The sequence below is a fragment of the Alosa pseudoharengus genome, unplaced genomic scaffold (assembly GCF_046254945.1).
Source record: "Alosa pseudoharengus isolate Yale_2024_CS ecotype anadromous, Long Island Sound unplaced genomic scaffold, YU_APseudo_1.1 YU_APseudo_1.1_scf_1, whole genome shotgun sequence".
Lineage (NCBI taxonomy): Eukaryota > Metazoa > Chordata > Actinopteri > Clupeiformes > Clupeidae > Alosa > Alosa pseudoharengus.
Genome location: NW_027468564.1, coordinates 2,926,779 through 3,048,674, shown reverse-complemented (window position 1 = coordinate 3,048,674; position 121,896 = coordinate 2,926,779). Strand labels below are relative to the sequence as shown.

Genomic DNA, 121,896 nt, shown 5'->3' with positions numbered 1-121,896 from the left:
TAGATGAAAGACTTACATGGAAGTATCATATAGAACATGTTGAAACAAAATGTAAAAAGGTTCTAAATCTAATGAGGATGATCACTGGACAGTGTTGGGGTGCAGATAAACAGTCTTTGCTGTACATTTATAAAGCTTTAATAAGATCTAATATAGACTATGGATGTGTTGTTTATAGTTCAGCATGCAAGACTTCTCTAAGGAAACTTGAGAGAATTCAATTCAAAGCGATAAGAATTGCATTAGGAGCTATTAAAACAACCCCCACAAGTGCATTATTAATAGAATCAGTGGAGTCTCCATTCAGTTTAAGGTATATTAAGCTGTCCCTAACATACTGGGTTAGGCTGATGGGAAGTGTTAATAATCCAGCAATATCAGTTCTTAGAGATTGCTGGGAGTACCAAAAACAATCAAAAGGGTTTGTTTGGAACATCAACAGTATAGCAGAACAATATGGAATTAAAGAACTAAAATTTAGTCCTTCATTGGTTTTAAGTGCTGTTCCCCCATGGATTCTCCCATCACCAGAGGTTAACAGTGAATTACTGAAAGGTAAAAAAGAGTATCCAAATGCCCAAAGTTTTGCAACATACTGCCAGGGATATTTAAAAACATCATTCTATGGATATGTTCATATATATACTGATGGATCAAAAGATCCACAAAATGGGCATTGTGGTATTGGAATGTATATCCCAGAATTTAATAAAAGAGAGGGATATAGATTAAATAACTGTTTATCTGTATATTCTATTGAAATGACTGGGTTAATAACAGCCCTTAGGTGAATTGAAGAGGTTAAGCCATTGAGAAGTGTAATCTGTACAGATTCCATGGCAGCTTTACATAGCCTAGACACAGGTCATTCATCAAGGGATGACTTAATTATTGAAATAAAATATTTCTTATTACAGCTCAAGAGCCTTGGAATCAGTGTTCAATTGTGTTGGAATCTAATTGTGTTGTGTTGGAATTTAATTGTGTTGGGTTCCAGCTCATATAGGCATCAGAGGAAATGAAGAGGCGGATACGATTGCAAAAAAGATGTTGGAAAACAAATATATAGGAATTAACGTTCCAATGGGAAAGGGTGAAGCCAAATCCATAATTAAATCTGAAATTATACAAAAATGGCAAAGAGAATGGGAGACAGAATTTAAGGCTGGACGCTACCCTAAAATTCAGAAGAATGTGCAGGGAAAAGGGTTACATCACTGAGTTTAAACAGAAGGGAAGAAGTGGTCTATACCAGACTTAGATTAGGACATACAGGTTTGAATTCTACTTTACAGATAATAGGAAAGGGAAATGGTTTATGTATGGAGTGCCAAGACAATGAAGATGTGGAGCATGTACTGTTTACTTGTGAGAAGTATAATGATAATAGAGTGGTCTGGCAGGACATGGAAGGGGAGAACTCAATTCATGACATAGCCTACTTGAGGAAAAGGCCATGACAAGGGAGAGACTTAAAGCTTTATTTATTTATCTTAATAATACTGGTATAATGAGAAGAGTTTGTTTTGTTTTGTTTTATTTTGTTTTTGTTTTGTTTATTTTGAATTAACATAAGCCTAGACTTTATGACGTTCATGGTATTACACACTCCTGTACAGTTGGTGGCGGTATACTTCAAAAAAGTCATCTGCCAAGAAACAGAAGAAGAAGAAGATAAAACCCTAAAAAGAAGAAGAAGAAGAAGAAGAAGAAGAAACTGAAGAAACCTCTGGCAGCCGTCTCCCTGCTTTGAAAATGGCGCATCAGTGGTGTTGTGTTCCTCTGTGTGCCAACAATAAGCAAACACAGCCCTATTTGAGCTTTTACACATTCCCACGCGACGTGGGACTTCGGAGAAAGTGGATGCAAGCCACCAAGATATTTGAAGGGCCACTGTCTAAAATCTCGGATGATACAGTTGTTTGTAGCCTACATTTTCGTAGCAGCGACCTGTTTAAAACAACTGGCGGTTTCAACAGACTTAAAAAAGACGCGGTGCCTTGTATTTTTCGATCGGAGTCAACTGAAACACGAGGGCTTGCTTGTGGGCACGAAGATGTTGGTTTTGCTGTTGCGGCTAGTGTTGCTTTGGACCATACCTATGACATACGACCATCGCCTGGTAAGGTGGACTCGGTTGCAATGCAGAGTTGTGAAGTTTTCGAAACCCCCTCTCGAGTAAAAGTATAGCCTAGGTATTTGAGCAGAAAATGACTTAGGCCTAAAGTATAACTCCGGAGGAAAAACAACCCATTGTCTACTGGAGGCTTTTAACTTCAAACTTCTGATTGAGAGCACAATTATGTTAATTGGTGGCGTTTTGAGCAAGACCGTTTATTTGCATGATCACTGAATGGGCTCTTACGTTACAGTGATGCTAACTGGACTAGACAGGGTGAGGTTTGAAGTTGTTATCTACCGTAAATGGACCCTAGGTAATTTACGCTAGTTACGCTTCAACTAACAGTGAAAGTAACCAATCAGCATGTCACTTAAGTAAATGTTTTTAAAGTATCTATTATTTAAGGTAAGGATAAGCCCAGTATGGAACATACTCTAGCCTACTAGAAGGACAGTAGGCCTACTAGTAAAAGCCTTCGAGGCCAGGTAGGATCCCTTAAAGAGTAATATGTGTAAGTAGTCTATTGACCCATTTACAGAATATTATAGAATATTAGTGCCTGTTTAATTTTCTGTCCATTTACATTTTGTTAACCACTTGGTTTTCAATACCAATTTCAAGTTTTTTTCCTGAAATTGCACAGCGCCTGCTTCAAAGGCCTGTTCCCACCTAGTTTGACCTATAATCAAATTCTTAACCTCTTTGGAAAGCTGAGACGCAGTAGTTTCATCATAATAACTGTGTGATGTACTGATAGTCACAGAGGCTAGAATATATATTTTTCTTTCTGCCAGATTACAAGCATCTTTGCAGCTATCCTGCAAAATATAAATTTACACTATAAGTAGTAAGTGGGCTAGTATATTTAAGTGCTGCTCTACACGTATAATTTGTTTGTGCAGCATTTATTATTTATTTATTAGGAAAACGAGAACCTTGGATCTTTGGATCTTCCTCTTTTTCATGTAGCAGTAATGCTGCTTTATGACATCATTGCCTACAACATTCTATTTGTTTGTGCAGCATTGATAGAGTCCCGAAGTGTGACGTAGCGTTTCCATGACGGCAGAATCACTGGATCTAAACAAACTTTCGAAGTGGCATAAATAGCATTGAATGTAGACATGTGGCATCATTTCTAGCTAATAAAAATAAATATATCCATTTAAACGTGTTTTACCTGCTCGGCAGCAGCTTAGCCACATAACACGGGTTCCCTGGCAGGTGAAATAGAAAGAAGCAAAATTCCAGTGGATATTTCACGTCTTCTCAAAGGCTGGTGGCTGTTAAGAGCGACGTTTTTTGCCAAAAAAATAAAGCCAAAACACGTCCGTGAATTTAAGGATTTTAACCGCATGCTGTGAAGTTACATGCAGGTCTCTTTTACGGCGGAAACCCATGCTAAAATAAAACTCTGTAGTCACGAATTTGATTGTGTTGGTATGAATATATGTTGTAGTATGTGATTCCTACAGTGTACAAAAAATATACTAATGTCTTAGAAACGTTGTAAAATGATTGAAATATATTAAGAAAGCCACCGCTATGGTGATTTCTAATTGTAGATTGATTTGTTTAGATCCAGTGAAATTGATGCCTTGGCAACGTTACGTCATGGCTTCAGGACTCTATTATTGACCATTTCAAGAGAATTCCATTATCAACATCATAGTTGTTCCGTTTTAACATTCCATATGTTATCTTAATGAAGCGGAAGTAGATTGGGAACAAAATAGAACGTTTACACATTGTTTTTGTTTTTCTTGTTGAAAGGGTCTGGAAAGAGAGTACCTGGGATCTTTGGATCCTCCAGTGGGACCATGGGTAAAATGGAGGAAAGGCCGCTGAGCTCTGGCTGTAACGAGACTGAAACGCACCAGGTTGACCTGAGATTGATTGTGAACGAAGAAGACATAAAAGAGGAGGAATATGGTCATATGATCTCATGTCCGGTCAAAGATGAAGAAGAAGAAAAGCCCTTTGCAGAACTTCACTGTAAAATTGAATCAGACGATACAGACAATACAGAATCTAGAGCTGAAACACTACAGACACCAGCAGAGATTGTGGTCAAGATTGAGGAGGATGAGCAGGATGATAATCTGCTGGAAAGTAAGTCCTTTCAGATATATCTTTCAGACACGATTCCCTTTCAGACACGACAGTGTTTCCTCTATGTTTATGTTAGCATGGCGGCCCGCCACGGTTTAAATTAATACCGCCACGATATGAGAATCAGGGCAGACGCACAATGTAGTTGCAGTTGCTTTTTAAATAATTCTGCCGACAAATCCTCCCCTGCTGGCTGCCGCTCACTGCAATTTAACAATAAGTAGCCTAAAACTAGTCAGAGGTTGAAAATTGCTGTTTAACAATAAACAGCAATGTTAATCTGAGGTACCTGTCTAGTTTTATTCGGGGCGCCACGAAATCAAAATCAGCCACCACGGATTATTATTCAATGTTTAATTTAATTTAATTTAATTTAATTTAAATTAAACATAAGATCAAATCCTTGCAATGCAATTGAGCTGCGCTTTTTACGCACACAGCCTTTCCTTACCCCACCCCGCTCTCTCTCATAGCCCGCTGCCCCTCCTCTGCATGTGCATTTAACAAAATATTCACGATTGTTGAAGGATTGTTGTTGCCACATAGAAGCATTGCATAGAAGACGTCTGGGTAAATTGCTATTAAATCCACTTAGCATTGTGACCATGCTGCGCAAATTTGTTCAAAACTGCTACATTGAAGTTAACTCTGCTAAGGTCTTATCACAACATAGTAGGCTACATTGAAGAGACTAAACTAAGTTAAGTTATGCAATCAAGCAGTATCTCAAAGCTAACATAGAAAACTGTTTGGATGTCGAATTTAGCATGCTTAGCCTACTTACAGCTGCTTGTCAATTTCGTTGAAGGGCTCATTTTATTGCCTCTGACACTGAATGTTTGCAAAATCCCGATGTAAATGGAAAGGTGTTTTCCAAAGTTCAAAGGTGCTTGTCCCAAGGAGAAGTACGAACCTTTATTTTAACTATGTAGAAAACGTTATGAATTGCATCCACACATCAGCAGCCTTTTAACTGTGTTACTCATGAACGTCTTAAAGTGACAGGCGTCTTAAAGTGACAGGAATATGGAGCTAAATTTGTCTCAATAATATTTGTACATGCGCAGAGGGGGATCCACAAATATTTCTTGATTTGCATGTGTTTTGATATCTACAAATAAAAAAATCATATTTGTGGCTCTTGATTTATCTATTGATTTTTACAAATATAGATGTGCATTTGTAAATAAAAAGCCATTTGTAAAACCGAAAATTTTATTTGTGAAATGTGATTCTGCATTTGTGGATCACCAGCACACGCATTCTTCGCTTTCCAAAGTTACGTGTTTTTGAGATGTTCTTCACATGAAAGTCACACAAATCCACACGCAAATAGGCCTCCTTTAATTCACCGGCATACAGAAATCGCAATCCAGTAGATGGCGACATCCACAAATATTTCTTGACTTGCATTCGTGTTTTGACATCCACAAATAACAAAATCATATTTGTAACTTGTAAATTGGTTTTCACAATTGTAGATGTGTATTTGTAAATGAAATGGCATTTGTAAAACTGAAAATTGCCTTTGTGAAATCTAATTTTGCATTTGTGGATCACCAGCACACACAGTTTTCGTTTTCGCATTTGTGGATCAGCATTTGTGGATTACATATTTTTGAGACAAACTTTGCCCAGAGAAGACACCCAGATCCACAAGTAGCCTGCTGACACTTTCTAATCCAGTAGATGGCAGTGTTGTTCTATGGGACTCATAACCAAAGATTCTTTGCTCATAACACACAGAGCTAGCGAACCTAGTTCTTAAATCTAACAAGTTATGCCTTTTACAACAAGCTTTTTGATGGAAAAGTGGTGTTTAATTTCCATAATCTTTGTTTAGTAAACGCATAAAACAGTCAGTTTGCAAGCGAAATCAAGAAGTATGATCTTTGAGTTTGTTTGCTCACTCTCACTGTCATCACTATGATGCTCCACGAGCCCCTCCCACAGAATGTCATCTTTGCTCCCATCAAGGGCATTTGATATGCAGCATTTCTTAAATCCATGAAATCTCCTGGCTTATGGCATCCCATGCTTGGAGGATCCAAGTACAGAGCAGATTCACAGCTGGCTTCTGAAGTTTTCCAGTAGGCGTCAGTGAGTGATCGCCTGACAGGAGCCACTCAGTGTACCTCTTGTGCAGATTATCCTTGAATGGCTTATTGACGACTACATCCAATACCTGTAGCTGGCTTGTCATCCCCCCGGTATGATCACTAGATCGCCGTTCATTTTCCGCAACTGAGTTTTGACGGGCTGTCAAGTGTCCGCGGAATGCATCCAAAACGAGCATATTTCTCTTCTTATGAAGCGCACCGCGGCGCCTGCCCCACACTACCTTGAGCCAGTCCACTACCAGGTCAGTGTCCATCCAGCCCTTTTCCTGGACCCATACGATAATGCCAGCTGGCATTGTCTCCTTTGGCATAGTCTTGCGTTTCAAAATCACATAAGGCGGGAGTTTGGTCCCATCAGCGAGACACGCCAACATTACAGTGATTCGGTTTTTTTTTACATTTCCAGTAGATCGCACAATAACTGATTTGTCCCCTTTCTTGGCAACAGTGACAGATGTTGGCATGTCAAAAAACACCAGTGTTTGGTCAGCATATCGCTGAAAAGACAACTTCTCCTCAAAGTCTGAGGGCAGGCGCTGGGCCAAGCTTGTTCTATGATGCAGTGTCAGCCCTTTGCGCCGCATCATTTGTGTACACCACCCAGTGCTGGCGTTGAATTCATTTGTCGGTATGTTCAGCTCCTTGGCTATCTCCAGAGCCCTCAGCCGAATGATTTCTCTTGTGATTGGCATCTCATCCCGACGTTTCTCTATCACATATTCATAGACTCTATCATCAAGTTCTGCAAACTTGCCACTTTGAGGTCCACGGAAAGCTTTCCTTTGGCTGTTGGCATTTTTTAGTTGTTCTTTTTGACCTCACAACCTCCGAACGTTACATTCTGTGACTCCAAATGTTTTGGCAGCTTTACAATTATTAGATGATTCCGCCTCATTCACGACCATAATTTTAAAGTTGGCGTCATAACTGTTTCGAACGTGTTGGTTTATTTGACCAACTTTTGAAGCGCTTTTCTCAAGATGATTTCTTGACCTCTCCATGGCGGCACTTTACTGCTTATTTAATTCATAACACTGTCACTAAGTTGCCTATCGTGTTGGCGCCCTCTACTGTTTCCCCCTGCTTTCTCCCTTTTTTGATTTTGTCTATATCGCGAAAATAAGACGACCCCCCATTTTTAGGACAAAAACTTTAATGCGTCAATCGAGACAGCATCTAGGCAAAGAAGTTTTTTGGGTTGTTCCAACTGACAGGCATGTATTTATGGTCGAGTCTAGAGAAAACTAAGCTTTTGACGATAATAAAGATACATTTTACCCGTCTAGCCCCATAGACTCCCATTCAGGCTTGGAATTTCACCATTCCGGGGGCAAGGCCACTTGGCCTTCAGTTGGGCATATTTGGTGGGGGGCACAAAGGCCACATGTCAGGCCACCAAGGCCAAAGTTAACTATAGCCTACAGTAGTAGGCTATAAAAATGATCAAAGTTGTATTTAGCCTATTCACTGCAGTAGACCTGCATCACTGTATGAAACATTACAAAAACATGAACCATGACCTATTACATAGAACTGTAAATCATCTGATCATCTAATATTTACAGATATATAGGCTATATGGGTCAATGACGAGACGTCTAGATTTTCTGTCCAACAGCATTTTTTAAGTTTATAAAAGGTTTGAATGCCTGAAGACACACCATATATATGTGGGAGCACTCCCATATTTGTAACCACTTTACCTTTTGAAAAATCTTTAGGTATTTTTAATTTTTCTCTTATGTGAAGTATCAAAATATCATGTGGTGCGACTGTCCGACCATGACTGCTGTTCGGGAAACTTCTTTAAAATTACACTGAATCTATTCAAATGTGCTTTCTGCTCTATCTGGCATTTTTTCAAAAGTGTTTTGTAGCTCTGCAGAAAATGACACAGCATTTTTTATTTTTATGTCCATCCTATTATACAAACAAACTTTGTCCGAAGATGTCAACTTAATCAAATATCATCTGGTGCAACCATCAAGAAACTGCCATTTTGAGACTTTTATTTTAAAATTAATTCAAAGATCTTAAGTTGCATTCATAAACTAGTTTGCCAGGCACCCATTGGGGCAGCAAACAAGTTTATAATTATCTATTATATTTGGAAAAACATAGCTTAAATAACAGCTGGCAAGAAGTTGCCAAATTTGGACGTCATGTGGTATGACCTCAACAATACAATGAATATTAATTTATTTGTTCAAATTTATTTTTTGATTAGAAATGAATTAGTGACCTTTTAGAGGAATCAAGTTTGTTATGAGTAGGTGGTCAATTTTGTGCCTGTAAATTTGATCTCAAGTTGAAAATGTCATGTGGTGCGACCAAACATCATGTGGTGCGACTATTACAAAATGCTTTTTTGTGTGGTTTTACATTTAATTTAGGATTTATATGCCTATGCAATTTATTTTAGTGTTATATGGAATCAATTTGTATACATTCAGAGTACATTTTCAAAGATTTCAGAAAAAAACGTTTACATTTACTCTTGATACATTATAATGACAAAAATGTAAATAAAAATAATTTTACATGTAAGTTTACTTTGGTAAATGTACATTTATTAATCATTTATCCCTCCCACTGTGTTCTGTTCAGCAAGAAAGATATATTTCACTTATTATCAACATCATAAAAATAGGCTATCACTATGTATGTGGCGGTGAGGGGCGTTAACACTGTAATATAGGATTTTATTACCATTATTTTTGTTTTGTTTCACATTATTTTATTTTTTTTATTTGTTATATTATTAGTGATGATTGGGCAACATCATCACATTTGTTTAATCATCTTTTTTTGTTTAAGTTTGTTTGCTCTGAAAACTTCCCCATTTCATTTCTGTATCACTCACTCGCTCTCTCTCTCTCTCTCTCTCTCTCTCCTCTCTCTCTCTCTCACACACACACACACTCACACACACACATACACACAATCTCTCTCTCTCTCTCACATACACACAGACACACACTCACTCTCTCTCTCTATCTCTATCTGTTAAACACTAGGCCTATTACTCTCTTCATCGCTGTATCTATCACAATATATTTATCACGCTAACTATCCCACTAACACACTATCAATCACAGATCACTATCTATCACACAATCATGCTATCTATCACACTATTAATCTATCACACTACCTATCTATCATACTATCTATCTATCTTTATCCATCATCTGTCTGTCTTCTAGCCTCCCCATCTAGTTAGCCTAACTTCTATGTCTCACTCTTTTACTCAAAAAAGCTTTCATTCTGCCATTGTTAGTCTGTCTGTCTGTCTATCTTTTAATTTCTTTATCTTTTATTATCTCTTCCTTTCCATCCAACCCTGCACTTTTGTCTATCTTAATATCTTCTCCTGCCCCATCTCTTAAAATCATCTGCTAAATCCCATTCACTTTACGTCCTGAATTTCTTCTGTTTATCCCCTCGATCACTCACACGCTTTTACCTCCTTTTCTCCCTTAAGCTGTCTACACTTATTTGTTTCTTTATATGTGTGTTTGTTTTCATCACCTTCTATATTTCAAATGCCCTCACAAAGCTTATCTTTTTATACCTTTACCAATATATGGACATGTTCAACATCATTAGCAACTTAAAAATCTTTTACTTTGTGTAAAACTTTTATTTTTTATTTAATTGTTTTTTTTTGCTTTGCAAGCACTATATTACCCTCATGAAATGAAAATATAACAGTTTATTGATCTCTCTACTTATATTTTTAACAATATGAGATCCTTGAGTCATTTGGTGCGACCACTCATCATGTGGTGCAACCAATAATAGCAATAACTGTGTTAAATTCAAAATGAAAAATAAAATTTCTGTGGTTAAATTATTAATCAGTCATATAGTATGTTTAAGTCAATGCTATTTTTCAGACTTTTCCATCAGTTTTATAAAACTTACAGGAAAAATAAGGGTTCTAAATGTATTTTATAAGGTGACAATAATAGTATAGAACAAAAATATCAGTCCAATATTCACAAAAAGTAAAGAAATGTAAATACTTTGTTTCTAAACAGTTCATATTATTAAGAACTTGTAAACAAACTTTTAAGCATGTTAAGGAAATACATTTAATTTAAAGATAATCTATGGTCGCACCACATGACATTTTTTAAGGCCGCAACCAATTAATTCTCATGAAAAAACACTAAAATCACATTACTTGAAATTTTAATATGGATTTTCATATACCCAACATTCTTAATGTTTGAACAATTGAAACAGAAATTCTTATTTTTAGAATTTTAAATTTGGCCTGTTGAAAAACCTTATCCGTCATTGACCCATATATAACATTTATTTTATATTTGGCCTGTTATGTAAGAAATCATGTATTGAACAATTTAAGCACAGCTCAGCTTTAAGAAACTCAAATAGCCTAGATGCATGCTTAGCATTTTGTGATCATTAAGGCTACTTTCACAAACTCTTAGTCAGCTGTCCTCTGATTTACCAATATCTAGGCGATATTTGTAACATTTATTTTGTATTTGGCCCGTTATGAAATCATGTGGAACAATGTAAAAGCCCAAATTTGGAGACATCCATGTATGTCGAACTTTACTGCAAATTCAAAACTGGATTACTCTGGAACGGCTAACTGTACAGGGGACTGCTTTACGCCTTTGTGTTCGGTAAGGTCTCCTGTTTATTCTGATATATGGTTTGTCATGTGTTAAAAGAAGGGTTCGTAAAGTATTCCACCGAGATGAATGGGTAGGGAGATCATGGGACGCAAAACCTTCAGTAGAATGTATGATTAAATTGAATTATATTATTTACTTTTCTCGCGAACCGTTCAACACAGCAATTATCGGCTAACATAGTTTAAAAGCTGAGAAAAAGCTCTTTCATGTGATACTTGTGATGTCTGTGTGATGAATAGGCTACTTCACGAGTAGTTCAACTGAAAAAGGGTGAATTTGGACGCACTTTCTTTCTTGCGCTGTCACTTTCTCCACTGCGTAAAAGACTAAATTAATTTGCGCCGTGAATGCTAAGATTATTTTGACAGGCCACAGGCTAAATAAAAATCGCTATTAGTAGGACGCAAAGCAGAATATTGAAAGAAGGGGGCACCAAGGCCACCGTGGCCTGTAAACCTCTGATTTTCAAAGGGGCCTCACGGCCAATGCAAGGGGCTACGACGGCCATGGCCGTCGTGGCCGCCGTGAAATTCCTACCCTGCTCCCATTCATTCTGCACTAGCTAGCGGCGGCCCCTAGAGGAACAATGAGTGAACTGCAACCAGATTCGATACAATGAAAGTATACAGGCTCTCCGTAGACAGGCTCTGGTTGAGGCCACATACCTCTCGTCTCGTTGACTCATGTAAGTTGTAATCTCACCAGAAGTTGCTGTAGATCTGTAGAACATTTACTTCCGTGCTTTAACGTGGTCTGCTACTACATACGCCAGTTGTTACTTTTATAATCATGGGTCAATGCTTTGGGCGAACGAGATGTAGCTTAATTCACAAATGAAAAAGCCATGAGAAAGGTGATTTTCTGACGTTTCAACAACGAAACCGAGTTTGCCATCATTGTGAGAAGTTTCCAAATTTGTTGCTAATCGCTAAAAAGGTTTTCTATCGCTGGGGAGGCCAAACGTCGCTAAATAGGTAACACTGACAATACGGAAGAACTAGTTTAGAGCTTCAGATCCCCGCTCCAAGATGGCGGCGGTGTTGACGCATGCTGAGAAGCAGAAGGCGACATCTAGTCAGTATATATATCTATGGTGTTTCACGCAGCTCACATAAACTTCAATACCCACAAATCCATTGTCCAAAATAAAATAACCAAAAAAATAATCTGACTTGAACAAAGGCTGACTTCAAGGCCTACTCAAAATGTTATGCTGAAATTCAGTGGAGTTGCATCTAGCTAACCTGCACTGAAAATTAAGCTATAATGTTCTATAGATATCAAAGCCTACTATAGACCAGGGGTTTTCAACCGGTGGTCCGCGGCGTCATTGCAGGTGGTCCGTGACATGCATTCCAGCCTGCGTAATTTCACAATTAATAACTTTTTTCCATCATTAATTTTTCCAAACCATTTCCAGAATTGTTGCGCATTGGTGTGAATACTGAACTTATTGAAAATATCTAAAATACTATAGAGGAGATGAGATTCAAACTGACACAGGATTTGTTAGCTTTGTAGGCCTACATAACAGGTCTATCCTGTGCTTTGCTAATGCTGTGTTTTGCGTCCCCAACGTCACACACGCACATTCATAAGGTAGGCTACAGTCTGCGCGAAATAGACCAGCTCGGACGGAGTTCACGTTATGTTTTCTTGAAAAGAAGCTTAATAGTTTCGTGAAATTTGGAGAGGCGTGGAGCTGTTAACTAACGTTTCTAACTAAGTTGAAGTTAGCTAGTCAGTACCAGCATGGATCGCTAGTAGCTTATAAAGAAAGTAACAGATGTCAGGACAGATGGACAGGATTCTGCTGCATGCTCTTCAGACAAAGCCACAACTTCGGAGGAAACCTAGTGGAAACGAGAAAGAAAATACAGTGACGATTAAATGTTAAATATGGATTTAAATTAACGAGTGACAAAACTGGAGAAGAGGTATCACTGTTTTGTATGTTCAACGTTGAGGCCATGAAACCGCCGAAACTCGCGTCATATGGAGACACATTAGCCTACAGTTTCTTGAGTAGCCTATACAGATTTTGCGTGATGTCAAAGACAGCTGCTCATGAGAAAGAGTGCTGTGAGGTGTGTTTTACCCTTTCCAACTCTACCTCTGTGAGAGTGGGTTTTCCACACTGGCATATCTAAATGTAAGGGCAAGGCTGGAACATAGACTGTATAAAATATTATTTTCCCAAATCACGGAAGTAACGTTGACACAGCGGTATAGTAGAAGAATCTACACAAGAGCAGATGAAAAAAGTATTGTATTAGATACATAATCAGTATGATGAAGGTGAAGCTTTTTACATCCCCTTTAGGACATCCTACAACCATATGTGATGACAGATCGAAGCAGACGTGTAACATTAGGGTTTTAATGTGAAGACAGATGACCGTTAACATTAGAGGTCCTGCCCTCTGTAACCACCTGCTACTGTTAGCTACTGGCTCACTTAACATGCAACACTAAACCATTCAGTGCTATCCAGTCAACAACACTTAATTTGATAGACTAAATATGAACCAAAACACACTGCAAAGATAGCCATAGCAGCTGCCAATTTTAACAAAACATCGGGAACCGACAATATAGATCTAGGTTTTAGGACAGACTACCAAAGTCACCCTACAGTTTTTACATTGGCTAAACGTTAACATTAGCTTCCAAGTCATGTGATGCAAGTCTGTTCACTCTGTTGGCAGAAAGTTGACAGTATCATATTATATCGATAGCTGCTATTTTACCAAACATTGACAGTATCATATTATATCGATAGCTGCTATTTTACCAAACATTGACGAAAAGACCTACTATGAACAGGGTTGTGTCTGTTTTGTTACGGTAGATTTACCTTTTTGTCCAGTTCTCTCTCTCGAGTGGGAAACGGCATCCGTTGTAGACAGTGGCTGTAGGAACGACCTGAGTCTGACTTGTGTGGGGTCGCAGGTGACGTAGACTACCGTAATTTTTAAAAAACTGTTAATTTACCACACTTTTAAAAAACCTGGTGACTAACCACACTTTTAACGCAAAATCCCCATATTTACAGTAACTTACTGAAATAATATTTAAAAGTATTTTACTGTGTGATATAAAGTAAAGTAGTGTAGAAATTGCTGAAATGTCTAACAGTGTACTACAGTGTACCACTAGGAGTACTCCTAAATCGCACTAAAATATTTTAGCTGGGAGTTTTCTCTTAAAAGTTATTCACAAAGCCTTTCAGACCTACTCTTAGTGAGGAAAAATGACTACTCCTAAACTAAGAATGAGGCTTCCTTGCTATGGATGACGTCATTACTCATGCACAAGCTTGACTGAAGTGACCACCTTGATTGGCTGATGATTGTAACGCGGGAATGATTCCAAACACCTCCCTTACGATGATGAGTGACAGGTGAGAGGTCTGAGAATGCGTGCACTACACAATGATGTATAGATCACAGATGATGAATAACTGAATAAAAAGGGTTAGCCGAAATGAATCAAGAGTAAGGCAAAACAAATAGCCTAGTAGCCTATTGAAACATACGGATTGATGCAGTATCTTTGTAACATTATTAAATTAATCTGTCACCATAGCCTATGCCTAGGCCTATGTTTGCAAAGAGACCATTTTAATTTGATTCACAATGAAACATTACATTTAATTTACATGTTGACAATGAGTAGCCTAGTTTTGGTTGTTGTTGGTGCCGTTATTGCATCAGTTAGCCTACAATGCAAAATTGTTTCCTCGCGATTGGAAGCTCCTGTAGCCGCATAGGATTTTAAAACATTGCGACATGAAATGCCACAAAAAGCAGTTTGTGAATAGGTCTTAGTGAGTTAGGAGTCCTCTCAACTTCTTTTAAAGGACAATTCCGGCGCAAAATGATCCTAGGGGTTAATAACACATGTGTACCGAGTTCGACCATTCGCTGGGATTTGTTTTCATGCTAGTCGAATATGACCAGTTTTATTGCAAACCGCTAATTAGCGTTTAATGCTAGCCTTTAGGGCAGACGTACAGTAAAAAGTAATCGTTCTTTCTATACCACTAACAAGGCTCAAAATAATACCACACACGGTAACATAATGAGGGTCTCTACATATAAACCGAAGCATTAAGAACTTTGCAAGTGTACAGGCAGTTTATTAAAAAGAAACACATTACCGTTCACGTCTGGTTCACATACAGGCAGGCGCCTTGGGAAAACAGAACTCTGGGATGTGAAGTGAATCTCGCGTGAAACGTTGTTGCCGAAAGAAAGCACTGAGCGCATAAGAGAAGCACTGAATGCAACAGGAGACATAAGAGATGGCAGGTTATTTGAACGAATTTGAAGACATCGAGGATGAACCCTTTCGGTTTGATGGACGTCCTTATCTTTACGAGCGGGAATATACCGACGAAGAGCTTCGGGAGCTCCGTGAAAGGGCTACAAGAGAGAGAGCTACCTGTAGCCAATGCCACACACGGCTTCACACTTATGAAAACTGGTGGTGTACCTGCGGACATTGTGAAGCTATGGCCACCGAAGAAGAGTGCCTGAGTTGCATGGAGTGGGACCTGTTGCATCGCGACACCCAAGAGACGCAGTGTTTTGTAGAGTCTGAAGATTTCCCCTCATTGATAAACAGGGCTGTAGTTGAAACTTTCTTCCATGTCCCGAAAAGAAATTGGAGGCGGCGATCCATACCAGAGGGACCAGATGGACATCCACTAAGTAAGTACACTAGACAAGTTGTGTTACATCGGAGTTATTATTTCTGATCGGCCTATATTGAGCAAATTACGTTTGATTTTAGTTCACATCGCCTACCCGTAACCAGACGTGAACGCTAATGTCTTAAACTGCCTGTACACTTACAAAGTTCTCAATGCTTCGGTTTACATGTAGAGACCCTCATTATGCTACTGTGTAAGTGTGTTGCTATTTTGAGCCTTGTTAGTCGTATAGAAATAGTGATTTCTTTTTACTGTACGTGTGCCCCGAAGGCTAGCGTTAAACGCTAATTAGCGTTTTGCAATAAAACTGGTCACATTCGACTAGCATGAAATAAATCCCAGCGAACGTTCAAACTCGGTACACATGTGTTATTAACCCCTAGGTTCATTTTGCGCCGGAATTGTCCTATAATCTGTCCCAGACTTAGGTGCTACTTTTAGGTCTAAAATGCTTAGTGAATTACTTTTAGTGAAAAGAATTAGGAGTCCTAAAGTTAGGAGTGACACGCCCATTATTTTTAGGAGTTGCTCATAAATTCGCCAGTTAAGAGCTACTTTTAGCCTTAAAATTCTTTGTGAATACAGCCCCTGGTGCTCTACACAATGATGCTACTCTAATATAGGCTTGTATTGGGTTTGTACATCTCATGTCTGAATGATGTCCATTTATATCCACAAGTCACCAGAATCGATCAGGACTATTTATCAAAATCTTCTCCCAGGGGAGCACACCCCTGGATCCCGCTTGACAATTATGTTGATCAGGGCTTATATCTTAACTTTCAGTAGCAGCAACTGGAATCCATGCATTTCCACTGAATTATTTTTGGAATCTGACCCCTTATCATACCTATTCGTTCGTACTCGTTGCTCGACTTATCGTGACTAAATTCAAGATGGCGTCGAACGGTAAAATTCCTTAAGGTACTGTCTGTATAAATCGTCTTGTAAATAATCTACCAGTACTTTTTCAAAGTTCTCCATGTCTCGTTTTAAATGTCAAGGCCCTGGGAAGTATACCAATGAAGTATGGAGCTACTTTGAACTGTAAATCACTGTAAAACAGTGATTTATTTGCATGGCTAGGCTCATGCCCGAGGCACCACAACGAAACACTGTTGGTAGCATTGGCTAACTAGCGGCAGATTTCTGAGTGCAGGGGACAAGCCGAGGTGAGCTATGAGACATACGTTCACACTCAGTATCATGTTTCAACACACTTTAGGTCAATATCACACCGGAATTCTCCTTTAATGTTAGCTAACATCAGCTGGCATGAATGACAATTGTTAGCTAACCTGCTTGAGGCTGAACGAAATTGGCATTCATATCACGAAGGGTATGTCTCTGGGTGGACTTTTAAAATCCGTCCTGATTTCCATTGCATGTTGACCAACATGAGTAAAAACAACCCCACACAATGACCCCGGGTCGCCCGGGTGAGGGTGTTTGATGTAATACCCGAAACACCCTATGACCCCGGGAGCATCACTGACGATGTGTCCAGGTTGCACCACAAGGTGTGCTCTAGTACTAGACCCAGCGTTTGGGTTGAGAAAATGATAATTTTTTAGAGTGTAGGTTAAATTGCTGAGTGTGGAACACGTGTTTGTCATCCTAAGGCCATACTCTTCCAGGTGATTCTAACTCACATGGCAACTATGTTAACTCTTCCAGGTGTATCAGAACACCCACACTTAAGGCAACAGAAGATCCATGGACAGAATGATGAACTCAACCTGCAGCTGCAAGGAGGGCTGTACCACTGCACAGTCTGCAAGAAGAGTTTCTCAGCCTTCACTGAACTTCAGAAACACCAGCAAATACACACTAGTGTTGCACAAAAGCAGAGCACTAACAAAAACTGTGACCTGTATGGGAAGTCTTTTCCACTAATTTCTAATGGAGATAAGCTACATCAATGTGCCCATTGTGGGAAAGTATATGCAACAGATGAAAGTCTCAAACTCCACATAACGCTTGCACATACTCCAAAGAAGCGTCATAAATGTGCCCATTGTGGGAAAGTATATGCAACAGATGGAACTCTCAAACACCACATAACGCTTACACATACTACAAAGAAGCGTCATAAATGTGTCCTTTGTGGAAAGCGCTTTAAACTCATTTCAACTCTTAATATCCATATGGACGTATACTGCAAAAAGAAAGTGCGTAAATGTCTAGAGTGTGGAAAAGTTTTTTCAAAAAATATGCAACTGAAGAGCCACATGCGTATACATACTGGAGAGAAGCCTCATAAGTGTGTCCAGTGTGGAAAAGCTTTTGCAAAATTCCAAGATCTCAAACGCCACATGCTTACACATACTGGAGAGAAGCCTCATAAATGTGTCCACTGTGAAAAAGCTTTTAAAACATCCCAAGGTCTTAAAAATCACATGCTTACACATACTAAAGCGAAGCTTCATGAATGTTCCCAGTGTGGAAAAGCTTTTAGAAAATCCCAAGATCTCAAACGCCACATGCTTACACATAGTAAAGAGGAGCTTCATGAATGTTCCCAGTGTGGACAAGCTTTTGGAACATCCCAAGATCTCAAACGCCACACGCTTACACATACTAAAGAGGAGCTTCGTGAATGTTCCCAGTGTGGAAAAGCTTTTGGAACATCCCAAGATCTCAAACGCCACATGCTTACACATACTGGAGAGATTCTTCATATATGTGTCCAGTGTGCAAAAGCTTTTAGAACATATCAAGACATGAAATGCCACATGCTTACACATATTGGAGGGAAGCCTCATAAATGTGTCTAGTGCGGAAAAGCTTCTTCACAAATGTCATAAATGTGTCCAGTGTGGAAAAGCGTTTGCAATAGCCAAATACCTCAAACACCACAAATACATATTATATAGCCTTATATGCCACAGCCGTACGCATACTGACAACAGTCCTTATAAATGTGTCCAGTGTGGGAAAACCTTTATTCACAGTTCAGTTCTTAAAACCCCTGGGCTAGTACACAAAGAAGAGAAGAGTTATAAATGTCCCCAGTGTGGAAAAGTTTTGTGTATGATTTAATTAGTAAAAAATGTTTAATCTATGTATTTGTTTTCTACCAATCATTTATTTCAAAATAAAGACATTTTATACAAAAATACATATTTTGATGTTTTTTGCTTATGTTTGTGTATATAGTTGGTTAAAATGAAATGGCAATACTTTAATTATCAGGGGCTGTATTCACAAACCCTTTTATCTTAACACTAGGAGTACTCCATTGATAATGGGCTAAGCCCAAAACGTTTGTTTCCCAGTTCTTGGTCTGTAGACTTATTGTAATAACCTTGGCTCTCAATACATATTTGTATGAGTATCAAGCCCTTGAGTGCGCCTCTGTTCCTTCTACATTTACAGTGCACTCATGTATTTACACTTGGCATGACAATAGACCCTTTCAACAATAAAAACAAAAACAATGCTTGAACGTTCTATTTGGTTCCCAATTTACTTCCTCTGCATTAAGATAACATATGGAATGTTAAAAAGGAAGCCTTGTGGGGCCAACTATGATGCTGATAATGGAACTCTCTTGAAAGGGTCTATAGAAACACAATTACACATCTAAGAAACCAAGTTCCATGTGCGGAATTTTGGCCAAAGTCATCCTTCTTAGTTTAGCCCTGAAATCACATTCAACAATGAAGTAGTATGGGTAAAGCATACATTTCCTGAATCCTTGGAGTCCTGAGAGTATTTCAGTGTCTGTCTTTTGTGTCTTTAATGTTCTCTGATGCCCCAGGGCGTAAAGATAGTGTATAGTTTAGGCGGAAATTGTGGAAAATGTTGAGTTTTTGTTGGTTCAAAGAGCTCTAGTGTAATGTTTGAATAAAAGGTACTCTTATGTTGTGCTTGAATAAAAGGTACTCTTATGTACTCTTTCAGATGATACCAAACTCAATATTATACACTGACAAGTGTATTAAAGGTTGTATCAGTGATTGCAGGCCCAAAAAAGACCCAAACATAAATGATTACCTTCATGTAATGGTTCCTAACGATCCGCTAGCTGCCCGCCCCATAAGGGCATCTGTAGGCAGCCTAGGCTCTGAGATCTGCACACAAAAACTGAACACAAAAGAACCGCACAGAAAAGAAAAAAAATCCCGGGGAGATACCCCCGGGTTATTATTAGGGTATTATGACTATGCCTGCCCCCACTGCTAAAATAAACCTAGAGGAAACACTGGAACACGGTCATCTCATTTAAATGGTGGGAACGTCAAATGTAACAAATATAATTCATTACACATTTAATTCACCTGAACAGTGTTTGAATCCTGTTTGTAGTCACTGGAAATCTTGGACCTAGCTGTGCAAAGCCGCGGATTCCATTACTATTAATCTGTTATCACAGATTTCATTAGCCATATTAACCAACAACCGGCTAATGATGGTGTTATGTACAAAATACAACATTTGAACACCCATATTGCTGCTGTTGTACTTCATTGTATCTACAGCTGTTAATGTGATTACTCATATTTAGGGATGCACGATATATCGGCGGCAGTGGCGTAACGTGCCAACACCGGGCCCGTATGCAGGATTATCAAGGCGGGCCCCCCTACTACAGCATGTAATGTCCACGAGTAGTCTAACATGAATAGGACAGGATAAGATCATTGAGACACAGCATATAAGCGATGACATGTCTGACAATATCAGGAGTACGTGCACCACAAAAACAACAAAAAAATACTGGTGAGGGCGCACGTAACACATGAAAAAAGACTGCGTGACAATATGAAATTGCGTTAATGATAAATCATTCGTGTTCATTTAGCCAGGAACATAGCAAAAGCCTATACCTACTGTATACTTGTCAGTCATGCCCGTCAAAATAGAGGGCTTTCCTTCGTTAACATTCACCATCTAAGAGCTCAAGAATCAGTCAAATCGCGAACAGTCGGCAGCTCTGTTTAACATGTTTCTGCGTAATTGTCAGCTGTCATGAAATACGTTAATATTCCCCTCTTTATGTCATAAAGGTAGCATGCAGCTATGATGAAATTCGTTCAATAAGTTCCACTTTTCATGTCATAAATTTAACATGCCTAAGGCTTTGCAGTTGTCCAATATGGCCAATCTATTGTCTCAATTGTGTATCATGCAACGCGCTGAAGCTACGTTCATGCATTGTTTTGCTCCAGTTGAAAATGTTTCTGCGTAATTTGTCAGCTGATCAAATGCGTTCAATAAATTCCACTTTTATGTCATAAATATAACATGCCTATCATTGTATCATTGTTTGTATGGTGTATCTAATCTAGGCCCCTCTTATGTTCAATCAAATTGGCTTTGCCCACCCGTTTTTTTTATGTGCCCACCCATTTCAACATTTCTGGCTACACTACTGTCTGCCCTCTTCGACTGAGCTGCCCCCCTTCCAAAATAACGTAATTTTGACGTTCTTAGAAAGCAAAAGTAGCCTCTCCTGTGCGTGAGCGCAGATAGGTGCGTCCGAAATATGAAAATTCAAATCAAATTGTTAGGAAAAATGGTAAGTAGCATAGGTTTATGCAGCTGGAAGCATATTTTCTCCAATGTCCTTAACATGAACAATATTAGACAGCTAATATGTTGCATCTTTGCATGCGTCTACTTGATGGAGAATACTTAAACTTTAAACCATTAAAATGGCCAATGGGTGAAGCAAATAGGCATCATTATTCTACACTAACCTGAAGGCTAATGAATAACTTTAAAAGATGCATTGCTCCCAAACGCAAACACGTTTATTTATCACTTGGTTTGGTCCAACAAAGATAATCGTAGCATGAACTATAGAATGAATAAATGCTAATTTACTTAACCCCATAAGTGCATAACGAGCATAAGAAGTGAACAAGGGTTAGATTACAAGGGTTCAAGCCACTTTTGTGTTTGTAATTTGACAACGACTCCATTCTCTGTCTCAAGTTCAACAATACGGTTTTGAACGCAAGCCGGTTCACTTAGTCTACCATATCCCACAATTCCCGGTCCTAATTCGAAACAAACATGTATTTAATGATCAGTAAAATATGTTGTTGACACAATTTATTCCAGTAAATTTGCGTAATTACTTTATACATGTATTTATGTAGGCAGATGACATTCTTAGAGGGAACGTTTTACAGTGAAAGGCCCGGTCGCGAGTGATGATAGGGGGCCCGGCCGTCAATCATGCATTTCAGTGTGATGCGGGCCCCTGATTGGACCGGGCCCGTAAGCAACTGCGTACCCTGCTTACCGATAGTTACGCCCCTGATCGGCGGCCGATATATTATTAGCCGATAAGTGAAAAAATGAAAATATTATTATCGGTCCGATAACAGAATTCTGGCCGATAATTTGCGCCGATATTTTTTAAAGTCCTAATTTAGGCCTACGTAAGGTCCGTCTGGCTACACTGAGCTAGCCTACTTGAGCTTGGTTGGCTATACTTTTTCCTCAATATAATGTCAGCGGTGTGAATGTATTTTACCACTCTAACAAAATCTGTGGATATGCGTTCATTTGGGAATCTGTGCATCTCAAAATCCTCTCGTGAATGATCCGCCATTTAACCTTAACAGAGCGGAGCTCAGCCCTATCTAGAGCCGTCTTGTGCTGGTGTGTTTGCACTTTACCGCGCTGGTCGGGGAAACAAATAAACAAACTCGTTAGTGGGACGAGTACATGAGTAGGCCTAGTTCTAAGTTGTGTTTTAGTATTATATTTGCATTACTTTAGCTTGGGTTTTGTATTATTACCTAGAAATATGCTAACCATTCGTGCTTCAGTTCCAGACAGGTCATCATAATAAGTTATTAAAACCTTCGGGGCTAACGCCTTTCATTTCTGCTGCAGCAGGTTGTGCGCAACAGAGTAGACGGACATAAGATACAGTCTGAGGAGTGCAGATTTATTTAGTTACCCGCAGTTGAAACTAAACCTAAGTTTCCCTCACAAACTCTGATTTGGTCGCTATACTGTAGCTTATTCTAAGCTGAGCCGTTTATGAGCGTTTAGTCCTAAATGAAAACGATTCAAACTCTCTAGCCACTCACTCTCAATTCACTGACGTCAGGTTCACTTAAAGGAGCCACACATACTGTAGGGCTAGGCTACTGTTATGTTGTTGACTGCCGTACTATTGAGGACTATTATGAGTTCTGTCCATCATTTGGTGGTAGGTAAAATTACTGCAATAAAATTATGCTTATTAAATGTTTTCCCCAAATCACTTTTCACAAATTCTTTTCAAGAGTAGTATTATTGGTTATCGTATCGGTATCGGCCACAACAAACCAATAAATGTCGGTTATCGTTATCGGCCCTAAAATTCCATATCGGTGCATCTCTACTCATATTTCAAGCCGCATTTCTCAGTTGTGATGCTTTTCATGAACTGGCCCCCATTACAAACTAATTTAATGGCCCTGGCCTAAATCAAAGCTATAGTTTTGCATTTGCCAGAAGAGTAGGCTAGATATTATGTTTGTTTTAATATTTGACATATTTTTTTTTTAAAAACATTAATGCAATGTATTTAGATATTGTTAAAATGTTGTTCATACTAATAGTTGATTATACGGGCAAGTTCATTGTAATCATTGTAATTGCCAGTTAATTTCTTTGGTCTTTACCATGTGTTCTGGTAACTTGTAAAGCCATTACAATTGTTCCATCACATTTTCTAACATTACAGCAATACATGGTAAGTAGTGGAGAGTGCATGTTGATTAGGTAATTTGATTGACAACTTAATACCAGACAATTTAAGTAGGCCTAACTTTGATCATGTGTGTTTGGATCTTCCGCCAGCATCATCTTTGCAGCAAGGCACAGCAAAGCGTCTCGTCGCAAAAAAATCGGTAAGTGTTATCCTGTATAGTCTACAAGTATATAATAGCCAACAAGTCAGGCATCCTTGCTTAAACTAAGCCATGACTCATGATTTTTCTCCATTTAAATACAGGCAGCTGTTTCCAAGGTGCGGCTGTGGGACGATAAGGGCTGGATGGCTAATATGGAAAGCCGCCTAGCCGCCAGGACAGCGGATCTTACATCGGAACGAGCTCGAGTAGCTCAACTGCTTGCTGAGAATGCAAGTTTGAAAGCTGACCTGTCAGCCAGCAGAGCGGAGACAGACAACCTCCGAAAAGAGATGCAGGGGCTGAGAGAGGCCAATCAGAGGGGACTGCTCATGCAAGAGATGAGAGCTGGGATAGGAGAACTGCATTCGGTTCTACGTATGGTTAACTCTACGCCTGCGAGATCAATCCCCAGACGCGCCTCAACACCTGCACCGGAATTAGATTCTTCAGATTGTCAGATGTCTCCATCGGCCATTTCCTCTTCCTTAACAAACAGCATCCAAATGACTGGTCAATGGGCAGACGTGAGCTTGCGTGATGTTGGACCAGAAGACCATGTTAGACTCCTCCAAATGAGCTTCGGCCAAGTGGGCAGATATGGATGCCTGCTCTTCAGACACATTATCTCGGAGGAGAACTACCAGGCATGGAGCAAGACCACAAACTGGGATGGTTCTAGAGGTAAACGAGCACTGCCTCAAAATGTGAAGACCTTCGTGGTTTCTACACTGAGGCATCACTTTCCTGACATGGACAGGGGGGAACTGAAAGAGTGTGTTGACAAGATCAACGAATTCCTGCGTACAACACGCAAGAATTCCCAAGGACTTACTCTGCTCTAAAGACTCCAGAACACTGTACTGGACTCACTCTGCTCTAAAGACTCCAGAACACTGTACTGGACTCACTCTGCTCTAAAGACTCCAGAACACTGGACTCACTCTGCTCTAAAGACTCCAGAACACTGTACTGGACTCACTCTGCTCTAAAGACTGCAGAACACTGTACTGTAGTTTACTGCACTGTAGACTGCGTTCCAAAATATTTTGCAAATTACATTTTTCTCAGATTTTCCTAAATAGTTGATGCAAATGACAGTCAGTATAATTTAAGTCAAACTGTTAAGAGTATAATTTGAATTTTATTAAACAAACTAGAAAATTAGTCTTCCTGTATTCCTGAGCCCACTGGATGATATTGCTCCATTACAATTCAAGACAGTTAAGGACAAGCAGAAAGCACTATGGAAACAAAATCCAGCGGTTAAAATCCTGAAAAAGAGAGTGTAGGAAGACCGAAAGAAAATGGCTCTAATACAAACTTCAGATCCATGAAATCCATGAAGACATGGTCTGCATGTATAATTCTGAAATATGCAAAGCAAGACAGTCTTTCTTCTCAAATATCATCATCATTAGAAGTACAAATAACTAATATTTTTAAGTTAACAAACCCCCCTCACAATTAGCATCTGAACTTGTCTCGACTAATAAATGCAATGAGTTTGCATCTTTTTTCAAAGGCAAAATTGAGAAAATCAGACTGAACATTATCTTCTCAACAACTTGCTCAACATCTGGAACGTCCAGCTTCAAGGGAAGGGGAACTTAATTTGATGTCAGAGTTTAGTTTGATAGACTATGAAACTCTTGTAAAAACTGTCCAGAACATCAACTCCTCCACATGTGGCTTAGACACTCTACCTACTGTACCAGTTTTTTCAAATCTGTTCTTCACCTCATAGCAGCAGATGTGCTTCACATTGTAAATACATCATTACTGTCTGCCACATTTCCTAATAACAGCTGTTGTAAAGCCCCTTCTCAAGAAGAATAACTTAGATGCCACCATGCTAAACAACTACAGGCCCATATCCAATATACCTTTTATTGGCAAAATTATTGAAAAAAATAGTCTCTGATCAACTAACCACCAAATGCATCATCAAATCATGCATCATAACATCAAATGGGTATTTTGATTAGTTGGAGAGTTGCAGCTTTACCGGGTTTCTCTGAAACTGAGTGTTAACTATTTGGGTGTTAATACCATAGACAGTAAAAGAAATGGACGAACAGACTCCGTCGTTTTCAATGGGAGGGCACGGAGTCAAATAGAACGATTTTTCAGTTGGTCCCCCCAGTACTGCGCAGACTCACACTTAACTTCGTGACGTTAGCCATCAAACTGAATCTTGTAACTCATATGATAGATACACAGAAATTCTTCTCACACTTCCTTCGCCTTCAAAGTCATCAAAGTTAAACATTTATTTATGTATTATCATCCTCACCAAGTCGAGTTAATGTTGAAGCTACCACACATGATCATCTTCAAAAACAGTCATGCTAAAACAAAACAAAGTTATAGCCTTGAAGCTAATCTTCTTTCCACTTTTCCGACCTACGGTCAATCCATCGAAAACCTCTGAAATGATTAGTGCCCTTTTTAAAAAAAATTAGGTTTACTTTTTTATTATTATTAGGTTCCCTCTGTGTAAAGCTTTACCTTAACATACGGTCGTGTATGCTAGGTTTTGCTTATGAGTTACCGTCAGACAGTAAGGTGGACTGAGCTTCTTATCCAAACAATACGGTTATCTCCCTACGGCGCGAAAGAGAGATTACGTCAAAGCTAGCTTCCCTCCAACCGAACAAGCTAACCGTTCTTCTTACGGGTAACCAATGTTACGGACGAGGTAGTGGAGTCTGTTTTGCCTTTGTAGTGTTTATGTGGATTACACAGAAGCTACAATATTGGCACAGGATATATGTTATATGAAGTTATGGTATTTCAAAAAAATCCTACAATGAATGGACTTCTATGGGAGTTAGCAGAAAGGTGGTCCCTCCAGCCTACGTCGATTCTTCTACTTCCGGGAATTCGCCTGCCCCCTTGGTTAATACTCCATGAGGGGGACTTGAGCCCTGTGGTCGGCCATTTTGGCCCTGAAAGGAAATAAATATATGTGTGCGAGGACAGTTTGGAACTACTTCAAGAATCTTCATAGAGTGCTGTACACTGGGTTTTTGACTATTATAATCATTCTATGTTTTTAATGTTTTAATTATTACTTTCTAACGCTTTTCAATTATTTCCCTTTTATGCTTTTATGTGCTATTACCTTGTCTGTTTTATGTTTTCTTCCTCTTATTATTAGTTTTTATTATTATACTTTTTAAACTGATTATTTGCCCTTTATGCTTTTATCAGCTATTCCTGTTTGCTTTTGTAAAGCAAATTGAATGATCTCTGTGTATGAAATGCGCTATATAAATAAAGTTGACTTAACTGCAACCGTTTCTGTTTGTGAGCATTGTTTAGGGGTGGCCGAATAGTAGGTTTATGCACACTTGCAAACTTCTTGAGGATCCTACCAAGGGCGTAGGTTTGGTCTGAGCTTTGGTGGGGACACTACCCACTACCCCCCCCCCCCAAAAAAAAAGCCACTCAACTCTTTCACCAGCCACTAGATATATAAAATGATTAAAATGTGCTACTGTCCAACTACTATCCATGATTAAAATGTACTGTCCAACTTGATCTAACTATACTGTGTAGCCTACGTAATCTGATTTTAATATGTAGGCTACAGATATGTAGGCTATATTTAACATTTAACATTTCTTTTCTATTTGGTCTGTTATGAAATCATGCATTGACCCATTTAAGCACAGCTCAGTTTTAAGAAACGTGTATGCATGCTTAGCATTTTGTGAAAAGAAATAATTAAGGCTACATTCACAAACTCTTAACCGTGAGCTGCCTGTATATTCTCTGATTCTAATAATTATATCTAGGCGATGTAAGCACAGCTCAGTTTTAAGAAATGCTTAAAGCCGAAAGACCATGTTGAATTTTGCTACAATTTATTTCAAAACCGGATTACTCTGGAACAGCTAACACGGGCATTACACCTTTGTGTTCGGTAAGGTCTGCTGTTTATTCTGATATATGGTTTGTCATGTGTTGCGTGAAGAGTGTGTAGGCCTACGATATTCCACCGAGACAAATGGATGTGGAGATGGGCGCAGATAATAATTATTAAATCTCTTGAAGTTATTTTTCTCGCGAACTGTTTATCACAGAAAATAGTGGCTAGCTAGGACCGTTTAAAAGCTGAGAAAAGGCTCTATCGTGTATATCGTGTGACATGTGTGATGAGTAGCCTACTTCTCCAGGAGTTCAACAGAGAAGAATGGGTGAATTTGGACGCACTTCATATGCCTTGAAGTGAAGTGAAGCTGAAGCGCTGTGCCATGCTGCGCAGGAGACTGCGGCTCACTGGTAGTTATAGGTAACTTCAAATCAGCGCGATTTACCCTTATAGGCTAGGCCTACTGCACATAGGCTACACGATCTGTAAGAGATGATCCGCAGCACTGAAGTGAGACATTATTTAACTCTTTGTGTAGCGCATGTGAACGCTTTTTCCCCCATTTCAACCTGAATATTGGTGGGGACATTTCAGTCGTAATGTGACATTGGTGTAGCCTGGCGGGCCATCCTATATCATTGACATGTATAGTCTGGCATCGAATCATTCACCTCGCTTAATCCAAGGGGCGGGCAGAGAATTGTCTTTCAAACTGCCTAGGCATGCAATAGGCCAGCGCTACGACCATATCCGTATCCGGTCGGCAAAACGGCAAATCCTTCTTCGAAAGGAATGACTTAAGTGCATTGTGTTGATCTACTTTCAAAGAAAAGCACAAGTCCAACTCCTCCAAAGTTGACGCCAACGCCGATTCAAACAACCGCTCTTCGTTTGCCATAGCCACCTTCCTTGTTGTTCACCGTCGCAGGATGTCGTTATCCTGTTAAGCCCGCCTTAAGACTCTCTAACGAAATAGAGCGCTGTGATTGGCCGTCATCCACGGTGTTAAGCCAATAGAAATTCCTATGGTTCGATACTAGACGTACAAGCTGAGCAAATTAATTTGCCGCTAGGGTGCGTCTAGATTTCTAGGCTAACATTGGTGTGGACTAGAGTTTAGATTCTCTGCTCGAGCCCGAGCCCGAACTTGACGCGGGCCGGGTCGGGCCGATATTTCCAGCCACTATCTTCGGGCCGGGCCGGGTCCTTGATCAAGCTTGCTTTTTTTTCTTCTTCTAATCATTAGCTTACTTGGGTGGGGAGCTAAAGCTATGCCATAGTCAGACTCAGAAATATTTTATATTTATCAAAGTAGGCCTAAGTAACAAGTGTATACAAAGTTATACAAGTTAGGCTCAGAGTTACAAAATGTCAATTGTAATGTCATCTGCGCAACACATGTCATGCGCAGCTTCTCCACTCACACACATCACACTGGGCCTGCTGTGCTGTATTGTGTAGCTTAAGTGCAACGTGAAGCTTGAAGATGTAAAGAAAAAAAATGAAAACAGGAGAAATAACTTCGAGGAAGTTTGGAGAAAAGTCGGAGGTATGCATTTGTCAGGTATGCTTTGTTGCGTGCATTAAGTGCGCACGATGTTCACCTATGACAGCAAAAATACTTTAAGATGAACATGAAGCAGGCTTGCCATGGCAGAAATAATGATAGCCAGCCTTCAATGTCCTCTTTTGTCCTCTCAATGTCCAAACGGATTTCTGTAGCTCAAACAGCTTGGAATTGTAGTTGAGAACGTCAGATGGCCCACGTATTTAAAAAATGTCGGGTTTAAATCGGGCTCGGGCTCATAATTACAGTTAACGTGTCGGGCCGGGTCGGGCTCGGGAACAATGTGCACGGGCTCTGGTAGGGTCGGGCTTGATTTTTTGGGCCCGATCTAAGCTCTAGTGTGGACACGTCCTTCGGTCCCCACGCAAATCTACGCCCCTGGATCCTACACCTTGAGGTTCGCGGGACTCCAGAGGCACCAGCGGCTTCAAATACCTGTTTGCTGCTTTGCAATGGCATTTTAGCAGCTGCTCTCTTAATCCTATAAATTTTTATGGCAGAAACCTTACTTATTATGCCTTATTATTTGGGGTGCCCAGAGAGACTGGGCGAAAATAATGAAAACATTTTATTGGCCAATATTAGCTTTTGAGATGTCTAACTAGGGGGTTTTAGGGGTGCTGAATCTATCCCAGCCATTAGTTTTGAGTAAAAATGACTCCAAGTCCATAAAAAATCCATAACAAGTGTTTTATTGAACAATTAAAAACAAAACTTTCTTAATCAGTTCAAATTTAACAAACCTCATCCCTCAACTCCCCTGCACTTCCTCACTCCTGTTATTTTCTGGCTGGATGATGTTCTGGCAAGAGTTACCATGACAGTTCCAACAAGCAGAAATACACTTGACTCCCTGCTTTTTACAGCAGCACCTAAGAGTGTCACAGACGCCTGCACAGTTGCAGCTGACAAACTTCAGAAGGTAGTCTGGTGCAGGGGCGATTCTAGACCTAGAGCTTTGCTGGGGCACAGGCCCCCAACTCCTAATACATTAAAAAAAAAAACATTTAAATGCGCGCAATATGAAATAAATGGCTTTTTTGACTAGCCCCCATCATGTCCTCATCCATTTCTTGCCTGTCTCTCTCCTCCTCCTCCTCCTGCCTGGTACTGGACTGCCCAGCCTGTGCTCTTTCTCCCATCTCTTCTCCTTCTTTTCGACCTTCTTCTCCTCCTCCTTCTCCTCCAGCACTCTCTCCCTCAATTGTTGTAGCAGCCACTGCAGCAACATCGAAACACATAGGCATAAGTAGGCTTACTGTATACTCACTGCATGAATTTAATAGGCTTTCCTACACAAGGGAAGCTTATTATGACCGCTGCGCAGCGAAGCGGCGGTCATATAGGTTTAGTCAGATTTTTTTTTTCTTCTTTTTTTTCTTTTTCGCATGCCCAAATTTCCGTCAATGATTCCCGGGACACTGAAAGACCGGGGTACACGAAACTTGGTGGACATGTAACCCCACATGGATAGCATGGAACCATCGTTTTTCGTTTTGATCTGTAGCCCCCCCGCTGGACTGGACCCCCCCCCCGAAAGGAGGGTAGGGCAGACACAGTTTTCTGTGAATATCTCGAAAACCGTAGGGTTTAGGAGGACCATTTTTTTTTTGTATGTTGATCTCAAGGGGCCATGTCAACCCATTCCATAACCACTCATTTCATGTATAGCGCCACCTAGTTAAGTAAAGTAAAAATGAGGTGTTGTAATTGAAGGTATCTGTGACCTAACATTGTCAAAACTGCACGAAATTGGAAGTGTAGGATCATTATGACACCCTCTGTATGCAGGCCAAGTTTTGTGGAATTCTGTTCATGGGGGTCCACACAATAAATTAATTTATGTAACTATACACCAACTGGCCTGTAGGTGGCCGGAGACAGTTTTCTGTGAATATCTCGAGAACCGTAGGGCCTAGGACCTTTTCTATGTATGTTGGTCTTAAGGGGGCATGTCAACTAGAGCTTAGATCGGGCCCAAAAAATCAAGCCTGACCCTACCCGAGCCCGTGCACATTGTTCCCGAGCCCGACCCGGCCCGACACGTTAACTGTAATTATGAGCCCGAGCCCGATTTAAACCCGACATTTTTAAATACGTGGGCCATTATAACTGACGTTCTCAACTACAATTCCAAGCTGTTTGAGCTACAGAAATCCGTTTGGACATTGAGAGGACAAAAGAGGACATTGAAGGCTGGCTATCATTATTTCTGCCATGGCAAGCCTGCTTCATGTTCATCTTAAAGTATTTTTGCTGTCATAGGTGAACATCGTGCGCACTTAATGCACGCAACAAAGCATACCTGACAAATGCATACCTCCGACTTTTCTCCAAACTTCCTCGAAGTTATTTCTCCTGTTTTCATTTTTTTTCTTTACATCTTCAAGCTTCACGTTGCACTTAAGCTACACAATACAGCACAGCAGGCCCGGTGTGATGTGTGTGAGTGGAGAAGCTGCGCATGACACGTGTTGCGCAGATGACATTACAATTGACATTTTGTAACTCTGAGCCTAACTTGTATAACTTTGTATACACTTGTTACTTAGGCCTACTTTGATAAATATAAAATATTTCTGAGTCTGACTATGGCATAGCTTTAGCTCCCCACCCAAGTAAGCTAATGATTAGAAGAAGAAAAAAAAGCAAGCTTGATCAAGGACCCGGCCCGGCCCGAAGATAGTGGCTGGAAATATCGGCCCGACCCGGCCCGCGGGTCGGGTCGGGTCAAGTTCGGGCTCGGGCTCGAGCAGAGAATCTAAACTCTAATGTCAACCCATCCCATTACCACTTATTTCATGTGTAGCGCCACCTAGTTAAAAATTAAAAAGCAAAAAATTAGGTGTTTTCATCACAATATCTCTGGCTGACAAGGTCAAAACTGCACGAAATTAAAAGTGTAGGATCATTATGACACCCTCCGAATGCATGCCAAGTTTTGTGTACTTTCATTCATGGGGGGCCTTACAATAAAATAATTTATGTGTACATTTAGTGACGTACACCAACAAGGATTCCCGGGACACTGAAAGACCCGGGTACACAAAACTTGGTGGGCATGTACCCCCACATGGATAGCATGGAACCGTCATTTTTCGTTTTGATCTGTAGCCCCCCCGCTGGACTGGACCCCCCGAAAGGAGGGTAGGGCAGACACAGTTCTCTGTGAATATCTTGAGAACTGTAGGGACTAGGATGACCATTTTTTTTCCGTATGTTTGCCTCCAGGGGTCATGTTAACCCATTTCATGTGCACACATGTGCACAAACAGATACACACACACACACATACACTGCAAAAAATGAATTCTAACCAAGTGTTATTAATCTTATATTAAGATTAAAAAATCTATTTGGTATTGTTTTTAGTATGAAAAGACTTACCTAGCGCCCTCTCAAAAGAACATTTTGACTTAATTTAAGAAGACTTTGACTTATTTTAAGGAGTCTTATCAAGACAAATTTGCTCAACGCACTGGCAGACAAATTTGCTTGTTTTTAGGACAAATTTGCTTAACGCACTGGCAGACAAATTTGCTTGTTTTCAGGATGAGATGTCTTAATTTAAAAGAAGATTGACTTATTTTAAGTCAAATGTTTTCACAAGAAAGCGCTAGGTAAGTCTCTTTATACTGAAAACAATACCAACTAGTTTTTTTATCTTGATATAAGATTAATAACACTTGGTTAGATTTTGTTAGATAAGCAGTTTTTGCAGTGTACATTCACAGTAATCATACGTATGACACATACTCACACAGTAGACATATGTACGCTTGCATGCACAGGCACATACGCAGGCACACACACACACACTCACACACACACACACCCACACACATAACATAAACATAACACAAACAATCAAGAATTTCTCAGAATTATGAACAGGCAAGATGGAGGTGGGGTTGTATAAAATGAATTTTACATGTGAAATCTATGAACTAATCATGTTTTGGTACTTGTTGTCTAGCAGATACCAGTGAGAATTGAGTGTGGATAATGCAATTTAGTGAGACAGTTAGAATCATATAGGCCTTTCAGCGTGATTTCTTTTTGTGGAAAAAATGTGCTGGACTGGGCGGCGGTCATATTTTGTACCGCTCTGCGGTACATCTAGTTTTTAGTCAAAATTGAGATATACTTTCCTCCCAGGCAAGGGTCCTGTAGTCATCCTGGCAATACTGCAGTTCTTCTTAGCTTAAATAGCCTACAAAAGTTCATACTGACCTTTGTTGATAATTTGCAAATGTAGCCTAATAATCTACACAGAATGATTCTGTATAGATTATTAAAGCCCCATCAGCCAGGTAACATACAGATCAAGCAAAATCTTACATTTTGCCCTCTAAGCCCAACATGTAATAATTTTGTTGTGCAGTAAAATGTCTCATTCAGCACCAAACAAGCATTTTTGCCGACTGGTCACCTGATAAACTAGTTAGATGAAGCTAGATAAAGTTTTACGCTGTAGCCCAAATCAATGACAGATAACGTGACGACCACATACAAATAATTTCGGTAGATTTTGCAAATGTAGGCCTATGTGTTAAGAAGAACGTTTTCTGTTGTATATGTTTTGTTAGGCAACATGTATTAACACATTCATTTGTGACAGAAGAAATGGGAAGTTCCCCATTACCTGTGAAAAATGCCCATCTGCATTCATGTAATGACAACAGTCAATAGCCCACTATAACTCCTTCTCGTACTGTTTGGTCTCTTTATTGTCTTACCAGTCCCTCCAGGATTTCGCGAGGATTTTTTGTGATTGTTGCGATCTAAAATGCCTGATTTCGCGACAACTTTTCTAAAAAATTGCGATGGAAGTTGCTGTGTTTTTAGCTGTTTGTTGCGAAGAAATTGCGAGAGGTAGTGAAAATTGCAAAAATAGTTGCGATTTTTTAAAAATTATTTAATTAAGGTTAGTAAGACCAAAATTACACTGATCATCTTGATGCTTATTAAAAAGCATAAGTAAAGGTAAATAGTAAGGGTTACAGAAAATCAAAGTAGGCCTACTTTATTTGTGTAAATACTTTGACTGGGGTAATTCAGAAAGCAGTATAACCTTTCGTAGAACTGTCCAAAAAAGACAGCCCCCTAAAGAGATGGCATCATGTCATATGTTTCAATACATTCATATATGTTGTAATTCATATTAAGTTCATATCTTTTTAATAATTCATATTCTGTGACTTGCATAATTTGATGATTCTCCAACTATGGGAGTTTTTGGACCTGAACATTTTCAGAAAATGAAACATTTTTAATTAAAATATTACTGGCATAATTTGTTTCCCCAGTATGCCTAGATACCTGCCCTGAAGTTGGCTGTGCTGATTTTTATGGAATAATATGTATTTTTTGACATTTTTCCAGACAATGGCAAAAGCAATGGTCATTTCCACAACCGAACAAAAACAAGCCAACCTGTCTACCTATCACTACCATGGAGACAGATGTGGAAAAGACGGTCGTGGAAATGACATTTTCCCACTTTCCCTCTAATATCTCATGTTTGACTAGCCTGTTAGTGTTAGTTTTAGAGTTAGCATTAAATAATCTCAAATTACACCTAATGAAATTGTAAAAATCCAGAATTTTTCCCATCGGAATGAATTATGAGCGGTTCAGAAATGACGTACAATAAACATACTCGCGGTATTTCTCATATTTACCTTGATATATCTCCTATGTATTAACCTCTGCTGGGATCATTCTTTCATTCAGCCATGTGGATCCCTCTGGAGTGTCAGTTGCTATGGTTACTGAGTATACAAATCTAGAATACTGAGCCTGGGATTGCATTTTATGCAGAGGTGTGGAAATGACGGTGAACCCAAGGGACAAGTGTTTAACATGTTTAAAATATGCCAAATCGAAAAGAAATATAAAAACAAATAGTAGATTTGAATGAATTGGGTTATAATGCATACTTTCTGTTTGAATTTAAAATTATATCAGTATTAGATTTTAAGTGAGATAAGGTCGAAGAACCAAAGTCTGGCCTAGGGACAGAGGCAAAATAGTAAAAAACGCATATAAAATGTCTTATATTTTATAAAAAACAACATAATTGAACAATGATTTTTTATATATAGGTTCCCCTAAATATGTAGTAAGTGTGAAAAAAATAAAAAAGTGGAAATGTTTTTTATTTTTTTAAATATATGTCAAGGACAGAAAAAGTACCATAGTTGGAGAATCACCCAATTACTAATAGCCAACTAAGTATCTAGTAATTTCATATTGATTTAAACTATTAGACTACACTTTTCTTTAATGTTATTACATTGGTGGTGTGTAAGTCTAATTGACTGCCTGCCACTTTAAGGACGTGAGAGTAGTGTAATAACATTTTTAAGTGGATTGGAACGCTTGCATCTCACTGTGTTCGGCTACGACTGGAAATAACTTTTTGCTTAGTGCATTACGATATGTGGATGGAATTCGGGATGTTTTCTATGTCATTAGTTAAAATAAATCTTAAAAAATAACTCGTATGAAATCATTCTTGGATCATAGAAGAGGTATTCTTACAATGTTATTAATTTCTATGATTTTGGTAGCACTACACAAACTGAGCCCACAAGCTAGCAAACATGACAGGAGCTAAAAGGACATCTCCAGGTGCTAAACGTTACCGAGGTGAAGTTAGTTTGATATTTGATATTCGACAGATATTCATTTTTTTTTTAATGCAGCCGGTTTCACCCCGTGTTTGCAGACAATGTACAGATGACCTGTCTACTTGCTCCCAGCCGACCTACTTAGGGACTGTCTATAAAGTACCTTCTGAATGACCTTCATAGTCTTTTTTGTCAATAGCTTTGACATCATGTGACCTAGTGACTCCAAACCAATGCAAAATAGTTATCCTATATGGGACTCATCAGACACACCTCTTTTTATAGTCACTGTATGCACACTGTATTTTATATGAATATTGTAAAGAAAATACATTATTTCCCATAAGGAATGGTCTCCTTTTTTTCAATACCTCCCAAGTCATGTGACCTAGGAACTCTAAACCAATGCAGAATAGTTATCCTATATGGGACTCATCAGACACACCTCTTTTTATAGCCACTGTATGCACGCTGTATTTTATATGAATATTTTAGTATGGCCTAGTACTCACAAAGGCGAATTTGGTATAAACATCTATATATATTCTGAAAGTACATGTTATAAGAATTCCATTTCACCCCCCTTTTACATATGCACAACTTATTGTTTTCACAGCCACACAATTTGAAGTTCAACAGTGTATGTCAATGGCAGACATAGTACAGTATATGACTCGGTACACACTTAGTATGGCCTGGTATCTACAAAGGCGAATTTGGTATAAATATCTATATATATTCTGAAAGTACATGTTATAAGGATTCCATTTGTCCCCCCCGTTTAAATATGCACAACTTATTGTTTTCACAGCCACACAATTTGAAGTTCAACAATGTATGTCAATGGCAGACATAGTATATGACTCGGTACACACTTAGTATGGCCTGGTACCTACAAAGGCGAATTTGGTATAAATATCTATATATATTCTGAAATATAAGGATTCCATTTCACCCCCCTTTTACATATGCACAACTTATTGTTTTCACAGCCACACAATTTGAAGTTCAACAGTGTGCCAATGACAGGCCTATAGTATATGACTCGGTACAGAGTTAGTACGGCCTGGTACTCACAAAGGCGAATTTGGTATAAACATCTATATATATTCCAAAAGTACATGTTATAAGGATTTCATTTCACCCCACTTTTACATATGCACAATTATTGTTTTCACAGCCACACAATTTGAAGTTCAACAGTGTATGTCAATGGCAGACATAGTATGTGACTCGGTACAGAGTTAGTATGGCCTGGTACTCACAAAGGTGAATTTGGTATAAATATCTATATATATTCTGAAAGTACATGTTATAAGGATTCCATTTCACCCCCCTTTTACATATGCACAACTTATTGTTTTCACAGCCACACAGTTTAATTATATTGGTGTAGAAAAAATATAGCAGTCTAATGTGTATTTTCGATTTTAATGTCTTATTTAATTATTTTCTAAATTTACTTTCCCTTTGGTAACACAATACAGTTTTAAATTAATATTTTTCATTGAAAAAGTAATGAATATGTTCTGACTTTTATTTTGAATGATTCGCGAATGGCGGCCATATTGGAATTTTCTTTACTGTCGCTAGTTTCACACTACTAAAGCAGTGGTGGTGTGTCCCTTTCTTTCAGTACTTTCTGTACCAACAATAATCAAAAACAGCCCTATTTGAACGTTCACTCATTCCCACTCGACGTGGACCGTGGATGGATGGAGGCAAGCAACCAAGAGAATAGGACACCCGCTGTTTAAAGTCACTGATGATACAGTTGTTTATAGCCTACATTTTTGTAGCAGCTACCTTTTGAAAACAACTGGCGGTTTAAAAGTTAAAAAGACGCGGTGCCTTGTATTTTTCGGTCGGAGTTAACTGAAAGACTAGGGCTTGCTTGTGATCACGAACATGTTGGTGTTGCTGTTGCTGCTGTTGTCGATTTAGACCACGACCACGACTACGACGGACGACCATCGCCTGGTAAGGTGGACTCGATTGCAGAGTTGTGAAGTTTTCGAAACCAATAACGTTACTTGAGTAGAAGTATAGGCTAGCCTAGGTATTTCAGCGAGCAGAAAATGACTCCGGAAGAAAACAACCTAGGGTCTATTTATGGTAAGATGACCAGATTTCTGAGACAAAATCCGTGGATATTTTCAGTTGAGAAACGTAAAACATGTAATGTTTTAATCTTTGTAAGCTTAAAACGGGGACACTGTCCCAGGGCGTCACTAGACTAGAGCTGCACTAGTCCACAAGCCCCCCTATAGGGGGGTTCGGGGGCATGCTCCCCCGTAAGAAAATGTGGTATATTTTAAAATGCATCAATCTGGTGCACGTTTGAAAAGAAATTCAGAGGTAAGAATTAATTATTCTTATCTATGGATGGAAATATTTGTGCTGTAGCTTAAACTCGCACTTCAGAATTTTAACCATGCACACACGTGGAATAGGCCTAGTTATAATATTGCTATAAGTTATGATATTGCCCAACCACAAAGCATGTTTTTTTCATAGTATCACAGTTCAGAAATGGTTCAAAATTGTATTGGCTACATTTTCAGCACTCCATGAAATTATATCCTAGTAGTGTTGTTCAGATAGTTCATCTAGCTAGTTACCTTGGTCATTGTAATGCCTATATCTTCTTTTTTCATTGCTATACCCATATCTGAGAATGTATTAAGTGATAACATTTGTCTTATGTAATAGGGCCTATGTGTTGTCAGTCTTATATCAAGAGAAAAATAACTCACGTCTCATGATTTTCTTTATATTTTAGTCTTAATGTCACCTGAAAGCATGCCAGTAGAAATATAGGCTATATTCATATTTACAGTGTTGGGAAAGTTCACTTTCTATGTGAACTAGTTCAAGGTTCAGTTCACAAATTTTAAAATGAACTAGTTCAGTTCATAGTTCATAATTCAAAATTTTGAACTAAGTTCACACTTTCCAAAAATGAACTAGTCCATAGGTTTTTTTTTTTTCATATGTTGCTGCGAGCTATTATTTTTCAAAATTATTGCCACAGCCCATATAAAATGCAGCTCATTTGGGTTGAGGATCTGTCTTGACAGTCTTTTGATTTTGTATTGGCTTGCACATACCTTGAAAGGCTAGCCAGCTTAAGTTCAATGTGCCGTTTCAGGTTTGCTGTGGATGTGACTGAAGTGCGAAGTTTGCACAGAAATGTACGATTTTTCCCATCCTTACCGACCTTGTCATAAAACTTGTTTAAATGATCGTACGACGCCTCCTTGCTGCTTTGTCGTCTACATCAGCCTTTCTCAAACTTCTTTGACCTGAAGCCCAGTCAAGGCATACTTTGGGCCCACCTACATGAACCCACCCCCTCCTCCCACCCCCCATCAAATTATCATAATGATATCACAATTATTATTATTTATATACTATATTGCTATACATGCACTTCAAAACAGTCAATGTTTAAAGTGCTAAGATTGTTCACAAAAGTTTGTGAAAACATGCACATCAGAGTACTGCTTTACTAATGTAAAATATAATTACCTACAATAGTTTCATTGTTTTTGCATTGTTGCATGATGCTTGCATGATAAATACTTCTCAAAAAAACAACAGCAATTATATGAGTGCCACTGCCGTTGTTTTGGGATGTTTCCCTCATGCAAGCATCATACACTGATAGAATATTTATATGCTATTTAATTACATTTCATTTGAATGCCTGAATGTAAGGATTCAGGAAACACAATACCAGCTTTTGTGAATGGTAAATGGCGGATCAGAGCATGCGTAAATCACTGATCTGGAGATCTTTAACTATCTTTAACTAAGACTAATTAATAGCTTTTGGCTGACTTTGGCAAATACTTAATGCTAGACAGTGTTTTATATAGTCTGTGCTCTGTTTTTTATGGAAGTTGCGTAAATCCACGTCGTAGCCTTCCAATAGGTTGAAGCTTAGCTTTGCTACCAACGTGCACACGCATGCATTGAATAAACTCTCATACCACGACTATGCCTCTATGTTTGATGACACCAAATTAACAAGTATTTCCTACTAATTGCAGAAACGTTTGTTTTCTTTTTCTGTCCGCGGTTCCTTGATCAATTGCGCAGCAAATTATCAGACGATGCCCTGGGAATAATTTCACTCTGCAGACCAGCATTGTCCACGTTGCGGACCGCGGCCCATAGTTTGAGAAATGGTGACCTGCATGCTTAAGGTCTTTTTACGGTGTGTTTTAGCCGGGTTTTCGCGTGGAAGGCTGTGTAGAAATCTGGCACCCTATTGAACGAAGTTAAACTGAAAAAACGTGCCGTTCACAGACACCAGAATGAACGAGTTCACAGTAACGTTCATCAGGCAGTAATACAGTACGTTCAGTTCACGTTCGCTCAAAATATGAACGAGTTCATGAACTTTCGTTCAATGAACGCGTTCAGGCACAACACTGCATATTTATAGGTGATTGTCTGGAATCTGGCAATATGAGAACCATTATGGTTAGATGACATAATGCAGTGTTTCTCAAACTTTTGTTCTGGGGACCCACTTTTTAAAAATGACAATCACGACCCAACTCGTGACTGTGGTAGTTAACAAACTAGATCAGTGGTTCTCAAACTTTTTCTTTCATTCCCCACTTTGATCAAGGGGGCATTCTCGAGCCCCACCTGTCCCTCATCGCTCTAAGAAAGTGGTAGGTCAAGCTTAAAATTGTCAAATTTATTGAAATAATGACAAGTTTTAAATATATCCTCTTCAACAGAGTTAAAGCATAGGCCATAAGCCTACAATATATTCAATGAAATACCAACATGCTGCATTAAATGGATCCATAATCCAGTCATACTGAGCACTGCTGGTTGGGAAATATTTTTGAAATAAACTTTGCAGGGATGTGATGTAGGCCTACTGTTAATACTGTTAATATATGGGATCACAAGAGTGCCTCCCAGACGTTTCAGCGATTTCGCTCAGAAATCTCAAAGGCATAATAGGCCTATAGGCCTACTGTCGCGATCGAGGCGCCTGTCCCATACTCAAGTTTTTTTGGTGAATGCAGTAATCTTATTTGCTAGGTGAGGTAGGTGCTTGTCTTTGCCTTGTAACTGGACATTTAACTCAAATGTATCGCTAAGATATATCAAATATATCGCTAAGATAGGCCAGCTTCATCAAGAAATGTTCATTAGTGAACGTGCTTCCAGATTCAAACATGCGCTTTTCCTCCAAGAAGAGGTGACTCGGAGCTCAAACACGCGCGAGAGCACTTTACCCTGGGAAAGCCACCTTGCCTCGCTGTGAAACAGTACAGCCTTTTGGTCAGCTACCATCTCTTCGCAAAGTGCGGAGAAATTCACCACTCTCACAACAACGTTCAAAATCTCATGTAGGTCGGGACTAACTAAGCTGCCTTGACACGAGCGCTTCCCTGTGAACAACACAGTGCGTCCATTGCGCATCGGGTGCTACCTGGGCCCAGGCTACAGATAAAAAAATAAATAAAAAAACTCCTGTTTTTCACGTCAGTTCGCGCCCCACCTGGCATGTCTCCGCGACCCACAGTTTGAGAAACGCTGACATAATGAGTCTTGACTGTAATGAAAGAGCGAGCCTTAACATTAGTTTGAGTTCACATATTAAGCCAAGAATAGTTATTTGTTCAGTGATTATTTTCTTATTTATTTATTTAATGTTTTTTTTTTTTTTGTATATTGACTCAGCCAGTTAGCTTCCAGACAGGTGACATATCTTTTGAGTTTTCTTTTAATTTCTTTTCCTGCTATTAAGAAACACAATTTTGTCAGTTAAAACCATCAATAAAATGATAAAAAAGTAAAAATCATTTTGAGTTAGTATATTCGTATAATATGTCATTTGCCACCGCTGTAAAGTGCTAGAAAAGCTTGAAAATTGGCCTTTGAAAGTGCTTGAAAAGTGCTTGCATTTGTTGTTGGAATAGGTGTACGAACCCTGATTTAAGCGCTGGTCTAAATGACAAAGTTAAATTCTTAACTTTGAAAATTAAAACTAACTGAAAGTATTTTTAAGGATTGTCTTTTTCATGTAACAGTAATGTTGCTTTATCATGACATTGCCTACAACATTCTATTTGTTTGTGCAGCATTGATTACAGGAAAGAGAGTACCTGGGATCTTTGGATCCTCCAGTGGGACCATGGGTGAAATGGAGGAAAAGCCGCTGATCTCTGGCTGTAATGGGACTGAAACGCACCAGGTTGACCTGAGATTGATTGTGAAAGAAGAAGACATAAAAGAGGAGGAATGTGGTCATATGATCTCATGTCCGGTCAAAGATGAAGAAGAAGAAAAGCCTTTTGCAGAACTTCACTGTAAAATTGAAACAGACGATACCGACGATACAGACTCTAACGATGAAACACTACAGACACCAGCGGAGATTGAAGTGGAGATCGAGGAGGACGAGCAGCACGATAACCAGCTGGAAAGTAAGTCCTTTCAGATATCCCTTTCAGACACGATTCCCATGTATTAATCATGTAAAATCTAAATGAGAATCAATGAGGACAAAAATGCAGGTGCACTGGGTGTCATCTAGTAAGTTATAATTGATATTTGGAGTCGAGAGGTTTCACGTTTTTTCAAACTAATCTCAACTTCATGCGTGCATGATTGTTAATTAAATAGACCTGTCTAACCTGACTTCATGAGAATTCATGAGAATATTAGAAATAGAGGGTCAAAGCCACTGCTTGCTCGTGCTCCCACTATATTCCCCCCTGCTTTTTCCAATAGCCTATAAGAGAGCCTACACCAATTTTATGGTATCTAGTAGGCTGTGCAAACGATTGCCTTTTTGCATGTTCCAAATATATGGATGGATTATTGCTTGCCAGCGCAGATGTAAATGTAAAAATTTAAATCAGGTTTCTAGGCCAAGTATACTTGCGTATACAAGGAATTTGGTCTCTGCATTTATCCAATCTGTGAATTAGTGAACACACAGAGCACACAGTGAACACACAGTGAGGTGAAGCACACACTAACCCGCAGCAGTGAGTTGCCTTGCTACAGCGGCGCTCAGGGATCAATGAGGGGTTTGGTGCCTTGCTCAACCAAGCTCAACCACTTCCCCGCCCACATTTTTCCTACTGGTCGGGGATCGAACCTGCAACCCTTCAGTTTCAAGTCCAAAGCCCTAACAAGTAGGCCACAGCTGCCCAAATATCATCTCAGCCCGAAAAATTGAGAAGTATTTTCCAAGACTCAAACAGGCCTGTCCCATGAAGGAATAGTATTCATTTGAAACTTAAACACACGTGGGGAAACTGAACAGTCCAATAAACTAGCCAATTAAGCTACTTTGTTTACAATAATTCCAGGCTTCAACCAGTGCTGCTTTTCATTCAGACTTATAGTGCACATTTATTTATTTGTGTGTTTTTCATGATTGTCTTAACCAAATATCGAGTGGTTAGTGATTTTTGTTGATGTTCCAAAACAAGTAGGGTAGCGAAATACAATTTCTGTCATGTTTTATTTGCCATTTTGTAAAATCCCACTGATTTCTGTTGGAAGACAAATTGCTCGTTGATATTACTGTGGTACCGGAAACGGAAAGAGGGTCTGTTTACATTTGGTTGTAGATGACAATTACGTTTTGAAATTTGAATTGGTTTGATTTGAAATATCATAATTATCACAGTTGATTACCGCAGTGTTGAAACCGTGTGTTTAATCCTTCCCAGCTTCATGCAAGCCTGCTTTTGACATACAGTAGGCCTGGTACAATGAAACAAAACTGGTACCCTACTGATTCTGTTGTCTAATTGATGGTTTTAACTGCGATTCGGATTAGGCTACACCTGATTTTAAAAGGCGGAACATTTTCACCGCAAAACGTGCTCTGTATCATTCAGTCACTATGTGTTTTTTTATGTTTGCGTCCACATTAAATCCATTCTGCTCACGTTATCAGGAGAACACAGTAGCCTAAAGTTTTATTTTGAACACTTACTTTGGTCTCACTCTTTGGATCCAAATAACAGAAATAGCAAACTCCAAGTCATGGTAGGGTAAGTTAAGCTATAAGCACATAGCCAATTAAACATGAAAAAGTGAACGGGTCACTTTTTGAAACTATTTCAGCTTGTGTAGGCCTATCAGTGCTTTCTGAACATATTGAACACACTTTTAAAAATACTGTGATAATACCGAAAACCGTGATAATTTTGGTCACTATAACCGTGAGGTTAAATTTTCATACCGTTACATCCCTAGCCGATATATTTGTTTTTAATAATCAGCGAACACTCTGTGAGTTGCACAGTTTGGAAAATGAATGTTAAGGGTTGTTTTAAGGACATGTTTTAAGGACATGTTTGTGCATGCCCATAGCCAGCCACTCTGAAGCAGTCAAAGGCGATTCAAAACGAGTCTGAAAGTCAAGACAGGACCCATTGTCAAAATTTCGGTGTCCACCACTCTAGTTCATCCAAAACACACCAGAAAAGGGATTCAAAGTGCTAAACACCGGAATTATCCTTTACACAGTATCAGGGGATTGAATATATAACATTCACACCCAATTGTTGTCATAGCTCATATTTTGAAAAGAAACAAGTGAAACAGTATCCTGACTACTTCATTGATTATAGGAGTATAGTATAGCTTAGGGCTGGGCGATATATCGGTATTATGACTACGACCGATATATTTTTGAAAACAATATGTAGTTGAGACAATATCGCAATACCGGTATTATGTCAAATAATGGGCCATTTTATCAAAGCCACTTGCTCTTCTGTGTTCAGACCATTCAGACAGCCGCAGCTCAACTGCACCCCTTGCGTGTGCACGTTCTCCCTCGCAGCACTACAAACTTTCAAACATGACGGACACTGAGTCATATTTTGTTTACCGTGATCAGAGGTTGGTGCCTCTGATCACGGTCGGCACATCAACGGCTAGACCGAGAATTCTCGTTGGAGCTCCAAGCGGTTTTGTACACAGATTTAAGTTACAACACTGTTTACAGCTCTTCGACTCATGGTAAATGTCATTTTTGGTACATAGCCTAGCTAATTTAAATACACTTATGGGTGCTTGTGTTTAGCGATATAGCAGATCTAAAGTTCTCAGGGAGATAACCTACACGCTGATTTTATTAAGAGAATATGCAAGCGGGGACTCGCGAGCAGTCAGGGGCATCATTTTTTATGATTCCCGAAACCCCATTCAATGGTGCATAGGGATTTTTTCTTACGAACCGGAACATCCAAAACTGGTAATGAACGTAATTCAAACAAAATGACGGTAGCGTCGATCACACTTTTGGTGAGTGACTCAGTTATGTTGTTTAAGTAGCCTAATTGTTTAAAACTATTTAATTGTTATCGATAGCAAGTCACACATGTCTAAGCCATCATAGGCTACATTTGCTTGTCAAGTAGGCCCCATCAAACCCATACGGTAAAAAAAACTGCATGGTGTGACAAAACTGCAGTTTTTTTTCTGCAGTAGGCCACTGCAATATTTTTGTGCCCAAAATATTGTGTTGTGCAGCACAATGTAGGCCTGTGTTGTCAGTCAGGGTCGACTCAGTGGTCTTTTGTTATTTGCACAGCTTTATCAGAGCAGATTTAGCTTACTATGCCTATTGGTATTGGAAGGCCTATGTTATTGTTTACACTTTTTTGCCTATTGGTATTGGAAGGCCTATGTTATTGTTTACACTTTTTTGCACAGCTGTGTTAGAGCAGTCTGAAATCATTCTAATTAAAGCTGTTGTCATAATTGTCATGTTGAGTGAATACGAAACACTTAGCTCTTTCTGTTTAAAATATCGATATATATTGTATATCGCCAATCAGTCCCAAAATATCGGGATATCAGTTTTGGTCCATATCGCCCAGTATAGCTTGTGGGGAAATGCGCCGCTGCGTTCTAGATCATCTGAAGGGGTTTCATCGTGCAAGCTGGAGTAGTCAAGTTGTAAGATGACTATGGCCTGTATCAGCAGTTGGGTAGCATATTGAGTCAGGTAAGTCCGTTTGTTGTAAAGCGAAACGGCACGACCAGGCGATGGAGGAAGATCGAAGGTTAGTTGGTTATCGAGCATGAATCCTTGATTTCTTGCAGCCCTGGTAGGTGCAACAGACAGAGAGTCAATTTTGATGTTGATGTGACGTATAGTAGTTTTAGCTAAGAGGACCAGCAGTTTGGCTTTTTGAGATACAGTTACAGATACAGTTTAGAACAAAATTATTCATACCCCTGGCAAATATTGATTTAATGTTGGTTTTCTTTTGATAAATATGTTTGTTCTGACTGAAAATGACAGTCACATGTCAAAAGGTTGTACGACAATGTGAAGCATGGAATCAAAAAAAGTATCTTAACCTTTTTGTAAAAATGGTGTGTCCAAAATTATTCTTACCCTTTTTAAACGATCACTGGAAGCATCTGTATTTGCCATCACAGCTCTCAAAATGGTTCATATAATACCTACCAAGCCTCTTCATGTCTCCACAATGATTCTAGACTGCACATTTTTAGCAGCAATCCGGGTTTTGAGACAGGAATGATTATTTGCCATCACTCTGGCAGGTACTCACTTTTTTGATGGATTGAGGTCTGGACTCTGGCTGGGCCACTCTAAAATGTTGATATTGTTCTCCGTTAACCATTTCTTGCCTTGTTTAGCTGTGTTCTGGATTGTTGTGTGGTTTAATGGTCAAATGCCGCCTATTGGGGCAGGTCTCTTCGGCACACTGCCTGATCTTTTCCTCCAGAATCTTAATATAGCCTCTTTAGTGTTACCGTTTACTTTGAGAGAGTCACCAGGTCCCCCTGGTTGGGTGTATTGTTACAGCCCTAAGGTGTTTTTTTAGATTAGGTTTTAGAACGGTCTTCTACAACTAAACTTGTGTCTGTCATCTTAAGGCCATATGGTAACTCTTCCAGGTGATTCTAACTTGCATGGTAACTATGGTAACTCTTCCAGGTATATCACAACACCCACACTTAAGGCAACAGAAGATCCATGGACAGAATGATGAACTCAATCTGCAGCTGCAAGGAAGGCTGCACCACTGCACTGTCTGCAGGAAGAGTTTCACGACCCTGAGAGAACTTGAGAAACACCAGCAAAAACACACTAGTGTTGCACAAAAGCAGAACACTAACAAAAACTGTGACCTGTATGGGAAGCGTTTTACACTAATTTCAACTCTTAAAACCCCAATACACTCGAGAGAGAAGCCTCATAAATGTACTCTTTGTGAAAAAGCATTTGCAACGTTTACACTACTGAAACGCCACATGTTTACACATACTGGAAAGAAGTCTCATACATGTCTCCAGTGTGGAAAAGCATTCATAACATCCACAGATCTCAGACGCCACATGCTAATACACACTGGAGAGAAGCCTCATAAATGTACTCTTTGTGAAAAAGCATTTGTAACGTTTACACAACTGAAATGCCACATGTTTACACATACTGGAAAGAAGTCTCATAAGTGTCTCCAGTGTGGAAAAGCATTCATAACATCCGCAGATCTCAGACGCCACATGCTAATACACACCGGAGAGAAGCCTCATACATGTACCCAGTGTGGAAAAGCTTTTTCACAAATGTCAACTCTTAAAAGCCATATGCTAAAACACACTGGAGAGAAGCCTCATAAATGTAGCCAGTGTGGAAAAGCTTTTTCAAGATTGTATATTCTAAAAAGCCACATGCTAGCACACACTGCCACTACAAAGAAGCCTCATAAAAGTGCTCAGTGTGGAAAAACTGTTACATTATCCGCAGGTCTTAAACACCATGTGCTTATAGAAACTGGAGAGAAGCCTCATAAATGTGTCCAGTGTGGAAAATGTTTCTCGCTAATTTCATCTCTTAATTGCCATATGGAAATATACTGCAGAAAAAAGACTCATAAATGTGTAGAGTGTGGGAAAGTTTTTTCAAATAGTAAATATCTGAAAAGCCACATGTTAATACATACTGGAAAGAAGTCTCATAAGTGTCTCCAGTGTGGAAAAGCATTCATAACATCCGCAGATCTCAGACGCCACATGCTAATACACACCGGAGAGAAGCCTCATACATGTACCCAGTGTGGAAAAGCTTTTTCACAAATGTCAACTCTTAAAAGCCATATGCTAAAACACACTGGAGAGAAGCCTCATAAATGTAGCCAGTGTGGAAAAGCTTTTTCAAGATTGTATATTCTAAAAAGCCACATGCTAGCACACACTGCCACTACAAAGAAGCCTCATAAAAGTGCTCAGTGTGGAAAAACTGTTCCGCAGGTCTTAAACACCATGTGCTTATAGAAACTGGAGAGAAGCCTCATAAATGTGTCCAGTGTGGAAAATGTTTCTCGCTAATTTCATCTCTTAATTGCCATATGGAAATATACTGCAGAAAAAAGACTCATAAATGTGTAGAGTGTGGGAAAGTTTTTTCAAATAGTAAATATCTGAAAAGCCACATGTTAATACATACTGGAGAGAAGCCTCATAAAAAATTGTGGAAAAGGTTTTTCACAAATTTCAAGTCTTAAAAGCCACATGCTAGTTCACACTGGAGATAATTCTTATAAACTGAGTTTTTGTGGAAAAGGATCTCGACAAATTTCAGATCTTAATTCTTGTATGCAAATGTGGCACACTGGAGAGAAGCCTCATAAATGTGTCCAGTGTGGAAAAGCATTTGCACAAATTCGAACTCTTAAATGCCACATGCTAATACACACAGGAGAGAAGCCTCATAAATGCAATCAGTGTGGGAAAGCGTTCATACAAATAGGAACTCTAAAAAAACACATGCTAATACATACTGGAGAGAAGCCTCATAAATGTGCCCAGTGCGGAAAAGCATTCAGAGCACATTCAAACCTTGTATGCCACAGGCGTACACATACTGACGAGAGACCGTATGAATGTGAGCAGTGTGGGAAAACCTTTCGTCACCGCTCAGCTCTTAAAACCCATGGGCTAGTACACAAAGAAGAGAAGAGTTATAAATGTCCCCAGTGTGGAAAATCTATGAGATATCTTTCAAGTCTTAAAACCCATATGCTAATACACACGGGTGAGAAGCCTCATCATTGTTCCGAATGTGGAAAAGCTTTTTCACAAATGTCATATCTTCAATCCCATATGGTAATTCACTTGGAAGAAAAGCCTCATAAATGTGACTCTTGTGGAAAGGATTTTAAACGCATTTCAGAGTTGAAGGCCCACATGCTAACACACAGTGAAGCAAACCCACATAAATGTGTCCAGTGTGGGAAAGCATTTGCGCAGCCTTCACAGTTCAAAACCCATATGCTAACTCACACTGGAGAGAAGCCTCATAAATGTGTCCAGTGTGGAAAAGCTTTTTCAGTAATATATAGTCTTAAACGCCATATGTTAGTACACACTGAAAGAGATTAAACAGGAGGTGATGAATATGTGCAAAGTCAAAATGGTGAGGTAAAATGGCTGTGAATTGAAATATACTAAGATAAATTGATTGATGGTGGGATTCTGACTTTTTATGACTTCAGCCACTCTAGCCTGCAGTGTAGAATGCAAGCACACTTTTGCAGTTTTGGAAATCTGGTGTATTTATTATTACGCTTGTTGTTTTTCTCCCCTTATAGTCCAAAAACCATAAAGCCCAGTTCGCTCACACCGGCTGCCCCCACTTTATTATATATTTTTTTTACAGTGTACATAATGGGTAGCTAGCAGTTGTAAGGAAATTATTGCTGAATGTGACTAAAAATTAGTTGGGTACAATGGCTAATTTAATCTTTTTAATTTTATTATTTCATGTTTTTCCCCTGTTTTCACTAGGTTTTTACTGTAGTTTGCCAATACATTTCACTACAATTATTATATTTCTTTTGTTGTTTCTGTCTCATTGTTACTGTAATCTTGGCTTCACTGAAAATAAGGACCACCTAAAAATGAACCTTAGAGAATAAATAAAGGTTGAATGAATTTTAATCCTTACATTCATCTCTGTATTTTTGTTCCATTGGACTTTACCTCTTACAATTTTCAAATAATTAAAAAATAAAATGAATTAGGCAACTGCCATCGATTGTCATGAAACTAAATGTACTATAGACTATGCTGACAACTACTTTTAGATTACACAACAATGACCATAACAAGGAAGTGTCCCAGTATTGTCCTCCAGAGTTATCAGTCAGGGTCAGTGAAGTTGATCAAGCAGTTCAAACGTCAATTTTGCTACATACTATTCCTATTGATGTACCAGCATGCAAAATGTGATCCTCCTACATAGTTTAGTTCTTGTGCTATGGGCTTGTGAACTTTGACAAAAAAAGAGGCTGAACAAAATCGACACCCCCTCCCCCTGTAAAACTGGCTGTATCTTGGTAAGTATTGATCTTGCATAAAAGTAATTTTACAGTCTGTCTCCTGGATAACATAGGTACACCAGGTAATTTTTTCAGAATTTTTTGAGACCTAAGTGCGTGGGCCCTGGTTGAATTGACATGGAATGACCCTGCATTGGTGGGGGCAATTGGCAAGTGTTACTTTAGTTTTGTTGCGTAGGCCTACTTTCGTATATTCTGTGTTAACAAGCATGCATGAAGTCGAGTTGGCGATAGCATTTTACCTTCGGAGGAAACCTGTATATTAGGCTACTTTTTTATCTGTTCGCTACAGCTATATTTGGTATAAAGCTATAAAGTTAATCGGAATATAAAACAATGGCGCAACAGGATCCTGAGCTCTCAGCGGTGAAATGGTGAGCCGGCTGAAATTTCTGTTAAGAATTTGAATGACTAGTAGAGATATACATAATTAAATAGTGTGGTGCCTCCAATTTTATGGTTGTAACAATACCACACTTACCTTAAAGCTTGTGTATAATGTAATCTTACAGAATTTAAATATAAAATTAATGTTCATTAGTGGCTTTTTGCAATAAACAGGTCTAATCATTTCGTTATGCAGTGTGTGACTCCAGAGAAAATTCAGTCAGGTAGTAGAAAAGTAGATACCACACTCAGGGGCTGAGATACAAAACTGTATTCAAAGTGTCAAAAAAGCATTACAGGCCATGAAAAAAAGTAGACAAACGTTTCGGGTCAAGCCCATCAGTGTCTCAATGTTCTTTTTCAATAGCACCATGGGTATATTTCTTCATTCAGAGCTAATGACAGTCAGTCAGCCTTTGCGTAAACAACTGAACAAGTGGCCACGTTAAAGGTAGCCCAAAACAGGTCAGACAGAATGCCTATATGTATGTATGTGTATGTGTATGTATATTTATATTTATTTGAAATATCTGGTTGCATTTGTGGGGGCAATAAGCAAGTGTTACTTTTGTTAGTTATGTCTCATACTTTATCTTATATTCTGTTTTAACAAGCATGCATGAAAGTCTGAAGTTGGCAATAGCATTCTACCCTCTTCATTGTGGGTATATTTATATTTTCCCGATGTATTTGATGATTTGAAGAAACTAGTTATACTTTGCATAGGCTACCCTAACCTGTTGCGTCATGTGCGCAAGTTAAAAAACTTGCGCCTAAACTCTATCTCATCTAAACCTGGTCATGGGGCATCAGCATTAAAAAACTTGAGGTATCCGCCTAAACTCTTATCTCACCTAAACCTGCTCATGGGGCATCAACATCTACAGAAGCCACCAGTGGGGCATCTGCATTATGTTGAACAAAATGTGTGGCATGACCTGAAGAGCACACTGGTACATATTTGTAAAGGAGGTGGTAACCCCACATTGCAGATATAATGTTTGCAATGGTTCTGGCGAATGGGACTCTGGTATGGACTGTTGTGTAGTACTGATAAATTGCCCCTGAAAGTCCAGTACGGATTAGGGATGTAACAGTATGAAAATTTAACCTCACGCTTATAGTGACCAAAATTATCACGGTTTTTGGTATTATCACGTTACAAAAAGACGCAGATTGTATATTTATCTTTGTATGTAGGCCTATATTTTATATTTCATCTGAAACAAAGATCATGTCTGAGTCACTTGGCCAAGCTTTGCAAGCCTGGTCACCTTGACCTCTTTCCGGCAGACAATTTTCAGCACGTTTTAAAGGATCAAACAGTTCAATTCCACAGAGGGCCCCTCTGTGGTAATCCAAATTAGGTCCTCGGTGGTAGATGCCTGCAAACTACTTTTTAAGGAGCTTTTGATGCGCTTTTGTGCTGAGAAACCACGTTCCCACTCCACAGCAGAAATAGGCAAAATCACCAAGACCTCGACTAGGTGCAGGAGGTTCTGTAAAACAATTAGGATCAATTAGAACAATAAGTCATTTAAATAGAAATGTATAGTGATTGAATAGATGCAGTCTATTTAAGGGCGTTTCGCCTCTTTGATTGTTTGCACTGAGGATGGTCTGAATGGGACCGAAAACGTTTTGCACTTTGGGAGCACTTTTCACTGACTGGATTAATAAATTGCATCAGCAACATTGGTGCGCGAGTTCATTCTAGAATGAAGTACTGATTGATTAATAAACAAATAATTGTATAGTACCACATTCCAGCATATATACAATGTCCCAATTATGTGTTTTTGATGCTGTTTTTGTGTATATTACCTTGTAGTCTGTTTTATATGGCTCTTTAATTAAAAGCGTTTGTCATAAGCTGGTAAAGGACTTGAAACGTAACTTCTGAGTGCCTAAACACTACCATTCCCCTTATATGGCTTCAAGCTGACATCCAAATCCTAGAGGGAGAACAACATGAAGTTACGGTACTACTTTACGTTAAGGGTACCTGAATTATCTTGAATTAATTTATTATTTCTATACTTCATTCCTTGATATCTCATGAGTCATCAGGAATTGACGTGAGTTCATAATTTGACAAGGGCTGTCAAAATAATTGATTCATTTCGATTAATTAATTTGAGAAAAATAAACTGATTAAAAAAAATAACGCAGATTAATCGATTCCGTATGACCGTTGACCCCGAGCCATTGTAGTCAGTAACCATTAGACTGTAAAAGGGAGAGAGAAGAAAATGTGCTGCCTAGATCATTGATTGGAACATTTACCTTTAAAAAACGGCCTGATGGTGTTGATTAAAATAAAGTCCTCTGCAGTGTCTGCAGCAAGGCATTTGCATATCACCGGAGTTCATCAACTCTAAAGTCGCACATCAATGCAAAGAAATACACATTGAGGGGAGTGTTTTCATTGTGTCCCCTTATATCTGTGGCCTGAAATACCTTGTATATGAAAAAAAAACTTCTTCCCGAAGCACTTTTGAATTTATTTCCTCAGCATATTAGGTCATATCCTAGATTATTATGGCCATTATTAAAATAATAATAAAAGAGTTTTTTTAACTTTAATGTCATTAATGCTGATTATTCAATTATTCATTTGAATTTAAATATGTAAAATACTTTCACAGCAAATATTATATATGCGATTAAGTTAGATTAATTAATCACAGAGTATGTAATTAATTAGATTAATTTTTTAATCGATTGACAGCCCTAAATTTGACATTCCTGACCTCATATATGAACAGCACATCACATAAAGCATTAGGTACGGTGGGTGGGCACATTATTATGAATTATTATTTATTAAGCATGATAATGATTATTTCTTTTTCTGCCAAAAATGTGGTCATCACTGCTCAAATTCTAATTTGAACACAACGTTGCAGTTCTAAACACATTTTATTCACCACTTTAGTTAAGGGGCCACAGACATGAACTCCTGAGCAATTAACCTTAAATTAATGTTGATCATGATTAAGAAATCATAAATCATAATGATGTACTCATCGTACCTAATGCTTTTGTTGATTTGTTCATGCATGAGTTCATGAATGAGAGACTATGAACTCGTATCAATTCCTGATCATTCATAAGATATAAAGGAATGAATAATGCATAAATCATAAATAAATTCATGCATGAATTCATGATAATTCATGTACCCTTACCGTAAAGTGTTACCAAAGTTACTGATCTATCTGATAAACCATCCAAACCGTACATGATCGCAGCTAGCCTTGTAAGCACATATTCAAAGTGTTCCACGAGGGCCTCTACCTTATCAGATCCATAGTTGAGGAGCTCGTCACTGCAGTGCAGTCTTGGGTTTCAGCATTGATCAGACTACCAAAGCGACAATTCAGGCAGGGATGCCTGTCATGTTTTTCTTTAGCTTCTGATTGCCTAACCCACCTGCCACAGCACCAGAGAGTGGCAAACCCTGTTAGGAGCAAAAAAAATGAAGAGAGAGAGAGAGAATGCAAAAGAAATGGCCTGTATACTGTGCTGCAGAATACAACTTGTGTAAATCACTGGTTAACAAAAGCGCCGCTGTGGCATGGCAGCTTACTGCTCCGGGTTAGTGTGTGCTTCACCTCACTGTGTGTTCACTAATTCACTGATGGGATAAATGCAGAGACCAAATAACCCCCTGCCCCCCCCCCCCCCCCCCCAAAAAAAAAAAAAAAAAAAAAAAATTGAGGTTTGTATCGAACCATGGGTCAAAAATTGTCATACAAACTGAATCGCGATGTTGGTGTATTGTTACAGCCCTAGTGAATGACTATCCAATTGCGCACAGAGTCATTTGAACTATGCCTGTTGATCATGCCTCTTGTGCAGTAGAAAATACATAGCGGACTCCCCAGACTAATTATCAATCTTAAAAGATTGAGCTTGGTCCGGTGAAAGCCAGACTCTCACGTCGGAATTTATGGCTGAACTAATAGGTCTTCTACACAAGATTGAAAAGATCGTATACTTTTGTGACCATTGCATCCTGGCTTTGTAAATTCATAGACCAACTCCAACTTAGCCATTGAAAAAAAACCCAAAAGCTCAAATGTAAGTTAAAGGGTGCAAGTTTCGTGGCAGAGCTGTAAAGATAACGAGAAAGTAGTCTACGACTCTGAGACATCTCTGTTGAAGTGAATTTAAATAAACCAATCACATTTAAATTCTGTCTATCTTCAAGTAATTGCACACATCCTTTATCATAAGAATGGAATATTTTGCTGTAGGCTATGGCTGCGTTAGGCTATAGCTTAAATACCTGGGCAATATTGGCTGCAAATAGCCCAATAGCACATCATAGCATGGTGTCCAAAACAGTATGTAGTTGTATCATTAAAATAACGTGCATATTTGATATTTATGTTTGATACTCATTGAGTAAAGTTTAATTGTTGAATGTGGAACATGTACTGTATCTGTCATTCTAAGTCTCTATGGTAACTCTTCCAGGTGTATCAGAACACCCACATGTAATGCAACAGAAGATCCATGGACAGAATGATGAACTCAACCTGCAGCTCAAAGGAAGACTGCACCACTGCACAGTCTGCAGGAAGAGTTTCACAGCCCACTTGAGAAACACCAGCAAAAACACGCTACTAGTGTTTTACAAACACAGAGGACAAGCAAATCTCAGATGCTAATTCACACAGGAAAAAAAGCTCATAAATGTGCCTCTTGTGGAAAGGTTTTTCAAGCACTTTCAAAACTTAAGAGTCATATGGTAACACACAGTGGAGAAAAAACGTATAAATGTGTCCAGTGTGGAAAAGCATTTGCTAACCCTTCATATATTAAAATCCACATGCTAACTCACACTGGAGAGAAGCCTCATAAATGTTCCCAGTGTGGAAAGGCTTTTATAACCTCCCAAGATCTTCAGCGGCATAAGTTTACACACACTGGAGAGAAGCGTCATAAATGTGTCCAGTGTGGAAGAGCATTTTCCCGCTCTTCTTATCTTAGCAGACACATGCTAATGCACACTGGAGAGAAGCATCATAAATGTTCCCAGTGTGGAAAAGCTTTTTTACTCATTTCAAATCTAAAATCCCATATGGTAATTCACACGGGAGAAAAACCTTATAAATGTTCCTCTTGTGGAAAGGGTTTTCAAAACTTAAGGTCCATATGCTAACTCACACTGGAGAGAAGCCGTGTAAATGTGTCCAGTGTGGAAAAGAATTTGCGCACCCTGCATATATTAAAATCCATATGTTAACTCACACTGGAGAGAAGCCTCATAAATGTGTCCAGTGTGGAAGAGCATTTGCGCACTCTTCATATCTTAGCAAACATAAGCTAACTCACACTGGAGAAAAGCCTCAATTAAATGTGTTCAGTGTGACCATTTTCACTAATGAGTAGTCTGAAACGCCATATGCTAGTGCACACTAAAAAAATACTGCACTCTCAGAAAAGAAAGAACAGAATTGTACCTTCAGAGGTACCAAGGCTCATCGCTAGGGCAGTACCCTCAAAGGTACAAAATGTGTACCTTTCAACCGGGTACATATATGTACCCTTACAGTTTGCTCCCTTTGGTGGTAAAAATGTACCCTAAGGTACAAACTTGTATCTTGTACATTGACCCCAATTGTACCCTTTTTTCTGAGAGTGTAAATTTGATTAATTTAATTCTTTCTCGTCTGTCAGTGCAAAAAACTGATGATGCAAATGTGAATTTTCTTATGCTAGTGCACACTAAAGAGATAAAAGGTAAAAAGAGATGTTTTTTTTTAAAATAGCAGGGAGTTGGAAAATTCTGTGATAGATTTTATTAATTTAACTCTTTTCCTGTCCGCCAATGCATAAAACAGTACCTATGTACTGATGATGAAAATGTGAAGTGAATTGAAATTAAAAGTCTGATACCAAAAAACTGTGTGGTGTGCTGGAATCTTGTGAGGATGTTCAAAGACCCACACCTTTTAAAGGAGTTCTTTTTAACTCTTGTGCTAATGTTCTACTTAGCTATTGCTAACTTAGTGTTGTAACAACTTTTAGAGGTTGTATCAGAGATTGCATGCCCAAACATAAATGATCAGAGTCATCTAATCTTTCCTTTTGATCCGCTAGCTGCCCGCCCCATGAGCAGGCCATCAAAAAACCGTGTCTCTGTAGGCAGCCTAGGCCCCAAGATCTGTACACCAAAACAATAGACCGCACAGTGCTACCATCCACTCAAAACCAAAATAGTGTTCCAACCAATTACCGACGAGATGCACGTTTAGGAGAGCTTCAATTGCACGAGAGGGAGTAGCGAGCTAGCTCACAGAAGTGACGTTTCCCCGCCATCGCTGATGTAACCTTCAAAATGAACACACAATTAATATTTTCTTAAGCATTTGTAAACAATCAGTTATTTTTTGCATCATTTGTAAAGTATTGATCCTTCCTGTTAAGAACACTTACTAAGTGTCCCCCTACCAGCTCCTCTCAAAGGAAAGCCTGTCATGCTCCGTGTGAGATCTTAGTCTTCTGTGAGATTCAGTCTTCTGTAATAAACTCCGGGTTTGTTAACTACGTTGTTTGTGCTTCGTTTTATGTGTGGGGGCCTTGAGCAAGCTACTGACGAGGTTTGACCACCGGCAGTTAGTATAGTATATATAAGTATATATACTCTTTTGATCCCGTGAGGGAAATTTGGTCTCTGCATTTATCCCAATCCGTGAATTAGTGAAACACACACAGCACACAGTGTACACACAGTGAGGTGAAGCACACACTAATCCCGGTGCAGTGAGCTGCCTGCAACAACAGTGGCGCTCTGGGAGTAGTGAGGGGTTAGGTGCCTTGCTCAAGGGCACTTCAGCTGTGCCTACTGGTCGGGGTTCGAACCGGCAACCTTCTGGTTACAAGTCCGAAGCGCTGTAACTGTAACATCCATTCCAGGTTAAGCGCTAATCAGTAGGCCACAGCTGCCCTATAATATATACGCACACGCACAGACATACACATTCAGGGTTCTATTTTAACGAGCCGAAGCTCCTGGTAAATAAACAATGTTTACATATTTTTCATATTTATTATTGCCATTGGTGTCAGTGTTCATATCAGTTTGAAAAGTCCTGTCATAATACCTTTATTTTAACAAAAAAGCAATTTGAGCAACCTTTAATTGAGTATACGCATATTATCCCACCAGTCACAATTGTGTCCGGTAATAAAACTCACTTTTTCATCTACTTTTCTACATTTAAAAAAAACAAAATTATTGATTACTTCAAAAGGTTGCTAATAACACATGATTTGCATATTTGCATGTCTTGGAAAAAATTTGGGCTTAAATGGGTTAATTCCCTATTTATGCTAATTATGCAAAATGCCCAAAGTGCAACTATAGGCAACCAAGTTGAATTCCACCCACTAGGCCTATAGATGACACTTCTGCAATAAAACTTTAGGGTACTCAACATTTCTGGGTTCAAGAAATCACGACTAGACTACTTGGAGACATTTTTGCTCAACGATTGGAAGAGAAACTACTTTGGATAAGATGTGGATGATGGTGAAGAAATATAAACCCTCACAAATACCAGTGTTAAATGATGGAAGAAATAAAGCTGTATCTGTATCAGATGCTAATAAAGCAAATATGTTAGGTGAAAAGTTTGCTGACATTCATAAAGGAAATCACCTACTGTAGAGTAAATTTTGAAGGAAAATAAAAATATATTAAATGCTAAACAAGAGTCAAATAATATACCAGATGCATAACTTATGTCTAAACTTAAAATGGCCTTAAATACTTCTGCTTACTCAGGGGCGTTGGACTGGGGGTAAAACCCCTATAGGGGCCCAAGGGGAGAGAGGGCCCTGGAATATATTTTATTTGACCTATATTTTCATTTCCTAATTAGATTTCATAATGCATGTCAAATGAAATGTAAAGTAAATGTATTGGCTGAATAACTTAAAAAAGAAAAGACTACATTTACATTACAGAATACATTTTTTACAAAAAAGACTATTTAAGGTCTCACCCACCCCTTGCTATTGCGCCAAATGGTTTAGTCCACCTGCACACATTTTCTTCATGTTAGTTCAGTTGAGCATCTGGTGGAGCGCAAACTTCTGCCGACCAAGACGTGGCAAGAATTTGTGGCTCTCTGATCGCCTAGTCTGACATGGTCATAAGTAGAAGTGATGGTCATAAGTAGAAGTGCAAAAAATCAGGAATTTGATGAACAGTATGGACCCTTTCAACAAGGTAAACAAAAACAATGCTTGAACATTCTATTTGGGCCCCAATCTACTTCCTCTGCATTAAGATATCATATGGAATGTTAAAAAGGAAGTTTTGTGGGGCCAACTATGATGCTGATAATGGAACTCTCTTGAAAGGGTCTATACTGTATAACAGCTAGTATTAACATAGTTTATTACACGGCTCTTCAAAAGAAAGCCAAATCAGGCTACCAAAAAAAGAAAGGAAGACAGGAGGAGAGAAAACAAAATGACGGGAAACAATTGTGACTTCTTTTCAAAGAAATCACAAACTAAAAGGAAATCCATGGTGCTAATCTGCTTGAATATCTCCGCAACCATTAGTGCTAAAAACGAGCAGAGACAACCCATTGAAAGAGCAGTTCAATTTCAAATGATAATTTGGTTAAACAATGCTGTTTGCGTACAACACACCATTATAATAGCCTAATTTGAAAACATGTTTAATTTTAAATGAATAGGCTATAATTAATAACAATAGGCTTGGTAGCTCATTGGTAGCACATCGAAACTAAATGTAAAAAAGTCCTGAACTTGATGAGGATGATTACTGGACATAACTGGGGTGCAGATAAGCAGTCTTTAATGGATATTTATATAGCATTACCGGTAATAAGGTCATTTATAGATTATGGAAGTATAGTAGCACAGCATGCAAATCTAATTTAGCAAGGTTGGACAGAATTCAGTTTAGAGAACAAAGAATGGCCATAGGTGCTATTAAAACGACTCCAACAAGTGCTATTCTGGTAGAGACAGAGGAAGTCCCACTTACATTAACATACATTAAGCTGTCTTTAACATATAGGGTACAACTGATGGGGGATAGTCAGAGGTGGCAAAAGTACTCACTTTCCATACTCAAGTAGAAGTACAAATAGTTGTGTTAAAAAATACTCTGGTAAAAGTAGAAGTACTGGTTTAACTTCTTTACTCAAGTAAAAGTAACAAAGTACAGGCTTGGAAATTTACTTAAAGTATAAAAGTAAAAGTAGTTTTGTGAATGACAACCATTTTTTATGCAACGGTACCTGGACCACACAAATGTTACCAGCGGCAAGAGTGCCAGTCTCTCTTTTTAAATCTTCCCATAACCTGTTGCCCTGTTTCTTGGGCAGTTTCTTAGGAAGCGCTGGCACAGAGTTACAGCGCCTAGAATATTGTTTTTTCTTTCTGCCGGATAACAAGCATCTCTGAACTGACAAAATTTCAGCCCTCTAGGTCTCTTGATATGATTTTAGAAACGCAATTGAGCCCTAGCACCAGGTCTTGCGAAGCTGTGTGCAAAAGTAGATCAATATAGAATAAAAAAAAATCAGTATTTTAGACCATTATTTGCCAAGGTATGGTCATGCGTTTTGGAATGCCTTATGGAAACTCCTCATAGGACTTTTGGTTACCCAAAATGCATACTGACAATAAAAGTATGCATTTCTGAGGTCTGAGGACTATTTGGATTGTGTGTCAGGTTCTGATATAGAATGACTACACAAAATGGAATAATTACATAAAAGTCTCTATTTATGCATTTTCTTTGTTGGCTTCATGGGTGTGTATGAGATGGGCTATACATCTGCACAACTAATATTGGATAAAACAACATGAATATTTAATTCCTATGGATTCCTGTGAATATTTCAAGACCAGAAATGTAGTGGTAAAATATATAATAAGAGGTGGGTAAACTATGAATTCTGTGATCACAGTAAGAACATGTTTGATTATGGTGGAGGTTATTGTCCAGTGTTTATAACAATACAAGTGGCATTAAGTGGTTCATAGAGTGTTGATGAGTGTACAATATACATATTGTTATTGTGGATAATACAGTGTGATTTTTAAATGCTAACAGCTGTAATTGGGGAATTAACTCTTTTGAGAGGTGGATAAACTCTAATAAGAGGTGGAGAAACTATGTATGAAATTTCTAAACTGTGTTTTGCCTACTTGCGTTTAGCAGCCTCCACTACATCCCTGTTCAAGACCCAATGCTGCATCTAGCCTACTTATTGCTAAGGATATAGGCTACACTGCAGCTAGAAGTTAGGGAGGCACCAAAGGTGAGGGCATTTTTGACTATTTAATTGAGACATAGGCTACTACTACGTGCTAACGTTAACGTTACTGCCATCAAGCTGCAATGATTTTCCGTGAATGAATGCCGCCCAAATCGAGTCATCTTGTAGTGGTGCTTCAAGTGCAACGTATATTCCCATCCGCTATTGATGGCGCGAAAAATAATAACGGTAGGCTACTGAAATTATTTGAAACTAAAGTAACGAGCCAGTTTTGTAGAATGTAAGGAGTAGAAAGTACCGATATTCGTGTTAAAATGTAAGGAGTAAAAGTAAAAAGTCGCCTCAAAAATAAATAGTAAAGTAAAGTAAAAATATCTGAAAAATCTACTTGAGTACAGTAACGAAGTATTTGTACTTTGTTACTTCCCATCTCTGGGGATAGTAATAATCCAGCAGCATCAGTATAGGCCTAGGCTACTAAATGATTGTTGGGAGTATCAAACAAAGGCTAAAGGGTTTGGATGGAGCATAAATAAATTATAAATAGTGAAATATATCTATCCTCTTTATTTTATGGTTTTATTAAATGTTTTACTGATGGATCAAAACACCAAAATGGTCTTGATACAGTGGGCATTAAATGAAATGGCCACTTCAGTCCCGCATTACGTGACGTGAAGCTGCGTGAAACTTTTGTACCACTTTCAGCCACTGTGCGTCGCTCTGCCACTGTGTCGCTCTGTCAGTAGCCTGCCTGCCGCCCCTTCTGCAGGAGGCTACCTTTAAACATAATTGTTGCCGACAGGAATCCCAGCCAATGAATGTAATAACAAAATAAATCATGCAGAAGTTTGCCAATGTCATATGACGTGGGGAATTAACCACTTTCCTGAACCTCTCCAATCCAATTAGCACTCTGATTTCAAAGACCCACAGGAGACCGCACCAAGACGAGAAACGCTGAAGACTGTTGATCCTTTATTCACCGTATTGCAGTGAGAATACAATCCAAACCATGTCTATATTGAGCTGTCAGGCAATAGAGTGATGAGTTGCAGCTGCTACCCTGATGAGATCTGATCTGAGTGTGTCTGTGCTCTGCCTTTTATGCTCCTCGGGGCCTGAGATGCGCCTCCCTCTCCAGGAGCGTCATCAGGCCCCTTTTAGCCAATCAGAATGTTTTGGGACTTGAGATATTGGTGGAAACCCCCTTTCTTCTGTATATTAAAAATATGTGTTGCTAGGCAGAATATACGTTGTCAAGTTTTATGTGTAATCTGTTGCCAGGCAGAGTATGTGTTTGTTAGGTTCTATGTGTAACTTCACTTTTGGTTTCACTTCTTTCTCTGGAAAGTCCCTGCATCTCCTCTTCTGCTAAGCCCCATTCTATTTATACTTTTCTGGTAAGTCCCTTTCTCTCCAAAACCCTGTCTGGTTTACTTTCACTTTTAGCCTTTGACAGTTCCGTCTCATGACTCAGGAAATGTTGCATAACAGTTGCACAACCAACATTCTTACAATAAATGGATCATTTCTGATAAACCAACACATTTCTGATAAAACACACACCAACTGTTCTATTTAATTAAAACTACCACAATCAAAAATGACCTCGATTTAGGCTACTTGGGTATGGCATAAGGATTGGCTTTAACGAAAATCGAAATCTGCTTTTGATAGCCTACCGATGCCGCTCCACAAAACGAAAAAATATCATAATTTGTTATGAATAACTGTAACGTCCATTCCTGCGTTAGCCTACTCTTTATCTCTAATATATTGACTTATTGTTTCCATAGGCATGCAGTGATTGCTTATTGAAAATATAAATTAGCCTAGACACATTATTTCATTGTAGAGATATGCTTCTTGCACGCTCTCCCTCAAACAGGTTGGCTTCAGCCCGCACCTCCCCTACGCAAATCAAAACAGTGCACTAGACCATGTTTACTCTGAATTATTTCGGACTTCGACGCAATCGGATAACACTACGACCAATGTGTACAGTCCTCCAACGTTGCAGCGCTGTCTTCATCAGTTTAGCTGGTTTCCCGGAATGTTGGGGTAAAAGTAAAGCGCATAAATGCTCTTTGCCAGAGTGTCTCGCAGAGACAATTCCATTTGTTAAACTCACCTCAACAGATTGAGACACATAATAGTTGGCTATCAGCGCTTCTACGCTTACTCTTCTGAACTCCACTCCAGACGGTGGCAGCATTTGCATAGTTAACCACGGAGAGGAAGAAACCAGAGCCTGTCCCTTATTAGACATTCTCTGAAGAACTCACAACAAGCAGGAACTTGTCTAGAGTCCGGTGTAGTACTGTCGACGTTACCTCAACACTGTGATATTTTAGGCGGATAAATAGTCTTTCAAGTCATATCAGACATAAGTAGACATTTACGGATCTCAGTTGGCGAGTCAGTGAACTTGCGGAGGTATGTACAGTAATTATCACTTTTGTTCAGAAATTCTAAAACAACGTTGTTTTTTAACACTTCAAAATAACATTTGCTAAGTGAACCTTATATTTTTCAGAAGCCTTATGTGTGTAGATTTGAACAAAATCTGGTTTGGTTCTTAACGGGAGCATTTACTGCCTGAAATATCCGATTTTGTTTACCACGCTCGGAGTTATAGTGCTGGCCTGATGGGTCGCCTATTTACGCCGTTTCAACGGCACATGAACGGTTAGACCGAGAATTCTCGTCATGAAATTAAAATTCCACTAGAGCTCCAAGCGGTTGTGTACACGCAGCCTTACAACACTGTTTACAGCTTTTCGAGTCACGGTAAAATGTCATTTTTGGTACATAGCTAATTTAGATACACCTATGGTGTCCGCCGTCTTGGTTTGTATAGAAATGGATATTAAGTGACACACGCAAGACGGCGGAAATACGGGACCGACGGTAATAGGGGGAGTTCCGATAGTGCGTGTTTGTAATTTGTGCCAAACTGTAGACTAAGTTAGCCAATCATGATTGAAGTGTTGAGAAAGCTCAACCCTTTCCTAAGAGCTCAAAGCTCAGATCACAATCATTACATGGAATTGATGTGAAGTAACTAATTTAGAAAAAAACGTGCACTGTTAATTTACTCACTGTTATTTTTATTTAATTCATCTTGAGATGTTTTAAGTTTACATTTCAGCTCAGTGAAGCACTTAAAGCACCAACACTTCATTAAGTTACTTTTCTTGTAGAATTGTAAATCATAAGTCATAGGACATCCTATATAGGACAGTAATTAAGGGGAAAAAAGTGAACCTGCTGCGGTGTTAAATGCGATGTGGTTGAAAATTTGGGTGCACCTAACTTTTGTGCTGGTGCACCTAAGAAAAAAAGTTAGGGGCACCAGTGCAACCAGTGCAAAAAGTTAGTCTGGAGCCCTGGTAGGTGCTCTATATAAATTCAACAAATAGACAGACATACTGTACAATAGAGACAACAATATACATTGTGGCAGATACCAACACAATATACAAAACAACTATACAAATAAGACATAATACGAATATAAGTACACATGGAGTGTGATGCAGAGTGCAAAGTAATAGTGCAAATGTAGTGTGCAAGACACATATTGGAATGATAAAGTATGTAATGTGCAGGTGAACGGTCAAAATGGGGATGACCCCACTTATCTGCAGTTCAGGAGAGTGACGGCAGTGGGAAAAGAGCTGTTCTTGTGTCTGGTTGTTTTTGTGTGCAGGGATCTGTAGTGCCTGCCAGAGGGGAGGAAGTTAAAGAGTGTGTGTGCAGGATATGTGGAGTCTTTGGTGATTGTCTCTGCCTGCTTAGGTCCCAGAGTACAAGTCCTGGAGGGAGGGCATTTTGTTCCTCCTCTCCTGCAGCTTAGTGACTGTCGAGCAGGGCGACAGCAATATGTCATCGACTGGAGCAGAGGGAGGTGACTGGGAGCTCCTTAAGAGTATGAGCAGCTCATCCATCTTCTCCTCAAATGCATCCATTCGCTGTGCCATGCGGTAATGGTTGTCCTTATTGCTATGGAAAAATGGATGGTGTTAGTTTTAGTTGTTAAATACATTATATTGTTGCATATGTGAACAAATTAAGTGAGTCTTCTTACCTCTTATTTCCGTCTCCATGGCCAAGCCACCTCCCTCTGTGTGATGGAGTCACTTGTGCTGTTTACAACAAAAAAAAGTTAGTTACTCTCAAGTTCCTCGTCATGAAATTGTATTTACTTGGAAATACATTCAAAGACACTGTACCTTCAACTGGGTCCCAAGATGAAGTGGCAGGTGTTATAATAGACCCATCCAGCTCTGGGCTATGAGCTGGTTGCCTGTGTGGTGTTGACTCATCTAAAAAGAAAGTAAATATGAATATTGGTCAGTTCATTTATGGTAGGTTTCTTGCACATGACATTTGCAAAAGATAAACCTATGCTGTTACATTAAACAATCGCTAAAAAGAAAAACTCACATGCAGGTGGTGGAGGCAGTGACATCTGCTGACCTAAAAAAAGGCAGGAAGAGACATACATCAGAACAGTAACATGATATGCACCAGATTAATAAACTTGAATGTCAGTAGTTCCATGGTAGGAAATATGACTCAACTGGTTTCTTAAATACATGTATAAATGTTAACTTACAGATAGGGCTTCCAGGCACACGCACCATCCTGGAATGCTTTCTTGCTTGCGGAACGGATTCATCTGAAATAAAAGACCATACAATCTGCACTGATTGCAAAAAGAATATTTGAATTGTGTAAATAATGTAGTCTGTATTTAAGAGGTCTTACCATCACGTGACGCTGCACTGCCTTTTGTGGACGCTCGCATCTTCTTCCGCCTCAATGCTAGAAGTGTCCATCAGCCGCTGACATTTTTCCATACCTTTGGTGTATGAATCTACGTTAAGAGAACAAAGTTTTTGTGAGCCAGTAGTAGAAAAAAGCAGTATTTCCATACAGAGAAAACTATTATTGATAGTATTGCAGCAATCAGTCACCTGTACACAACCAGATTTTCTTGACTGGATATTTGGCCCAGCTTTTGACTTTTTGTATTGTGGCCAAGATAATTTCTAATGGGGAGACACAGCATCCATAGAAATGCATGGGCTTAGTTTGTAAAGCCAGTATGGCAGCTGTGTATAGCCTCCTACCGAAGATCACAGTTAGCCTACCACTCGAAGGCAGAGGACAAAAGTGTGTTGAGCAAAATGTCTGAATTTCAGACTTCTTCGTCCCCGGGAGAGCGCAATAATTCTCCCCATGTTATTTTCCCATAGCAAAAATTGCAAGATAGGCTACCGGATCTCAGCTTTTTGAAGGCAAAATTCAGAGGTCTATTCACTTGAATCGTCTATCCGAAAAACTGTTAAAAGATGGCCGTCGATGTATACATTATCTATAGCCATCTTTATGGCTCTAGTGTAGCCTACATATGCAGGACTGTTCAGTAGGTTATACCCACTTAAAAAGCATCACCATCTCAGTATACCCACTTAAAATAGACTAGGATACATTTGGGGTTGATCACAGTATAGCCTACCCACTACAGCTAACTACTAGCCTACATCACAGTAGCCTAGATCCAGCTACATACAGTATCCACTAGCCTAACTTACTAGACTAAGCCACTGCTGCCGAGTGACTTGCCTAAAAGGACTGACTGTACACTAAAACTAATTAAAAGAAACGGTAGCCTAGTGCTATTATTTGTAACATCAACGCGAGCAGTTTAACACGATGACACAAAACATACAATGCTGCAAAACATAACACGTTGAGAACAGCAAACAAAGATGAACGAGCAATGTGCTCTGGTAAATTACAAACTTGGCAGAATCGGAATATAACAAAGCCCTACAAGTGAAAGGACTTAAGGTTAAACCTCAAACCCTTGCATTACAACCCCTAGGCCTACATCATGAAACTGTAACATATCACTTACTTTCGTGAGATCGAATTCAAGACGAGTGTAATCCATTCCAAGACTTCTTTCAGCGGTGTTCAAGAATCACGGAATTCAAACAGAGCCCGTTTACGGAAGTCAGGACAAGACTTCAATCGATCACCTGAAAGCATAGGCGCTGTCTTCCCCCTACTGGCGTGGGGGTAGGCCTACGTGTAAGGGAGAGCCTGTCTGATTGAACTGAAGTGAATTGTGAAATGAAAGAAGAGAATTTTCTTAGTTGTGAAAAGTGTTCTATTGATAGATTCTTGTTTAAAGTTCATTCACCTAATACGGTAAAAAAAAGCACAAAAGTATATATTTTTTATTTAGTAAAATTTATATTAGCCTAAAATAAATATTATCTTGATACAATGTTTACCTTACTTAGATTTTATAAGACCAATCGTTTGAGTGGATCTGAATCAAGTGACTGCAAACATTTTGTATGTTACTTCAAAAACTGAAATGGAGCTTGTTTAAATAAACATTTCAAAACCGCACTCAGAACAACCAAAGACAACCAAATGGGAACGTTGTGTGAAGGTACTGTGCAACCACAGGAGAACGTTTTAGTTGGTTGGTTCCCTTAACGTTTAGGAAACGTTAGAACCCTTAGGAAACGTTCCCTAACCGTTAGTTTTTGGATTGGTTCGAACTAACCTTTAGGGAACCATAGGACGTACCAAACGTTCCCGAACGTTCCCTTAACGTTTTGTGTTAGTGGGGACGGCGTCAACCAATAGAAATTCCTATGGTTTGCAGTGTTTCCCCTAGAAAATTTTCCAGCAGCGGTGCTGTTGATCGTAGGAAGCCCCACACCCCCCCCCCACCAAAAAAAAGAAAAATTTGAAAAAATGATCCTTGAAATGGTTACTTCTGGTGGATTTTGTGAAAGAAATGGACAGATTGAGTTACAAATTATGACATAACCATCAACACAAGCATTTACAAAGCATGATTATTGCAGTACTTGAACAGGATTATTCATTTTTTTCTTTCACCTTTTTCATTTACATTATTAGTAATTAGCCACTGTACAACGGTACACTGTAGGCCACTGTACAAACTATTACTATTTAGAATATACAGTGCTGTGCATAAGTTAAGACATTTATTTATATAATAACATTTGTTTATTTACGATACATGATACATTAAAAAATAATTGATGTCCTATTTTTTTAAATTAAGCCATTAAGACAAAAGGCAAACAATTTTTTATTCCTCCCTTTAGTCAATTTCAGCATGGGTGTCTTAACTTTTGCACAGCACTGTATAAACTATATAGACTTCTCTTTCATGTCAGGTGCTGTGCAAGTCGAATTGAGTGCCTGTCACTTTCATGCCGTGACGGCTTGCTTGATTCTCAAGGTTTTAAGCTAACAGTAGCGTTGTTGTGCATGGTGCATATGTGGATTAAATTAATTATGTTTCCCCTGTCATTTGGTAAAATAAATGCTCAAAAACTCGAAGAAAATCTATCTTGGATTATAGCAGATAAGTGTCATATCTAATTTCGTATCATGTCTATAATTTTGGTGAGCTCTACAGGAATTACAAACTATCTCAGATGTAAATGGTTGCGTATCATATTACTCAAATTCAATTAAACCCACCAGTAGGCTAGCTAGACCTTAGTTTCACAGCCTAGGTATTAGCAACACGGCTTGAAATCATTGCCTGTATCACAAACAAAAACGAAACAATGCGTGGAATTTATCTGGGAATAGGCTACTGAAGGTAGGGGCAGCTATCTCGCTGGTGTGTTTAATTTGGTTCCTTGGTTAACATAATGTAGGCTACGTTTTCTTGCACAAAAATGCATCTGCTAATAAACTTAAACATAAACACAAACAAGCGTGATCTCCTGTGGAATCCTGACTGCGCCTTCAACGTTAGCCTATTATTATTTGTTGACATGAAACCTGAACGAACGGCAGCTGTTCCTGAAGTTCACTTGCGTCTTTTATTTTTTTTTTTAATTAGCCAACTTTTTTTTGCAGTGGCGCTTGATTTCCAGCAGCGGCACTACTGGTTTCCTTGCGCATGCTCGCGTTGCTCACCACAGCTGCAGGAGTTGTCAAACATTCACAAGTTGTTTTAGACAGATTTGAAGTCGCATTTCATATCTATCCCATGATCATTACACTACAACTTGTACAAAATACATGTAAAATAAAGGCTATAATTTCGAACCTGCAATAAATACGCACACCTATGAACCAGACCGACTTTATCAGCGCATTATCGCTTTGAGCCATTCCAATTCTCTCTCTATCATCAAATCACCTATCAATTAACCACGCAAGCAACACCGTGGCAACATTTTGTTTTGCATTAGGTGACACAAATGGTATTGCCATTATCTTATAACTCCTGAGCGACTACCAGGCCTATGGTTTTGAAAAGTCAAATGTTCCCTGACAAAGACATTCGAAAATTAAGAATGGTTGTTGACTTGAAAAATACGCTAATTTTTGCATACTCCCTTCATTCAACTCTTGAAGACATTGCGGTGTGGTGCGCTAAAATGTACATCGTCATCACCAAATACATCTTTTATTTTTAGTTGATCAACCACAAAGAGTAGCATACTGTGCACAGTGCACTGACGGCCGTAGCAGCCCAAGGTAACCAGTAGGGGTAAACGATTTTGGAAAAAAAATCTAATTGTGATTTTTCTCACCAATATTGCGATTGCGATGCGATTATTTTTAAGCTCTTTATCTTCTGTCTTATTCAACAAAGACAAGCAATATATTATTCTATAGTATGACCAACACAAAATTAGATAAGTTAAACATAAACTGTTCTTTCCTGGAGCCCAGGCTTATGTTATGATGGCATTAGGTCATTGATTGATGAATGAAATATTTTTTATTTAACTATTTTAATCACATTAGTAGACCTATATTTGTTGAACTTCCAGCCTTGTAAACATTTAATGATTCTTATACGTTTCTATTTTGTTTCTATTTCATGTAGATATGATCTTCTTTCCTTAGTTAACAGTTATGTCTACATGCAGTGGCACTGACACGGCTTCTCCTTGTCCTGTGCTGTCCATGCGCTCGCACACACACACACACACACACACACACACACACACACACACACACACACACACACACAGACCCGCTCCTCTCCTCTGTAGACTACTTGCACCTGAATCGGAAAAAACTACTGTAGATTGTTGCAGCGCAAATAAATGCGGCCGAATGACCGTTCCGCTTGGTGTTAACTAAAGGTTAGCATCATCAACACCGCAGCGCAATACGCATGGATGCAAATTAACTAGTTTGTTCATATCACAACAAAGCCAATCGCGGAGACAAAACTCTTTAAACAGGCAAAGTTAGCAGCATGTATGTAGCCTAGAGCCTTAGCTGGTAAGCTAATGTTAGAACAGCTGGGTTTTTGGTGGTCTTCTACTGTACTTGCGGATAACCTTATGCATCGATGAAATGTTTGCGCCGCCAACCCCCTTGGATATCGCAAATGCTCCAGTAAACAAAGTGCACAGGTGAATGGCTGCTGTGCAGTGCAGCCTAAACAGTCGTGGAGTTTTAATCGTCAGCTGGACAAATGAACGAAGTTACCAGCCAGAGTAGCAGCACAGGGGAATTATGAACTAGAACCAGGGACATGGCAGGTTCGAGCAAAAGGTAATGAAGAGGTTTATTTTTAACCAAAGTAGATCTACTGATCAGACCTTTCTTGACACTGTTAGTCCTCTTGTTTACATTCTTCAGTGGGCGGTGTGAAGAGTCGGTGGCGCGTCGGCAAGCGCAAGTATAAATGCGTTTTGGTGACGTCACATATTACGAAGCGTAATCGCAGCCTTTGCGGTTTGAAAATTGCATTTCATCATATCGCGATATTATCGCAAATGCAATAAATCGTTCAGCCCTAGTAACCAGTTGTTTTAGATGAAGGGCAACCACTTGTTTCAGATAGCCTGGACAACATGTTACCTGGGTGTTGCCTACCTTATTAATTGATGGTAGCCTACAATAGTTAATTGTATCACACAACAGCCAGGTATTAGTTGGCTCAAGGAGTAGGGAATCAGGCTAGAGAGATTCAAGCATGTGTTGCTTTTGCGGGATCGAATCCAGTTTAATGCTAGTTTTCAAAACATATACTTTTTTACATGTCTTTTGTCCGAGTGGCTGTAATGTAGCCGAGCGCTCATGACATATGAAAAGCGACTTCAAACCACCTAAAACAACTTGTTTGTGAATGTCTGACAACTGCTGCAGCGCATGCACGCGCAAGGAAACCAGTAGGTGGAGAAACCAGAAGGCACACAACACCAGCATTGGCAATTCAACATTCACATATTGAGCTTCTTTTTCACATGTCTCTCTATAGGGAAACAATCAAGTCAGAGTGCGATATAAGGACACGTTAGCAGTGAGTGCTACTTCCATACAGTCAAGTGTCATTTCTAGTAAGATATGCTAGAATTAGCAAGTGTAGTTGTAGGTAGTGCTACGAGAGGGAGGAGACACTGAAGAGTTTTTTTAATGTAGAGAAGGACGCTCAGACTTCTCTTGCAGGAACTGGCAGTGCGTTCAACCAACGGGGAGCAATAGACCCAGAAATGCTTTCTTCAGTCAATGACTTTCTCTCCACACCATGTTCCGACTCATGTAGTTTGCTTTGCTTTCTATGATTGTCTTAAAAAAAGGAAATAGTTCTCCAGATCTGTTTTCATTTATTTATATATTCACACACAAATATATACTTATATTATGAATTTACATATGTAACTGTGTTACTCTGATTACAGGCAACAGAAAACTTTAGGTGGGATTATCTTGGTATGATCTGTTGGGAACATGGATCTGCCGTTGACCTTCAGTAGTACTGACACCACCCCAGTTGGTCCGAGAGTGAAGGAAGAAGACATCAATGACGAGGAATATGGTCATATGATTGCATGTCAAGATGAAGAAGAAAAGCACTTTGCAGAGCCGCACTGTAAAACTGAAACCGACATCACAGAGTTCAGCGTCACCGGCAAAGAAACGCGGACAACAGTGAAGACCAAAGAGAAGAAAGAAGAGGATGTGAAAGAGCTCGATTATCTCCTGGGAAGTAAGTCCTTTCAGATACCCCTATCCAGGCTTGTAAATTCACCATTTTAGGGGCAAGGCCACTTGTCCCTCAGTTGGGCATATTCGGTGGGGGGGCACAAAGGCCACATGTCAGGGCACAAGGCCAATGTTAACTAGTAGGCTATAAAAATGATCAAAGTTGTATTTAGCCTATTCACAGCAGTACACCAGCATCACTGTATGAAACATTACAAAACATGACATATTACATAGAACTGTAAATCAGCTGATCATCTAATATTTACAGATATCTAGGCTATATTTAAAGAAACCGTATGTAAGAAATGTATTTCAATTAATCATAAAATGGCCCTGATATGTCACTAGACATTAAGAAATCATGTTCATTTCAAATACAATATCACTGGTGCTCAGATAAAGTTAAAATAAGCCTGTTCAAAGCATACTGTACTCCTCTATACACTGCCCATTTATGGACCAACTTTAAAAAGTCAAGCATCCAGAAGCTCCTTGTCTATAATGATGGGTTGCGTGTACAGCTTAAAAAACCCAGGTGGAGCAGTGCAAGTGAATTATTTTGTAGGGTAGGAGTCAGCACATTCCATGCACTGTTGAGAAACCTAATGTACAAATTTATTTGCAGATTGAATGGTTCATGTAACCTTATCATTATGCTGTTGTCAAATCCTGGTCTTAGTACTGTGCGATACCAGTCATCCATGTGGAAACACTGGTATCATTGCCTTTTTTAATTGTCCTGTTGTTGTTTTGTATGTACTGTTGGTATTGGTATGTGTATTTATTGGACCATGAGTCTGGAAATAAAAGTTGATTGACTGACAACAGTAGTCTGGCCAGGATATTGTCATTTAAAAAGTGAAGTTGCAGCCTTCAACTGATGTTGATGTTGTGTTTTGTCATGTCATGTTGTGTTTTGGCCTGATGCGCCACCCTCCACCTATCTACTAATCACAAAGTCAGTAGTGTTTCGGCATCCGGGTTGGAACCTCGTGTCAGGGGGGAGGAGGAGGGGATACACCGCTCTACAGTAAATTGAAATTGATTGCAGTACCAGTTTTGGCCACAATCTTACATATGGTTCCTTTAACATTTATTTTATATTTGGCCTGTTATGAAATCATGGACAATTTTTAGCACAGCTCATCTTTAAGAAACTCAAATAGCCTAGCCTAGATGCATGCTTAGCATTTTGTGATCATTAAAGGGACACCAGGCAACGTTGTTCGTGTTAATTACCCATCTTCGTAAGTTGGTATATGGTTAAATGACTCATTACAGGGCGAATGAAGACTCTCTCGCCCGCCCCTACTGCCTGTAGGCAGAATATCCCGCTTGCAAGTTCAGTGTATCGTACTCGCCGACCGAAGCAGGATCAGTTTACAGCACAGAGGCAGGCTAACGAAACGCTAGCGATTGTTGCAAACGTGTGTATAATGGCAGAGCCGGCGAAGAAGCAGCGGAAACCCTTGATGGAAGATGCAAAGAAAAAGAAAAGAGCTTCAGACCGAGCAAGGGGGAGAAAAAGCATCAGGCTTGCCTGGTGTCCCTTTAAGGCTAATTTCACAAACTCTTAGTCAGCTGTATATCCTCTGATTTTAATATTTACCGATATCTTGGCAATATTTGTAACATTTATTTTGTATTTGGCCTGTTATGAAATCATATGGAAAAATTTAAACACATTGTGAAACTTAAAGCCCAAATTTGGAGACATGCATGTCGAAATATGCTGCAAATTCAAAACCAGATTACTCTGGAACGGCTAACTGCTTTACACCTTTGTGTTCGGTAAAGTCTGCTGTTTATTTTGATATATGGTTGTCGTGTGTTGAACGAAGGGTTCATGAAGTATTCCACCGAGATGAATGGGTAGAGAAATAGGCGCAGAACCTAGAATTTATGATTCAATTTAATAATATTGTCTCGTGAACATCGTTTAAAAGCTGAGAAAAAGCTTTTTCATGTGATGTGATACTTGTGATGTCTGTATGATGAGTAGGCTACTTAGCGAGTAGTTCAACTGAGAAGAATGGGTGAATTTGGACGCACTTTCTTTCTTGCCGTGCGCTGCCACTTTCTCCACTACATGCTACTATACCGCTGCGTCGACGTTACTTCCGTGATTTGGGAAAAGCCCGTAAAAGTCCTGGCAGGAAGCATGCATAATGATGTAGATCCAGGAATGCACTAATATTTTGTTCGTAGTACCAGTTTACAACTTTGTGTTAACTAATAATTGTTGCAAAAAAAATATATTAAAAACTGGGATATACCAAAAAACATTGATGTAATCGTTTCCTGCCAGGACTTTTATGGGCTTTTCCCAAATCACGGAAGTAACGTCGACGCAGCGGTATAGTAGCAGATAGTAGCATCCATCAGGCAAGTGTTATTTAAATAAACTCCTGGTGTACTTTTCAATGCCTCGTTTTATGGGTAAAGAACATAGTTGTACTACTGTAGAAGTTTCGTACCATTCAGGGCATTATTAGTGGGGTAATTTACGAGATAAAAGTTGGTTCCATTAGGCCTGGAGAAAGTCATTCGTTTCTGACAGCGCTACTCGACCAGGGTTTGACCAAGGGAAAACACGTTCTGGGAGGGTGTTTGGCTCGGGGTCATGGTGCAAAGGACCCTAGGGTGAAATTACTCCGAACCATCGCTTTAATGATGTAATTAAGCAACATTACACAAGTTGTGTTGATAAAGGATATCCCCATGGCTGTAATTCGAAGGCAATTACTATTTACCAACCCCATGACAACTTGTGTCACTGCTTTTACACAACAGTTCCATCATCAACTCATTTAGTTTCAAGATACAAAATTGTGTTTTCTATCGTTTATTTAGATTTCATCTTCCACCCCAAAAAATAGTTCTAATCTTTGCCTTGTTGTTACATTGCTTGGCAACGGGAAACACCACATGAGACGGACGTTCAAGGGGGTAGGTAAGCGATTGGAAAGCGTATAACATAATATATAACCTAATATTGAAATTATTTGACTAAGGGTTCCCTGGTAAAAGATGGGTGAACGTACGTTCAAGGGGGTAGGCAAACGTTTGGAAAGCGTATAGCATAATATATAACCTAATATTGAAATTATTTGACTAAGGGTTCCCTGGTAAAGATGGGTGAAAATACAATATTTCAAGTTATCTTCATGCAAAAGGCAACTGAAAAAGTTGACATTAAACATAAAATTGACATAAAACATAAAGTTGACATTGACATAAAGCTGAGAGACATGAATGTGGAATGAGCTCATGCTACAGCTACAGCTCATGCTCAGACTACAGTGTAGTTGGTTCTTCTAGCAGAGCCTCCTCTTTGACAAGTGCTTGTATTTACTTGATTATGGTAAATATAAGTAAGTATATACTCTTTTGATCCTGTGAGGGAAATTTGGTCTCAGCATTTATCCCAATCTGTGAATTAGTGAAACACACTCAGCACACAGTGAGCACACACTAATCCCGACGCAGTGAGCTGCCTGCTACAGCGGTGCTTGTGGAGCAGTGAGAGGTTGGGTGCCTTGCTCAAGGGCCGTTCCTATTGGTCGGGGTTCGTACCTGCAACCCTCCAGTTACAAGTCCGAAGCGCTAACCAGTAGGCCACGGCTGCCCCTAAATCTGGAGATTGTGTACTCCAGCCACCTCGGACCACCACTGCGTCAGAGAGAGTGAATAGTAGTCTTGTTCACTTACGACCCCAAAACAAAGAAGTTGAGACGTTGTGTAAAATGTGAACAAAAACTGAATGCAATAATCTGCAAATCTCTTAAACTCATATTTAGTTGCAAGAAGGACACAGACAACATATTAAATGTTGAAAATGACAAAGTTGACTATTTAATGTAAAATATATGCTAATTTTGAATTTGATACCGGCAACATGTTTCAAAAAAAGCCTCTCTGGGATGCGTTTTTCATACCTATTCATGTTACCAGTTATCTTAATTAGTTTTCTTTGTCATTACACATCTTTTCCAGCATTTTGTTGCCCCCGTCCCAACTTTTCTTAAAGCGTTTGTTGCTGGTATCAAATTCAAAATGAGCATATATTTCCAATAAAATAGTAAAATGTGTAATTTTTAACAGATTGTCTTTGTCCTTTTTTGCAGCTAAATATGAGTTTATGAGATTTAGATTATCACATTGAGTTTTTATTTGCATTATATACATTTTCTGATTTGGGGTTGTAAAAGCTCAGGTCTTATAACCAAAACAATACAGGACAGCCGTGGCCTACTGGTTAGCACTTCGGACTTGAGCAAGGCACCTAACCCCTCACTGCTCCCTAAAACTGCTGTTTTTGCAGGCAGCTCTCTGCGCCGGGATTAGTGTGTGCTTCACCTCACTGTGTGCGGAGTGTGTTTTACTAATTCACGGATTGGGATAAATGCAGAGACCAAATTTCCCCTCACGGGATCAAAAGAGTATATATACTTATATATATATTCCTGTGGAACGCCTGAATTGTCAGTGTTGCATGTCCAAAACCCAGTCGTCAGTGATGCATGGATGTTGTGTGTTTGCAATGTGTTTGAGTGCTGTGTTGCATGTCCAAAATCCAAAGTAAGAATGGCCCTCCCAAGGGGAGAGGATGCAGCAGCCCTTTTAACTGGACTCCTGCGCACAGGTGCAGCTCATCAGCTCGTTAGCTCCTGCGCACAGGTGCAGCTCATTAGCTCCTGAGGTCTCCTGACACACACACAGTTACTCACTCATATGCACTCAGTCACTCACTCACACACACTCACTCTCTCTCTCTCTCTCTCTCTCTCACACACTCTCTCTCACACACTCACTCACTCAGTCACTCACTCAGTCACTCACTTGTAGACAAGACAGACAGAAAACGAGCAGAAGGCCTAACAGGCCGTCACAATGATAATAGACTTTTATGTCAGTTATTGTTGAAATGTGTAAATGAATTCAACACCAGCCTCTACACTGCCTCACCTTTCCTTGAATAAATAGCTAAATCTTCTTGGCTTCACTCAAAATCAATTCAATATAAACAATAATAGCCAATTGTAACATTTTCATACCTATTTTACATCACGTAGGCCATAGGCTAAAATGTGTTGATGCCGTCACAATTGAACACGGTCTTTGCGCCAACATTTGCACTGCAGTCCTCAGCTCCTAAACTGACCTGTCCCCTACAGACCCCGTGTCTCTGGCCCAGATGAAGAGGGTATCAGTGGTTCTGGTGGACTGCTGTAGAACACAAGGACGACGAGGGAATGAGGAGGAGATGCAGACGCAGACCAACAGAGATGCACATCAGATTGAGACCAGTAAGATACACACACACACACACACACGCACCCACATATTAATCTGTGACTGTGTTAAAAGGGCTGAACCCAGACAAAATTATTCTAATCTAATTCTTACAATTTTCCCATTTAAATAGGGCAAACTGTAGTAGGGTTTTCAACATTGGATTTTTTTCATCACCGATAGTCGACGCTCCTCAATCGCCTATACATCGTTAAGCGATAAGAAAATGTAGGCCCATTTAGAACGGATAAGTGACAGTCGCATAAATACTTTTTTTAAGTGCAAACAATTCACTACTTATGTAAATAACGAGCAAGAAGTTGTCAGATGTCTTGCTTGCGTGGTGGACAACAAAACTAAACTAACATTTTATCCTCCAGCTCAAATGCGCTTAAATGGCAGGTCTGGCAGCCTATGTTTCTCGTAAGATGATAAATATTTTTGAAATCAGGGCAGGCACACTTTCAAATATATAAGCACATTAGAGTGCTGGAACAAAAAAATCTGTTCCAGTCTAACTGATTATAACCAACCAACCAAATTGTGTCAAACTAACCTATATAGGCTTTAGCCTATTCCAACCATGCATTAAGCAGACAACCTCAATGATTTTTATTCCGAAATAGCATGTCAGCTGTGGATTTAGTCGTGTTTAAGTCACTCTGGAGTATAAGTCGTATCAGTCAAAAATTTGTTGTGAAGAGGAAAAAAGCCATATAAAGTCACACGGGACTATAAGTCTTTAGAAATGTATTTCACACAATCCAAGACCAAGAACAAACATTTAATCTGGAAAGGCAAGTTAGGAAAGGCTGAATAGGTGTCTGGTGTGTTAACGTAACACATTAACAGTTATTCAGCTATACAATTTAGCCAATTTGATGTTGGTTAGCTTGGCCACAAAGACATTAAAATGGCAGTTTGCTGTGATGAGTCTCCTTTCGGCCAGATGTGGACATTTATTTGCTTACCCTTGTTTGAACTCAATGCCGTTGTCCCTTGCTGTGTAATTTGTGAGCTAGACGCTAGCGGTTAGCGAAATCTAGCAGTTGGCTTTTTTGGTGTTGAACCTGGGAGGCTGAATTATTATAAGTCACAGCACCAGCCAAACTTATATAATTATATAGAAAATATGGTACGTGTCTCTGTTGGATTATATTGAAAATTCAATATAGAAATGGAAAAAGTTTTGAAACTGGATGAGTTCCAAAATCACTGAGTAATCGTGTTTAAAAATTATTAAAACTAACTGTTATAGCTTCATTCTATAATTGCTACAACATTCTATTTGTTTGTGCAGCATTGATTTCAGTTATTGAGTGGTGATGCAATAATAAGCTAAAATATTTTTCCGGTCCGGACGGCTTTCAAAGCTGCTTGTTTTTCTCCACAGACAGTAAAATTAACTTTTAAGATTGAACATTGGTCTGGGCAGTCTGCTATGTATTTTCTACTGCACAAGAGGCTTGATCAACTGGCATAGTCATGACTCAATTGGATAGTCATTCACCAGTCTGACCAACGGAACCCGGTGACATTTGCAGAGCTACGCAAAAACTCCAGGCAGGAAACTTGGTGAAAACAATGTATCGTAAACGTAAAAGCACCAATTTCTGCCCCTTTCGTTCAAAAATTTTAAAACAAAGATGATTTTTAATACTTCAAAATAAAATTTGATAACTGAACCTTATATTTTTCAGTAGCCATGGGTGTGTAGATTTGAACAAAATCTGGTTTGGTTCTTAACGGGAGCATTTACTGCCTTAAAAATCAGATTAAAAGCAGGCCGATAAAGGCCCAGCACCCTTACAAAACTGTTTACACTTCGAGTCACGGTAAAATGTAATTTTAGGTACATAGCTAATTTACATACAATTATGTGGTGATGCAATTATGTGGTGGGGGCTTGCGGTTCTTTATAGATCCGCCGTCTTTGTTTGTATAGAAATTAATATTTAGTGACATGCACAAAATAGGTGACGTTCCATTTATCAGCGATCTGCGGAAGCATCGAGCGATTTCTGCAGGTTGTGCAAAAAAACATGGAAGTGAATGGTATTTACACACACTTGATTGATTTGTTTGCTAACCTAAAAAAAACGCCGAGAGGTTAAAGGGAATTAATTGGATAGACGGTCGTGAGAGAGACTTTGCCGTCGCTCCGCTATTGTCATCGTTTTAAACCTGCCAATAGAGCGCCAGGTGGATAAGCCAGTTTGTGATTGCTGCTTCCGTTACAATTGTGCTGGGACCAGAGAAGGCGAAAATCGCCGGCAGATCAGGCTGGGTTTACCCAGTCTACTAAGCTACGCTGCTCTTAAGAAACTGCCGCTGCGCTTTCATGAAGCCTACTTGCGACGCTTATTTCAGTCATGCACTGGAAAAACATACAACTAGCTAAATTCATTTGTCTGCGTTGTGTCTATGCAGCTAATACTCTCGCCGAGTCCGATCAATCATGCTCAAACATGCATACAGTGCCCCAAAGTAGGCTACCCTGGTTATGGTCCGTTCAATTTGGTCTGTAGAAAAGAAATTGGTGTTCATTTAAAGTGGTATTAGAAAAGTCTTAAGGCTTTAGTCCAGTTCAGTGCTCTGTATCTGCGGCCGGATGGAAGTAGTGTGAAGAATTTATTTCAGATGCTATTGTATGTGCTAGGTGTGTGATGGCTGTGTCAATCATGTGGAGGCAATATGTGTGATTTTAGTGAGTTTGTTTTTGTATTGCAGTCCTGTTTCCCTACGAGAACTTATGAAGTTCACACATACCGGTAGTTTGAACGAGTTTGAATGAGTTTGAATAAATGGATGCTTTTGTTGTACTGGTACCAGTGGTGTAGTCTACACCTGAAATGGTTACCATAGAGACTTGGAATTAAGTGGTGTGGTCTATGTGATATGCAGGACTACGCAGTATACCCACTTAAAAAGCATCACCATCTTAGTATACCCATATAAAATAGGCAATGATGGGGATTAACATTTGGGGTTTATCACAGTATACTCACTACAGCTAAGTAGACTACATCTCAGTATACCCACTTCAGCTAACTACTGACTGGTACACTATGCTACTCATACGTTTGAATTCTATTTGAAGTTTAATGTTTCCTCATCAGATAATACTTAATTGCTGAATGTGGAACATCTATATGTCATTCTAAGTCCCTATGGTAACTCTTCTAGGTGTATCAGAATACCCACATACAACACAACAGAAGATCCATGGACAGAATGATGAACTCAACCTGCAACTCAAAGGAAGGCTGCACCACTGCACAGTCTGCAGGAAGAGTTTCACGGCCCTGAGAGAACTTGAGAAACACCAGCAAACACACACTGCTGGAGTTGCAAAAAAGCAGAACTCGAACAGAAACTCTGACCTGTATGGGAAGCGTTCTACACTAATTTCAACTCTTAAAACCCCAATACATTCAGGAGAGAAGCCTCATAAGTGTAGTCTTTGTGAAAAAGCATTTGTGAAGTTTGCATACCTGAAATGCCACATGCTTACACATACTGAAGAGAAGCCTCATAAATGTGTCCAGTGTGGAAATGCTTTTGCCCGATTGTCATCTCTTAACAGCCACATACTAATGCACACAGGAGAGAAGCCTCATGAATGTACCCAGTGTGGAAAGGCTTTTACAAGAATGTATTCTCTTAAGAAACATATGCTAATACACACTGGAGAGAAGCCTCATGAATGTGTCAAGTGTGGAAGAGCTTTTCTACAAATGTCAACTCTTAAAAGACACATGCTAATACACAGTGGAGAGAATTCTAATCAATGGGCCTTTTCTGAAAAGGGATCGCAACGAATTTCAGATCTGAATTCCCATATACAAACAATGCACACTGGAGAGAAGCCTCATACATGTGTCCAATGTGGGAAAGCTTTTACACAGCTGTCAACTCTTAAACACCACATGCTAATACATACAGGAGAGAAGCCTCATATATGTGCCCTGTGCGGAAAAGCATTTCCACAACAATCAAATCTTCAAAAGCATATGCTAATCCATACGGGAGAGAAGCCTCATAAATGTTCCCAGTGCGGAAAAGCATTCAGGACATCCGCACATCTCAGACGCCACATGGATGCACATACTGACAAGAGTCCTCGTGAACCTGGAGAGAATCATCACAAATGTTCCCATTGTGGAAAAGCTTTCTGGTACCTTTCAAGTCTTAAATCCCATATGGTAATTCACACAGGAGAAAAACCTTACAAATGTTCCTGTTGTGGAAAGGGTTTTCACCAGTTATCGAAACTTAAGGTCCATATGCAGACACACAGTGGACAGAAGCCGTGTAAATGTGTCCAGTGTGGAAGAGAATTTACGCACCCTGCATATATTAAAATCCATATGCTAACTCACACTGGAGAGAAGACTCATAAATGCATCCAGTGTGGAAGAGCATTTGCGCACCCTGCATATATTAAAATCCATATGCTAACTCACACTGGAGAGAAGACACATAAATGCATCCAGTGTGGAAGAGCATTTGCGCACCCTTCATATCTTAAGAAACACATGCTAACTCACACTGGAGAGAAGCCTCATAAATGTGTCCAGTGTGGAAAAGCATTTTCCGTAAGGCGTAGTCTCAAACGCCATATGCTATTACACACTAAAGAGAAAAAAGATAAAGGGGGGCGATGACTGTGCGCAAGGTGAAAATAGAGATTAAGATGGCAGGGTGTTGAAAATAGAGAGTTAAAATGACAGGGACTTGAAAAATACTGTGATAGATTTGATTAATTTAACTCTTTCCCATCCACCAGTGCAAAAAACAGTACCCACACACCGATAATGTGAAATGAATTGAAATCGTAAGTCATTACTCATGACACCAAAAAACAAGTGTGGTGTGCTGGAATATTATGTTAAGTATAACTATAAGTATACTCTTTTGATCCCGTGAGGGACATTTGGTCTCTGCATTTGTCCCAATCCATGAATTAGTGAAACACACAGTGAGGTGAAGCACACACTAATCCTGGCGCAGTGAGCTTCCTGCAACAACAGCGGCGCTCGGGGAGCAGTGAGGGGTTAAGTGCCTTGCAGCTGTGCCTACTGGTCGGGGTTCGAACCGGCAACCCTCTGGTTACAAGTCCGAAGAGCTAACCAGTAGGCCACGGCTGCCCCTATGCTGCATCCTATGTTAGGATGTTCAAAAACCCACACCTTTTAAACCCCATAACTTATGGCCACATTTTGAGTTTTGGAGCTTTGGACAAGCTGGACTATTGTAATCCACTATTAGCTGGATTACCTGCCTGTGTAGTAAGATCGCTACAGCTAATACAGAATGCTGGAGCTCACCTGGTCTTCAATCAGCCAAACAGGACACATTTAACTCCTCTCATAGTTACTCTCCATTGGCTCCCTTTAGTAGCCAGAATTAAAATTAAATCTCTCACTTTGGCCTATAGGACACTGACTGGATCTGCTCCTTATTATTTTAATTCAATGATCAAGAGTCAAGACGTACATCCCCAACCGCCCTCTGCGGTCTTCTGAAGAGTGTCTGTTGTGTCGATCAGTCATAAACACTAGGTCAAATTCAGGACTTTCTTCCTGGTTCCATGTTGGTGGAATGAGTTGTCCAGTGCTCTCCGTTCCTGTGATAGTTTTGGGTCTTTTAAGAGGGGTGTAAAGACATATCTGTTCAACATGCACTTAGTTCATTAAGCACTTCTTATGCTTTTTTTTTTATTAGGCTGTTGATTAATTTGACACTGTTGTTAATTATTGATATTCTCCATAATGTAGTCTTGCCATGCTATTGTTATTATATTATTGATTTAATGTACATTATTGTTTATGATTGCTATTTTCCCTTTTTTTCATTGTTTATTTCATTAGGCTATTAATTGAATTGACATGATTGTTTATTATTGCTATTCTACTTATTATAGTCTGAGCTCAAGGGCTTGCCTCCCGTCTACATCGGGGTAACGGTCATCGGCTCATTGGCTGAGTAGAGTGAAAGTAGATGAAGATGATCTGTGAGAAGAGTAAACGTGTGTGTCGTCATCACTCTGCTGAGTAGATAAGGATGACCTGTGAGAAGCCACTGACCACTGGAGCAGCTTTCCTTCTAAACCTGAAATAAACACACTTCATTCATGCTTTGCTATTTCATTAGAGGACCAATCCTGATAAACACACTTCATTCATGCTTTGCTATTTCATTAGAAGACCAATCCTGTCACTGCTCCAACAAGTCCAGTAAGAGTGTGAGATTCCTTCATGTCACTTGTGCTTTGTCACCACTAACACACTTCATAACTTTGTTTTGCAGGGATTGTATTATTGTGTTACATGCTCCAAATGTAAACGCTCTTTGAGCTGCATTCTGTGTATGAAAGATGCTATAAAAAATAAAGCTTATTATTATTATTATTATTATTATTATTATTATTATTATTATTATTGTATTAACTTACATTTCATTCAGGACCACTTAGTTAATTAGTCCAGATAGTTAATTATTATTTGAAATGAATAATGTGTAATTTAGTGGAGCCACCTGCCATTCTATGTGCAAACATGAAAAGCCTAAGGCAGAAGGAGCAGCAGATAAACTCCCCATGGAGTACAGAACAGACCAGGCATCAATGACAGCAACTAGACATTGATAAGGCAGATGTATGAGGAGATGGGGTACAGAACAGACCAGGCATCAATGCAGCCAGCAACTAGACATTGATAAGTCAGATGTATGAGGAGATGGGGTACAGAACAGACCAGGCATCAATGCAGCCAGCAACTAGACATTGATAAGTGAGATGTATGAGGAGATGGGGTACACAACAGACCAGGCATCAATGACAGCAACTAGACATTGATAAGGCATACTTTTTTCAAGTGCAAACAATTCACTACTTATGTAAATAACGAGCAAGAAGTTGACAGATGTCTTGCTTGCGTGGTGGACAACAAAACTAAACTAACATTTTATCTTCCAGCTCAAATGCGCTTAAATGGCAGGTCCGGCAGCCTATATTTCTCGTAAGATGATAAATATTTTTGAAATCAGGGCAGGCACACTTTCAAATATATAAGCACATTAGAAAAAAAAATCAGTTCCAGTCTAACTGATTATCACCAACCAACCAAATTGTGTCATTGTCATAGCCTACCTAAAAATAACAAAACTAACCTATATAGGCGTTAGCCTATTCCAACCATGCAACCATGCGTCAATGATTTTTATTCTGAAATAGCATTTCAGCTGTGGATTTAGTTGTGTATAAGTCACTCTGGAGTATAAGTCGTATCAGTCAAAAATTTGTTGTGAAGAGGAAAAAAGCTTATATAAATCGCACTGGACTATAAGTCTTTAGAAATGTGTTTCACACAATCCAAGACCAAGAACAGACATTTAATCTGGAAAGGCAAATTAGGCTGAATTGGCTGAATAGGTGTCTGGTGTGTTAACGTAACACATTAACAGTTATTCAGCTATACAATTTAGCCAATTTGATGTTGGTTAGCTTGGCAACAAAGACATTAAAATGGCAGTTTCTTTATAGATCCGCCGTCTTTGTTTGTATAGAAATTAATATTTAGTGACACATACACAAAATAGACCTCTCCAGAATAAGTCCCGCCTCCGTAACTTCCGTATCCATCCAACTTCCGGGCGTGGATTGTCTATGGGGAATAACATGGCGTTTCGAAATATCATACCGGTAAAACATCTGTAGGTAGCGAAGTTGAAAAAGCTGGTGGGCAGATTGGCCTACACACTTCTGCCATATAGTTTCCACTGGATTTTTTGATTGTCCGTGCCGTTTAAGTAGTATACTACTACTATAAGTAGTAGTACTAGTAGACTATACTACTCAAACGGCACCGAAAATCAAGAAATCCAGTGGAAACTAGATGGCAGAAGTGTGTAGGCCAATCTGCCCAGCAGCTTTTTCTACTTTGTCACCTACAGAGTTTGACAGGTACGATCTTTCAAAACGCCATGTTATTTCCCATAGACAATCCACGCCCGGAAGTTGGTTGGATACGGAAGTTAGGAGGCGGGATATATTCTGGAGAGGTCTATACACCAATCCGCCGCGAACTTTATGGGCGCTGCCATCTTGCCTGCCGCCATTAATGCGTGCCTGCGGAGTGTGACGGTGTGACACTTGCTAATGGCTTTTCAATGAAAGCATCCTGTCAGAGAATATCAAATAGGAGATCCTGCTCATGAAAAAATGTCAGGTGAAAGGGAACATTGGGTAGATGATGTCAGGCAGTGGCCAAAACTTACCGATTAAGGTAATTTATTGAAAACATAATGTATTAAGACGTGTATTAATTAATGACAACAATAAACCGAATGCTATCATTAGTAGCTGTGTTGCTAATATGTTCACAAGCTTCAGAAGTTGCAAATAACTATTAGCCACGACCACTTGTAGCAGTAAAATACATGTTCTTACAGGTATTCAGGATTATTTTATTAATCGTATGTATTTCATCCACTTTTAACGCACATCTTGGTCCTCCACTGGACAAGGAACTCTGTGTAATCCGTAAGCCTGTAAACATGGGCACTCAATGTGCAACAAAGGTTTGTGAATTTCACAAACGGTTTAATTCTAGGTCTGTATATTCCTACTGTTGTTAAAACAGCCGACCACACAACACGCTTTTCCCGGCATCACTGAACAGCATACGTACTAAATAAAAATTAAGAAAAAGAAGATTTCGCATCTACAGCTAACGTCTGCTACAGCCTCCTACGGGACCAACACATTATTTTGCTACTTCCTTAGCAGCAAGGCAACGCAGTAATGGCGGCGCTGCTTTACTTCCGTGTTTCGCCGGATTTGTGTATTGGTGACGTTCCATTCATCAGCGGTCTGCGGAAGCACCAATGGCATTGAGCGATTTGTGCAGGTTGTGCAAAAAAACATGAAAGTAAATGGTATTTACACACACTTGATTGATTTGTTTGCTAACCTAAAAAAGACGCCGAGAGGTTAAAGGGAATTAATTGGATAGACGGTCGTGAGAGCCGTCGCTACGCTATCGTCATCGTTTTAAACCTGCCAATAGCGCACCAAGTGGATAAGCCAGTTTGTGATTTGGTCCCAGCGCAATTGTAACGGAAGCAGTAGAGAAAGATGCACAGGTTTCCAGCCTGAGTTGCAGGGCGAAAAAGAAATCGCTGGCAGATCAGGCTGGGTTTGCCCAGTCTACTAAGCTACATAGTAGCTTAGCTGCTGCTCTTAAGAAACTGCTGCTACGCTTTCATGAAGCCTACTTGCGACGCTTATTTCAGTCATGCACTGGAAAAGCATACAACTAGCTAAATTCATTCATCTGTGTTGAATCTATGCAGCTAATACTCTCGCACGTTTGGTTTTCTGTTTAAGCTATAGGCTAACTCATCCGAACTATGCATGTGGCATACAGTATACTTAGTTGAGTGTAGCCTGATGTTGTGCGTTGCTGGTATGTTAGTGTAACTAGTGCTTTGCGCTAGTTGGTTGATAAGCAGCCTAGCATACAAAACAAACTCTGGAGTTTCTGTTTCAGTAGATGCATCTAATTTGGATAGTGTTTTCAGGGTTCCCACAGGTCATGGAATTTCTGGAATATCATGGAAATTTGTTAAGTCTGTTCCAGACATCAGTTCCAGAAGTCAGGGAATTTTATCTTTTGGGGGCAAAGTCATGGAATATCTGGGAGTTTTGTTGTGGCAGTACTTGCCAAAATACATCAATACAAATATATTTTCATGCAAAATTGGTGTATATCTGGTTATTAGCTTTACTGCTTGCTTGAGTAGATGTGGTTAGCTCAACTTTGTTTAGTCAATGCTGATTTATTTATCTCCCACTAAGTAAATGATTTTTGTAACGCTATGCGACTGGTCTTAAATCTTTGAACTATATATTATACCGGTCATTACCGCTCTATGTTCTTAAAGTATAAGTATACTCTTTTGATCCCGTGAGGGAAATTTGGTCTCTGCATTTATCCCAATCCGTGAATTAGTGAAACACACTCAGCACACAGTGAAGTGAAGCACACACTAATCCCGGCCTAGTGAGCTGCCTGCAACAACAGCGGCACTCGGGGAGCAGTGAGGGGTTAGGGGCCTTGCTCAAAGGCACTTCAGCCGTGCCAACCGGTCGGGGTTCAAACCGGCAACCCACCGGTAACAAGTCTGAAGCGCTAACCAGTAGGCTACAGCTGCCCCAAAGGAGCCACACCAATTTCAAACAGGTCTCTACAGTAGGGTCACAAGGGATCTTTTTTTTTAACAGGGACAATGCACAAATCAACATTAATCTTGTAATACAAGAGAATATGTCTTGGCCAGGTTATAGCAACAATTGCTAATTTCAACCTGTAGACCCTGGGCAGGTACGACAATGTAAACACCTTTTCCTGAGAGAGACGGTGCAAAATAGTCTAGTTAATAATTTGATTAATTAAGATATGGACACAGTGCTAGTGTGGACTGGTTTTAGACAGAATTGTTTTTGTGTTATTCTTGTTGTTTTTAAATAGCCTGCTATTATACATTTTATTTGACACTCATAATTATATATTTTTTCGGCTTATTGTAACAGTCAGAGCAGAGAAGAAAATTCATTGCAATTTGACATTTTTTGGTAGAAATATTGGAATTAACACAAATGTATGTTGATAGTTTGGAAAATGCATAATATCGGCCAGTCCGATCAATCATGCTCAAACATGCATACAGTGCCCCCAAGTAGGCTACCCTGGTTATGGTCCGTTCACTTTGGTCTGTAGAAAAGAAATTGGTGTTCATTTGAAGTGGTATTAGAAAAGTCTTAAGGCTTTAGTCCAGTTCAGTGCTCTGTATCTGTGGCCGGATGGAAGTAGTGTGAAGAATTTATTTCAGCTGCTATTGTATGTGCTAGGTGTGTGATGGCTGTGTCAATTATGTGGAGGCAATATGTGTGATTTTAGTGAGTTTGTTTTTGTATTGCAGTCCTGTTTCCCTACGAGAACTTATGAAGTTCACACATACCGGTAGTTTGAACGAGTTTGAATGAGTTTGAATAAATGGATGCTTTTGTTGTACTGGTACCAGTGGTGTAACACCTGAAATGGTTACCATAGAGACTTGGAATTAAGTGGTGTGGTCTATGTGATATGCAGGACTACGCAGTATACCCACTTAAAAAGCATCACCATCTTAGTATACCCATATAAAATAGGCAATGATGGGGATTAACATTTGGGGTTTATCACAGTATACTCACTACAGCTAAGTAGACTACATCTCAGTATACCCACTTCAGCTAACTACTGACTGGTACACTATGCTACTCATGCGTTTGAATTCTATTTGAAGTTGAATGTTTCCTCATCAGATAATACTTACAGTGGGTCCCCGTTAAGTTTGGACGGGTTCCTTCATGAATCACGCACCCCATTTTCTCAGCAGAAATGGCACAAACTGCAGTTGACACAAACAACCACAAGGTGTCACTTGGGTGCCACTACTATTTTTGATGCGACTGACTTACTGCTTCCATGACGCAGCGGGGGCACGGGAACTTAAATTGATCACGGTAGTTTAAGCTTACACTTGACAAAACATTCTAATATGAAAATGTTGATGCAATTGTTGTAAAATGGTGCAGCTCCTTTAAGAAAGCACCGTGTGCAGGGATGGAGAGAGAGAAAGCGAGAGGGCATATGTGTGTTAGAACTTAGCGTGTGGAAAACGTAGGCCTACGTGCTGTTGAGACTGAAGCGAGTCATATTCAAAATAATGCAAAAAAAAGCAATTATCCTCATTCATTGCAACCAAAGCATGCCTGCTTGCCGACGTTACAAACGAAAAATATATCAAAGCACCTTTTGCGTTTGAATGTAGCACGAAAAAATGTTTAAACAGCTGGACAAATGATTTAGCTAATTGATTATATAACCTGTACACCAGCAATTGTTGGACTTTTACCTGTACAAGTACATTGACAGTAGCCCAGCCTAACAGCATGTTGTAGGCCTACTGTAGAAATTTCACTTAAATTGCAACCGCAACACGCCTGCTTGCCGACGTTCAAACGACAACGAAAAAGATATCAAAGCAACAAGAGGGTTGAGTCTGAATGACACTGAGGGCCAGATGTACTAACGCATGTGCGCCCACTTCAGGCGTATATGTTTCGCAACGTGCATGTAAAATCATTGCGAGGTATGTACAAACAGGCTAACCTGACTATCGCCAGATGGAGGGGAAGAGTAAAGAGCGCCTAATTATGTATTCCGCAGTATGTACAAAGACTGCTCGTGAAAGCGCACATCTATTCTGCGCCTAAATACTTCCGCCTTGTCAAAGCAGGTGTTAATCCAAATTGCAGTTCAATGCGTCAATAAGAGAACCTTTCAAAGACAACAGAATCGCTATTTGGAGCACCAGTTTTGTAAGTCTTTGTACTATCAAAAGCAACCTTAACTTTCGTTGGCCTTTCGAATGTCTTACTTTCACTTTCACGTCACTCACTTAAACTTTCCTACTTGCTAGATTTGACCAATCTTCCATAGCCTACGTGCACAAGTAGTTTGTATGGTATTATTTCATGATCGCTAAACGTTTGATTCTTTTTAATGTTGTCATCAGTTAACTTCATTCAACTGTGCTTGTATGTAGGCTCTGCCATTCAGTTGTGGACGTTCGTAAATTGCGTTTATGGGCGGAGAAAGGCAGAGAAAGGCGCAGTTTACACCATGGATTGAACGATTGATAAATACGACGGAAACTTGGGTCTGACAGCGTTCGCAATCTGCGGTTTGTCCATGACGCTGATAACGCTACGTTCGCAAATGTACGTATATCTGGCCCTGAGTTTTTAGACACTGAGTTTTTGTAGTTAAGAAATATTTTCGTATAAAAAAATGGTCATTCTTCAATCTCCTTCACTGACGCCTATGGAAAAGGCTTAACGTCCCAAAACAACGATCAATGATCATCAAATTTCTCTCTCATATTGCTCCTCATAACCTCCTCTTTTCTTTTTGAGCACGTCCGAATCCCAGGACATAACGCACTGGACCTTATAATAGGCTCGAGATATAATTCCAAAGGGGGCAGATAGGGGCCACTGCACTTAAAACTTAAAAAGATGAAGCTTTCCGAACTTTGAAATTGCGATCAGTTACTGGCATCGGGTGAACGAAGCTTTTCGAAGTTGAACAGGCTATTAAAAACTATTTGCGCACCTCCATGTCACAGGAGAGACTGGGCTCTCCCTTCTATGAAAAAGACGTTAGGCTAGGCTACCTGCAAACTGGCCTATGATTTCATTGCTGAGTTTGCGGCAAAGCAAGAAAATGTTTTTTTCCTGAGTCAGGATATGGCGAGTCAGTGTCATTTATTTGTCCAATGTTAGCCTATAGATACAGACCAGTACATCTTATCAATAGTTTGAATGTTGTGTGTGTTTCTGCTCATTGACAAATACCGTTCAGCACAATGATTCATGCCCAATTAATTCCCCATGTTAAAGTGTTCGCCTTTGTTATACTATTTGGTTTCGTGATGTAGCCTATAAACACCATATGGCCAAATATGTGACTCAGCTAATGTTATAGGCTAGGCCTATACAATTGAATTTCCCCTCTTAAAGGCAAGCTGGTGTAGCTTATTAGACTAGGCTACTATTAAAATGCACCGACGGTAGCCTTGGCTATATGTAAAGTAAGCTATCACATGATTTCATGCACGTAAGTTCATGCATCTGTCAAGTTCGCACAGGGTCTCGCACCCCCTTGCGACGGCCCTGCAGCTCCTCCTAAGACAGTGAGGAAAAAGTTAAAATATGCGATAAACCCGGGAAAAGTTGACAGGTTTGTTTCGGTCCCGGTGATTATTTGTGAAATTGTGCAAACGACAGCCTTTTCAAGGCATTTCAAGGAAGGAGTCGTAGCATGCAAGCTCCCAAATTGACCCAGTAGCTTAAGGCATCAATAAATTGTTGGGACTGGGGAGGGTCATGCGTTTTTTCTCAATCACTTTGGAGGGTCATAGAAAAATTTCTTGCTGGCGAGGGAGGGTCACGTCTTTTTTGACTAACGCTCCCAAAACTCCTCCAGTAGCCCCTTAAATAAATAATGAACAGTCCCTAATTGATTATAGCCTGTAGGCCTACACCAGCAATTGTTGAACATTTACCTGTACAGGACAGTAGCCCAGCCTAACAAGCAGATGTTGAAGACGCAGTTAATCAGAAATAAATAATGTAATCTGCATCGCTTTATTGAACGAACTGCAAGCAACAAGAGGGTTGAGTTCGCTGTGAGGCCAAACCCAAGAGCAAAGTCTATCTGTTAAGGCACCCGATAGGCTATAACGAGCTGTGTGCGCCTGGAAAGACAATAGAAGATGCTTTCTGAATAGCACAGCGAAGACGGCTCTGGTCATCCCATACCCTCCCCCCACTTCCTGTAGCCTACCATTATGACTTGTTGCCGTTTTGGGACATTAAGCTTTTTCACGTTAAGCCCCCCTCCCCCACCCCCCTTCTTTCACAAGCAGTGGGGAGCGCGGTGCACAAAGTAACACTTTTTGGTAGACAAAGGAGGGTTCTCCGAGCTTCTGTCGTTTGGCCACAATCCGTTGCAACCAGGCCAGGACAGATATTTTAGAGAGAAGGAGAGACGCCGGTGCAGCTCAGATGTCTTCTTAATTTTCTTTAGACCCTATTCTTTAGTAAAAGGTGCAGAACATTATTAAACTTTGACTAACGTTTCGATGTGTCGATGTTTTTGACTAACGAACATCGAAACGTTAGTCAAAGTTTAATAATGTTCTGCACCTTTTACTGAAGAATAAAGAAAATTAAGAAGACATCTGAGCTGCACCGGCGTCTCTCCTTCTCTAACACTTTTTGGCTTTGGCTAAATATTTCTAAAATCATTTGAGTTTCACTAGTCACATGTTTTAACAAGCAACACTTGTTATTGAACTAATAACAGACGTGTGTCGAAAATTGACTTTATTTTCCATACGGAGAAATAACATCTGCAGAGTCTAACCAAGGTCAATCTTGCCAAAAAAGCCCTCAAACCTGAAAACACATGAGGCAAAAGTGCAAAACATCACAAAACTAACTAAACTAACACGCGCATATTTTTGTATTGCAATCATTGTAGCCTACAGTTGTAACAGCGCGTAACAGTCGTTTTACTCCCCGGATGCGCTCATTATAAAGAACGTTTAACGTGTCCCAAAAACAGCTATCAATTAATCACCAAACGTCTTATAAACAAGTAGGCTATTGCCAGGAGCAACATCTTGCAAAAAATTATAACAATAGGCCTAGCCCTTTATATGGCTCTGCTCCTGCCTAGATTCGAACTCAGAACTGCCTGAAAGTTGCAGACCTGTTCTGGAAATACGTGCATTAACCCACTCGACCGTCAGACAACGCTATCTGCTTCAAGTAGGCCTATTGAGTGAGGCCTATTGAGGCACAGTCTCGAATTCGTTTTTCTTTGTCATATGAATGCTGTCATTTTGTTAACATTACTGTTAAGGAGATGCTGTAGGCAAAGTCTATATTTCAACCTCGTTAGTGTAGTAAAAAAAAACAGAACTATTCACAAGGTTTCTGGGCAGCATATTTATGTTCTGTTAGCAAGCGAACTTCTCATGACTACCGACAAAGTAGCCTACTGCCAGCTGACGAAGCTCTCATTTTAAAACATTACTGAGAGACAGACACTGTACAATCAAGAAATCTTGCCACTGAATCCAAAACTATGTTTAACATTATGTACAAAGCTTAGGCTACAGTGGACTAGCATGTTGCAGGGGCTGCAAAAAACACAGAGAAACGCACTGAAAACTCGGCCAATCACAGCCCTTGCTCGGCCAATCACAGCCCTTGCTGTCTGGTTCGACCGTGGAACGCCACAGCGGACTATGCTGCCCCCAAGCGGCTGCAGTTGTACTTACATTTCACCATTCACCATGATCGTGAATGAAGTGTCAATTTTTAACTGGGACCCACTGTAATTGCTGAATGTGGAACATCTATATGTCATTCTAAGTCTCTATGGTAACTCTTCTAGGTGTATCAGAACACCCACATGTAACGCAACAGAAGATCCATGGACAGAATGATGAACTCACCCTGCAACGCAAAAGAAGGCTGCACCACTGCACAGTCTGCAGGAAGAGTTTCACGGCCCTGAGAGAACTTGAGAAACACCAGCAAACACACACTGCTGGTGTTGCAAAAAAGCAGAACTCGAACAGAAACTCTGACCTGTATGGGAAGCGTTCTACACTAATTTCCACTCTTAAAACCCCAATACGTTCAGGAGAGAAGCCTCATAAGTGTAGTCTTTGTGAAAAAGCATTTGTGAAGTTTGCATACCTGAAATGCCACATGCTTACACATACTGGAGAGAAGCCTCATAAATGTGTCCAGTGTGGAAATGCTTTTGCCCGATTGTCATCTCTTAACAGCCACATACTAATGCACAAAGGAGAGAAGCCTCATGAATGTACCCAGTGTGGAAAGGCTTTTACAAGAATGTATTCTCTTAAGAAACATATGCTAATACACACTGGAGAGAAGCCTCATGAATGTGTCAAGTGTGGAAGAGCTTTTCTACAAATGTCAACTCTTAAAAGACACATGCTAATACACAGTGGAGAGAATTCTAATCAATGGGCCTTTTCTGAAAAGGGATCGCAACGAATTTCAGATCTGAATTCCCATATACAAACAATGCACACTGGAGAGAAGCCTCATACATGTGTCCAATGTGGGAAAGCTTTTACACAGCTGTCAACTCTTAAACACCACATGCTAATACATACCGGAGAGAAGCCTCATATATGTGCCCTGTGCGGAAAAGCATTTACAAAACACTCAAGTCTTCAAAATCATATGCTAATCCATACGGGAGAGAAGCCTCATAAATGTTCCCAGTGCGGAAAAGCATTCATGACATCCGCACATCTCAGACGCCACATGGATACACATACTGACAAGAGTCCTCATGAACCTGGAGAGAAGCATCACAAATGTTCCCATTGTGGAAAAGCTTTCTGGTGCCTTTCAAGTCTTAAAACCCATATGCTAATACACACGGGTGAGAAGCCTCATCATTGTTCCGAATGTGGAAAAGCTTTTTCACAAATTTCATATCTTAAATCCCATATAGTAATTCACACAGGAGAAAAACCTTATAAATGTTCCTGTTGTGGAAAGGGTTTTCACCGGTTATCGAAACTTAAGGTCCATATGCTGACACACAGTGGACAGAAGCCGTATAAGTGTGTCCAGTGTAGAAGAGAATTTGCGCACCCTGCATATATTAAAATCCATATGCTAACTCACACTGGAGAGAAGACTCATAAATGCATCCAGTGTGGAAGAGCATTTGCGCACCCTTCATATCTTAAGAAACACATGCTAACTCACACTGGAGAGAAGCCTCATAAATGTGTCCAGTGTGGAAAAGCATTTTCCGTAAGGCGTAGTCTCAAACGCCATATGCTATTACACACTAAAAAGATAAAAGAAGGCGATGACTGTGCGCAAGGTGAAAATAGAGATTAAGATGGCAGGGTGTTGAAAATAGAGAGTTAAAATGGCAGGGTGTTGAAAATAGAGAGTTAAAATGACAGGGACTTGAAAAATACTGTGATAGATTTGATTAATTTAACTCTTTCCCATCCACCAGTGCAAAAAACAGTACCCACACACTGATAATGTGAAATGAATTGAAATCGTAAGTCATTACTCATGACACCAAAAAACAAGTGTGGTGTGCTGGAATATTATGTTAAGTATAAGTATACTCTTTTGATCCCGTGAGGGACATTTGGTCTCTGCATTTATCCCAATCCATGAATTAGTGAAACACACAGTGAGGTGAAGCACACACTAATCCTGGCGCAGTGAGCTTCCTGCAACAACAGCGGCGCTCGGGGAGCAGTGAGGGGTTAAGTGCCTTGCAGCTGTGCCTACTGGTCGGGGTTCGAACCGCCAACCCTCTGGTTACAAGTCCGAAGAGCTAACCAGTAGGCACGGCTGCCCCTATGCTGCATCCTATGTTAGGATGTTCAAAAACCCACACCTTTTAAACCCCATAACTTATGGCCCCATTTTGAGTTTTGGAGCTTTGGACAAGCTGGACTATTGTAATACACTATTAGCTGGATTACCTGCCTGTGTAGTAAGATCGCTACAGCTAATACAGAATGCTGCAGCTCACCTGGTCTTCAATCAGCCAATCAGGACACATGTATCTCCTCTCATAGTTACTCTCCATTGGCTCCCTTTAGTAGCCAGAATTAAAATTAAATCTCTCACTTTGGCCTATAGGACACTGACTGGATCTGCTCCTTATTATTTTAATTCAATGATCAAGACGTACATCCCCAACCGCCCTCTGCGGTCTTCTGAAGAGTGTCTGTTGTGTCGATCAGTCATAAACACTAGGTCAAATTCAGGACTTTCTTCCTGGTTCCATGTTGGTGGAATGAGTTGTCCAGTGCTCTCCATTCCTGTGATAGTTTTGGGTCTTTTAAGAGGGGTGTAAAGACATATCTGTTCAACATGCACTTAGTTCATTAAGCACTTCTTATGCTTTTTTTTTTTATTAGGCTGTTGATTAATTTGACACTGTTGTTAATTATTGATATTCTCCATAATGTAGTCTTGCCATGCTATTGTTATTATATTATTGATTTAATGTACATTATTGTTTATGATTGCTATTTTCCCTTTTTTTCATTGTTTATTTCATTAGGCTATTAATTGAATTGACATGATTGTTTATTATTGCTATTCTACTTATTATAGTCTGAGCTCAAGGGCTTGCCTCCCGTCTACATCGGGATAACGGTCATCGGCTCATTGGCTGAGTAGAGTGAAAGTAGATAAAGATGATCTGTGAGAAGAGTAAACGTGTGTGTCGTCATCACTCTGCTGAGTAGATAAGGATGACCTGTGAGAAGCCACTGACCACTGGAGCAGCTTTCCTTCTAAACCTGAAATAAACACACTTCATTCCTGCTTTGCTATTTCATTAGAGGACCAATCCTGATAAACACACTTCATTCATGCTTTGCTATTTCATTAGAGGACCAATCCTGATAAACACACTTCATTCATGCTTTGCTATTTCATTAGAGGACCAATCCTGATAAACACACTTCATTCATGCTTTGCTATTTCATTAGAAGACCAATCCTGTCACTGCTCCAACAAGTCCAGTAAGAGTGTGAGATTCCTTCATGTCACTTGTGCTTTGTCACCACTAACACACTTCATAACTTTGTTTTGCAGGGATTGTATTATTGTGTTACATGTTCCAAATGTAAACGCTCTTTGAGCTGCATTCTGTGTATGAAAGATGCTATACAAATAAAGCTTATTATTATTTTATTATTATTGTTATTATTATTAACTTACATTTCAGTCAGGACCACTTAGTTAATTAGTCCAGATAGTTAATTATTATTTGAAATTATAATGTGTAATTTAGTGGAGCCACCTGCCATTCCATGTGCAAAACATGAAAAGCCTAAAGGCAGAGGGAGCAGCCAGATAAACTCCCCATGGAGTACAGAACAGAGCAGGCATCAATGCAGTCAGCAACTAGACATTGATAAGGCAGATGTATGAGGAGATGGGGTACAGAACAGACCAGGCATCAATGCAGTCAGCAACTAGACATTGATAAGTCAGATGTATGAGGAGATGGGATACAGAACAGAGCAGGCATCAATGCAGTCAGCAACTAGACATTGATAAGGCAGATGTATGAGGAGATGGGGTACAGAACAGACCAGGCATCAATGCAGTCAGCAACTAGACATTGATAAGGCAGATGTATGAGGAGATGGGGTACAGAACAGACCAGGCATCAATGCAGTCAGCAACTAGACATTGATAAGGCAGATGTATGAGGAGATGGAGTACAGAACAGACCAGGCATCAATGACAGCAACTAGACATTGATAAGGCATACTTTTTTCAAGTGCAAACAATTCACTACTTATGTAAATAACGAGCAAGAAGTTGACAGATGTCTTGCTTGCGTGGTGGACAACAAAACTAAACTAACATTTTATCTTCCAGCTCAAATGCGCTTAAATGGCAGGTCCGGCAGCCTATATTTCTCGTAAGATGATAAATATTTTTGAAATCAGGGCAGGCACACTTTCAAATATATAAGCACATTAGAAAAAAAAATCAGTTCCAGTCTAACTGATTATCACCAACCAACCAAATTGTGTCATTGTCATAGCCTACCTAAAAATAACAAAACTAACCTATATAGGCGTTAGCCTATTCCAACCATGCAACCATGCGTCAATGATTTGTATTCTGAAATAGCATTTCAGCTGTGGATTTAGTTGTGTATAAGTCACTCTGGAGTATAAGTTTTATCAGTCAAAAATTTGTTGTGAAGAGGAAAAAAGCTTATATAAATCGCACTGGACTATAAATCTTTAGAAATGTGTTTCACACAATCCAAGACCAAGAACAGACATTTAATCTGGAAAGGCAAATTAGGCTGAATTGGCTGAATAGGTGTCTGGTGTGTTAACATAACACATTAACAGTTATTCAGCTATACAATTTAGCCAATTTGATGTTGGTTAGCTTGGCAACAAAGGCATTCAAATGGCAGTTTCTTTATAGATCCGCCGTCTTTGTTTGTATAGAAATTAATATTTAGTGACACATACACAAAATAGGTGACGTTCCATTCATCAGCGGTCTGCGGAAGCACCAATGGCATTGAGCGATTTGTGCAGGTTGTGCAAAAAAACATGAAAGTAAATGGTATTTACACACACTTGATTGATTTGTTTGCTAACCTAAAAAAGACGCAGAGAGGTTAAAGGGAATTAATTGGATAGACGGTCGTGAGAGCCGTCGCTACGCTATCGTCATCGTTTTAAACCTGCCAATAGCGCGCCAGGTGGATAAGCCAGTTTGTGATTTGGTCCCAGCGCAATTGCTCAACTGCTGCTACGCTTTCATGAAGCCTACTTGCGACGCTTATTTCAGTCATGCACTGGAAAAGCATACAACTAGCTAAATTCATTCATCTGTGTTGAATCTATGCAGCTAATACTCTCGCACGTTTGGTTTTCTGTTTAAGATATAGGCTAACTCATCCGAACTATGCATGTGGCATACAGTATACTTAGTTGAGTGTAGCCTGATGTTGTGCGTTGCTGGTATGTTAGTGTAACTAGTGCTTTGCGCTAGTTGGTTGATAAGCAGCCTAGCATACAAAACAAACTGTGTGGAGTTTCTGTTTCAGTAGATGCATCTAATTTGGATAGTGCTTTCAGGGTTCCCACAGGTCATGGAATTTCTGGAATATCATGGAAATTTGTTAAGTCTGTTCCAGACATCAGTTCCAGAAGTCAGGGAATTTTATCTTTTGGGGGCAAAGTCATGGAATAATCTGGGAGTTTTGCTGTGGCAGTACTTGCCAAAATACATCAATACCAATATATTTTCATGCAAAATTGGTGTATATCTGGTTATTAGCTTTACTGCTTGCTTGAGTAGATGTGGTTAGCTCAACTTTGTTTAGTCAATGCTGATTTATTTATCTCCCACTAAGTAAACGATTTTTGTAACGCTATGCGACTGGTCTTAAATCTTTGAACTATATATTATACCGGTCATTACCGCTCTATGTTCTTAAAGTATAAGTATAAGTATATATACTCTTTTGATCCCGTGAGGGAAATTTGGTCTCTGCATTTATCCCAATCCGTGAATTAGTGAAACACACTCAGCACACAGTGAAGTGAAGGACACACTAATCCCGGCCTAGTGAGCTGCCTGCAACAACAGCGGCGCTCGGGGAGCAGTGAGGGGTTAGGGGCCTTGCTCAAAGGCATTTCAGCCGTGCCAACCGGTCGGGGTTCAAACCGGCAACCCACCGGTAACAAGTCTGAAGCGCTAACCAGTAGGCTACAGCTGCCCCAAAGGAGCCACACCAATTTCACACAGGTCTCTACAGTAGGGTCACAAGGGATCTCCTTTTTTTTTTAACAGGGACAATGCACAAATCAACATTAATCTTGTAATACAAGAGAATATGTCTTGGCCAGGTTATAGCAACAATTGCTAATTTCCACCTGTAGACCCTGGGCAGGTACGACAATGTAAACACCTTTTCCTGAGAGAGACGGTGCAAAATAGTCTAGTTAATAATTTGATTAATTAAGATATGGACACAGTGCTAGTGTGGACTGGTTTTAGACAGAATTGTTTTTGTGTTATTCTTGTTGTTTTTAAATAGCCTGCTATTATACATTTTATTTGACACTCATAATTATATATTTTTTCGGCTTATTGTAACAGTCAGAGCAGAGAAGAAAATTCATTGCAATTTGACGTTTTTTGGTAGAAATATTGGAATTAACACAAATGTATGCTGATAGTTTGGAAAATGCATAATATCGGCCAGTCCGATCAATCATGCTCAAACATGCATACAGTGCCCCCAAGTAGGCTACCCTGGTTATGGTCCGTTCACTTTGGTCTGTAGAAAAGAAATTGGTGTTTATTTGAAGTGGTATTAGAAAAGTCTTAAGGCTTTAGTCCAGTTCAGTGCTCTGTATCTGCGGCCGGATGGAAGTAGTGTGAAGAATTTATTTCAGATGCTATTGTATGTGCTAGGTGTGTGATGGCTGTGTCAATCATGTGGAGGCAATATGTGTGATTTTAGTGAGTTTGTTTTTGTATTGCAGTCCTGTTTCCCTACGAGAACTTATGAAGTTCACACATACCGGGAGTTCGAACGAGTTTGAATGAGTTTGAATAAATGGATGCTTTTGTTGTACTGGTACCATTGGTGTAGTCTACACCTGAAATGGTTACCATAGAGACTTGGAATTAAGTGGTGTGGTCTATGTGATATGCAGGACTACGCAGTATACCCACTTAAAAAGCATCACCATCTTAGTATACCCATATAAAATAGGCAATGATGGGGATTAACATTTGGGGTTTATCACAGTATACTCACTACAGCTAAGTAGACTACATCTCAGTATACCCACTTCAGCTAACTATTGGCTGGTACACTATGCTACTCATGCGTTTGAATTCTATTTGAAGTTGAATGTTTCCTCATCAGATAATACTTACAGTGGGTCCCCGTTAAGCAGGGTTGCCAACTTTGGGTGTTTGGCTGGAGTGAGATTTTGTGAAGTCATAGTGCGTGTGCGTTAAATTTTTCCCTAAACCTAATTTTAAAAATGTCTGTCCCCTGACTTTTTTGCTATGTACAGTATAATAGTTTTTTTTAATGTTTTAAAAAAAAAACTATAATAGAATGAAAAAAGTTTCTTCAAAATGTACAATTAAATTATTGATTGCACTTGAAAACAAGACCAGTGTTTTAACCCCGTGGCATGGAAGGATTATGAGCCACTGGGCCCCTGGGCACAGACATGAAAAGGGCCCCCTGCCCACCTGAAAAAGGTAGTAGCTCAGTAAAAAAAATTAAAAAATAACCCCTTAAATGATGACTTCTGGCAAGTTTTGAGGAAAGAAATGGACAGATTGAGACATATGAATGTGTGTGGAATGGAATGGAAATAGCCTAAAAACATTTTTTCCACCTACCATTGTGGCTGGTGGATTCCAAAGTCTACCAGCCACTAGAGATACAGTATGAACATTTGATGAAAAATCATGACCAAAATGATCACGGTTATTGGTAGTATTGCAATATGATTAAAATGTGCTGACTCATACTCATAATTGGCCTGCCCTTCATGCCCAGTAGCAACAAATCTAAAGGTCAGCAGAACAGCTATAGTGTCATAAAAGTGGTGTGGCTCCTTTAAGACCCAATCCACTGGAGTTCTGGAGCCATCCAAATTTATCTAACTCTATACTATCCTACATCATCTGATTTTAATATTATGTCTAGGCTATATTTAACATTTAACATTTATTTTCTATTTGGCCTGTTATGAAATTATGCATTGACCAACATGAGCACACTTTTTTAAGACACTTAAATACATGCATGCATTTTGTGAAAACAAATCATTATAGCTACATCGACAAACTCTTATGAGCTGTATATCCTCTGATTTTAATATTTACACATATGTAGGTATTTAAGCACAGCTCAGTTTTAAGACATTAAAGCCCAAAATTGGAGACCATATAGAAATTTGCTACCATTTCAAAACCGGATTACTCTGGAACGGCTTATTATACAGGGGATTGCATTACACCTTTGTGTTCGGTAAGGTCTGCTGTTTATTCTGGTTTACGGTTTGTCATGTGTGGAACGAAAAGTTTGTGAGTTATTCCTCATATATGAATTGAAATGAGCGCAGAGCTATAGTAGCCTAACATGATTATTTCTTGAAAGTTAATTTTTCTCGCGAACCGTTTATCGCAGCAAATGGCGGCTATAGCAACTTATAAAAGATGAGAAAAAGTTATTTCATGTGATGTCTGTGAGGCTACTTCGCGAGTAGTTCCTAGAGAAGAATGGGCGGCCACACTTTATGTCGGGTCTGCCTCAGCGTGTTCGGTGAAGGTGTCGCGGACCGGATTAAAATAGCTTAGTCAGCGAATCAACAATCAGAGAAAACTGTAGGCGGATATTAGACCTACCTGCTGTTAATCTAGACATATGTATGCCTTAAACTCGTATCCTGTCATTTAGAAACAATGCTGTGGTATAGACTAGTCATCAACAAAAAATGAGGATTGCAAAAAAAGAATGGATTTGGCGTGACATTTCTTAAGTGTGCGTGAGAGCGTGAGATTGGTGCTGAAAGCGTGAGTGTCACGCCAGATGCGTGAGAGTTGGCAACCCTGCCGTTAAGTTTGGACGGGTTCCTTCATGAATCACGCACCCCATTTTCTCAGCAGAAATGGCACAAACTGCAGTTGACACAAACAACCACAAGGTGTCACTTGGGTGCCACTACTATTTTTGATGCGACTGACTTACTGCTTCCATGACGCAGCGGGGGCACGGGAACTTAAATTGATCACGGTAGTTTAAGCTTACACTTGACAAAACATTCTAATATGAAAATGTAGATGCAATTGTTGTAAAATGGTGCAGCTCCTTTAAGAATGCACCGTGTGCAGGGATGGAGAGAGAGAAAGCGAGAGGGGATATGTGTGTTAGAACTTAGCGTGTGGAAAAAGTAGGCCTACGTGCTGTTGAGACTGAAGCGAGTCATATTCAAAATAATGCAAAAAAAAGCAATTATCCTCATTCATTGCAACCAAAGCATGCCTGCTTGCCGACGTTCAAACGAAAAATATATCAAAGCACCTTTTGCGTTTAAATGTAGCACGAAAAAATGTTTAAACAGCTGGACAAATGATTTAGCTAATTGATTATATAACCTGTACACCAGTAATTGTTGAACATTTACCTGTACAAGTACATTGACAGTAGCCCAGCCTAACAGCATGTTGTAGGCCTACTGTAGAAATTTCACTTAAATTGCAACCGCAACACGCCTGCTTGCCGACGTTCAAACGACAACGAAAAAGATATCAAAGCAACAAGAGGGTTGAGTTTTTGTAGTTAAGAAATATTTTCGTATAAAAAAATGGTCATTCTTCAATCTCCTTCACTGACGCTTTTGGAAAAGGCTTAACGTCCCAAAACAACGATCAATGATCATCAAATTTCTCTCTCATATTGCTCCTCATAACCATCTATAAAAAAATGTTTTTTCTTTTCTTTTTGAGCACTTCCGAATCCCAGGACATAACGCACTGGACCTTATAATAGGCTCGAGATATAATTCCAAAGGGGGCAGATAGGGGCCACTGCACTTAAAACTTAAAAAGATGAAGCTTTCCGAACTTTGAAATTGCGATCAGTGACTGGTATCGGATGAACGAAGCTTTTCGAAGTTGAACAGGCTATTAAAAACTATTTGCGCACCTCCATGTCACAGGAGAGACTGGGTTCTCCCTTCTATGAAAAAGACGTTAGGCTAGGCTACCTGCAAACTGGCCTATGATTTCATTGCTGAGTTTGCGGCAAAGCAAGAAAATGTTTTTTTCCTGAGTCAGGATATGGCGAGTCAGTGTCATTTATTTGTCCAATGTTAGCCTATAGATACAGACCAGTACATCTTATCAATAGTTTGAATGTCATGTGTGTTTCTGCTCATTGACAAATACCGTTCAGCACAATGATTCATGTCCAATTAATTCCCCCTGTTAAAGTGTTCGCCTTTGTTATACTATTTGGTTTTGTGATGTAGCCTATAAACACCATATGGCCAAATATGTGACTCAGCTAATGTTATAGGCTAGGCCTATACAATTGAATTTCCCCTCTTAAAGGCAAGCTGGTGTAGCTTATTAGACTAGGCTACTATTAAAATGCACCGACGGTAGCCTTGGCTATATGTAAAGTAAGCTATCGCATGATTTCATGCACGTAAGTTCATTCATCTGTCAAGTTCGCACAGGGTCTCGCACCCCCTTGCGACGGCCCTGCAGCTCCTCCTAAGACAGCGAGGAAAAAGTTAAAATATGTGATAAACCCGGGAAAAGTTGACAGGTTTGTTTCGGTCCCGGTGATTATTTGTGAAATTGTGCAAACGACAGCCTTTTCAAGGCATTTCAAGGAAGGAGTCGTAGCATGCAAGCTCCCAAATTGACCCAGTAGCCTAAGGCATCAATAAATTGTTGGGACTGGGGAGGGTCATGCGTTTTTTCTCAATCACTTTGGAGGGTCATAGAAAAATTTCTTGCTGGCGAGGGAGGGTCACGTCTTTTTTGACTAACGCTCCCAAAACTCCTCCGGTAGCCCCTTAAATAAATAATGAACAGTCCCTAATTGATTATAGCCTGTAGGCCTACACCAGCAATTGTTGAACATTTACCTGTACAGGACAGTAGCCCAGCCTAACAAGCAGATGTTGCAAAAGACGCAATTAATCAGAAATAAATAATGTAATCTGCATCGCTTTATTGAACGAACTGCAAGCAACAAGAGGGTTGAGTTCGCTGTGAGGCCAAACCCAAGAGCAGAGCCTATCTGTTAAGGCACCCGATAGGCTATAACGAGCTGTGTGCGCCTGGAAAGACAATAGATGCTTTCTGAATAGCACAGCGAAGACGGCTCTGGTCATCCCATACCCTCCCCCCACTTCCTGTAGCCTACAATTATGACTTGTTGCCGTTTTGGGACATTAAGCTTTTTCACGTTAAGCCCCCCTCCCCCACCCCCTTCTTTCACAAGCAGTGGGGAGCGCGGTGCACAAAGTAACACTTTTTGGTAGACAAAGGAGGGTTCTCCGCGCTTCTGTCGTTTGGCCACAATCCGTTGCAACCAGGCCAGGACAGATATTTTAGAGAGAAGGAGAGATGCCCAAGGAGAGAGTGCAGCTCAGATGTCTTCTTAATTTTCTTTAGACCCTATTCTTTAGTAAAAGGTGCAGAACATTATTAAACTTTGACTAACGTTTCGATGTGTCGATGTTTTTGACTAACGAACATCGAAACGTTAGTCAAAGTTTAATAATGTTCTGCACCTTTTACTAAAGAATAAAGAAAATTAAGAAGACATCTGAGCTGCACCGGCGTCTCTCCTTCTCTAACACTTTTTGGCTTTGGCTAAATATTTCTAAAATCATTTGAGTTTCACTAGTCACATGTTTTAACAAGCAACACTTGTTATTGAACTAATAACAGACGTGTGTCGAAAATTGTCCATATTTATTTTCCATACGGAGAAATAACATATGCAGAGTCTAACCAAGGTCAATCTTGCCAAAAAAGCCCTCAAACCTGAAAACACATGAGGCAAAAGTGCAAAACATCACAAAACTAACTAAACTAACACGTGCATATTTTTGTATTGCAATCATTGTAGCCTACAGTTGTAACAGCGCGTAACAGTCGTTTTACTCCCCGGATGCGCTCATTATAAAGAACGTTTAACGTGTCCCAAAAACAGCTATCAATTAATCACCAAACGTCTTATAAACAAGTAGGCTATTGCCAGGAGCAACACCTTGCAAAAAATGATAACAATAGGCCTAGGCCTTTATATGGCTCTGCTCCTGCCTAGATTCGAACTCAGAACTGCCTGAAAGTTGCAGACCTGTTCTGGAAATACGTGCATTAACCCACTCGACCGTCAGACAACGCTATCTGCTTCAAGTAGGCCTATTGAGTGAGGCCTATTGAGGCACAGTCTCGAATTCGTTTTTCTTTGTCATATGAATGCTGTCATTTTGTTAACATTACTGTTAAGGAGATGCTGTAGGCAAAGTCTATATTTCAACCTCGTTAGTGTAGTAAAAAAAAACAGAACTATTCACAAGGTTTCTGGGCAGCATATTTATGTTCTGTTAGCAAGCGAACTTCTCATGACTACCGACAAAGTAGCCTACTGCCAGCTGACGAAGCTCTCATTTTAAAACATTACTGAGAGACAGACACTGTACAATCAAGAAATCTTGCCACTGAATCCAAAACTATGTTTAACATTATGTACAAAGCTTAGGCTACAGTGGACTAGCATGTTGCAGGGGCTGCAAAAAACACAGAGAAACGCACTGAAAACTCGGCCAATCACAGCCCTTGCTCGGCCAATCACAGCCCTTGCTGTCTGGTTCGACCGTGGAACGCCACAGCGGACTATGTTGCCCCCAAGCGGCTGCAGTTGTACTTACATTTCACCATTCACCATGATCGTGAATGAAGTGTCAATTTTTAACTGGGACCCACTGTAATTGCTGAATGTGGAACATCTATATGTCATTCTAAGTCTCTATGGTAACTCTTCTAGGTGTATCAGAACACCCACATGTAACGCAACAGAGGATCCATGGACAGAATGATGAACTCAACCTGCAACGCAAAGGAAGGCTGCACCACTGCACTGTCTGCAGGAAGAGTTTCACGGCCCTGAGAGAACTTGACAAACACCTGCAAACACACACTGCTGGTGTTGCAAAAAAGCAGAACTCGAACAGAAACTCTGACCTGTATGGGAAGCGTTCTACACTAATTTCCACTCTTAAAACCCCAATACGTTCAGGAGAGAAGCCTCATAAGTGTAGTCTTTGTGAAAAAGCATTTGTGAAGTTTGCATACCTGAAATGCCACATGCTTACACATACTGGAGAGAAGCCTCATAAATGTGTCCAGTGTGGAAATGCTTTTGCCCGATTGTCATCTCTTAACAGCCACATACTAATGCACAAAGGAGAGAAGCCTCATGAATGTACCCAGTGTGGAAAGGCTTTTACAAGAATGTATTCTCTTAAGAAACATATGCTAATACACACTGGAGAGAAGCCTCATGAATGTGTCAAGTGTGGAAGAGCTTTTCTACAAATGTCAACTCTTAAAAGACACATGCTAATACACAGTGGAGAGAATTCTAATCAATGGGCCTTTTCTGAAAAGGGATCGCAACGAATTTCAGATCTGAATTCCCATATACAAACAATGCACACTGGAGAGAAGCCTCATACATGTGTCCAATGTGGGAAAGCTTTTACACAGCTGTCAACTCTTAAACACCACATGCTAATACATACCGGAGAGAAGCCTCATATATGTGCCCTGTGCGGAAAAGCATTTACAAAACACTCAAGTCTTCAAAATCATATGCTAATCCATACGGGAGAGAAGCCTCATAAATGTTCCCAGTGCGGAAAAGCATTCATGACATCCGCACATCTCAGACGCCACATGGATACACATACTGACAAGAGTCCTCATGAACCTGGAGAGAAGCATCACAAATGTTCCCATTGTGGAAAAGCTTTCTGGTGCCTTTCAAGTCTTAAAACCCATATGCTAATACACACGGGTGAGAAGCCTCATCATTGTTCCGAATGTGGAAAAGCTTTTTCACAAATTTCATATCTTAAATCCCATATAGTAATTCACACAGGAGAAAAACCTTATAAATGTTCCTGTTGTGGAAAGGGTTTTCACCGGTTATCGAAACTTAAGGTCCATATGCTGACACACAGTGGACAGAAGCCGTATAAGTGTGTCCAGTGTAGAAGAGAATTTGCGCACCCTGCATATATTAAAATCCATATGCTAACTCACACTGGAGAGAAGACTCATAAATGCATCCAGTGTGGAAGAGCATTTGCGCACCCTTCATATCTTAAGAAACACATGCTAACTCACACTGGAGAGAAGCCTCATAAATGTGTCCAGTGTGGAAAAGCATTTTCCGTAAGGCGTAGTCTCAAACGCCATATGCTATTACACACTAAAAAGATAAAAGAAGGCGATGACTGTGCGCAAGGTGAAAATAGAGATTAAGATGGCAGGGTGTTGAAAATAGAGAGTTAAAATGGCAGGGTGTTGAAAATAGAGAGTTAAAATGACAGGGACTTGAAAAATACTGTGATAGATTTGATTAATTTAACTCTTTCCCATCCACCAGTGCAAAAAACAGTACCCACACACTGATAATGTGAAATGAATTGAAATCGTAAGTCATTACTCATGACACCAAAAAACAAGTGTGGTGTGCTGGAATATTATGTTAAGTATAACTATAAGTATACTCTTTTGATCCCGTGAGGGACATTTGGTCTCTGCATTTATCCCAATCCATGAATTAGTGAAACACACAGTGAGGTGAAGCACACACTAATCCTGGCGCAGTGAGCTTCCTGCAACAACAGCGGCGCTCGGGGAGCAGTGAGGGGTTAAGTGCCTTGCAGCTGTGCCTACTGGTCGGGGTTCGAACCGCCAACCCTCTGGTTACAAGTCCGAAGAGCTAACCAGTAGGCACGGCTGCCCCTATGCTGCATCCTATGTTAGGATGTTCAAAAACCCACACCTTTTAAACCCCATAACTTATGGCCCCATTTTGAGTTTTGGAGCTTTGGACAAGCTGGACTATTGTAATACACTATTAGCTGGATTACCTGCCTGTGTAGTAAGATCGCTACAGCTAATACAGAATGCTGCAGCTCACCTGGTCTTCAATCAGCCAATCAGGACACATGTATCTCCTCTCATAGTTACTCTCCATTGGCTCCCTTTAGTAGCCAGAATTAAAATTAAATCTCTCACTTTGGCCTATAGGACACTGACTGGATCTGCTCCTTATTATTTTAATTCAATGATCAAGACGTACATCCCCAACCGCCCTCTGCGGTCTTCTGAAGAGTGTCTGTTGTGTCGATCAGTCATAAACACTAGGTCAAATTCAGGACTTTCTTCCTGGTTCCATGTTGGTGGAATGAGTTGTCCAGTGCTCTCCATTCCTGTGATAGTTTTGGGTCTTTTAAGAGGGGTGTAAAGACATATCTGTTCAACATGCACTTAGTTCATTAAGCACTTCTTATGCTTTTTTTTTTATTAGGCTGTTGATTAATTTGACACTGTTGTTAATTATTGATATTCTCCATAATGTAGTCTTGCCATGCTATTGTTATTATATTATTGATTTAATGTACATTATTGTTTATGATTGCTATTTTCCCTTTTTTTCATTGTTTATTTCATTAGGCTATTAATTGAATTGACATGATTGTTTATTATTGCTATTCTACTTATTATAGTCTGAGCTCAAGGGCTTGCCTCCCGTCTACATCGGGGTAACGGTCATCGGCTCATTGGCTGAGTAGAGTGAAAGTAGATAAAGATGATCTGTGAGAAGAGTAAACGTGTGTGTCGTCATCACTCTGCTGAGTAGATAAGGATGACCTGTGAGAAGCCACTGACCACTGGAGCAGCTTTCCTTCTAAACCTGAAATAAACACACTTCATTCCAGAAGACCAATCCTGTCACTGCTCCAACAAGTCCAGTAAGAGTGTGAGATTCCTTCATGTCACTTGTGCTTTGTCACCATTAACACACTTCATAACTTTGTTTTGCAGGGATTGTATTATTGTGTTACATGCTCCAAATGTAAACGCTCTTTGAGCTGCATTCTGTGTATGAAAGATGCTATACAAATAAAGCTTATTATTATTATTATTATTATTATTATTATATTAACTTACATTTCATTCCACCTGCCATTCCATGTGCAAAACATGAAAAGCCTAAAGGCAGAGGGAGCAGCCAGATAAACTCCCCATGGAGTACAGAACAGACCAGACATCAATAACAGCAACTAGACATTGATAAGTCAGATGTGTGAGGAGGAGGTGGAGTACACAACAGACCAGGCATCAGTCAGCAACTAGACATTGATAAGGCAGATGTGTGAGGAACAGACCAGGCATCAATGCAGCCAGCAACTAGACATTGATATGTCAGATGTATGAGGAGATGGGGTACACAACAGACCAGGCATCAATGACAGCCACTAGACATTGATAAGTCAGATGTATGAGGTGGAGGTGGGTTGCAAAAAGGCTTACAGAGAAAGCGGCAAGAATAGGCAGGCTGCAGCAGCTTAAATTTGATGACTGATGTCCACCAATATAAGCGTGAATGATCAGCTGATCAATCACCTGAGCAGTTAGCCAAGTGGCTGGGCATGACTCTGTGGCCTGCCTGAACTAACACTATGCTCCATTTGTGGAAGAATTATAGTGTTCTTACACAAGGAATGGCAATAGTCATACGGAACAGTTGTTGGGTGTATCTTACACTCGTTGCTGCATGAGGTAGCACTGTTCCCCATCAGAACTGTGTTTGATCTCCTTCTGTGAACTGACTGTGTGTTTGCAGCACTGGGCCCAGAGGAAGGCGTACTAGGCCTCTCCAGCTCCCTGCAGCAGGAGCACTGTTATCCCCAGCAGTACTGACCCCAAGGAGTCATATCCCCTAAGTGGCCTCTCCAGCTCCCTGCAGCAGGAGCACTGTTATGCCCAGCAGTACTGACCCCAAGGAGTCATATCCCCTAAGTGGCCTCTCCAGCTCCCTGCAGCAGGAGCACTGTTATGCCCAGCAGTACTGACCGTAAGGAGTCATATCCCCTAAGTGGCCTCTCCAGCTCCCTGCAGCAGGAGCACTGTTATCCCCAGCAGTACTTACCCCAAGGAGTCATATCCCCTGCAGCAGGAGTACTGTTATCCCCAGCAATACTGACCCCAAGGAGTCATCCCCTAGTGGCCGTGTGCTTTCAGACCAGATAAGTTGGAGGAGGCTTGCTGCACAAGTGTGCAGCCATCTGAAGGCTTCAGATCATGTCATTAAATGAGGCTTACATCTAAACCTGAAATAAACACATTTCATTCAAACAGCTGAATGTGTGAAGAGACATGAATAAAAACTCACATCTGCCCTCACTCATCTACCTGCAGGCAACAGTATGAAATTGTGACCTTAGTTATACTACTTCAGTACTCATCTGGTGCAGTGTTGCATGAATGGAGAGATGACCTTGGTGATCAATGCATGCCATGTCTAACGACAGAATTAAAAAAAAAAAAATCATACTCAATTTTGTTATGGCATAGGAAACAATCAAACAAAGAAAATGACAACAGGTTCATCACATGTCCTTTCAGAATCTTTATTTAGACATTAAAAAACACATACTATTTACATATTTTAAGTCAGAAAAACAAGCATGTTTTATAGTTCTATGTCAACACATAAAGAAACACTGACACCTCTGGGGCCTCATTTATAAAAGTGCTAATCTGCTTGAATATCTCTGCAACCATTAGTGCTAAAAACGAGCAGAGACAACCCATTGAAAGAGCAGTTCACTTTCAAATGATAATTTGGTTAAGCAATGCTGTTTGCATACAACAAAATGAATAGGTTATAATGGCTATAATTAATAACAATAGGCTGATCAATGTCATAGGTACCTTGGTAGCTCATTGGTAGCACATCAAAACTGTAAAAAATGTCCTGGGGCCTCATTTATAAAAGGGTTGCGTAGAAACCATCCTTCATTTGATCTTAGATCATTTCTGAAATGATCGTACGTGTGATTCAGAGAAAACGAACCTACGCACAAAAAAACGTGCGTACGCCACCCTTCCAGATGTGCCCATTATAAATCACAAATGAACGTCAACTTGTGCGCAGACGGATTTATGGTTAGCATATGTTTTAATGAAATAAATGGCCTAAAAGCTGTAGCTTATGTAAAATTATGTATTGAAAACATTGTATAGGCCTAGCCTATGCCATCTGACAGCGTTGTAGTACTCGAGTCCGAGACTCGAACTCGAGTCCGAGTCATTAGCTAAATTTAGAGACTCGTGACTTGACTTGGACTTGAGCACTGATGACTCGAACTTGGACTCAGACTCGTGCATTCGCACTCGCGATGACTCGTCGAGGACTCAACTTTTTTTTGTAATATATCATAAGGCTATAATTGTAGTATGTTATTAGGCTATAATTTGCTATATGATTTTAATATCTAAATTATTCGTAATACTAATTTTAGTTCAAGGGAATGTTAGGCTACTGCTTCGTGTCGTAGGCTACATCTCAAGTCACATCATGTTCACATGCAAAGCAAACTAACGTTAACTTTAACACCAAAATGCCTGGAGATATGGCCGCCGCTATTTCAATGTAGTAGGCTATTGCCAGGCAATATTAGTTCTCATACATGACATAACATTACCTAAGATTACACTCAGCCTAGGCTAAACAACACACACTGCTGCTGGATAGCTGATCATCGTGGTGAACAGTGTTTTCCCTGACTGACGCGAGAAGCGAGGTTCCATTCATTCATTTTCATTCGGGGCGTGCCCTGCCGTGCTTCTGTCTGTTAATTTGCAGCAGGCTATTATCGGATGAAAGAAAAATAAAATAAACGTTTTCCCGATCAAGATTTAGCATACTTCTTAATTTTGGTGTCATAAAATATAGAAGCATAACATTAAATTGCCTAGAAGAGTGTCCATGCAGTGTCAATGTAGGCCTACATGTGTGCGCATGTGAAACTGACAAACTGAACCTCTCGTGGGTAGGCCAGAAACAACTATATTTAAAACCACGAATGAACTGGATTACTGTTACTGTTCAAACGAGCGATTTGATAGCCTAATCCAGAGACTTTCTAATGTAGAGACACAGCACTCAAAAAATACTCCATAGAAATGCATGGGGCTAGTTTGTCACGCCAATATGGCCGTTGTCTACACATATCCCACCCCTTCCTCGGCAAAATGTCGACATGTGAATACATTGAGCCAATCATGTGGTGTGATGTGAATACATTGAGCCAATCATATGGTGTGTTGTGAAGACATCGTGCCAATCATGTGTTGTGATCTCGCCGCTGGAGCAAGATTGGTGTCGTGAAGCCTCGCGCACGCGCAGTTCGACCCAAAGACTGTGCCCGATGAGTGCCCATAAAACGTTGGTATATGGCCGCCGAGTGGAGGGACTTGTCTAAAAGGACTTTGCCTAATCCACTGCACGAAAAAAAAGGAAATAGCAACGTGTTCTATTTCCAACAGGTGAATATCGTAGCAAATAGTATGGCGATGGCAGTTTAAAAAAAACATTTATTTCACTCATCTCGCTGAAATGAACGTGGCCTGTTGCACAAATAAATTAATTAGGCAGATGATCTACATCTTCGTTAACCTAAAGCTAGTTTTCATCTCTATTGTTGACGTGAAATATGTCTCCATAGTGTCAGTGAAGTGATAACATAATTATGCAGTTGCCGGTAGCCAGTGTTCACGTCACGGGAGTCAGAAAGAAGTTACCAAGACGGGCCCTGCTCTGTTTCTGTCCCTCCCAAACTGCACTAAAATTGTGTAGGCTATTTAACAGCCAGAATTAAAAAAATGCCCTTTTATGATCCACACTACCTCTTACAAAATAGGCCTACTCCAACGTTCATCTAGCTCTTGTGAAGTATGAACTTCTACAACACTGCCTATACAATTGTCAGCAGTCAGTAACAGCATAATGTGACTTAATGGCCTGTGTGATTGGGATGTGGATTGCTCATTTATTGAGCAATTGAATAGGCCTATAGGCTATGGTATAGCTATGGTATGGTATTCTCTCCGATATAATAAATACAACACATTGGGTTTGGCAAGAAATTTGGCAATACTACTTTCACACAAGTGATGGCACCCCTGCTTGGAGACAGAAGATTGTCCGTTTTGCTTTTAAGGATTTCATCTGCAATGGAAAAAAATGGAACGACATGTAGGCTATGCTTACTTTAGTGCTGGACTTGGACTCGACTTGATCAATAGGGACTCGACTCGGACTCGACGTGGATGAATAGTGACTCGACTCGGACTTGACTCGGATGAGTAGTGGACTCGACTCGGACTTGACTTGGAATTTTTTTTTAATGACTTGGACTTGACTCGGACTTGAACACTGAGGACTCGAACCTGGACTCGGACTCGAGGCATAGTGACTTGACTACAACTTTGCCATCTGATGTTAACTAGCCTATATGCGTCAGTTCGAATAGCTTAACTAATTATGTTTTTTCCAGCAAAGCTTTCTGGAAAGAGATCGTATGCATCCATGTCCATTGTCCTCTGCTCGCTTTCATTCCTTTTGCTTGCAGTAAAGTGAATAATCAACATTTCGTATGTTTAGGCCTACTTTGTAGAAAAAAAATGGGTAGGCCTAGCTTATGAAGGAAAGACCTCTAGGCCTATATAATCCTGTACGTTATGGTACAGTAGGCTACTGTACGTTTCCAACATGACCCAGGGTAATATGCTGATTTAGCCTACAAAACAGAGGACTAAATTATAAGCGTAATAGGTCATGTAGGCTTAACGTTTCTTTTAGGGTAGGCTATGTTTTTGCTGAAAAAGTAGCCTAGTTCGCCAGTCATTTTTCATTCATTCTGCATATCTTTGCTATCATTTTCTTTCAATAATGTCCAATGGCTTAAACATTGTCCTTTATTGTTTGCTTTAGGCTTACCTTTATATTTTATCCTACATTATTCAACTCACGTATTGTCATCTGATCTTGGGCACTGCCAGTCAAAAAAAGCAAACAGGTGCGCGCTCTGCACCTCTTTACGCAACTCCGACGCAACACTAAATATGAAGATGCCCTGCTTTCAGAGGATAACTTCCGTCCCTTGGTTGTGTAGGCTATATATGATATAAAATATCGATAGCCTACATTGTATAGCTTACAGTCAAATATTACCTTTACGAAGCTGGGAATAGGCCTATGAGCGCAAATAAGGATGTAGTGGAGGCTAAATGCGAGTAAACGCAGTTTATCCACCTGAAATTTCATAAATAGAGTTTAGGCCTAACCACCTCTTATTAGAGTTTATCCACCTCTCAAAAAAGTTTATTCACTTTCAACATTCAAAACTGTATGATCAAATACTATCCTATATTCCCAATACTGCACAATAACCTCCAACATTATCAAACTGTTCGAATGCCTTTTTGAAGGCCTTCCTCTCCTAAACGAGGGCAATTGGACACTGGCAGAGATTTTTATATCAGTCTAGGAGATCATGTGTCTGAAAAACATGACTTGCCTTTTGGTGTGGCCCAGGGGAGCTGCCTTGGTCCCCTGCTATTTTCCCTATATATGCTTCCGTTGGGAAACGTCATAAGTCAGCATAATGTTAACTTCCATAGCTACGCAGATGATACCCAATTGTATATTTCTGTGGAGCCAACTAACCCAGATGGCCTTTGCTCCCTCACTGCATGCCTAACCTCCATTAATCAGTGGATGAGCAAAATAATTTTGAAACTAAATGATGACAAAACAGAGGTACTTTTGGTTTGACCAAAACTAAAGCGAGACATTGTTCTTAGTAATCTGGGGAACTTGGCGCACCAGGTAACAAGCCTCGGTGTCATCTTAGATGCAGAGTTAAGTTTTAAGCCCCATATCAGTAAAGTTACTCAGACAGCCTATTTCCACCTGAGAAACATTGCCAAAGTGCGGCCCTTTTTAACTCAACAAGATGCAGAAAAACTAATTCATGCCTTTATCACTAGCAGGTTAGACTACTGCAATGCACTTTTCACTGGTCTTCCCAAAAAACATCTTAAGAAATTGGCACTCATACAGAACTCTGCGGCTAGACTTTTAACTAAGACCAAGAAGAGAGAACACATCACCCCTGTGTTGGCTGAACTGCACTGGCTCTCTATTTCATATAGAATTGATTTTAAGGTTATGTTAATTACTTACAAAGCTCTGAATGGCATAGCACCTTCATATATCTCTGAGCTTTTAATATCTTATCAACCACAAAGGAAACTTAGATCATCCAATTCTAATCTTTTAATCGTACCCAAAGTGCTCCACAAACAAAGTGGAGAAGCTGCTTTTATCCATTATGCCCCCAAACTATGGAACACCCTGCCTCTGTACATCAAGCAGGCGAGTTCAGTAAATATTTTTAAAAAAGATCTGAAAACATACCTGTACAGGAAAGCTTTTAGTTAACTCATCTTATGTAGACTACTTTTTCAGATTATTCTACATCTGCTGCTATTGGAGGGCACAGCCAGCCAGAAGCAGATGGGCTCCCCCTATTAAGTCAGGTTCTGCTCAAGGTTTCTTCCTGGAATATTGGAGTTTTTCCTTGCCACAGTTGCCATATGGCGTGCTTGTAAGAGGGTTAAGGCTGCCAGTCTTATGACATGTTATTTTTTATATTTTTGATATGTTGCTGAGTGGATCATAAACGGCCCCATCAATAAAGAAAAGTGATTGATAATGACTGACTATTATTGTGTTACATGCTTCAAATGTAAAGCACTTTGAGCTGCATTCTGTGTATGAAAGGTGCTATACAAATAAAGCTTATTATTATTATTATTATTATTTGAAAAGAGCGTCTTTGATAAGTATTAAGTAACAAGTATTGTGTTACTACCACCTTACAAGGCCCATATACTGAGCCATGCATATTTAGGTCATAATTCATATGCAACAACTTATTTAATAACTATGAATAAAGGGTAATTAGGAGCTTACATAGGGGAAATTCTTAATTATGGGTCTAGTAAAGGTAGAATAAGGTCTTGCAGTAATTAGTGACTTATAATGACTAACAAATGGCCAGTATGCTACTAATATACATGTTAATCAGCAGCTAATTAATGGTGAATATGTGTGTCTTAATATAAAGTGTTACCAAAATGTTTTATTAAAAAAATAATGTCATTTTTAGTGTGTGTGTGTAGACATGTGTGTTGACAAGATTTGTGTGTCATTTCTGTTAATTGTTCCTCACATAGATGAGACATCAGAATGTTGATTGTGCAGAGCTTTTTTAAATCATTACCAACGGCATCTAATAAAATCCAAAATGAGAAAAAGAAAAACAATGTTTACTGTATGTATTTAGCCAATACTCTTATCCAAAGTGACTTGTTTATTTATTTATTAAAGGAACCGTATGTAAGAAATGTATTTCAATTAATCATAAAATGGCCCTGATATGTCACTAGACATAAATCATGTTCATTTCAAATACTTATATCACTGACAACAGTAGTCCGGCCAGGATATTGTCATTTAAAAAGTGAAGTTGCAGCCCTCAACTGATGTTGATGTTGTGTTTTGTCATGTCATGTTGTGTTTTGGCCTGATGCGCCACCCTCCACTTATCGACTAATCAGGAAGTCAGTGGTGTTTCGGCATCCGGGTTGGCAACCTCGAGTCAGGGGGAAGGGGGAGGGGATACACCGCTCTACAGTAATTTGAAAGTGATTGCAGTACCAGTTTTGGCCACAATCTTACATATGGTTCCTTTAACACTCTTATCCAAAGTGACTTGTCTATTTATTTATTTATTTATTTAACACTCTTATCCAAAGTGACTTGTCTATTTATTTATTTATTTAACACTCTTATCCAAAGTGTGTTCCAAGTCAGGCTTAAGGGCCTTGCTCAGGGGCAGACGAGAATTGAACCCACAACTTTCTGGCTGCATCTTGATAGCCCAGTTCCTTAGCCTATACACAATCACCATCACTGATTCAAGAGCGACCGTGTGTGACATCACTCTGCTGAGTAGATGAAGATGATATGTGAGAAGCCACAGAGCACAGGAGCAGCTTTCCTTCTAAACCTGAAATAAACATGTGTGTATGTGTGTGTGTGTGAGTGTGTGTGTGTATGTGTATGTATGTGTGTGTGTGTGTGTGTGTGTATGTGTGTGTGTGTGTATGTCTGTGTGTGTGTGTGTGTGTGTGTATGTGTGTGTGTGTATGTATGTGTGTGTGTGTGTGTGTGTGTGTGTGTGTGTGTGTGTGTGTGTGTGTATGTGTGTGTGTGTTTGTGTATTAACCCACATCTGCTCTCACTCATCCTCCTGCAGGCTACAGTATGAACATGTGACCTTAGTCTTTAAAGTGTTGTACTGAATGAAGAGATGACCTTAGTCTTTAAAGTGTTGTACTGAATGAAGAGATGACCTTAGTCTTTACAGTGTTGTACTGAATGAAGAGATGACCTTAGAGGTCAATATATCTCATGACCAACTCATGAAGTAAAATTCCAAAGAACTCTATACACTATTTAGTTTAGACTGAAGAGAAAAGAAAAAAACGAACAGACATTTATTACATAAATATTTATTTAGAAGTTGTATTAGTAAACAGTGTAATCCACAAATTAATTTTAGAAAAGGCACAACATATGAAAAATAGCTTGTTAACAAAAATATGAAGAAAGCAATGTCAACATTTAGATAGCATCATCAAAGCAGACTTTGACATATATGAGGGAACAATAAATAAACAACAACAGATGGTGATAGATGTTTGTGTGTGTGTGTGGGAGAGTCTCTCTGGGAATGTACAGAGACATACTGTATGCAGCTTTACGTATTTTCATGTGTCACCGCATACTATAGATTATAGCTCTAGCTAAACATGAACCGTCATCTTTGTTTTTAGCACTTTGGCTAAAATGCAAACACAAATATAAACAAACTTGTAAACACAAACAGTTGAAAATGGTCTCCTAACAGAAGTCACAGTAACAGGAACATATGAGATAGTGGACATAGAGACCGTTATAGACCCTGGACTTATAGTTTGTCCAGGATATTAGAAAGTAAGCTGTTATGATCAAGGCAGTGTGTTTAAACTGGTATTGTTCTTTGATTTTTTTTTGTGCTGCTCGTTTTAACACTGCTGTTACGCTATCCTGCAAAATATTCTGTTGTCACCGCTAGTCTGAGATTTATGGCTCCCATTGACTCCCATTCAACACATCAAAACAATACTTTGAAAATGTGCTCAAACTAACGCCGCTGACTTATGCCAGCAACCATTTATTTCACTTTGATAATAAACTACATTTTGGTACAACATACAGCAAGAATAACAGAATTTGGTTAAAACAATGTGGAGAAATCTTATGAAAACTGCCAGCCCCTAAGACTGGCCCATTGCTCAAATTTATGGTCATCTAATGGCGAATGTCAGAGTTATGAGATTCAAAAACGTACCTTAATGATAAACCACAATTTATACAATTTTAAAAGAAATGCATTGATACTTACTTTTAAAATTTAAGCTGTTACAGATTGCTATTCATATATTTATTTGACAGACGTTTCTGGCTTAGTCTTAAAATGATCAAGGCTGTGCGGTAGATTTAGGGTGGCCACCTACATCTTCATCTCTTCAAAATTGCTGAGGACACTGCATATTAAATGCCCACACACAAACAGGATACAAAATGCATACATTTTCACAATGTAAGTAAAGTATACATGGCGTGATGCAGGCAAATTTAGGAATCCAATGACATACCTGATGTCCAGTAAGGCAAAAAAAAAAAAACCTTCAATGTTAGAACTACCAAAAGAATAGATTTTGGAAACATATGAGAAGCCACTGACCACTGGAGCAGCTTTTCTTCTAAACCTGAAATAAACACATTTCATTGATGCTTTGATATTTCATTAGAGGACCAATCCTGATAAACACACTTCATTCATGCTTTCCTATTTCATTAGAGGACCAATCCTGTCACTGCTCCAACAAGTCCAGTAAGAGTGTGAGATTCCTTCATGCCATTTGTGCTTTGTCAACACTAAAACACTTCATACCTTTGTTTTGCATGGATTTTATTATTGTGTTACATGTTCCAAATGTAAAAGTACCTATTAAAGCTTATTATTACTTTATTATTATTGTTATTATTATTATATTACATTTCAGTCAGGACCACTTAGTTAATTAGTCCAGATAGTTAATTATTATTTGAAATGCATAATGTGTAATTTAGTGGGGGCCCCCTGCCATTCCATGTTCAAACATGAAAAGCCTAAAGGCAGAGGGAGCAGCCAGATAAACTCCCCATGGAGTACAGAACAGACCAGACATCAATAACAGCAACTAGACATTGATAAGTCAGATGTGTGAGGAGGAGATGGGATACAGAACAGACCAGGCATCAGTCAGCAACTAGACATTGATAAGGCAGATGTGTGAGGAACAGACCAGGCATCAATGCAGCCAGCAACTAGACATTGATATGTCAGATGTATGAGGAGATGGGGTACACAACAGACCAGGCATCAATGACAGCCACTAGACATTGATAAGTCAGATGTATGAGGTGGAGGTGGGTTGCAAAAAGGCTTAGAGAGAGAGTGGCAAGAGTAGGCAGGCTACGGCAGCTTAAATTTGATGAATGATTTCCACCAATATAAGCGTAAATGATCAGCTGATCAATCACCTGAGCAGTTAGCCAAGTGGCTGGGCATGACTCTGTGGTCTGCCTGAACTAACGCTATAAGTATAAGTATATTCTTTTGATCCCGTGAGGGAAATTTGGTCTCTACATTTATCCCAATCCGTGAATTAGTGAAACACACTCAGCACACAGTGTACACACAGTGAGGTGAAGCACACACTAATCCCGATGCAGTGAGCTGCCTGCTACAGCATCGCTCGGGGAGCAGTGAGGGGTTAGGTGCCTTGCTCAAGGGCACTTCAGCTGTTCCTACTGGTTGGGGTTCAAACCGGCAACCCTCCGGTTACAAGTCCGAAGCACTAACCAGTAAGCCACGGCTGCCCCAACGATAGCTACCAGCTGGAACACCAACTGGCATGCGTTGACGGAACACAACTGGGTGTGGAAGCCATTACATAGCAAAGGACCTCCGAAAGCAAAGCGGGTCTGTGCGATCGTGTGGGCCTTCTTTCTAGGTCGGAAAATCTGGAAATCTGTGAAAAACGTTTTAACTGCCTGATCAACTTCATTGACCCTTCTGTCCTCAACCTTTGCCACACACTCTATGGCTTTCTCACGCAGCCTGACTTTTTTTTTTTGGGTGGGGAACGTCTCGTTAGGGGCCAAGCAGCGAAGCATCTTGTTTTCATTTAGTTCACTTTCAATAAAATTCAAATGAACTAGAGTGATATGAAAGACGCAAATCGGAAGCACAAAACCTGTTACCATTGACAACCTGTTACCATTGACAACCTGTTACCATTGACAGCGGTCTGTTACAAATCACAACCCTAAAAGTCACGTTTGAACTGCTTGATCAACTTCATTGACCCTGACTGATGGAACCTCAACTCTGGAGGACAATACTGGGACACTTCCTTTTTATGTTCATTGAAGTGTAACTTAAAAATAGTCAGCGTCATCTATAGTGCATTTATTTTTGTGACGATCGATGGCAGTTGCCTAGTTTATTTGATTTTTAAATATTTGAAAATTGTAAAAATACTTGACAAATTTTGGAGATCAATAGAACAAAAATACAGATGAATGTAAGGATTAAAATTCTTTCAACCTTTATTTATTCTCTGAGGTTCAGTTTAAGGTGGTCCTTATTTTCAGTGAAGCCAAGATAACAGATACAATGAGACAACAATAGAAACAGTAGACAATAACCGTAGTAAAACATATAGGCCTACAAATAAAACAAAACTAAATAAGATAAACCTACATAAAAGTGTAGAGGGAAAAAAATACAAGAAATAACAATATAAAAAGGTACAATTAATGATTGTACTCAACTCATTTTTAGTCACATTCAGGCAATATAAACAATAGGCTTCCCACAGCTTTCACCATTTTACTTCTGTTTTGTTTTTTATCAAATCACCTTTAAAACAATTGATTTATTCCACAGTATTTCAATTCACAGCCATTTTTACCTCTCTATTTTGACTTTGCATATATTCATCACCTCCTGTTAAATCGCTTTCAGTGTGTACTAGCATATGGCGTTTAAGACTAGACATTAATGAAAAAGCTTTTCCACACTGGACACATTTATGAGGCTTCTCTCCAATATGTGTAAGCATGTGGTGTTGAAGACCTTGGGATGTTCTAAAAGATTTTTCACACTGGACACAGATTTATGAGGCTTCTCTCCTCTGCTTTTAAGAGTTGACATTTGTGAAAAAGCTTTTCCGCACTGGACACATTTATGAGGCTTCTTTCCAGTGTGCATTATTTGCATATGAGAATTAAGATCTGATATTTGTTGAGATCAAAGTTTAGTCAGTTTATAAGAATGATCTGTGTGTAATAGCATGTGGGTTTTAAGATATTGAATTAGTGCAAAAGCTTTTCCGCACTGGATACATACATGAGGCTTCTCTCCAGTATGTGTAAGCATGTGGCGTTTAAGATTTGAGGATGTTCTAAAAGCTTTTTCACAGTTAACACATTTATGAGGGTTCTCTCCAGTATGTGTACGCATGTGTTGTTTAAGATGTTTAAAAAAGTTTCCACACTGGAAACATTTATGAGGCTTCTCTCTAGAATGTGTAAGTATGTGGCGTTTAAAATCGTGGGGTCTTCTAAAAGCTTTTCCACACTGGGAACATTCATGAGGCTTCTGTCCCGTATGTACGAACATGTGGTTTTTCAGACTTTCACTTTTTGAAAAAGCTTTCCCACACTCTATACATGTATGAGCTTTCT

The 121,896-nt window shown here is 39.6% G+C and overlaps 6 protein-coding genes and 2 long non-coding RNA genes across 11 annotated transcripts in view; 5 read left to right on the top strand and 3 right to left on the bottom strand.

Annotated features, from left to right (window-relative positions):
* Positions 1 to 1,717: 1,717 nt before the first annotated feature.
* LOC143121098 (uncharacterized) lies at positions 1,718 to 26,881 on the top strand. Of its 2 annotated transcripts, XM_076281496.1 has the most exons (4): positions 1,718 to 2,122; positions 3,896 to 4,234; positions 23,557 to 23,606; positions 23,711 to 26,881. In XM_076281496.1, the coding sequence occupies exons 1-4, from the start codon at positions 1,756 to 1,758 to the stop codon at positions 24,449 to 24,451; spliced, it is 1,497 nt and encodes a 498-aa protein (XP_076137611.1). In that variant the 5' UTR covers positions 1,718 to 1,755; the 3' UTR covers positions 24,452 to 26,881. The 2 variants fall into 2 exon arrangements, with proteins under 2 accessions (XP_076137611.1, XP_076137605.1); XM_076281490.1 differs by lacking the exons at positions 23,557 to 23,606; positions 23,711 to 26,881 and adding an exon at positions 17,422 to 18,895.
* Positions 26,882 to 37,306: 10,425 nt separating this feature from the next.
* On the top strand, positions 37,307 to 56,968 carry LOC143120534 (uncharacterized). Of its 2 annotated transcripts, none has more exons than XM_076281381.1 (3): positions 37,307 to 37,668; positions 41,805 to 42,149; positions 54,945 to 56,968. In XM_076281381.1, the coding sequence occupies exons 2-3, from the start codon at positions 41,858 to 41,860 to the stop codon at positions 55,136 to 55,138; spliced, it is 486 nt and encodes a 161-aa protein (XP_076137496.1). In that variant the 5' UTR covers positions 37,307 to 37,668; positions 41,805 to 41,857; the 3' UTR covers positions 55,139 to 56,968. The 2 variants fall into 2 exon arrangements, with proteins under 2 accessions (XP_076137496.1, XP_076137495.1); XM_076281380.1 differs by lacking the exon at positions 54,945 to 56,968 and adding an exon at positions 46,667 to 48,023.
* On the top strand, positions 48,244 to 49,623 carry LOC143120794 (uncharacterized). Its single transcript, XM_076281399.1, has one exon. It carries the CDS (start codon positions 48,244 to 48,246, stop codon positions 49,111 to 49,113), a length of 870 nt encoding a protein of 289 aa, XP_076137514.1. The 3' UTR covers positions 49,114 to 49,623.
* On the bottom strand, positions 51,577 to 53,912 carry LOC143120871 (uncharacterized). The gene is made up of 3 exons (XR_012986345.1): positions 53,760 to 53,912; positions 52,284 to 52,414; positions 51,577 to 51,958 (listed from the first exon to the last, which is right to left on the bottom strand). It is a non-coding gene; the product is annotated as an uncharacterized LOC143120871 (long non-coding RNA).
* A 5,985-nt stretch (positions 56,969 to 62,953) lies between the features above and the next one.
* On the top strand, positions 62,954 to 96,450 carry LOC143120476 (uncharacterized). Of its 2 annotated transcripts, none has more exons than XM_076281376.1 (4): positions 62,954 to 63,181; positions 71,473 to 71,780; positions 76,957 to 77,088; positions 93,154 to 96,450. In XM_076281376.1, the coding sequence occupies exons 2-4, from the start codon at positions 71,522 to 71,524 to the stop codon at positions 94,653 to 94,655; spliced, it is 1,893 nt and encodes a 630-aa protein (XP_076137491.1). In that variant the 5' UTR covers positions 62,954 to 63,181; positions 71,473 to 71,521; the 3' UTR covers positions 94,656 to 96,450. The 2 variants fall into 2 exon arrangements, with proteins under 2 accessions (XP_076137491.1, XP_076137492.1); XM_076281377.1 differs by lacking the exon at positions 93,154 to 96,450 and adding an exon at positions 80,261 to 83,447 and having other exon boundaries at positions 62,967 to 63,181.
* Positions 64,984 to 66,753, bottom strand: LOC143120837 (uncharacterized). Its single transcript, XR_012986342.1, has 5 exons — positions 66,675 to 66,753; positions 65,519 to 65,627; positions 65,367 to 65,429; positions 65,195 to 65,227; positions 64,984 to 65,073 (listed from the first exon to the last, which is right to left on the bottom strand). It is a non-coding gene; the product is annotated as an uncharacterized LOC143120837 (long non-coding RNA).
* Positions 96,451 to 105,869: 9,419 nt separating the features above from the next.
* Positions 105,870 to 108,841, top strand: LOC143127292 (uncharacterized). The gene has a single exon (XM_076288729.1). The coding sequence runs from the start codon at positions 105,870 to 105,872 to the stop codon at positions 107,385 to 107,387; it is 1,518 nt and encodes a 505-aa protein (XP_076144844.1). The 3' UTR covers positions 107,388 to 108,841.
* An 11,891-nt stretch (positions 108,842 to 120,732) lies between these two features.
* LOC143120460 (uncharacterized) overlaps positions 120,733 to 121,896 on the bottom strand; it is an 8,779-nt gene continuing 7,615 nt past the window's right edge. The window contains exon 3 of the mRNA XM_076281375.1: positions 120,733 to 121,896. This exon is cut by the window's right edge and continues 1,191 nt beyond it. Within this exon, the coding sequence (XP_076137490.1) occupies positions 121,460 to 121,896 (437 nt within the window). The 3' untranslated portion in view covers positions 120,733 to 121,459.

Coding starts and splice junctions, on each gene's coding strand:
- LOC143120534 (XM_076281380.1), top strand. CDS start 41,858: ATGGGTGAAATGGAGGAAAAGCCGCTGATCTCTGGCTGTAATGGGACT. Junction 42,150..46,666: donor GCACGATAACCAGCTGGAAA/GTAAGTCCTTTC, acceptor TAACTCTTCCAG/GTATATCACAACACCCACAC.
- LOC143127292 (XM_076288729.1), top strand. CDS start 105,870: ATGGTAACTCTTCTAGGTGTATCAGAACACCCACATGTAACGCAACAG.
- LOC143120476 (XM_076281376.1), top strand. CDS start 71,522: ATGGATCTGCCGTTGACCTTCAGTAGTACTGACACCACCCCAGTTGGT. Junction 71,781..76,956: donor GCTCGATTATCTCCTGGGAA/GTAAGTCCTTTC, acceptor TGTCCCCTACAG/ACCCCGTGTCTCTGGCCCAG. Junction 77,089..93,153: donor TGCACATCAGATTGAGACCA/GTAAGATACACA, acceptor TAACTCTTCTAG/GTGTATCAGAACACCCACAT.
- LOC143121098 (XM_076281490.1), top strand. CDS start 1,756: ATGGCGCATCAGTGGTGTTGTGTTCCTCTGTGTGCCAACAATAAGCAA. Junction 2,123..3,895: donor TGACATACGACCATCGCCTG/GTAAGGTGGACT, acceptor TCTTGTTGAAAG/GGTCTGGAAAGAGAGTACCT. Junction 4,235..17,421: donor GGATGATAATCTGCTGGAAA/GTAAGTCCTTTC, acceptor TAACTCTTCCAG/GTGTATCAGAACACCCACAC.
- LOC143120794 (XM_076281399.1), top strand. CDS start 48,244: ATGCTAGTTCACACTGGAGATAATTCTTATAAACTGAGTTTTTGTGGA.